This window comes from Xenopus laevis, chromosome 4S (assembly GCF_017654675.1).
Source record: "Xenopus laevis strain J_2021 chromosome 4S, Xenopus_laevis_v10.1, whole genome shotgun sequence".
Lineage (NCBI taxonomy): Eukaryota > Metazoa > Chordata > Amphibia > Anura > Pipidae > Xenopus > Xenopus laevis.
In genome coordinates, this window is record NC_054378.1 from 115324131 (window position 1) to 115468309 (window position 144179).

Genomic DNA, 144179 nt, shown 5'->3' on the forward strand with positions numbered 1-144179 from the left:
ATATTCCAGTTTGGTAAGATTCTTTAATATGTCATTCAATTTGATATAAATATCTGTTGCTTAAATATTTATTTTGGGGGTATAGTTTTCCTTTAACAGACAATGTTTTTGGTAATGACAAATAACAGCAACGGAAGCCTTCTATTACTCTACTACACCTACTAGTAAATTATTTGCCATTTAGAAATATTTTCTACCAAAGAGCAGTCTGACATCACTAACCTGATCACTCACTCTATTATTTTGAACACAACTGTAACAATAAAGACCAATTGAAAAGAGCAGGACATTCTAAAGGCAAATGCCCCCTTGTGCCGCAGATATTATATGCATCTTACTATATTATAAATATTATATGTATAATAATTCATTATTAGACAGATCTGGTACTGCCAGTAGCCCATAGCAACCAATAAAACAACAACTACAGACATTTGAAATGAGTAGTTCACACCTGATAACATTTAGTAAAAGTTTTTTTCTTTTATTTTAGCTGAATCTTTATTAATAAAGTCAGATCCCCAGCAGATACTATTGAAAATACTATAAGATATTACCCAGAAATCTATGTTATCAAAATAAATATGTTGGGTAGGGGGTAGAGTCTGCCCAGGGAGCAATGATGTATATTCTGGGCTTTTGAGCCGTGGTTTCTACATGAAGCTCTGCATGCGCATTCTAAGCCAATAGAAAACCAGACCCATGCAGAATATTTTAGGTAGAGCCTGTAATTCTCCGATCAGTTTCCCATTCACAGTGTTGTCAGCAGAAATATCCCTAATTGCAAGTGCTCACGTGAGAATGGAAACGATTCTCTGTGTAATACTGTAAAAGCAAATTCCAAAAACTCTAGTGGATGTTTTGCTGCCAACCTACTCATGTTGTAACATCGTTGTAACTAATGAGGAGGCAGACCCCATGGTCGGGAGGAGAAGGGCAAGGTAGGTAGGGTTACAAGTGACCTGTGCACATGTTAAATCACTGATATTAACTTGGTTACATAACGTGTCGCTTGTGGTTTTGAAGTTATTCCACTTTACAAACTGATTGGAAAGCTCTGAAAGGCCCAACAACCAGTTGGGATGATGGAGCTTAAGCTTCTTTTGAAAAAAATGTAAGCATCCACTTTAGTTTGGGTTCCCTTTTTACAAGTCTCATTTACGGTCTAGTTTAAAAACGCCCCCTCTTGGTTTCTATATGAAACGACTATAGTTTAGAAGGGAAACAAGCAATCTGCACGGGAGTGGTGGCAAAACAAGATGGCCAAATGCTGCTGATCCCTTTTAAAGAAATTGATATCAGTGTTTGAAGAGGATTCTCTAACTTGACATAGCAGCACTATCTGTCAATAGTTTAACAAAAATCTGAGTTAACGATCAGGGCTTTTTTTTAGAGAAGCAATTATAGGAATGGGAATGTAAACACTTAATGCAAGAGACGCCCAACCTACCTATCTCTAGTCGAATTAGAGAGGCAACTCCCAGCATTCTTTGTTGGCCCTTTTAAGGAGCTGCAGTCGAGCACTAGCCAAAGAGCCGTATGGAGAAGAGAATTAATGAGGTTAGTACAGAGATGTCTATTTTCTAATTGAATCCAGTTAGTGATTATTTAGCTAGCCTGTGGAGCCATCTGAGGGAACTCCTTGTATATTTCCCGTATAATGATTTTATCCATCTGGCAGTGAGGCTCTGCCTCTTCTTCAGATAGGATACGTTGCAGAATTCCATGAAGGTCGGTCTTGCGGTGTGCGTGCTGAAGGTAATCGGTGGAGTGAACGATGGCGTGCATGAGTGACAGGTACTCCATCCGTAGCTGCAACATAAAGAATTTCAATATCAATAACTGCTGACTACAAAGAGTTGGCCTTTGTATTCGTTATTCCCTGCATGGAAGCTAAATCAAGCTACATTATTGAAAGAGAAGAGATTCTACGGGGCGTCTCCATATCTAGGAATGTTTTGCATTCACATTCAATGAGAATGGTGGGTGTGTAGGTGAGGTCTGTAAAAAGCTTTTCACAGTCCCTGCGCCTCACCTTGTCCCCCGGCGACAGGTCGGCAATCTGCCGTACTATTATATCGATCATAACCATCATGTCTGTGTGGTAGAAGAGATGAGCTGTGGCCTCACTGGCGAAAACATCTTGGAGGATCTTCAGAACGGAGTTTGGGGGCTGAGGCTGATGCTTGAAGATAGAAACTGGGTCGTCTATTAGAAGAGAGAAGAAGTAAACATTCAACATGATACAGTGGAAGCTAAAGTTGGCTGTATTGCCTGGGGCCGCACTATAGTCATCATGCATAAAGACCTTTTTTTTTCCTTGTGTAAATTTCTCTCACTCCCTATGGTGGTATAATGCCCTTACGATAAGTCAAAGGACCAGTGAAATGGGATCAGTGTAAATGGCTATTACAAAGCAGCTGGTAATGGAATTATACTCTACAGGCACAGCTGCAGCAGGAACAGTGCTCTAGGGCAGGGGTCCCCAACATTTTTTGGCCTGTAAGCCATATTTAAATGTAAAAAGAGTCAGGGAGCAGCACAAGCATTAAAAATGTCCCAGGGGGCGCAAAATAAGAGCTATGATTGGCTTTTTGGTAGTTCCTATGTGATCTCACAGCCTACAGGAGGCTCTGCTTGGCAGTACACTTGGGTGTTATACAACCAAAACTTTCCTCCAAGCCTGGAATTCAAAAATAAGCACTTGCCACTGAGAGCAACATCCAAGGGGTTGGTGAGCATCATGTTGCTCACGAGCCACTGGTTGGGGCCTAATGCTCTAGGGTCTAGACCAAGGTCACTTAACTTCTCTGGGGACCAATGTTAAAGGAGAAGTAAAGTCTAAAAAAGAATAAGGCTAGAAATGCTGTATTTTGTATACTAAATATAAACATAAACTTACTGCACCACAAGCCTAATCAAACAAATGATTTATGCTTTCAAAGCTGGCCACAGGGGGTCACCATCTTGTAACTTTGTTAAACTTCTTTGCAAGACCAAGACTGTGCACATGCTCAGTGAGGTCTGGGCTGCTTAGGGATCATAAGGGTCATAAATGATCAAAACAGCACAAGTCAAATAATATCTGCCAGAAGCCGATACAGCAAGAATGATTAATCAGAATATACAGACTGCACTGAGTCCTGTGTTGTCATGTAATCTAATATGGATTTTATAGTTTTTCTATTGTTTAATACAAACTTTCTACAACTCTGCAGAACCAGTGGCTGCAGCAAAATAATCCTCCAAATAGAATCCCAGTTTATCTGTTTAAATCTGGCTCCTTGATCTTTGTCCCTGCAGCTGGAGTTACAGTAAAGGGGATGTAAAGGCAAAAATAAAATCCAATACAAATCTCTACACAGTTGCTGACTGCTCTACAGGGAAACAAACAAAGCTGCTTGAGTTCTACATGGCTGGGAAGTAAGACGGGGGGCTCCCCCTGCTGTTCATAAGTATGATTGTTTCCCTGCAGAGCAGTTAGGAACCCTCTGACAATTCCTATCCACAGCAGTAAATGAAGGAAGAATTTCACTGCATACAGTCAGGTACAAATTGTTTAATTCAAGTATATTGGACATAGGTTTCATTAAAGAAAGTAAAAATTGTATTTTATTTTTTTGCCTTTACATGCCCTTTAAGTGGCAGAATCCTCTTTCCAATCAAAATATTCTATTAGTACTGATGTACTTTGTAATAAATAAATAAATAAATAAATAAATAAATAAATAAATAAATAAATAAATTCTATTGGAATTAAGTATAAGAAAAGCATCAGTCACTGGGTTGTGCCAACTTGTTAGACACTCTCCAGTGACTCTAATCGCTTACCCCAGGTTGACACTCCTCTACTAAAATGTGCATAGGGCTAGTTTACTGCCGAGCCACCTCCATCTTTCCCAACCTTCCAGGATCCCATGCAGTACAGAATTTTTCCTGTTCTAGACTGACTGGGTGTAGGGGATAACTGGGAGGACAGGGAAAATTGCCAGAAAAGTACCCTGACCCTAATTTTAAATAAGAGGAATGTGGGTATGGGGTAAGAGGCAAGCAATTAAGAGCCATGGGAGGGGGGGGGGCTCTAACAAATTGGTACCCCCCACTAAACTAAGCTTTCCTTCTCCTTTAAAGACCCACCCTAAACAGCACGGAGAACCATTTATGGATCCCAGGAATTGCAAAGAGTAACTGGCTTAGAATACCTCACAGCCTCCCATTCCCCTGCACTAAGCACAAATAAATAAGAAAGTGCCTAGTTGGTGTATAGTAGGCCGTAGATATACGTTTAATTACAGAGGGACAGACAACCTGTGGTCTTACAGATTCTATGGAACAACAACTCTTGGCCTTTGGCTGTCAGGGGAATTCTGGAATTAGGATGGAAACTCCAAAAAAAAAGTAACATTTTCACTTGTTAGTTAACTAGCAAACCTTCCTGCAAAGAAGTGTAAATGTGTGTAAGTGCTTTTAATTCAATTTCAGACCTCTGATTCAATTAAAATCAAATTAAAAGTAAAATCAAATGTATGTGGCCTTACTTCATGCCCCAGCAGCCAGCTAAACTCCGTACATTGCACAACATTTCATTAGGTTCCATATGCTCCTGTTATTTTCAAGCCCCACATTTTAGAAGATGCTAATTCTCTACGTTTATATTGTGATATAAGATATTGTAAAATATGCTGATGCCCATTCCAACGTACATTTACAGGAGAGGTGCAGTATATAAGGGATAATGGCACACAAAGCAATTATATTGCCGACGTGCGGCAGACACAATTCAGTGAAAATCCCCAGAGCTCTTGAAAAGTGATCTGGCTCCCTCCTTCCTATTTAATGGCAACTGTCTTGTGCATCTTAGGCAATTGCTTCTCACTGAAGAATGCAGGGCGTCTTATGAATTGGCATTATAATGGTTCCTAAGGAGCTGCCAGCCCTAAAGCACATAAGCATATTTAAATTAAGGATTACTGTAGACTTACCTCCTCTGTTAAAAAGTAACAGCAACTTTTCTGTAAACACCTTTACGTTGGATTGCTTGACCAAGGTTTTCATGATAATGTTGTTTGCTGGAACTGAAAGTAAGTATATGTTATATAAGTAAGTATATGTTCTAACTCCAATAGCAAATACTCATGGATGTTCTAACTCCAATAGAAAATACTCTTGTATGTTCTAACTCCAATAGCAAATACTCTTGTATGTTCTAACTCCAATAGCAAATACTCATGGATGTTCTAACTCCAATAGAAAATACTCTTGTATGTTCTAACTCCAATAGCAAATACACTTGTATGTTCTAACTCCAATAGAAAATACTCTTGTATGTTCTAACTCCAATAGCAAATACTCTTGTATGTTCTAACTCCAATAGAAAATACTCTTGTATGTTCTAACTCCAATAGCAAATACTCTTGTATGTTCTAACTCCAATAGCAAATACTCATGGATGTTCTAATTCCAATAGCAAATACTCCTGCATGTTCTAACTCCAATAGCAAATACTCCTGTATGTAACTTCTAACTCCAATAGCAAATACTCTTGTATGTTCTAACTCCAATAGCAAATACCCCTGTATGTTCTAACTCCAATAGCAAATACTCCTGTATGTTGTAACTCCAATAGCAAATACTCCTGTATGTTCTAATGTAAAAGTAGAGTTTGGCCACAAGGGGTGGGTATGGCTAGGAGCAAACTATTTCTCTACTTTTACACTCAGTGGTTAAGTCAGTTAATGGGAGACATCACCAAGACTGAACCAATTTCTCCTGAATCAATGCAAGTACCCATTGCTTAGATGCTAACCCTTTACCGGTGCTAGCTACTCTAGACCCTCTCTTGGTGATCTAGTAGAACCTATTTGGTTCATATTTCTACAGATGAAGATGCACGTGTCCCTTGTAGTTCATTAGAAGTGTACTAAGTGCATAAGCCCTGCCTATATTGAGAGGAACAATTGGCAGTTGTGATGCAACTACTGCAATAAACTGCATAATCTTCGGGATTATTGCACATAGACTTCACAGGTTCCTCTTATGCAGAAGTTGAGCAGTTCGATGCTGCTTCCCATTATAGCCATCGGGAATTCCACTACATTGAACTGTCCCTATAAGAATAATTATATTAAAAAAGTAGTCTCCACAAAATGCCGTCTTATTTTTAACAGCAAATGGAATTCCTCCCCAGACAAAGGGTACAACCATTGCGTTCTCCCACCCCCTCCAACCATTCCATAGCAAATGGTATCCTGGGATTCCAAACTGAAATTGGCAAGAAAGGAAAACTACAATAATTTTCCCCCCTGCTTTGTGAGCTTTTAACTTTAAATTACAACTGGCATGTGTTGGAATCTGAATACAATTTTGCATATGAAAGAAAGAATTGAGTGCTCTCCCTCCTCTGCTCGGAGTGAGTACAACTGACTCTCCTGCTACTGATAGTATATTTGTGGCCGCAAGCTTATTTGTTTCACGGCGGAGCTGGGAGAAGTGTCAGGGGAATGACAGAATGACTAGAAATGGTTTCATTATATCTCACCTGATATGTGCAAGTTAAAAGCCAAAATCACATTTATAAACAGGTCGGGTAACTGCTCGGTAATGTCGGACGGCAGGCCGGCTTCGATCACTTCCAGCAGGAACTGGACAAACTGGGAGTTCAGATGCTCTGTTGGTAATGAGAGGAATACAAATGGAATCATTCACAGCTGGTCTACATCATATGGCATGAGTCATGTCTTGGTCCATTGCTTGCGAGTAGCACAGAGATGAACATATGTCAGAACTAAAGCCAGGAAAGCTTTAAGGCATGCCTAAAGACCAAGCAGACACTACTCCAGCTAACTGTAAGTCATGTTCTTAAGCAAAGTAATCAATTGGAACACATAAGCAGTCAACTACTATGCATTGGGGCTAGAGAGAAATTCTAGAAAACAGGTCTTTTAACTTGGGGGGTGCCAAAAGCTAGGAAATTTAAAGATAGAAAAACCTAGAAGAGGAACGATCGGTGGCGCTCGCTGGAAGAATCTTGGGCCGGTGTAGTTTTCTTTTGATAGGATCACGTGCCTAGGGTTTCATGTAAGTACATGCGATCACTTGAGGGTGCCTAATTTTTGGCACCCCTAAGTTAAAAGACCTTTCCATCTCCTTTAAAAAGAAGTGCATGTTGTTTTAGATCTGAAAGGAATGGTAACACTTAAACCCAAATAACTCACAAATTAAAAAGAGCAAAACGACAAGTGAACATATAAGACAAGAATTCATGGGTTTCGCAGATTTTATTGTATATGTATAAGATCTGTTATCCGGAAACCCATTATCCAGAAAGCTGTGATTACGCAATGACTGTCTGCCATAGACTCCATTATCATCAAATAATCCAAATTTTTAAACATGATTTCCTTTTTCTCTGTAATAATAAATCAGTTATACTTCAATGGTACCGCTGCAGAGCGCCGTTCAAAGCAATAACGGAGTCTGGCGTTTAGATATCAAATTCTTGGCTTTATTAAGCGCATTAAAATTGTTGTGGAGGGGGATTACATCTAACGCGTTTCGTGTCAGTAAACCTGACACTTCATCAGAGTGGTAAATCAGTACCTGGTACTTGATCCCAACTAAAATAGAATTAATCCTTATTGGAAGCAAAACCAGCCCCATTGGGGTTTGTTTAAAGAGATACTGACACCAGAAATTAAACCTTTTTCACATCTATCATGATATCGTCTTTGCATGCTATCTATAATTTTGCAATACAGGTATTTACAGATGCTTTTACATTACCCATCTGATCCCACATGTTCCTATATGAGGGGGCTGCCATATTTGAGCTTCAGCAGTCTGTTAGCATTAGAATCTCTAACTGACAGGTTGAGAAGGGACACGCAGGTTAGCAAAACAGTCAGGTTTAGGAACTTCAAGTAACAATTACTTACAAAAGAAGCTCTACGAGTGAAAAACGATCAACATGACTTACCATAATGGTGATATGGAAGAGGCTCTCCCATGGAGAAGATCATTGCTAGAACCAGTGCAGAGTAACACATCTTCTGATGTTCTACAACACAACAATGTCATCACGTTAGATCCCATTTAAAAACACCAAATATGCATATGTCTGTAGTACAAGGTATAATTGCCCAAGTCCACTTTCCTTTACAGTTTATTCTTTAAGACTGTCTGGGTGATAACCATACATACAAAGACAAATACAAACCCTACCACTTTGGAAGTGGAGGAGTGATGGTGGACTTCTCCGAAGAAAAACAAAATAATCAGAGATTACACATTTGTCATTTTAGCTATTCCAAATACATTTAGAATATATATATAAAACCAAAGCAAACATTGTAACATTACTGGGCTTTTAATGTGCTCAAAGCCTGTTTGTCAGTCCAGGGAGTCTATTCATACATCAGTGACAGAAGGGGCATTTTGCTAAATCAGTCAAATGTCAGGTCATCAAATTAACATCTGAAATATAAAACGAATACAGAGACATCTGATGAGAATCCTTTAGTTTCTTATTTTAAAAGAAATCCATGCTATCCTGATCATAACTGGAGTCTATGAGAAATACAGAAAGTCTAGTAGATAAGAGTCTTTGGGATGTTGAGGTGCTAGCGATGATATCCAAGGAACATGGGCCTTCATTCATATATATATAGGGTAGCGCCCACAACAGTATCATTTCTTCACTAGATAGGTCCAGCGCTCATTTATTATAAGAGAGGAACACGGAATTAAATATCTAGTAGTATCATTTTAGTAGTACAGGTACAGGACATTACCAGCCATTACAAGCTGTAGAGTCTGGGACTGTCTGCTGGTCTCCTAAATTAAGCATTCAGGTAGAAAACTGGATCTTGTAAATAAACTTGGCAAGAAATAACTAATTTAAGTAGCATGGCATTTAGAGAATTAAAAAGAGGTATTAGCGCTAAGATGTTCACACTTCGATAGAGACAAAATGACAAACAGTTAAGTCTGTGTTCGGTTTGTGTCAGTTTTTCATTGTAAAGGATAGAATTATATTGTGTTGCCAACCTGCTTGACAGTCGGTCCCTAAGGTCTTTCATACTTCAAAGACCTTAAAACGTTTAACCAGTTGGCTTTGGCAATATTAAGTAGTTGACACAGATCCCAGGGAGTCCAAATAGAAGAAGGGCACCTACTGTTTTACCAAGCGTAAAAAGGATTATGGTAGACAATGGAACAGCCATCAGTCCCAAGTCCCCAAAACAGCTTATATTTTCTGAGCTTCAAGGTCATTTTATTCCAAAGGACTCACATTCTTTGGAGGATTTGATCCAACAATAAGGCTATTTATTTAATTAAAGATGAAAATAAACTGAACTTGAAGGGGCAAAAGGAGATTAGGAGTAAATACATTTGAAGGAGTTCTGGGTTTGGAGGTAAATGTGATTGAGTCTGTTGCTAATTGTAAGAATGATGTAAGCACACGAGTCCTTGAGTTAGATGATGGCGTTCTAACAGCATTTGATGTGCTGGGATACAATGCAATGCATTATCAAGTCATATACTTTAGAGATAAAAACAAAACATGCTGGTGGCAGCACTCCAGCAGTATGTAGTATGGTATTGATGCAAAATATGTATAAGAGCAGCAATTACATATTCGAAATAGGATGAATAAGTAACTTCAAAATATATGTTCATGAATTGTTAGCCTTTTTATGAAGACATGATTTTACGTCTGAGCTTGGAGGGTGCAAGAAACCACAATGGGTGAGCCAGATCACAAATCACAAAAAACTGTCTGGGGGGGGGGGCTCCAGATGCAAGGCAGAAAGAAAGGAGCAATAATGCAATCTCTATATAAAAAGGCAAGAATCCGAGAAAGGTGAGCTGGGTGGAGTAAAGAGCCATATAGGCTAAGCCAGAAGTGAGAATGAAGCCATGAAAAACGTGCCAGAGCAGAGCAAGATTCTATGAAGCATGTGCCAAAGAAGAAACAGTAGGAAAGAGGTCCCTGTCTGTACAGCGAGAGCCAAAAGGAAGCAAGGAGATACAAATGTTGAGTAAAGAGGAGCAAGGAACAGAAAAAGGAGAGCCAAAAAGTGAAGGAACCACAGAAAATAAACCAGAAGGGAGAATGAAGGAGAAAGCCTCCAAGAAATATGAGGCAGAAGGAATCAAGGAGTAAAGGAAGGCCAGCCAAGAAAGGGTGAGCAACAGTGGAGAAAAAAGGCATTAAGGGCGAGGATGAGGGGAGAACATATTTGGATGAGCCAGAAGGCAGGAGGAGGAATTAATGGAAGACAAAAGGAAGTAACAAACCAAGAAGGGTGAGGCAGAAAGTAACAAGAACCCAAGAAAGACAGAAAGTAATAAAGATCAAAAAAAGGGGGAGAAAAATGGGGAACAAATGGAAAACAATTAGGGCAAGGAGTTAAAATTAAAGAAAAAGTGAGAAGGAGGGGTGAAAACTTCCAAAAGGATGAGGGGAGCAGGCAGCCACAGGCTTTATAGGCAATAGATGAGAGAACTAGTATGAGTCACAGTAACATGGAAGGCAACATATAGAAAGGAGGGAGAGTAATTTGTCAGAGGGGCAATAAAACAACTAGTCAGTTTCTTCTCAGTTGTGTGCGAAAAAAACCTTTTGTATGCATTTTTTAACAATTGTGTGTGCACTTATAAAAAAATGGTATGCACACTTCAAAATTACGTGTATCCACACAAAATTCTTTGTGCGCAAGTCTGAGCGTAACGGCTTAGAGGAAACGCTGTCAGACAGTAGAATGCAGCTACAGGGTAAGAGCCTTACATTAATGCTTCAAGGGCCACAACAAAAAATAAAAGGCAACCTTTTCTACAGAAAAATGTGCCGGCTCTTATATAGACATGAAGAATCATGGAATCCACGCATTGATGTATTAGGACTGATTAGCAATTGTGTGGAAGTAATTCAACAAGCTTGTTAGAGTCGGAATGGTTCCTCCCAGTCTGGCTCCCCAATATATCCAGCCTCTGTCTGAGACTATGCACAGAACACATATTGCACAGAATAAAGAGAATAAAATGAGGGCACTTGGCTAAAACAAAACAATTCATTATTAGCAATTTGCCAACAAAGCAAATAAATCATTTCAGTGTTTTGTAAGAAAGGCTTTGAACTTCAGAACTGACAGTTCATTAGCTTTTTATTGATTTATACATTTACATTTCGTGTGAATTACCATGAATCATGTGCAGGTAAGTACTGCAGGGCGTACGCTGTTCCTTGTCTTGCAATGATTAACACATTGTTCTGCATGAAACGTTGTTGCTCCCCACATCACGGCCATGCAATGCTGGTGTAAGCTCACGCTGAGCCTTTCATTTCCCTGCATCAAATGTTTCACTCGCGGCCTTTTAAAATGAGGTTGCATTCACTTATTGAACATTAAATACAACAGCTCGACTATGGGGTGTATTGAAAAATGACAAAGCCCCGCCATAAAATGAACTAAATGGAAAAGGTCTCCTGGAGCCAGACGGCCTTGTCCACTTACAGCACTTAGATACCGACGGATTCAAGAAGCAAATAATCGTATTCGGTTTTGCCATTGGCAGAATAACAGATGTTAAAGTGCTAATGAAGTCATACAGAATAAATGTGATTGGATGCTTTTAAGAAGACAGAAATGCATTCAAAATGGGTGTATATGGTAGGTACAAAAAATGAAGCAGAGCGATATATTTCTGAATGGGATGTACCACATCCTGGTTTTTCGGAATGACAATCCGTCATGATCAAGACACCTGATTCCACCAGAAGCTGCTTTCTGTGTGATTTATTGTGCTTCAGGCACCAATATGTACTGTAGATTGTAGCTCTAAAAATTAGAATTAAGTAGCTCAATTAAACTCAATAAATTAGCAAATGCAGTAGTCTAGTTAACTTGACAGGTATTATGTGTATAGGAAGAAGCCTTCCAACTGACCCACTATGTAAAACTGCTGGCATGTTCTGGGGCATAAAACGGGGAACAGGTATAGGATCGGTTATCCAGAATGCTTGGCTGGGTTTTCATTTGGAGGGGTTGAACTTGATGGTCTTTGTCTTTTTTCAACCCAATTTAACTATGTAACTATATATATGACCTGGGATTTTCTGGATAAGCGAGCTTTCCTTAATTTGGATCCCCATGCTTTACATCTACTAAAAAGTCAACTAAACAATAAATAAACCAAATAGTATTGCTTTGCCACCAATATAAACCACCAACATAAATAAATTATATCTTAAGGCGGCCATACAATATTAGATCCGCTCATTTAGCGAAGATGCCAGACGAGCAGATCTTAACCCAATATGCCCACTAACGGCTGGGCGATATCGGGTGCATCCAAACGTTTGGCCCTGGGGAGGACCCGTTGGGAGCCACCACACACGGGCAGATAAGCTGCCGAATCGGTCTAAAGGACTAATATCGACAGTTTTAATCTGCCCGTGCCACCTTTAGTTAGGATCAAGCAGAAGGCACTGCTTTATTATTACAGAGAAAAAGGAAATCTTTTTGAAAAATGTGAAATATTTGATTAAAATTTAGTCTATGGGAGGTGTCCATCCTGTAATTCGGAGATTTCTGTACAACAGGTTTCCAGATAACAGATCCCATACCTCTAATGCATACATTTTTTATAATCATATGAGAATATACTTTGCATTTTCAATAGGAGGGATTGCTATAGCCAAATCCAGTGTGCACACACATTTGGCACTTGCCTATAACACACAGGCAACACTTATAGTGCAATCACCATGGTTTATTTTTTAAAAATGCTGTTTTTTTTCCCACAAATCCAGTGTCATTGACATCTATGTGCCTGAAGCGATTGCATGGAAATGGTGTCGTTTCTGGTGTTGTCCCTCAAAAACTGGTATGCATCTGTGCCAAAACTTTAGGAGCAAGTTGGCTGCAACTATTGACACCTGGCACGGAGGAAGGTCTGGAGTTTTGAAGCCACCAAGGCCTGGGCCTAGGGTGGCAGGATTTTAGGGGGCTGCATGCTGACCAACCACACCCACATTGATTAAAAAAACACTGGAGATGCGCTGAAGATACAATCATTTTTTTAAATTTCCTATGCGCAGTGGGCCCGCTATGTAAATCCGACCCTGCAAGGACATGGAGGGAGCTCCAGAGTTTCCCTGCATCCATAGGTGCAACCAGTGGCGTAACTAGATGTTATTGGGCCCCAGAGCAAATTCATTTTAGGGCCCCCAACATATCCAGAGGTTTTATTCACTTTTTTACCATTATATATTGAAATGGCTCATTAATTAGGGCCTTGTGGGGCCCCTATACCTCCTGGGCCCCCCTGCAGCCGCAGGGTCTGCTTCTTCTGTAGTTACACCCCTAGGCGCAGCATCACTCAATCCAGAAAGGAAGGAGTGAGCGGCACGGAGTGCAACTATTCTGCAGAGCAAATTGCACCTTTAATGAAAGGGGTTAAAAGTGCAACTCACCGTGGGTAAAAAAGTGCAGGGGCAACTGCGCTTGTGGTTGAATATTACCCCTATATTGTTTCCTTTATGTGCTATTACTCCTTTTATAGCAGGTTAAAGCTGGGTACAGGTGGCAGGTCAGCTTGACAGAAGAATAATCACAAACACCCGCAGCCAAATCACAAATACGGCCGAGGCCCACAGATTTGGCAGGAGCAGGCAGGGCAGTCATTAACCCTCTTTATGTGACACGCATATACGTGCCAAAGCAATCATTACCGGCATGTATTTACCAACATTGTGAGCAGATTCCATTTATAACCTGGCTTGGCTAGAGTTAAATTCCCTGCCTGGTTGATGGAATATTGAGTGTATCCAGCTTAAGCCAACACGGCTAAAACAAATAAACAAACAAGTCATTTTTATTTATTTTTTAAAGCCCAGCCAAGTGGAATGGAGATGTGTGTAGACAGATGTTGCCTCTGATTGAATTAAACTGTTCTGTGTATGAAAATGATACGGTGTATTAAAGGCTGCACGACTCCTATCTGCCAGCAACGGGCAAGATACAGAGTTAAAACCTTGATGTTAACCTGCCCTGTATATTCAGCAGCTCGGGAATAAAACATTTAACATTACCCATTCAATTGAAGGTACAGACGATAAGGCAGTGGAAAAGTCTCTGCATTTCTCATCTATTTTCTTGCTTCCGACAGACAGGGGTTGAAGGGCTGCAGGAGATACTGTATAGTATAGAAGCAGCCGTTTCCGTTTGACTCCGCTTTACCGCAAAGCAAATCAATTTTTTTTTAACAGGGATGACATCAGACTTTCAGTACCTTCAGGAAAACCCTACTTGCTAGTCTTATAGGCTCACCAACATTAAGGGGCAGATTTATTAAGGGTCGAATTGAAAATTTGAATCTTCAAAATTTGTTATAGTCAAAATTCGCCTAGGACAGTGATCCCCAACCAGTAGCTTGTGAGCAACAAGTTGCTCTCAGTGTCCTCAAACCAGGTGCTTATTTTTGAATTCCAGGCTTGGAGGCAAGTTTTCAATGCATAAAAACTAAGTATAGTGCCAAGCAGAGCCTTTTGTAGGCTGCCAGTCAACATAGGGGCTACCAAATAGCCAATCTCAGTCCTTATTTGGCACCACAATGAACTTTTTCATGCTTGTGTTGCTCCCCAACTCTTTTTACATTTGAATGTGGCTCACGGGTAAAAAAAAAAAAGTTGGGGACCCCTGGCCTAGGGAGTTATCCAAACATGATTTGAATTCAACTTTCAACATTTATCATACTCTGGCCCTTTAAGAATTCGAATTCTACTATTTGCCACCTAAAACCTGCCGAATTGCTGATTAAGTCAATGGAAGAGGTACAGGGATCAATTTGGAGATCTTTGCAGCCTTCCTGACATTGAAGTTTTTTTCAGAGAAACAACTTGAATTGAGTTTGATCGAATTCAATTCCAGTTTTTGGATTGTTTCAGTTCGTTCAAGTTGGAAAACTTTTGATTTCATTAATAGATTTCGATTGGTCAAATTTAGAATTTATGGCAGTTTCTTGGAGTTTAAAAAACTCACATGAATTCGAAATTTGACCCTTGATAAATGTGCCTCTATAAGAATCAGTGTTCTATTACGGTTTAGGGCAGAGACACGTCAGATTTGTGGCGATTAGTCATCCAGCGACAAATCTCCTCTTCTTCGCAGCGATTAATCTCCCCGAACTGCCTCTCCAGCTTTCCCACGGGGTAAATCACCAGCGGGATGGCACTCGGATCGCTTCGGTTTCCGAAGTCGCACGAAGTTGCCTAACTAGGAAAAGAATTCCCGATTGCCATCCCGCCGGCGATTTTCATTGATTTGAATAAGAGACTGGAATATGAAAGGCCTGAATAGAAAGATGAGTAATAAAAAGTAGCAGAAACAATAAATGTATAGGCTTACAGAACATTTGTTTTTAGATGGGGTCAGTGACCCCCATTTAAAAGCTTGAAAGAATCAGAAGAAGAAAGCAAATAATTTAAAAAAACGATAAAAAATAAATAATAATAATAATAATAAATAATAATAAAAAGGCCAACTGAAAAGTTGCTTAGAACTGGCCACTCTATAACATACTAAAAGTTAACTTACAGGTGAACCACCCCTTTAATAACACTTCTCTCAGCAGCAACAGCCTTATTTAACATGAGAAATATTTTCATCCTGTAGGTGTGTAAGAGAGCCATGATTGACACCTATGGATCACCTGTTTTTTTTATACAATAAAAGAGAAACATCGTTTTTGGAAAATGTAGTTGCTACTGAAAGCAGTATTTACCCATGGGAAAGCCCAAACCACTAAATTATAATTATGTTGGGGCGAAAGGCGATGACTATGTTAAATGTTTACCCATAAAACCTACAGGTATGGGATCTGTTATCCAGAAAGCTCCAAATTACGGAAAGCCCGTCTCCCATTGACTCCATTATAATTAAATTATGTACATTTTTTTAAATGATTTCCTTTTTCTCTGTAATAATAAAACAGTTCCTTGTACTCAATCCCAACTAAGATATAATTAATCCTTATTGGAAGCAAAACCAGCCTATTGGGTTTATTTAATGTTTACATGATTTTCTAGTAGATTTAAGGTAAGAAGATCCAAAATTTGGAAAGATCTGTTATCCGGAAAACCCCAGGTCCTGAGCATTCTGTACAGGTATAGGACCTGTTATCCAGAATGCTCATGACCTGGGGTTTTCAGGATAACGGATCTTTCCGTAATTTGCTAGAAAATCATGTAAACATTAAATAAACCCAATAGGCTGGATTTGCTTCCAATAAGGATTAATGTGAAGATTCATGTGAAAAGAAAAGTTACATTTTTTATGAAAGCTGAATAAGTGAATTCTCAATCTAAAGGGTAAATGTAAAAAGCAGAGTATCCTAGGTCTGTCTGATCTAGATAGTTTTCTATCCTCTGATATTTCTTGGGAATGTGCCAAGGAAATAAGGAGCTTGTTATATGTCACAAATACTCAAGCTATTGCATTGCCATTTCCCATTAAACCTCTCTTACTCTAATTTAATACGCTGCTAAAGCTGCACTGAGAGCAGAATTGGAGGTTTGGCAGATGGTACTCTGGTGTTAATATCTTGCACTTTAGAGGGTCAAATATTTAATATTTGCAGCTGGCTCGGTGCTACTGTGAAAGCAAGAGATTAAGAGACTAGTATTTCAAAGATCTAACAGTAGCAATTATGCACTATATAACATGGCTCATAAACTAAAGGCCCCCATACACAGGCTGATAAAAGCTGCTGACATACCGAGTCGGCAGCTTATTGGCCCGTGTGTGGGGCCATCCAACGGGCCTCCCTGATCGATATCTGACTGAAAGTCGGCCAGGTCTCGATCGTGCAGGTTAAAAAATCCCGTTGGATCGCGGCAGCATCTATGCGGTCCTGCGATCTGACCGCCAGCATCGTATCCATTATAGGACCCAACGATCGGATCATCCCGATATTGCCTGTTGGGAAAACAGAACCGACTGCTACTGGAGCCTATGGATTTCGTCTGGCCAACAATGCCTCGTATTCCGGATCCGGGGAACTTGCACCAAGAAACACCAACGAGTGGATCAGAATAACAAGTTCCGTTTATTGTAGTCCAAACATAGGCTTATATAGGGTATAAGCAAAGACATCCCAATATAGTGACGTATTAGCATAGTATATGTCTTGTAATAGGTTCAGCATTCAGGATAGAAAAGAGAGAAATAACAGACAAATATGTGCGTGCGTATAAGCTAAGATATTTTGGCTAAGGTAAGCTGATAACATTTTTTATGGTACATGATGCTGCTTTTGCAAGGTTGTCTAAGAAGAGACAGTACAGGGTCGTACAGAAAAACAAGTACAGAGGTCTGCAAGGATTGGCACGTATGCATGTCAACCTTTCATTGCCCACTTCAATGTGGGCATATAGGGGAGAGATCCGCTTGTTTGGCGACATCGCCAAATGAGGGGATCTCTACGTCTATGGCCACCTTAAAGGGATATTTTTGTATTTAATTTTGAAATCTGACATGGGGCTAGACATATTGTCAGTTTCCCAGCTGCCCCCAGTCATGTGACTTGTGCTCTGATAAACTTCATTCACTCTTTACTGCTGTACTGCAAGTTGGAGTGATATCACCCCCTCCCTTTATCCCCAGCAGCCTAACAACAGAACAATGGGAAGGTAACCAGATAGCAGCTCCCTAACACAAGATAACAGCTGCCTGGTAGATCTAAGAACATCACTCAATAGTAAAAGCTAAGTCCCACTGAGACTGATTCAGTTACATTAAGTAGGACAAAAGAACAGCCTGCCAGAAAGTAGTTCCATCCTAAAGTGCTGGCACAAGTCACATGACTGGGGCAGCTGGGAAACTGACAATAAAGGCTATATTAATAACTTTAACTTAAAATTACAAGTAGAGCTTGTTACTCAAAAGACCATTCCTTCTGCAGCCTGACGAATTATCCCCATTAAATATTTAAGGAGAAGGTGCAAAAGTGATGGATTCTCCCCCCCCCCATATTAAAATTTTTCATAGTCTCAGAACCGAGGATATGACACTTACCTGATATTAATCTACTAACAACAACTATCTGCCCTTATAAAGCTACTAATATTGGACGGTCAAATGTTCAATTCAAGTGTCTTAGGTTAATACTGGGCAGGAAAACTTAACTGAGATGCCAATGACAGTGTGAAATATTAAATTGTGATATGAATTGCAACATGACAGGTGTCAACCATAGGCTGGACTAGACTGTAGTTCTGCTAATTTCCAACTCAAGGTAATTTGCAGCCTGAGGGTTCACAAGTCTCGTAGTCAGAGGATGTGATTAGCTGTCTACTGACCTACCCAACAGCAAATCTCCAAAGACCTCTCAAGACACCTGTAATGATGCCCCAGTTTGCTGGCCAATTACCCCTTAAGGAAAAGCTAAAGTCACAGTGCCCTCCAGTTACTATTAGGTAGGAATGCTGTAAAATCCCCCAATAAATTGTATGTTGGGGTTCTTGTAAGGCAACACAGCCTGAACATTTTCCAGCTCAGTGGGCAGATGACCCAACTCTTGCAATTACTGTATTTCCATTGAATCCTATGGGAATCGCCTGCACTTGTGGGTCAGGCAATTATTGCTCCAAAATGCACTGGAGTCAAAAGACAAGACAGGCCATGAAAGCCTGGGTCTTTAATTTATTATTAAAGCTTTAAAAGACCAATGTTTTCAGGACAGACTTACCCTGAGTATGCGTCTGCATGTCAAGCGCTAGCTCCATGGGAAGGACGGAGTTAACAAGAGCAGAAATAATTGATGCATCCAGATTGCACATGGCACCGAAACACTTCAACAGCAGCAGCCGTAATGACACTCGGTGCTCCTATCAAACAACACACTTATGTCAGGGTATGACTTGAGCAAACATATGTGCACTTAAATATTTAAGCATTGGGCAATTGCCATTCTGGGCTTTTGCTCTTATGCGTTAATTAATTTTACATTTTCTTGTGTACTCAATACTAGGGCTTTCTAATGACCAATTTTATAGTCACAGCAATTACCATTGCCAGAGTATGCTTTACTGTGCAGAGTAACATGTACTGTATTAATCAGCAGGATTTACATTTAATACTGCTCCCCTTGGAAGAGTCATGTTCCCAATACTCACAATGAAACAGCACCTCTAGAAGCCTAAGCAGAATGGCCCAGCAAAACTCATTACATATCAATGCAAATTGTCAGTGTGTTCACAGAAGGTTTAAATCAGTTGCATCCATGTACCATAATCCTAAAAAGAAATTGGGTTGGGTGCCAGGAAGGACTGGGCAGGATATATAACTGGGTGTGAACTTACTATATCAGGGGCAAGGCATATATAAGGAAAAATGTAATATATACAATGAATAAAGTAACCCTATTGTAAAATATAAAGATATTATAAGTCACAGAGGAGTTCCACGACCATATAAAAGCACGAGGCTGAAGGCATACATGCTTTTATACAGGTCATGGAACTCTGAGGTTACTTCTAATATCCTCATATTTTCCCACAAGGGATACTTTATTTATTGTACACAAGTTTTAGTGAGTCATGTGACAAAAATGACATCACTGAGCTCCGTTTAAAACTGATGACATCACTAAGAGTCGCTTATAAGGATATTATTTACAGGATATTCATGCCTTTTGTGTATTATAAGTAGGGATGCATCGAATCCAAGTTTCGATATTCGGCCATTTTCAGCAGGATTCAGATTCGGCCGAAACCTTGTGCCTGGCTGAAGCGAATCCTTAAAATTATGTGACTTTTTGTCATGAAAAAAGGAAGTAAAAAAGTTTTTAGCTGCGCGCTGGGTTCTCTTTTTCCCTTCCCCTTATTGATTTGCATATGCAAATTAGGGCTCGGATCCAGTTAAATCTTTCACAAAGGATTTGGGGGTTCGGCCGAGTCCAAAATAAAAAATTTGGTGCATCCCTAATTATAAGGATATTATAAATCATCTAGGAGTTTCATGTCCATATAATACAGATCATGAAACTCCAGGATGACTTCTACTACCCTCATATGTTGAAGCTACAGTAATTTTTCTAATTAACATATTTTAGGGAGTCATGGGACACAAATTGCATCAAATAGCACCCATTATAAGGGATGACATCACAAGGATATAATTTACAGGATAATCATGGCTCTTGTGTATTATATAGTGAATAAAGTACCCCCTCTTGTAAAATATAAGGATATTATAAGTTACCGAGGAGTTTCATGACCATATAAAAACACGAGGGAGTCATGTGACAGAAATGACATCAGAACTCACCGTTTTATAAGGATATAATTTACAAGATATTCATGGCTCTTGTGTTTTATATGTATATATGGTTATGTCCTGATTTTCAATTGGAGAGAAGGAGATTTATTCATATGCTACATCATTATCCTCATCCATATTTCCCTTGACTTACCAGTGACCGAGCTGGCTCCAGTACCAGAAGGAAACCTCATTCAAACATACAGTAATATTAATGAATGTAGTAGAATAATTAGAATGCGTGGCCATTACTAATTCGATTTACGAGGCCTAATCTGTAATTGTACAAACAATCAGTGGAACGCTTTTCATTGACGGAAAAATTAGATTTTTCAGCATTCTTTAGCAAGCGTGAATCAGTTATTAATTACGGTGTTCGGCAAAATGCTGAACACAAAACAAATTCGTGGAACAAGGCCAGAAATTGTTCCCATTTTTTTGGAATCTGGCAGATGCTTTCCTTGATTGCGGTCTACACACATCGATAAGCCTACAGAATTCATTGGCAGGGAAGGTCTGAAGCTCCACTTACCATTTGATAATAAGCCACAAGGGAAAGAACGGCCTCAAACTGGTTCCTCTTGCACATCTTCTTGCACACTTCTGGGTCAGCATCTGTCTGAAAGGAAACAAGGAGGTGTTTCTCATACTTGCTGGATACAGAGTCTCTAGGTTCTGGAATGCACTGCCATATCAGACTGGGGGTGATCATACTTATACTGTAGATTTATAATCTGAATACTGTGGGATGTCAGAGTCACATCATCATCACATCTTATTGAGAACAGTTTTTGTTTTTACTAATGGGATTACAAAATAAAATAAGCGCATGGAAGCTGATAAGGAATCTTGTAATCAGCAAGTCAGTGACTATGGCAGGGGGTTGCAGAGAATTGGAAGCCCCAAACGCTGTCCCTGATGACTTCAGCAGGATACCCAGAGAAAACAAACTGCACAAACAGGCATTACTGTGCTACCTGTGCTCACAGGGTTGTTCTGAACATCAAAGCCCAATGTTTCCACTGGTTACTAGATGTAAGCAGTATTTCCTGTAAGTTGCCGCAGCTATGGGAGACACAACAGGGTATTTTAAGAGACCTTTCACTTAAAGGCAAAGTTATAGTCTCTTGTTGGTCCCTGGCCTATAACTGAAAGACATGTCAGAAAAAAAATTGGGTCCCATTAATATAAAAAAACAATAGGATCAAGACTGATTTATGAACACTGCAAACCTGTTAATATTTAGCTTTGTTCCGCTGAATAAAAACACCCACCAGTATCAGGAGCAACTCCTCCAGGTAACAAAGAATCACATTTTCATCTTCGTACAGGGCCCAGCTGCGTTGCTGAGCGTCATCTTTGTGTCTGGCCAGATCGGCAAATATCACTTCCATGCGCTGCTCATCATGGCAAACCTGCCCCGAAGGTAATCCCGAGCCCGAATCCTGTCAATAGAATACACAGATTTCAGTTCTTTTGTCAATTTATCATCGACTTTAAGTGGGTAAGCTGCTTAGCGCTGTATAATCAGGGCCTAATCCTCTGATCATATAATTTGTGCTATTTTCCTTAAAATGGATACCAGTGCTGTGCTAGAGCTTTCACAGGAGACAATTTTTTTGTGTCTCTTGAGCTTCCCTCAAATACAATAATGCATCTCATCAGAAGCTGAGGGCTATTTGTTAACCTTTGCAGTCAATGGAAAGCAGTTCCTACATTCACATCCAAGAGCTGATTTATTAACATAAGTGCAACCAATCAGCCTCTGCAGTACAGCACCTATCTTTCACAACTATGTCTGCAGCTTATTGGCCAATGTATGGGACCAAAATGACTGGCACTGGACAGGTCTGAAAATACCATTGGGTGAAGATCTCATCAGGCTACACGTTTACTCTCTTTTATCTGTATAATAAAAGTCCTTTTCAAATTAAACATGAAATTCAATTTATATTTTTTATGAAAGCATTCATAGCTGTTGTAAGCTCATTTAAAAATCTCAGCTGTCAATCAAATATTGTCTGCCCCTCCTCTATGCCTTAGGCATAGAGGCGGAGCAAACAATTACTTTCACTTTCAATTCAGCACTTCCTAGATGTCACTGCCCTCCCCACATTCCCCCGTCCTCTTCAACATTTAACTGTGTAGCGAGGGCATGGGGATGGACATCAGGTCCCCCATTCTGGTGCACAAACAAGATTCTGAGATAATTTTGTGCACAACAGTGTAACAGTGTGCACAAAATGGCTGCTGCCTGCTTGCTATTATTATGAGTTGCAAGAAACAAGATTCAAATAATTTATATAGTGTAATTAAATTCACTTTGCTTGACTAATGTGATAAACTAGGATTTTGAATATTTTTTTTGGGTGACAGGTCCCCTTTAAAAGAAGTAGCAAAACATTTATAACAGATTGTAAGCTCTACAGGGACAACTTTCCTTCTGTGCCTATTATCTCATGGCATTTAAAGGGGTTGTTCAACTTTAAATGAACTTTTAGTATGATGAGCGATATTCTGAGACTATTAACAATTGGTTTTCATTATTTGTTTTGGAATTATTTCGATTTTTATTCAGCAGCGATCTGATTGCTAGGGTCAAAAATGACCCTAGCAACCATGCACTGATTGAATAAGAGACAAGAATATAAATAGGAGAGGGGCTGAATAGAAAGATGAGTAATAAAAAGTAGCAATAACAATACATTTGTAGACAGAGAGTATTTGTTTTTAGATGGGGTCAGTGAACCCCATATGAAAGTTGGGAGGAGTTAGAAGAAGGCAAATAATTCAAAAACTATAACAAAGGCAAAAATGAAGGCCAATTGAAAAGTTCTTTAGAATTAGCCATTCTGTAACATACTATTATCCAGTTTTTATTTTTACACTGAACTGTTCCTTTAAGTCTCTGCATATTCTTCTTCATATTCTTCGTGCTTTTCCTGCTTCTTTGTGTTTTTCTTTATTGCAAAAATGCACAGTACTGTTTATTCTAGTATAACTATATAATGTTATACTTAACATACATACAAACATGCAAATATTTTCTAAAAACAAACCCAAGACTGAAACTGGATTACACGTCATGCCTTGCTATGCATAATTATCAATGCTTCGCTAACTACGTGTAATAGAATATAAACAGAGATAAATGATCAATTCCCCATTTCACAGCATGCAAAATGAATATGCACAGATCTACACAGTTTCTATCTCCTCCTACTCCAGACCCCTGCCATTAGATCTACCATCCTCACGTCTGCTGCCTGTACTGCACATCATTAGCAGTCTCACTTATTAACAAAATGATTTTCTCATATAATGGGAATATAGAAATAAACGGTGCAAGGTGGCTATAGATATAACATTACTGTCTTTATTCAGTATAATATTGCCTCTGAGCATTTTTAAGCAACATTTTTGGGGGTACAAGCAGTCCACACGTTGTTGGGGCATCTTGTGAACATCAGAAAATCCTTTGCCATGGGCACTCAAGTTACATTCAGAACTTTTCAGCCATTTTACCACTGCAAACGTTTGATACAATACCCTTATACGTTTAAAATGAAAATAGAACCAGTTGGTTTATATAGGTTGCTTAAAAACATATCTTTTTAAGTTCTTGAATGCACATCTGAAATACTTTTCTGTCCAACTATTTAATGCTTGGTCTCCATCTGCTGTGTGGATGGTTTTTCTTAACGGGCATTGGGTTTCTTGTATCTGCTCTGTACTGGTGTTCCAACACAACTCAACTTTAGCTTTTGCCTTTAGGATTTTTAAAATGTATACACTCAAGGCTTGGAACCTCATGGCTCAAGAAAAACATATTGGTAGGAAAGAAAGGTGTCCCAATGTAGCAGACAGCACCATCAAAGAGTATATTTAAAAAGCCTTAATTTGCTTCTCATGGCTTTTTGATCTGGATAAATAAGTTTCAGGCCAGTAAGCGGCTGGCTGATTGTTTGCCTAAAAAAGGAAGGTGTGCTGGGCCCAGGAAGATGGTGAATAAGCAAAATATTTCACATTGCCCTGCAGTCAGTTTGACAGCAGCCTCTTAGCCTGAGAAACACTATGCTAGATTGATATAGGACTGAGGATCTCCAGGGATGTTCAAGGTCTGGAGCAAATAGGAAAGCTAGGTGAGAAAAGATAGATGTGTAGGCTGGGACAATATAGTATAAAGGAGAAGAGTGTTTCTGTAAATTATAGAGATCTATTTTTCAGAGAATGACACTTTCCCTTTTAAAATGGCAACACTCAAACTGCTCATTAATTATACATAAAATAACAAAACGGCAGCTGTTAAGTTTGATTGTGACCACTTAAAAGCCATCTGTAACCCATGGAAGAAGAACACAACATGGTACGCCCAAACAAACGTTACATGCCAGTTGCAATTACATGATAGTCAGATACAGAGTCTACAGCATAGGGCCAAACAAAAAGAACAGTGTGCAGCACGTATGGGCTACTAGACCGGGGGCAAACCCTGTGCCTGTTATAGATTCTCTAAATATATCCTGTTACTGACAAGAGTTCTTATTGTAATGCAAAAATGACCAGTACTAGAGATGTCATATATACAAGATAAAGAGGGACTGCACTCATGAGGTCATCACACAAAGTGCTTTATTGATCCAATGGAAAGCCCAAAATTTAGTGACCTTCATCAGCGCCATAAGGATAAACATATGGCTTATATATCAATTAATACTGATAAAGGTCACTAACACTCAAAGTTCCAACTTGTACTCAGCACACTGCACTGTAGGATATTAACCAATTAGCAGCTAGGCTGACCTGATAGAGATACGAGGCCTGTCTCTGCTTGTGTGACTGAAGGGCTGTGATTGGCTATGCCTCTCCTACTGTTCTTTTGGCAGGGACGGTTAGAGCACACCGACCCCTCATTTGAAACACGGACAGGGACCAGAGAACATCTATGGCAGTGGTCCTCAACCAGTAGCTCATGAGCAACATGTTGCTCTCCAACCCCCTGGATGTTGCTCCCAGTGGCCTCAAATCAGGTGCTTATGAATTCCAGGCTTGGAGGCCTGGAGGAGAAGTTTTGATTGCATAAAAACCAGGTGCATTGCCAAACAGAGCCTCAAAATGAAGGTTGACAATCCACATAGGGGCTACCAAATGGCCAATCACAGCACTTATTTGGCACCTCTAGAACCATTTTCATGCTTGCACTGCTCCCTAACTCCTTTTACTTCTGAATGTTGCTCACGGATTCAAAAGGTTGGGGATCCCTGATCTATGGGGAGCTCAAATAAAGGGCCTATTTTTGAAGATAATATTGATTTACGACCAAAAGTAAAACCAGCACCATATAGTATACATTATTGCCTACAAAACTAGGGAGGTTCCATTTATCCTATTTGTCTCCTTTAATGTAAAAGCATCTCACATATGATTAATGCCTTGCCACATTAACAGAACATTAACCTCTGTCCTTAAGCATATTGATGACATCATACCCACAGAATGACCTCATCTATAAGGCAATACAGAAACAGACAGAGGCTGTTTTGTTGTCATTTCTTTAGCTATGAAAGGCTTTTTACAGCTATGCTAATGCGCATTAGCTATTGGCTTCACATTATGCCAGAATGCTTCTACCTTTATCAGCATGAAGAGAAGGTCAGGTAACAGTGCATGGGATGGCCACTGATAGGTTCATTAGTGTAGGCCATGGGGGGCAGCAAATAGTTATAACCCCCTACTTGAAAAATTCTGTGTGATCTTCCTAAGTAGTTTTCAGGGGTAGAGGTTATGTAAGATAAGAGAGAAGGAGATAAAACTATATTGTAGAAAAAACAGTGATAAGAAAGAGTGGAGGCTAGTGTAGAAAAATCTCTATGGAAGTTGTCATATTCTAGAGCTCAAACTCTGTTTAGGGCTTAAAGATTCCAGATGAGAGACGGTTTAAAAAAAAAAATAATAATAATTCTACACATTAAATAACATTGAAAGGAATGTTACACCTTGTCAGCGTCTGACATATGAAATAATTTTAACGCTTAACAAATTCAATTCTTCTTTTAAACTGCAATTTCACTCATGAGTGCCATACTGTTATTAGTTTATATTTCCACACTAACGGCATTTGCCTCCCCAAGAAAATGAGCACAGGCTGAAGTATAATGAGACACAGATTCCTGCACGTATCAACCTTCTGTGAACGAATTAAAAGTTAGAAAATGATACAGGCTGGCATGAGACAGTGTCAACTTACCTGGGAAAATGTATTAAGAAAGTCCAATGTTATGTGCAATACTTCTCCAACTGGGAAACAATTTAAATTAAAGGGATACGGTCATGGGAAAAAATTTTTTTTCCAAAATGAATCAGTTAATAGTGCTGCTCCGGCAGAATTCTGCACTGAAATCCATTTCTCTAAAGAGCAAACAGATTTTTTTATATTCAATTTTGAAATCTGACATGGGGATGACATATTGTCAATTTTCCAGCTGCCCCAAGTCATGTGACTTGTGCTCTGATAAACCTCAATCACTCTTTACTGCTGTACTGCAAGTTGGAGTGATATCACCCCCTTCCTTTCCCCCCAGCAGCCAAACAACAGAACAATGGGAAGGTAACCAGATAACAGCTCCCTAAGGGCTAGTCCACACGGGAAGATAGCGACGCGTTTGCGGTCGCGGCGGCAAAGTGCCGCGACAGTCGCCGCGACCGGCGCAGGCGACAGTTTTGTATGGGCGCCTATGTAAAAACGCCTGTGCTAACCACACGAGGCGATGCGCTTTTCAACAGTCGCCTGAAAAAGCCTGGCGAGGCATTTTCAGGCGACTGTTGAAAAGCGCATCGCCTCGTGTGGTTAGCACAGGCGTTTTTACATAGGCGCCCATACAAAACTGTCGCCTGCGCCGGTCGCGGCGCTTTGTCGCCGCGACCACAAACGCGTCGCTATCTCCCCGTGTGGAATAGCCCTAACACAAGATAACAGCTGCCTGGTAGATATAAAAACAAAACTCAATAGCAAAAACCCATATCCCACTGATACTCCTTCAGTTACGTTGAGAACGAAAAACAGAAGCCTGCCAGAAAGCATTTCTATCCTAGTGCAGGCACAAGTCACATGACCAGGGGCAGCTGGGAAATTGACAAAATGTCTAGCCCCAGGTCAGATTTCAAAATTGAATACAAAAAAATCTGTTTGCTCTTTTGAGAAATGGATTTCAGTGCAGAATTCTGCTGGAGATCACTATTAACCGATGCATTTTGAAAAAAACATGTTTTCCGGTGACAGGATCCCTTTAAATTCATCATCATTCTATCCCAGATTGTATACTAGATTGTATACCCAAAAATAAACCATTAGGTTTTTAACTACATACATAAACTTCCCAAGGATCTCTGATCTGAACTCCATCCCAAATTAAAGGGACCAAATTAGAGTGAAAAACTGCCGAAAAACTTGTTGTTTCTGCATACTGTATTGAGCGTTTTTCATCATCTATATATGTCTTTTATTTGCCTATCAACGCTTATTTAGCAAAGCTGTAGTCGAAAGTGCTCCATAACAATAAGGTTTGCAATCATATGCTTGGTGTGGCCTCCCACCAGCTCTGCCAAATTGTTTTTTTTTAAAAAAAAAAATCAAAACCCATATTATGAATCAAGCAATGCTGTCCTTGCACCTTTCCCAGCTCCTTAGCTGCAAGCATGAACAGAGACATGATGTTATGTGACAAATATGAATGAACCATTAAAAAGCCTGCAAAGCCCCAATTCCACAATTATTAAAGGAACAGTTCAGTGTGAAAATAAAAACTGGGTAAATAGATAGGCTGTGCAAAATAAAAAATGTTTCTAATATAGTTAGTTAGCCAGAAATGTAATGTATAAAGGCTGGAGTGAACAGATGTCTAATAAAACAGCCAGAATCCAACTTCCTGCTTTTCAGCTCTATAACTCTGAGTTAGTCAGCGACTTGAAGGGGGGCCACATGGTACATTTCTGTTCAGTGAGTTTGTAATTGATCCTCAGCATTCAGCTCAGATTCAAAAGCAACAGATATGACCCATGTGGCCCCCCCTCAAATCTCTGATTGGTTACTGCCTGGTAACCAGGGTAACCAGTCAGTGTAAATCAAGAGAGCTGAAAAGCAGGAAGTAGTGTTCTGACAGACATGTTATACATCAAATCATTCCAGCCTTTATATATTACATGTTTGGCTATATTTTCTAACTAACTATATTAGAAACATTTTTTATTTTGCACAGCCTATCTATTTATACAGTTTTTATTTTCACACTGAACAATTCCTTTAATACAGACCACTTTGCAAAGAGAACATGGGAAAAACAAAAATCAATAAAGAAATGGGATTCGTTATCTGGAAACACGTTATGCATAAAGTTCGGCAATTACGGGAAGGCCATCTGCCATAGATTTCAAATAATCCAATTTTAAAAAAAGTATTTCCTTTTTCTTTGTAGTACCAGAATGGGACCTGTTTTCCAGAATGCTCGGGACCTGGGGCTTTCAGATCTTTCCATAATTTGGATCTTCATACCTTAAGTCTACTAGAAAATCTTGTAAACATTAAATAAACCCAATAGGTTGGTTTTGCTTCCAATAAGGATTAATTATATCTCCGTTAGGATCAAGTACAAGGAACTGTTTTATTATTACAGAAAGAAAGAAAATCATGTTTACAAATTTGGATTAATTGGATAAAATGGACTCTATGGGAGACGGCCTTTCCCTAATTCAGAGCTTTCTTGATGAGTTTCTGGATAATGGATCTCATATCTGTAATAAAAGAGTACCTTGTACTTGATCCAAATGGAGATATAATTAATCCTTATTGGAGGCAAAACCAGCCTATTGGGTTTTTTTAAAGGTTTAAATGATTTTCTAGTAGACTTAAAGGAAAACTATACCCCCCAAACAATGTAGGTCTCTATTAAAAGATACTGAGTAAAACAGCTCATGTGTAAAACCCTGCTTCATGTAAATGAACCATTATCATAATAATATACTTTTTTAGTAGTATGTGCCATTGGGTAATCATAAATAGAAAATTGCCATTTTAAAAAATAAGGGCCGCCCCCTGAGATCGTAAGATTCACTGTGTACACATACAAACCACATGTAAGGTCACATGAGCCAATTAACAGACAGAGTTCTGCCTTTTGCTTCCTCACTTCTTCCTGTTACAGTTAGAGTTGTAGTATTTCTGGTCAGGTGATCTCTGAGGCAGCACAGATAGAGTCACGAAATGGTGGTTCAAGGCAAGAGATGTAAAAGGGCAATATTTATGTAAATATATATTCCAGTTTGGTAAGATTCTTTAATATGTCATTCAATTTGATATAAACTATCTGTTGCTTAAGTATTCATTTTGGGGGTATAGTTTTCCTTTAAGGTATGAAGATCCAAATTACAGAAAGACCTGTAATCTGTAAAACCCCAGGTTCCGAGCATTCTGGATAACTGGTTTGAGTAAATTACAGGTACACAAAACATATTTTTTTTGACATATTAATGTTAATTAACCAATTGGGCTCCCATCAACTGTGCCGTTACTGTGAATCTTCCCTTCGGTGGGTTCAGATTTGCACTAAAGATGCTGATTATTCAATAGATATTTGATTAAGTGTGAACTTGTATTATTAAGTAACTAAATCAGTGAGAAATTGATTCAGTTCCGGAGTGAATTTTATGGCCCCATAGCAAAACAACAATAATAAAAAAGCATGGCAGAACTGCAAATGATTTTTTGGAAGATCAAAAGGCCTTGCCGTTAGCTGAAATATAAGTTAAGCACAAGACAAATATGAGTTTAAATACTGTAAAATGTAATTTTAAGTTTATCATTGTTCCTGCAATGCATTTGTGTTAGTCCATATAATTTGTCAGTTAAACCAACACAATGAAATTGCCAGTGGGCATATAGACAGTCCTAAAGCAAAATTCTCCCCACTGCTAAGGTGCTTAGTGCAGCTATAGAAGAATGGGGTATGGGATGTCATACTCTCCTTACACACTATGTTTGCCTGCAATATGTGCGTGTATGTATATTTATTATAATTCGTAAAATTATACAAGACTATTCAAATGTGGCCCAGACATGTCCCTTTAAGATTTTTTTATGGCCCAAAACATGCTTAAACAGATACTGACACCAGAAATTAAATTCTTTGTTACATCTATCATAATATTGCCTTTGAAAGCTACTTATAACTTTGCCATAAAGTATTTGCATAATGCTTTTACATTACCTGTCTGATACCCCATGTTCCTGTATGAGGGGGCTGCCATTTTTGTGCAGCAGGAGTCTGTTAGTATTAGAAACTTTAACGGACAGGCTGAGATGGGACAGTCAGGTTGGCAAAACTGTCGGGTAAAAACTTCAACTAACAGTTACTTACAAAAACAAACCTCTCAGTAAAAAACAATCAACATGATCTATAGGTAACTTTTAATATACTTTCATATTTTAAAAAGTCATTTTTTAGTGTCAGTATCACTTTAAAAACCTTATAGACCACGCTGAATAGTGGATAATTGGACCGTATCATGGAAAATAGTGGAAATTACTTAAAGGGGTTGTTCTCCTTTAAATTCATTTTTAGTATGATGTAGAGCAGGGATCTCCAACCTTTTGAACCTGTGAGCAACATTCAGAAATAAAAGGAGTTGGTATATTTTCTTGGGTGCCAAATAAGTGCGGTGATTGGCCATTTGGTAGCCCCTATGTGGATTGTCAGCCTACATTGAGGCTCTGTTTGGCAGTGCACCTGTTTTTATGCAGCCAAAAATTGCCTTTAAACCTGGAATTCAAAAATAAGCACTTGCTTTGAGGCCACTGAGAGCAACATGCAAGGGGTCGGAGAGCAACATGTTACTCACAAGCTACTGCTTGGGGATCACTGATGTAGAGAGTGATATTCTGAGACAATTTGCTTTTGGCTTTCATTTTTTATTATTTGTGTTTTTTGAGTTATTTAGCTTCTTATTAAGCAGCTCACCAGTTTGCAATTTCAGCAATCCGGTTGCTAGGATCCAAATTACCCTAGTAACCATGCACTGACTTGGAACCATGCACTGACTGGAATATGAATAGGAGAGGCCTAAATAGAAAGATGAGTAATAACATATAGCAATAACAATACATTTGTAGCCTTACAGAACATTTGTTTTTTAGATGGGGTCGGTGACCCCCATTTGAAAGCTGGAACAGGGCAGAAGAAAAAAAGGCAAATACCTGAAAAACTATAAAAGTAAAAAAATAAATAAATGAAAAGTTACTTAGAATTAGCCATTCTATAACATACTAAAAGTTAACTTAAACCCTTTAAATAAACACAAAGGATTAGGGTTCAATTATACAGAGAGATAACTCTCTAACACTCCAACATTGTCAAATTAATTTCCTTTATTTATGGAAATATATAAATGTAAATACATATGAACATTTTATGTAATGTATGTTTTTAACAGGCTTGCGCATGAAAAATAACAGAGCTGTAATCCGTGTTTATTATGCCACATAAAGGCTTGGGAATTAAATTTATGAAGCTTAGTTATTATTACAAGTACAAGGTGCTACCTTGTTATTATTACAAAGCATAATTACAAAAATTAAAGGAAAATGGAACAAAATGACTGGGTGGTGTAAATTTAAGCATCACGTAGTACTGCCTTGGTGTGCTCTTATTTTTCTTGTTCCAGGCAATTAGGTACAGTTAGGTCCATAAATTTTTCTAATTTTGGTTCTGTACATCACCACAATGAATTTTAAATGAAACAATTCAGATGCAGTTGAACTGCAGAATTTCAGCTTTAATTCAGGGGCTCAAAAGTAATTGGAAAATTGACTCAAAGGCTATTTTTATGGGTAGGTGTGGGCAATTCCTTCATTATGTCAATATCAATGAAGCAGATAAAAGCCCTGGAGTTGATTTGAGAGGGGGATGCTTGAATGTGGAAGATTTTGCTGTGAACAAACATGTGGTCAAAGGAGCTCTCCATGCAGGTGAAACAAGCCATCCTTAAGCTGCAAAAACAGAAAAAACCCATCCCAATTTATACTGAAAAGTAGAAGAGGCGCCAGATCATGGTATGGGCTTGTGGGCACATCAGACCATGAGAATGATGGGGATCTTTTGTTATGGCCAACATCAATTTTTCATATTTGGAAGTGGAGAGGTATTATTTTATTTTTCTTCAGTGCAAATGTCACCTAGAAAGAGCTCCAAGGTCTGCTCGAAAAAGACTCCAATCTTCTTGTGTTCTGCATGGATCTCATCTACTAAATGTGGCTCTTTAGGAATTCTCTCTTTGGAATTGTTGTTTCCATATTTCTGATGATGTTTACATGGAGTAGCAATGAATTATATAGCTTGTGCTGTTTAAACCATTAGTTCTCAACAATTTTATACTTTCCTAAATAAAATATTGCTGACCTTTACAATTCAAAGTCTTTCTCCTGCAACACTTTTTTTTGCATCATTGTGACCACGCAAATACGTTTTTGCCCAGCTGACTAATCCAGAAGCTCTGGCAGTTCCGCTTGGGTCACAGTGAGATCTTTATTCCTGAGGAAGGATTCCACTAAGCACAGAAAAGTGCACACATTGCCAAAGCCGACTCAGCAAATAGCCAGCAGTTCCAATAAGCAGAGTGAGGCTTGTCTGCTGAAAATCCATTTGCATTCCAAGCTTTGAGCCATAATTCCTTTCAGTCTGAGTCAGGCAGCCCCATTATCCTGCAAGTCATTCTAATCACATCTGCTGAAGCATCTTAGAAAAATTCATGACAGGCACATTTTTGTAGTATTTTCCCTGAAGTAACATAGAACCCCAAATATTGAGAGAGCTCCCTTTCCAATATAATAGTACTGTACACAAGTGCAGGGGTGAATAGGTCCCTAGCATTTTAACATACCCAGGGGCACACTTACTTAGCTCGAGTGAAGGAATAGAATAAAAAAAACTTAGAATTTCGAATGTTTTTTTGGCCAATTTGACCTTCGACTACGACTTCGAATCGGAAAAAAATCGTTCGACTATTCGACCATTCGATAGTCAAAGTACTGTCTCTTTAAAAAAAAACTTCGACTCCCTACTTCACCACCTAAAACCTACCGAGCATCAATGTTTGCCTATGGGGAAGGTCCCCATAAGCTTTCCTAGGTTTTTTTGATCGAAGGAAAATCGTTCGATCGATGGATTAAAATCCTTCGATCGTACGAACTAAGGAAATGCGGTAAATCCTTCAACTTCGATATTCGAAGGATTTTACTTCGACGGTCGAATATCGAGGGTTAATTAACCCTCGATATTCGACCCTTAGTAAATGTGCCCCCACGAACTAAGGAAATGCGGTAAATCCTTCAACTTCGATATTCGAAGTCGAAGGATTTTACTTCGACGGTCGAATATCGAGGGTTAATTAACCCTCGATATTCGACCCTTAGTAAATGTGCCCATTTGTCTTTCATGATATCAATGGAAGGTGCCCTGTTGCTTGCTTTTGCCGTGCAAGATACAGCCTTGTTAGAGGTACACCTCCATAGGCTTCCCAGCTTGACGTAGATGTGATGAGAGTAGGGATGAGTGAATTAGACGAGCGTAATTTTTTTTAAGCGCAACATTTGTTTTCTCCCATTGGAGTCTATGGGCGTCATTTCCACGGTGGAACTTAAAAAATTCGCTCATCCCTAGATGAGAGATTAGAGACTGCATTCCCTTATTCATCCTTTCAGTGGAGTAACTAGATATTAGCAAATTCATTTTAGAGCCCCCCCCCAAATGTGCAGAGGTTGTCCTGTTTTACCAATACATATTAAAATGGTTCATTAATTAGGGCTTCACAGGGCCCCCTCTGCAGGCGCAGGGTCTGCATCCTCTGTAGTTACACCCCTGCATCCTTTATTTAATAAAGTCTTCCCAGAAGATCAGTCAGAAAGAGAAGCTCTTTTACACAGTAGAGGAAATCTAATGTACTGGATACTCCAGAGACGCGGTTTTCAAACAGAGCCCATTAACAGATTTGAGCTCCCTGCTGAGTGCCTTAGAATTACATAAAATAATGCAAGAGGAATGGTGACGATCTGTAGGATGCGCAAGTGTAATGTTAGATCAGATTTTAGAAAAGGCTGAAAGTAAGTTGGTATGACATGAAGACATGCTGTATGTGCAAGGGCTGCAGAAACCAATGTAAATCTACATGTATCTGATTAATGGAACCTACCATGACATTTAAAGAGGCATAATACTGAAAGGCGAAGGGTATCCGGTGGTGCAAAAGCTTGGCCAACATTATTCCATTTACAATTTCAATTTGGCAAATTCAGTTTAGAGTAGGGGATGGGAACAAATCTGAACGGGGCATCAAATCTGAGCAAAGTTTAAAGGGGTTGATCACCTTTAAATTAACGGAGATAATTTGTAGTTGGTTTTCATTTTAAATTTTAAACCACTAAAAAAGGGGGGGCACAGGGAACAATATAGGTTAATCACTCAACACATGGAACAGGTGGTCCAGCCCCTCAGCTTAGGGAATGGATAAACCAGCGAAGTACAAAACGAGGGGTATTGGGCACTCCAAAAGGGCCACCCTGTTCCTTTAATAAGCTAGGCTTGAAACACAGGCTGCTGTAGCCCCCAAAATATAATAATTTGAACAAAAAGTGCAGTTCTTCAATGTCTACCCACTTACTAACTGTGCTTAGTGGATGTCTCATAAGCAGTTATAGCAGAGCAGCTAAGAAAGTCTTCTACTGGGTTAAGTATAGATGCCTCTGCTAATTTTACAGCAGCCAAACATGCCACAGCTTCAAACATAATCATATTTTGTATGCCAGTGAATATCTAACAAGGCTGCAAGCAATGTAGTAATGTATTTACTTTCTATAATCATCCTTTAACATGATTAAGTTGAAAACAATTGATACACAGCAGAGCCGCTGTACTTCGGATAATGTAAAAGAATCCTTTGTATTTATGGATCAGGAAGGGTAAATACAAAGTTGCACAGCTGAGAAACTCAATAGAAAGTGCAGCAGCAGAGGCCAAATCAGATGTGGCAGGGCTTATTTGTGTATATTATGGAAATTGGCTGTTTGTATCGCGTCCTATCTTCGAATGAAGGACACATGATTTCATGTAAAAGGGAAATATATCAGATGGAATCCTTTGATACACAAAGAGGAAATTTCTTTCAACAATTGTCGAGGCAAAGGCAAAGCAGCCATAAAACACGAGCACGAGGGGAAAAAATCAATTTAGGTTTGGAACCAAAGGACATGATAACACTATAAAGTAGAGCACGGGAAAATCTGATTTTAATCATGTGGCTTGTGGCAAGAAGAGAAGGAATTGAAGCCTGGTCTGTTACCATACGCCTGCCGCTAAGGCCGACAAAATCTGCCGAAAGACAGAGTCGGCAGCTTATTGGCCTGTGTGTGGGGCCATCTGGCAGGAGTCTGGCTGAAAGTCGGGCAAATGCCGATCAGGCAGATTAAAAAATCCCGTTGGATAGCAGCCGTATCTTTTCGTTGATGTGGTCCCATGATCCGACCGCCCATTTGGCCTCCATTCTGATCACCCCGATATCGCCCACTTCAATGTGGGCATATCAGGGAGAGATCCGCTCGTTTGGTCCTGGGCCCACTGGGGCTGCTACCTCAGGGGGCCCCCACACAGTGTTGACCTGGGACACCAGGGGCCCACCCAAAAAACTTTAGACCAGGGGCCCACTCTCAGTACTATTATTCTTCCTCTGCTCACTCAACCTCTATTCTCCTAGACTCTTTTCTTTACATACTATAATCTATTAATCCATCTATTTAGCTTCTTTGTTCTCATAGAAATTGATAATGACCATGAAATGATTATAAGCAGGAGGGCCCACGGGAGTTTTCCTGGTATCCCGGTGGGCCAGTCAGACACTGTATCAGAGCCCATTGGGTGCACTGGAATTACAGATCCATAAACCCCTCCCAGAATATGGCCCTTTAGCACTTAAGTTAATAGAATAAAATAGTGGGGAATATATAACTACACCAAAAATGTGGGGCCTGAGGCAGAGGACTGGTTCAACTGGCCCACATAGTGTATTTTCACCTGCCTATGTATTATTAGTTTTAGTATTAGCATGTATTTATATAGCGCCAACATATTTTGCAGCGCTGTAAAGTAAATGTGTTTTTTACAACTAAATCACATGAATTACATAAGTAGAACATATGGAGTTACATACATCACAACCAATACCGGTACAAAAGGTGAGGAAGGCACTGTGCAAAAGAGCTTACAATCTAAAGGTAAGGGAATAAGACACAAGGTGTGGGAGTGGGCAAGATCAGAATTTAATGGGTGAGAGATGTACTACTGTATGTGGTATTGCATTTGGTAGTTAAGAGTGAGGGTAGGCTTCTCTAAAGAAGTATGTTTTTAGAGATCTTTTGAAAGCAGAAAGGTTGGCAGAAAGTCGGACAGACCGTGGGAGAGAATTCCAGAGGAGGGGTTCAGCCCTTGCGAAGTCTTGAATGAGAGCACGTGGAGAGGTAATGAGAAAAGAGTTAAAGGGATCCTGTCATCGGAAAACGTGTTTTTTCAAAACGTATCAGTTAATAGTGTTACTCCAGCAGAATTCTGCACTGAAATCCATTTCTCAAAAGAGCAAACAGATTTTTTTTATATTCAATTTTGAAATCTGACATAGGGCTAGACATTTTGTCAATTTCCCAGCTGCCCCTGGTCATGTGACTTGTGCCTGCACTTTAAGAGAGAAATGCTTTCTGGCAGGCTGCGGTTTTTCCTTCTCAATGTAACTGAATGTGCATCAGTGAGACATGGGTTTTTACTATTGAGTGTTGTTCTTAGATCTCCCAGGCAGCTGTTATCTTGTGTTAGGGAGCTGTTATTTGGTTTCCTTCCCATTGTTCTTTTGTTTGGCTGCTGGGGGGGAAAGGGAGGGGGGGGTGATATCACTCCAACTTGCAGTACAGCAGTAAAGATTGATTGAAGTTTACCAGAGCAGAAGTCACATGACTTGGGGCAGCTGGGAAATTGACAATATGTCTAGCCCCATGTCAGATTTCAAAATTGAATATAAAAAAATCTGTTTGCTCTTTTGAGAAATGGATTTCAGTGCAGAATTCTGCTGGAGCAGCACTATTAAATGATTAATTTTGAAAAAAAAATTTTTTTCCCATGACAGTATCTTTTAAAGTAGCAGGTTAGTAGAGGAGCTTAGTAAGCGGATGGGTGAGTATATAGAGATGAGTTCAGAGATGTAGGGAGGGGAGGATTTATGAACTGCTTTGAATGGCAGGGTCATTAATTTGAATTTTATTCTGAAAAGTAGCGGAAGTCAGTGCAGGGTTTGGCAAAGTGGCATGGCAGAGGAGAAGCGGTTGCTGAGGCTTATGAGCCTTGCGGCAGTGTTCATTGTGGACTGGAGAGGTCACAGTCTCTGGCGGTGAAAGCCAATTAGGTTTATGAGCAGAATGTTCCTTTTGTGCAACGGTTTGCAAGCAGAGCTGCCATGCTGTTCATATCAGCAGAGACATTGTTAATAAAAAACATCAGCACTTACTAGGTCATAACTAGACAGCACTGGCCCAAATGATGAAATGGCTGCCCATGCATGAGCTGTAGACCATGTCAACAACCTCCTGACTCGTGTACAAACCACAACCACCCAGGCCCAATCAGAATCTGATTGGGCCTGCTTAGATGAGCTGTGAAGTTCTGTAGGTGCCAACCATACTATCCTTTAATCGGGCCTAGTGCTGAACACTCAAAACTGCCTGTTTTGGTCACAATGCTACAGTCTGGCCAGTTGTCCATGCAGTGTCATGACAATGGTTTTGAAAACATGATAAACTGTGATAAATAAAATATTATGTGCTTAGGGTAGTGTTCCAGTCAAAAGTGTTTTGCTTGAGGACACAGATTTATTAAAACATCCACAATTGTTTTGGTGTGTTTTTATAGCAACGACAGCATGCAATGATCATGCATACCGATTGAAAGGACATGCATAAAATATGAATTAATAGACTTACCTTGCTTTCCACCAGAGAGACCAGTATCTGCTCCATGGCTGAAGCAGTGGATGGGACAGAAGCCTGAATGTGTCCAACGATCACACCAATTGCCACCCGGGAAAGTTCATAGCTAAGGTTGGTGTTCTTGCGGACCATTTCAATAAGCTCTGCAGCAATAGTTTTCGGAACAGTTATAGCATCATGGGTTGGGGATTCAGGTGCAGCAGACTTCAAAGAGGCTTTAACTTTGGTATCACTGCTGATGGAATTAAAGGCCTCAACATTGGGAGGGGGAGCTGGAGCATTCCTTTTAGTTTGTGTAGTCTGGCCGCTCTCACATGCATTCTGTATTTGAGTAGGGGGTCCTGGGGCCGCTTGCTTAGTGTGAGAATTTGGAACAGCGGTGGCTGAAGTGTTACTGGGGTCTACAACCTGGGACACTCTAGTATGTGCGCTCCTTGTAGGGACAGGGGGTGGAGTATTGCATGGACTGGAAGTTGTATGAACAGAGTCTGTGGATGAAGTGCAAAGTGTGTCAAGAGATGATATACTTGAGTTGGAAGCGTTGGACATAGGCCTTGATGACTTGTCAATGATACCTGCAAGGCAGAAAAAAGGAAGATTTAAGTCACGGACAGATTCTCCTGAACAGCTTGCAAAGCACTACCGACTGCCAGCATGTTGCACTGCCTGCAGTAGGATAAAAACACAATGAAACCTAATGAAATTAAACGTATACAATTACAAGACAAGGATAACTTTCATGGCAAGGCAAATATGCAATATATCTGCACATGTGCACTTCAGGTTATTATTCGAAATGGGGAAAGCAGGAGAGTTGCCTCCGATTTTCATTCTACAAGGGAAATTTTATTGCAGCCTTTGAAGGGCAAGTCAACCCCAAAATAAAAAGTTGCCTAATAAAAAAAAATCCCATAATTCTAAGCAACTTTCCCATATACATTTATTAAAAATTTCCAGAGCTTTTGAAGTTATTTCTAAAAAGAAACTGCCATTGAAAGCATTTGCTTAACTCCTGGTTGTTACTTTTTAAACAATGTTGCAAAAGTCTTAGTTCCCCAGCAAAAACCCGTCTGTTAATCAACTGCCTTGTCTTACATTGTATCAACAGTCTGAGCCACCAGGACCGAGAATAGAAAAGGACCAACAATGCTCTCAATAGCAATGCATACACAAATAACTTAAAACCATTGAAAATTTGTAATGAATGTATTTTGCAAAGTTGCTTTGCCTTTCATTAGGTAAAACATTATTTTTGGGTTGACATGTCCTTTAAACATCGGAATTGCAGTGAGCTACTTACTTTTAGTACAGAGGGCATTCTGCAGATTCTTCTGCTTCTCGGGGGGCGGAGGAGCGATCGGAGCAGCTCGTCTTGGCTGTGGGGGAATCTGTACAACAACACTGTGCTTAAAATATACACATATTTAAGGATGTACTTAAGGGTGCTAAAAAAAGATTTTATTGCCTTTGCACATTTCATATATTTGAAAGTGGTTGCACTGGAGACTTCATAAATCACTCAGCAATGTCCAGCTGTTTTACAATAGCCATGCAGCACCCTCTGCGGGAACAACGGAATGTGCAGAATACAGAGTGTATTTGTAAAAAGAATGTTGGAAATGTTGGTTATGAGTTACAGGTTTTACTGTATGGCTTCTTCAGATTGCAAAATGTAAAAATACCTGATAAAGGTTGCTCTCCTCTAACTGGAACTCTGGATTCGGCAAGCTCATGTGACGTTCTGTCCGGCAAACCCCATTAGAATGCCGTGCCGTATCCAAGTGGTGCTCACTGGAGGAAGCAGTGATGGAATCAGACTGAGCGGATGGCGAGTGGTTCTTTCTTGTTTCTGTCTCTTTACGATGATGTATAAGCTTCCTATCAGGAAAATAAAAGCAGTATATAAAGAATGATTGTTGGTTTCTAACCACCAGACCCTTTAATTCCTGCCTTATAAACCCTACCTCCATCCACAATCTGAGAGAGCTTTTCTACTGCCTTAAAGTAGGAATCAAGTGCTTGAAAGCAATCTCTTGCTTGCACTGCCCTGGTTCATTCTGGGGCAACATTATTACAGCATGGAAAGCAGTGCTTTAAATACAATACAGCATCTGTAAGCCAAAATGGGCAACCCTTTCTGCACTCTTTTCTATTCTGATCTGGCCCCATAGCTGCCTAAAGTATGGTAAACATTGAACTAATTTCTCTCCGTCCTTTAAAACAGACCTATTAATTAAGCAAAGGAGCAGCAGAACTCTCAGTGGTCCCAGTGTATCCCATTACTGGGTCTTTTCCCTGAGCCATCTCCACCACTACCCACAGTCAGAAGGGAACTCACTGCAGTTAAACACCACCACTCTATTAAAGGGATACTGTCATGGGAAAATTGTTTTTTTTTCAAAATGAATCAGTTAATAATGCTGCTCTAGCAGAAATTCTGCACTGAAATCCATTTCTCATAAGAGCAAACCCGATTTTTTTTATATTCAATTTTGAAATCTGACATGCGGCTAGACATATTGTCAATTTCCCAGCTGCCCCAAGTCATGTGACTTGTGCTCTGATAAACTTCAATCACTCTTTACTGCTGTACTGCAATTTGGAGTGATATCACCCCCTCCCTTTTCCCCAGCAGCCAAACAAAAGAACAATGGGAAGGTAACCAGATAGCAGCTCCCTAACACAAGATAACAGCTCCCTAACACAAGATAACAGCTGCCTGGTAGATCTAAGAACAACACTCAATAGTGAAAACCCATGTCCCACTGAGACACATTGTTACATTGAGAAGGAAGAACAGCAGCCTGCCAGAAAGCATTTCTCTCCTAAAGTGCAGGCACAAGTCACATGACCAGGGGCAGCTGGGAAATTGACAAAATGTCTAGCCCCATGTCAGATTTCAAAATTGAATATAAAAAAATCTGTTTTCTCTTTTGAGAAATGGATTTCAATGCAGAATTCTGCTGGAGTAGCACTATTAACTGATGCGTTTTGAAAAAAACATGTTTTCTGATGACAGGATCCCTTTAAGGACTTTAACTCCCAGATACTCACTGCAGTACATCTCGCTGCTCTAGGTTGTATTTCCCTCCATTCTTCATAGCTGCATTATGGATTGTTTCAATCGCTCTGTCAATTGACTGCAGGACCACATCTTGTTCTTGGACCTAAGTCATAAAGCACACAAATCTTAACAAGGAGGAATATATGCAGAGCTTCCAAATAATAAACGATAGAGCCATGAAGGTATTTCCTGGAAGACTGTTCTACTTCTCTCTATAGACCTTGAGCTGGACACTGATGCACACACTAGTCACATATGTCTGTCAGATTCCATCCTGTCAGATCTTTTGTTCATTTGGACAAAATAATCTGTGGACAATGAATGGGCTAAAAAACACTCTCCAACATTCCTGACTCATGATCTTAAAGGGGAACCATCGCGAAAATGAAAATTGAATATAAGCTTCATCATACCGAAATAAGAAACTTTCTAAATACAATCAATTAAAAATTCTGTACAGTTTCTAAAAGAATCAAGTTTATATTCACGATTCCTCTCTCAGCATCTGTTTCTCTTCATTCTCTCTTCAGGCAGCAGTTGGGTGTCAGATATTCATTGACAGTAAGAGTTAATATATCTTATAGGGGGGCTCCTTTTGCCTAGAAGATTGTATTAGAGCTCACTCTAATAAAAACACTAGACATCATGTCTCTCTACATGCAGGATTTTTGCAGAAAGCACTTATTTTGTTAAATTTAGTTTGTACTGGAATCAGTTATTTGAGTGAACTCTAATACATCTGCTAGAAAAGGAGCCCCCTATAAGATATATCGGATCATTCATCTGACACCCAACTGTTGCATGAAGACAGAATGAAGAGAAACAGATGCTGAGAGAGGGTTAGTGAAGATAAATTTGATTATTTCAGAAACGATGCAGAATGTTTAATGGATTATATTTACAAAGTGTCTTGTTTCAGTATGATGAAGCTTATATTGAATTTTCATTTTTATGATAGTTCCCATTTAATAATCTGCCCTGCAAGACCCTTCACCCCCACGTCCTTCTTAGCTTACACATCCTGAATATTCACAGAAAAAGACCTTGAAAAGTATCATATATGAAATATTTCCCAGCAAAAGCAGCAAAAATGAAAGTTTTTAATCAAATTTCAATGATATGAAAGATGGAATGACCTTCAGTCCATGCTCCATACAGATGAACAATAGCTACTTTCATACTGGTAAAGATTACTTTTCCTTGGGCGGTAAAACTGTCAGTACTATGAAGCCAGTCAATAACGTTCAGGGTTAAACACCTTTCCGCATATATATTAAAACATTGTTGGGACCTCTGCTAAAAATTCATTTTTTAATATAACGGCAAGTGCAGCCCATGGTGACAGATCTCCAAAGCTGGACAGGCATGCGGAACTGATCACCAAGAGTATTGGATCTGTATCCAATTGGTCTAGAGCAGTGGCAGGGAAAACAGCACCCTAAAGTTAGTCATTCAGTGCTCACACAAAACATGAGGACCCTAGAGGAGATGAAGAATACAATTCCTGAGTAACAACAGCTACATTCAGGTAATGGTTGGATGACAACTTAGCAAATCAGAATTATTTTAGCCCTGGTCAGGAAGGAATTTTTAATGTTAAACCCAGCTTGTGAATGATTATTATGTTCCTCATCAGTGAAGTTGACTTCAACTTAGATAAAGTTTGTCTTCAGTACCAGAATAGACATTGGTCAACATGTTCCTCAGCTGCTGGAATGCCAAAAGCAAATATATAATGGGGAGAGGAGCAAGAGCAATAGCAAATTGCAGCGAGATGCCTTAAAGTGGACCTGTCACCAAGACACAAAAATCTGTATAATAAAAGTCCTTTTCAAATTAAACATGAAATCCAATTTCTATTTTTTATTTAAGCATTCTTAGCTGTTGTAAGCTCATTTAAACATCTCAGTTGTCAATCAAATATTGTCTGCCCCTCATCTATGCCCTTTCACTTTCAATTCAGCACTTCTTAGATGTCACTGCTCCCCACACATTCCCCCATACTCTTTACCATATAACTGTGTGGCCAGGGCATGGGGATGGACATTGGGTCCCCCATTCTGGTGCACAAACAAGATTCTGAGATGTTGCAAGGCTTGTCTTAATAACAGTGTCCACAAAATGGCTCCTGCCTACTTGTTATGCATCATCACTTGTGTCAAGAGAAGAGGAAAAAGGGAAATTACAGCCGAGGAGGAAACTAATGAACTATAAATAAAGTGGTTGGAAGTCATTTCTCAGAAGGATTTTTTGAGACATGAATAATGAAAAAGGGAAGCCATTGGCATATATTTTATTTAAGGAATGAGATGAGGAAAAGAAAAACCCACACACATATATATACACTACACACACACATATCTATACTGAACTAACAGCAGATTGTGTCATCACTACCTTGGATATTATATTTGCCCAAGAAGTTATTCAGGCATTAATGGAATCCGCCATCCCAACATCCCTAGCATCCCTTAGAATGTTGGCTCAGAGCAGATAAGGAGAAGATCCCCACATTGATCTAATGCCGGCTTTCCTTTCTGGAGATACAAAGAAAGAGCCTTGGCGCTCTGAATATGAACTAAAACCCTGTTTAGTATTCCATCCGCCTTCCCATGTAACACTGGTTGGACTGAATCCCCTCCCAACCGGCCCTGACCCCCAGCATCATCAAACACTGTGCAAACGAACCATTCAGCCATGGCAGAGCAGAACTTTACGATTAATCTCTGACATTAATTAGCATTTTACTTCTTGGGACCATTACATTAATTTCTGCAGAAATGCAAATGATGCTAAATGAACGGAATGCAAAAAAGCCCGCAGCTTGGCGGAATCAAACCAATAAAGGTTTAATCAGGACAATTAAGACCAGCACAGGTACATCTGTAACATGGGATGCAACCCTGACGGCAGTAAATCTGCATGAGGATTATTCATTAGTGTTGCTGGTAGAGAGCAGTCAACTGCCTGTTGGTTTTCAATGGAAAACATTTTATAGTGGGAGGATAAAGAAAGTTCAGTGGATCGGATATACCGGTATATGAAATTGAGATTTCTATCAGTCCTGCAAATTGAAAATCTAAAAGCAAAGCACGTCATGATCTACTATCCAAGCTCCCATTCATGAGCACAACTGTACACTCTGCATTAACAGAGGGGGAATTAACAATTAGTTGCTGAATTGGTTTATTTTGGATTAATTATTATACACGTCTGTGCCAGAAAATAAGGTTTCAAATAAAAATGTGCTAAAAGGTTTCAGATATTAGCCTATAAACTACTAATGGATTTGTTTTTTTTTTGCTCATACTACCCCCATCCCTACCCCTGGAATCAGATGAGCCCTGTATAAACAAGTCCCTTTCTTTCCCCAGCTGCGCCTGAGACTTTAAGGATATAGAGAAGTACTGAAGAACGATTAAAGTGGGATACAGTTTAAGTACTTTCAATTTCACTGGCCTGAACTGTTCACTAGAATTGAACAATTCTATCAATTAAAGGAAATAGGCAGGATACCATGTGAAACCTAAATTAAAGGCTCTAGAATACAAAATTAAATTTACAATTAGATAAATAATGGATTAGCTGCCAACTGTTTTAGGAGGTGCAAATCGTGATAAATCTTGCACAGCACTGGAAACAGTTGCACCACTTTGCTTCCCTTGTTGCTATCCAGTGAATGGTTCCTTTTCCTAAAATCACCGCAAGGGTATCTGGTTCTGGGGGTAGAGTTCTGCATCAGGTCAGTTTTGGGCACAAATTTCTGAGTACCTGTGCGGGTAGTTGGCGGTAACCCACATGGGTACCCTACTATGTTGCAGGACTGGTCTCTCCTACCCTCTCCAGAGTTTGTGGCAGCAGAATAGAGTCCCGCTCTATGTCACTTCTGGGTAAAAGTAGTGTCACATCCGGCTAAATGTGATGTCACGTCAGGTTAAAAAGTGACGTAATTTCCGTTTTTCACTGGCGCTGGGTCGGAGGGTAAGCCGAGCTGTTTGCGGGCTGTGTCTGGGTGGAGGGGCATAGTGTAGAGTCCTGCGCCGAACCAATTTTTAAGACCCGGACCCGACCCCGGGACCCGAACCGCAACCCCCATATTTACCCACTTTCAACCACCATCAAACAGGAAGTGATGAGGGTGCTGCAAACCGGAAGTGATGTCATAAAAAGTGGGCGGGGACAGAAACAAGTTTTGTAAAACTTTAAAAGGAGTAAAATATAGACAATTTTACATAAGATAAGAAATTTAGATGAGACCCGCAACCCGACCCACAGCTATACCCACACCTGAATAGCCTCCCCTCATTCTGCAGGATGCCCGCTTTTTTTTCCTGGTAACCCATGGGTTCCCCACCCACTGCAGCACTCTCGCATAGTGGGTGGCGGGTGCAGGTCAGCGGATCCAGTTCTGCTCAATTGGACCCACGCAGGACTCTATTTGGGGTGACATTTCAATGTACGGTCCATATCCCTTTGATCATCAGCCAAAAGGAGTAAGCAAGTAAGGAGCAAGTACTCTGCAAGTCCTTCAATTGCCAGTTTGGCTCATTGTGTATCTCCAGCTTGTGGGACATTTTTGGCAAGTTTGCACCAAACGGTAAATGTGCAGGTAGCACATCTTTTGGGAAATTATTTCTTTTACATGCATTGCTTTCCCTTTAATATTGGAATATTTTACCTAGATAGAAATAAGATCTAAATGCTTCCTGCCACTCATTTGAGTAAATCCTCAACCAAGGTTTTTTTCAAGGTCAGAAACCCAAGTGAGTTTTCCTACTGAGCAAGCCGGACATGTTTTCAGGCATTCCAAGGGGTTTGTTACAGTGCATGTGAGCCCAGGCAGCATACAGGAGGAGGAGCAGCATCTCTGCTATTATTCTACTCTTTGCAAGAGAAAGCATGGAAAGTGCAATCTTTAGCCTTGTACAGGGAAAACCAATTCACATGAGCAAAACATGGCTCAGTTCTGGGATGTTCTTCTGATTAGGAAAGATTTGAGAAAGGTTTCTAATTTTTTCCCTAACCAGAAAACATCAGACAAGCCCTCTTTCAGGTGCAGGTGGCGCTTTTGTAACAAAATTCACTCATGTTAACAGTACATGTATCCTTGAATATCTTGGAAATTAAAAAAAATTAATGTACATTTTAAAACTGCTTAAAACAGCACCCTAATCAATTCTACATTCACTTATTTTTAAGGTTTACTTATCCTTTAAAGGGGTGGTTCACCCATAAAAGGAGAACCCTTTCAACTGCCCTTGCAGTTGGGGTAGTCAGGAATCTGCTTCAACTGTGCATGCGCCTGCAGGCTCCGTGATGATGAACAGACCCGAAGAGATACAATTGGGCAGAAGATACGCTGCGCTATTCTGCGTTTTGAGCTCAGATTTCCAAACAGGAATGACTTTCTACAGAACACTGTGTGGGGAGGTAAAGGTAAGAGCAGATGAAGAGCAGTTGAGGAGGGCATTTTGAGAGGTTTAGTTGTCCTTTACATAACTTTTAACCAGTTATATAATGTCCTAAATAGCAACTTTTGCATTTGGTGGTATTGGTTCATTTCAAATCAGGGGAGAGAGGGAGAGAGAGAGAGAGGGAGAGGGAGAGATCTTTCTGTAATTTGGATCTCTGTACCTTAAATCATCCAAAAAATCATATAAAGCCAATAGGCTTGTTTTGCCTTCAGTAAATATTAATTATACAGGTATGGAATCCGTTATCTGGAAACCAGTTATCCAGAAAGCTCCGAATTACAGAAAGGTTGTCTCCCATAGACTACATTTTATTCAAATTATCCAAAAAAAAATTGTTTTAATAAAAAGAGTACCTTGTACTTTATCCAAACTAAAAAAATAATCCTTATTGGAAGCAAAACTAGCCTTTGGGGTTATTTAATGTTTAAATTATTTTCTACTAGACTTTAAGTATGAAGAACTAAATTATAGAAAGGCCCATTATAAAGAAAGCCCCTAGGTCCCGAGCATTCTGGATAACAGGTCCCATACCTGTATTTTAGTTTGGATCAAATACAATGTACTGTTTTATTATAAAAGAGAAAATGGAAATCAGTTTAAACATTTGAATTATTAAATTATAATGGAGTCAGATTATATACAGGTATGGGATCCGTTATCCTGAAACCTGTTATCCAGAAAGCTCGAAATTACGAAAAGGCTGTCTCCAATAGACTCCATTTTATCCAAATAATCCAAATTTTTAAAAATGATTCCCTGATTTCCCTGTAATAATAAAACAGTATCTTGGACTTGATCCCAACTAAGATATAATTAATCCTTATTGGAAGCAAAATAAGCTTACTTATTAATTTTTTAATAGACGTAAGGTTTGAAGATCCAAATTACAGAAAGATCTGTTATGCGGAAAATCCTAGGTCTCGAGCATTCTGGATAACAGGTCCCATATTTGTATATATTATATTACATACCTGTATATACATACACACACTATATATGTTATATGGGTATTCTTTTTCCATAAATCCATGTAAAGCAGGATAGGTCCTATTGTAACTCAACATATTTATACAGAGAGCTTTATCTTATAGAAAGAAAGAATTCTGGGAGTTGTACAGTGTTCAGAGCAAAGAGAAAGTGCTAGCGAGTTCCTACAAACGGGCCTCCAATCTGATTTCCATTTCAGCAGCAGCTCACAGGAAGGTTCCATGATTGAGTGACAGGTACTATCTTTTAGTCTAATGGTGCAATGGAGAAAAAATAAAACAAGTGTCAGGAGAAATAATATTAGCTATTTAAATTGTTGTTCTGCAGCCCTGAAATGGAAACCTGATGCTTTCACAGATGATTTATTATCTTTTTCGTGTGGTTATGAGGCAGGCGCGTCTATTATATCGAGGCTACAACCCTAATAATCTACACAGCCACCATATGTGCGGCAGCCCTTTGTGCAACTTAATTCCCTCATTTTATTGCTTTGTAACCGACATTCAATTTTGCTTTCCCCTTGTCTGGGATCTGCCACCGCTGTTTACAGCACATATATTAAAAATGAACATGGATTTTATCAAGATGATTACAGGCTCTTACTAGATTTACAGAGGGTTAAATAGCAGGTGATATGTGGGATATATAGGGTGCAGAATTAAATGAAGAGCTCTCTCCTATTACAGCCGCACAAAATGAAAATAAAGTAAGAAATGAAAATAAAGGCAAGAGTGGAATATAAAGAATTTATAATCGTATCGGTAAATCCCTTGACTCAAAACATCAGGAGAGAAGGTCTTTCGTAAGACACCTCCTTTCAGAAGCAATCCAGAGCTCTTGGGTAGAGTCCTACAGTGGGTCGGGTACCTGCGGGTTACCTGCAAAAATTGCGGCACTCTGCGGGCTGCAGGTAGAAGTTTCGGGAGCGGGTTTAGACGTGGGTCAGAGGTTCTCCGGGTTTGCGGGACTTCTCAATAGCGAGTTTTACTGATCACGCCTGCTTCTAATGAGGTCACTTCCGGTTTACAATGACAGCACTTCTTGATGGTCAGCGGGTCACGGATCGGGATGCGGATAAGGCACTTGTGAGTCGGGTAGCGGGTCCAATCGGGTAAGTATGCGGGTTGCGGGTCGGGTTTAACAAATTGGTTCCGCGCAGGACTCTACTCTGGGGCAAGGAAAGCCTCCTTTTTAATTCAATCGCTTCTTCTTGTCACTTTATGAGAATCAACAATTTTAGCTGCCCATTTCCATTTTCCCGCCACTGCGTGCAGACCCCTTACGCTGTTCCTCCACACAGATCCAGAAGCAAGGAACCGGAAGTCAGAACAGAGAGTAGCCAGGAGGTAAGTAAGGTTGTGCGAGGCAGAGCGTCTGAACAAGCTGTGGTGAGGGAATGGCTAGACAAGGGAGGATGCGAACGAACCTGGAAGTTGGATCACGAAGACCCGGAAGAGGCTCACAGCTGCGTGCACGTAGGAGAGAAGAAGTTAGAAGAAGCAAGAAAATGGCAGAGACCCTTTGGATGATGAAGAACAGTGCCGGTTTGTGTTTTTTTGGATGTTTTACTCAAACAGCAGGAAAGAGCAGCATATTTGAGGTAAGTAATGTATATTCAAACTTTTTTATTGTGAATTAAAAACGGTGTTACTGGTCCTCTAAAGAACAAGGGAACTTGAAAATACCCAAAGTACATATGCAAGGTCATTAGAAATGATGCATAAATCACCCCTTTTTGTGCAGCATCATGAGTAGGGTAATTTCCTATATCCTATACATGCTGATGTTGCCGGTGGGTTGATACTTTCTTCTCCTACCAGTTGTGTAACATGACCAGTACGCCATCCCCTGCAGTGTTGGACTGGCCCACTGAGATACCAGGAAAACTCCCAGTGGGCCCAGGTGTCAGTGGACCCTCTTGCTTCTAACCATTTGGCCTGTTTCATGGTCATTCCCTAATAATGGAAGAATATAGTAAGTAGATACAAAAGACTAGGAGAATAAAGAGTGAGGAGATGAGGAATAATAGTTGGGAAAGTGGGCCCACGGTCTATGGTTTTCTGGTGGGCCCCTGGCATCCCAGTCCAACACGGACTCCCTGTCTCAGAGAGCAAGGGTGTAGTAAAGCCGGAGCATCAGCAGAAGACTTTAGGCTGTCAGGGTAAAAAGCCATTGGAAAAAATCCAAGATGGCAGTCTCAATACGACATCTTAAAGTATGAACCAACCATAAAAACCTAGTATTATTGTGGTGGCAATTGCAATGGAAGACAAAGGCAAATTATGTAAAAAAAAAAAAAGCATGCCTTGTCTTTTAGGGGGTTATTAATCAAAATTTGAAAATTTCTCTGAATTTTCTGGAAATTACTCCGGTGCAGTTTTCTGCTGATAGGCGCACTGGGCCCGGGGTGTCAGGTAAGTAAATACAATCACTTGGGGTTACCTAACTTTTGGCACCCTCAAGAAAATACCGACTTTCCTTCTCCTTTAAGGGTGGCACAACCAATACTTAGGAGTCAAGAAAAAGAAACAAAACAGTTACAGGATGCACACAAAGCCTTTATCTGCTCAAGCTCCTTCTCTGACCCTTCCTGGTCTTGGGAATTTACCTGTATGTGAGATGTAATTAGAACACACCAGGTGACCAGGATTGCAAGCAGAATGCTCAGTGTATGTAACCTGTGACCTCTAGGAAGAGTACAGAAGAGGCTGAGTGGAAGGAGACCATTGGGTTGGCTACATTACTGATACTCATAGCCTTATGCCCCTTTAAAAGTTAAAAAGCGATCTTTTCCTAAATCCTCCCAAATGTAGCTGAAGAATTATCGCTCGGCTAAAGCCAAATCATTTGAATGGAAGGGAAACAGTTCCTTTTGAAGCATGGTATAATTTTATATCCGCAGCTGGGAGGAAAAGATAATCCATGTAATTTTATTAGCAGGGAAGAAACACACACAAGTAGTGGGTAAGTGAGAGCAGCAAAGGCAGCGAGGCCTGGAGGGGGCTCCGATTTAAAGGGGGAATAGAGTAAAAAAATTGCTTCTTTTAGGTAAAAATCCTCTATATAGTTTTTGTTTAAATTCTCTTCTTGCAGGCGCAGGAGTAAATTATGTTTGTATTCAAGGCACTCTTTGTATAGAGAGACTCTCTTTGACATGTACACAGAGTTCATTTTCTATGACTGCAGATCTAGAATGGGAAAGGATATATACATTTTAAAATTAATATAAAACCTTGTTTTTAGGTAAATGGTGTTGCAGGGAAGAGAGCCTTGTGCTCACAGAACAAGGATTAAGGATTAATTTTATGAGTATGAGTTGTAGCTACTAAAAATAACATTGATAGGGGAGTCTATATAACTCATTCATATTATGCAAATGAGTCACAGGGACTTGCCCCAGTTCCCCAAGAGATATATATATATATAGATATATATATACACACAATATCAAAACAGGGGGGTTGTGGGAGCACTCTAAAGGCTTTAAAGTATATATATATATATAAGTATAATAAATGCTATTGCATATGTACCCAAAAGATATATGTCCCAAGACTCAAAGTTAAAAAATGAGAATTTATTAAATATCACATTAAAATGGTACATACTGACCCCATATGGCCCACCTTACGCCAGGTAAAATAAAGGCATTTTGTGCTATAAGCAGAACAAAAGGGAAGATTTTAGAGCCATGATAATAAAATGATTGTTGGTATATTTTTCCAAATATAAATCCCTGCAAGTAAATGGCACATTAGATTGGATGGGGGAAAGGTCAAAGCATTTGAGGAAAACTAAGGAGGAATTAATTTAGTCTTAATTTACCAAACCAAAGTCAATTAAGAATATTTTATGGCATATTTTCTTGTAATTAGAATAATTACTAAATAAGTTGTAGATGCATCCCTATGCTGAGCTACAAATCATCAGATGGCTGATAGTCTCTGCTTGTATCAGAACGGTCTGGGGTTTCACTCATAGGAATTCAGAGGAGATAATATAACTAGGGATGCACCGAATCCACTATTTTGGATTCGGCCGAACCCCAGAATTCTTTGTGAAAAAACGTGTCTGAATACAGAATCTAAATTTGCATATGCAAATTAGGAGCAGGAAGGGGGAAAAAATGTAATTCCATGTTTTGTGACAAAAAGTCCCGCGATTTCCCTCCTTGTCCAATGCAAATTAGGATTCAGTTTGGCCGGGCAGAAGGATTCGGCCCGAATCCTGCTGAAAACGGCCGAATCCCGAACTGAATCCTCGATTTGGTGAATCCCTAAAAATCAAACATAACAGCAGAATATACAGATATCACACAAAAAGTCTTTAAACTGTTTGCACATAAATGTATACATAAGTGGGAGCTACTATGCTGCTTACTTCAGCCACGCTGAGAAGAATACTCAACAAATCGACAACCCTGCTGAGTATAAATATATTGCACACCTCCCACTATTAACATATACTGCATATACGGGCAGTGCTGCTAACCATTTGGCCTGTTTCATGGTCAGTATCTACTTCTGTATGGGAACAGAGAGGCTTAAGAATAATAAATAATAGAATAGAAAGAAAAGAGACTTGGAAAATAGAGGTTGAGTGAGGTGAGGAAGAGATGAAATAGTTTGGAGAATGGGCCCCATGACTAACGTTATAACTCAAAACTTGGCTGCCCGCTTGATGCGTTTCATGGCACCACGCCACTTCTGATTTCCCGATTTGAAAATGTAGTTAAATCACAATTTATTCAGAACATGGCATGCCACGAAGCAGGCAACCAAGTTTTGAGTTATGCTGCTGTAATGTTGGAGATTTTAATGTTCTGAATAAATTGTGATTTTACTACATTTTCAAATCAGCTTCCATGGTGCTCCGTCTTTTGTATCGACTCAAGCCCCGGCCTAAGCGGCCTTTATCCACCACCAAAGGAAATGAGAAATACAGGGTTTGTAGGTGACCTCCACTGCCCTAGAGCCAGAACTAGGGGCAGGCAGGCTGAAGAGGTGTGTGCCCCCATTTCTGCACACTAGACACGTCTCTCCTGCCTAACTCTACTTCCAGAGATAACCGTATATACTTCAGTATAAGCGGTCCCGAGTATAAGCCGAAGTACCTAATTTTAACTCCAAAAACTGGGAAAGCTTATTGACTTGAGTATAAGCCTAGGGTGAGAAATGCAGCAGCTTCTGGTAAGTTTCAATCAAAAAATTGAGGGTTTCTGCTCCCATTGGAGGTGCCGGTGTCTCGTTTTTGGATGCCAGCGACCATTCTTGGAGACTATTCTTGGACGCCGGCGACTATTCTTAGGCGCCGGCGACTATTCTTAGACGCAGGCGACCGTTTTTGCGCTTGACCCGAGTATAAGCCAAGGTAGAGTTTTTCAGCATATTTTGGGGGCTGAAAAACTCAGCTTATACTCGAGTATATACGGTATATAACAATGGCTGTGCACACCAAGTTATTTGAAAAAAAGTCTACATTGTCAGTATTTTCTGACGGTGCAAGAGAGAGTAACTAACATACTTCATTTCTTCGATATAATTAACTTTGCTATACTGCAGCTCCCAACCTTGGGTTTGGTCATCACGGCTATTACCAAAGAAAGTTTTCCGATTGAGGAACCAGCACGGGCGCTTTATAACTTCTCTTCTTCTATTTTTTCTATTTTTAACAGGAACTTTTCTACAATTAATTTTTGTTACTGGACTGTTTGCACAATTCATCAACTTTAATTTATTTTATCGGATGGCGCTGAACTATTTATATACAAATGTGGTCTAATGAATCAATTCATTACATGAAATGCCTAAATTTCTGATTTATAGGATATAGAAACGAATTTATATTCAATTGTGGTTTAATTAATCAATTCACCACATGAAATATTTAAACCAATGATGTATGGCGTAGAGATGAACTTAAATTAACTGGTGGTTTATTCATAAACTTAATTCAATGCATGAAATTATATATTCAATTAATTTAATTCCATATTGGGTAATGGTGATTGTAACAGAAATGATGATTGTTTAAATAAAATTTAGTGAATTTTTAAACTTTCTACTGAGTGCAAATTGAGACTCTTTCTTCATTAATAATGTTAACTCTACTTCCAGCTCTGAATGATTCTTCATAGCATCAACAAGTTCACCTTCCATTGCTTACAGAATGGGCAATTAACAGCGTATAGTCCATGGAAGTCATTACTACTAGTGTTTGTCTTCCTCTGGATCAACATTTACTTCCACTGAGGGCATTTTCTTGCCAAAATAGAATCGGTAGGGGAGGAGAAGCATCCTATTCAATGGGGCACATCAGCTTTATCTTTATGGAAGACTTTGGATGTCACTATATCCATTCAATAGGCACCTATTAGAAGGAAAAGAAGCATTTTATGGGGTGTATGTGTCCCTTAGGTCTATTTCCTACAGATTTTATCAAGTGTTTCAGCAGGTAAGAGAAACAGGATAAATGAAATGCACAGAGAAGTCACCAATTTTACCAATTCTGTGCTACTCCTACGTATTAAAGTGACAATGACATTATTTGATTCAGATGACAAAGGGAGCACAAGGATCATTTGTTGTACGCAAGAGGCAACAGCAGTAAAACACAAAACCCAATCATCTGTAAGCGAGCTGTAATAACAAGTACATATTTATAGTGGATTCTGAATATCTGAAGGAGCCATCAGGCTGCATAGAAACCAAATTTAGGGCCTGTTGCAGGCAAAATGCTTGAGGCTCAGGACAATCTCTTTCCAACAACCCACTGCAGCTTCTTAAAAGGGAACTTCACCTAAAAAATCAATTAATGTAACCTACTACACTTGGGGGCACATTTACCTAGGGTCGAATATCGATGGTTAATTAACCCTCGATATTCGACCGAAGTAAAATCCTTCGACCATCGAAGTCGAAGGATTTACCGCTATTCCTACGATCGAAGGAATAATCGTTCGGTCGAACGATTAAATCCTTCGAATCGAACGATTCAAAGGATTTTAATCCATCGATCGAAGGATATTCCTTCTATCAGAAAATTGTTAGGAAGCCTATGGGGACCTTCCCCATAGGCTAACATTGGTCTCGGTAGGTTTTAGGTGTCGAAGAAATTTTTAAAGAGACAGTACTTCGACTATCGAATGGTCGAATAGTCAAACGATTTTTAGTTCGAATCGTTCGATTTGAAGACGAAGGTGTTAGTCGAAGGTCTTAGTCGAAGGTCTTAGTCGAAGGTCGAAGTAGCCCATTCGATGGTCGAAGTAGCCAAAAAAAAACATTCGAAATTCAAACTATTTTTCCTCTATTCCTTCACTCGAACTAAGTAAATGGGCCCCTTAATTTCCATTTTAAGGGGTTTCTATGATATTTGCATTTTTAGACTGCTACTCTGGGCTTTAGGCTCAACTGAGAGCCAGCAACGTTAGTGTTTACTTAGGAAGAGCACAGACAGAGGGCTGACACTTTAAGAAAGCTGCCGAGATGAAAGTTTGGTAATAGCAGTCTCAAACTGCTAATATCTTAGAAACCACTTGAAATAGAAAATTAAAGTAAACTGCCACAGTGCTCAGAGGACCACTCTGAATAAGCTTGCATCAGTTATTTTTTTCAGTTTAGATCCCCTTAAATATGGAATCCAAATGGCAAGGGAACGGTAATGGATACGGCCATCACATAATTACCCTACTTTTTCTACTTAATATTTACATTTTACAGGTTCAGATATTTTCCACCACATTACAGGCTTAGATTTAGTACATCTGCATATTTTAAAATGCTCCCCACTCTACAGTGCAGTAAATGTTAATGCGCCTTTGAGATAAAGGGTAATTGTCTTGTGGCTTTTCCTCAAGTACCAAAAAAAGATGCAGATTTAACAACTTTGTTAAATTTGTGTTTATCCCCCTCAGTTACTTGTATATTTAAAGGGCAAGTCAATCCAAAAATAAAATTCTGCCTCTCTAATTCTAAGAAACTTTGTTATGGATTTTATGTCATTTGCATATGTATTGCTATTGAAAGCAGTGTTTTTCTTTTTCTATTCTCTGCCCTGGTGGCTCAGACTGTTGATACAATGTAAGACAAGGCAACTGATTAATTGACCAGTTTTGCTGCCGGGGAACTATGGGGCTGATTTACTAAAGGACGAAGTGACTAACGGCAGCGACGATTTGCCAGCGTTAACGTTTATAGGCCGATTTACTAACGGGCGCAGGCGTAACTTCGCTAGCGAAACAGACAGACGCTAGAGGTCATTTGCACTCTATTGCCAGGCGAAGTTTCGCTCTGGCATATGGACGTTACTCCGCAAATGCACTAAGATGCGGATTTTACTGAACGTTACCTCTTTCACCAGACTTGCGTTGGAGTGCATAGGACTGCCTCAATTTTTAGCGAGTCCAAAAAAACGCTGGCGTCTTTTCCTTTTTTTAGAGTGATAGCCTGCAAAAGTCCTTACATTTTTTTTTGGGTAACCGGGTTCCCCCATACATTTCTTAACATATGTCACATAAACTATACACTGGGCTCATGTGTAGGGCAATATAACAACTATTCCCTGGAATTGTGTAATGTAATGTTTTTGCTGCAACATATACGTCCATTAAACTTTACAATTTCCCCGCTGTATGCAAATTAGCCTGAGCAAAGACCTCTAACGAAGTTGCGCTAGGCATAATTGAAAGCTATCGCATCTTCACTTTGATTGCCGAAGTAACGCTAGCGAAAATTCACCGTCAGCCTCAAATGGGTTATTGGCAATCATGATTAATTGCTGGGGAAAGTGAAAAATCTCTATTTTTAATTAAAACCCCCAGACTTCTATAGAATATCAACATGTTTTAAGGGGACAGTTTCGATTCTCAAGAATATTCAAATTTGTAAAACTATATTCAAAGTTGTGTTTTTCCTTGAATCTCAAAACGAATGCAATATCGAATTATCATACATTTTAGGGATGCACCAAATACGAGATTCGGTTCGGGATTCAGCCTTTTTCAGAAGGATTCTGCCAGGCCGAATCCAAAATAGTGAATTTGGTGCATCCCTAATAAATCTGTCCCTAAGTGCATATGTAGAAGACTCAGTATAAGGACAATGGCGCACCAGGAGATTATGCCAATATTCCCAACAGTTTGAGTAAGTCAAACCTGTGATGCCAAATCGCTCACAATCAACCCGCAGTGATTTGGAAATGCTGCAATCTACATTCAAAGTGATTGCCATTGGAGCCGTTGATTATTGGGGCTTGGGGTTTGAGTCCCCCACCACCTGCTTGCAGGCACCAAAGCACCGGACATATGTAGCCCTGCCCTATAGCAAAGTGAATCTTCCATTTCCCTTCCAAGCACAAAAAGCGACTTTTTCTCTGCAGAATTACAGGATTTGGCATGTATAAGGTCACACTTCTAACAAGGGCATCCCTTTGATTTGAACAAGACACAGAGGGCCTTGCTTGCAAGAGCTTACGATCTAAAATGATTATGCTAAAGTCAAAATTAAATACTGAACCAAGATCTGGTTTCTTTTTATTTACAACTAATAAAGCTAACAGATGAAAGGGTGGCCTGAGATTGGCACAGTGGAGTGATGAGCAAAAGGAGTGCAAAGTGATTGGTTCTACAGGCCCTCTCCCACCAGCCAACACACAACCTTCCAACTTTTAGCTACTATACAATGGGAACTAGTGATGTTCGGACCTCACTCCCCCATTTGTGGGTCATGGGCAGTTTCGGGTTGAGCTCTTCTGCCTCCTTTCTAACCCTGCGACCTTACACTGCTGGCTTCCAAATTCCGGGTTTATACACGTGCACCTGGGTTGGCGGGGGTCTATAAAAGGAAGGCGGAAGTCTTCTTCTGACTCTTTCCAGTTTTTAAATGGGGGTCACTAACGCCATCTGAAAAATCAAATTCTCTGTAAGGCTACACATTCATTGTTATTGCTACTTTTATTATTCATCTTTCTATTCAGGCCTCTCATTTCATATTCCAGTCTTGTATTCATATCAATGCATGGTTGATAGGGTAATGTGGACCCTAGCAACCAGATTGATGAAAACCAAATGCAAATTGTGTCAGAATATCACTCTGTACATCATACTAAAAGTTAATTTAAAAGTGAACAACCCCGTTAAGGCTACCGACAGACAAGACCACTGACAGAATGTGTGATGGCAGCAACTTTTCTGGTAGGAGAGAGCAGAGCAATGAGTGCAGCACGGAGATGGCTACACATTTAATTATTATAGAGTATCCCATAACAACAGTCAGCATACTGAAAGCCTGATAATAACATTCCAGCAAACAAATGAGGCACAAATATTCCAGTTTGGAGAGGAATAGATCTGCAGGCTAAAGCGGCCTCATGAGAATACATATTCCATACCCTATTCAGAGAGGAGCCGGCCTTGAATATATTAAATACCAGAATTTTTACAATTCTGCATGCAAAACCGCTATGGAAATTAGAAGCAGAAATTAGAAGCATATCTGCATTATTTGGTATTTGCATTTCTCTCTGAGTTTTCTAAATTGCCCTCATACACTAAAACCATGACCTTATTATGGCGGCGAATAAGCAGCCTGTGTGTAAGGGATCTTGGCTCTGCATAAAGGGGGTAAAGAGGTGACTAGAGGGGAAGAGAGATATGATAATACAAGTGGACTTACTAGAGGTTACTGGGCCCCAGAGCAAATTAATTTTAGGGTCCTCAACATAACTAGAGGTTGCCCTGTATATGTATTGGACCTGTTATCCAGAATATTCAGGACCTGGGGTATTCCGGAAACGGATCTTCATACCTTAAAGGAAAACTATAACCCCAAAATGAACACTTAAGATAGTTTATATCAAATTAAGTGGCATTTAAAAGAATCTTAGCAAACTGGAATATATATTTAAGTAAATATTGCCCTTTTACATCTCTTGCCTTGAGCCCCCATTTTATGATACTCTCTGTGCTGCCTCAGAGATCACCTGACCAGAAATACTGCAGCTCTAACTGTAACAGGAAGAAGTGAGGAAGCAAAAGACACAATCTGTCTGTTAATTGGCTCATGTGACCTAACATGTATGGTTTGTTTATATACACAGTGAATCCTACCATCTCAGAGGGTGGCCCTTATTTTTTAAAATGGTAATTTTCTATTTACGATTACCCAATGGCACATACTACTAAAAAGTATATTATTATGAAAATGGTTTATTTACATGAAGCAGGGTTTTACATATGAAGCTATGCAATATCTTTTTATAGAGACCTACATTGTTCAGGGGCTATAGTTTACTTTAAGTCTACTAGAAAATCATGGAAACATTAAATAAACCCAATAGGCTGGTTTTGCCTCCAATAAGGATTAATTATATCTTATTTGGGATCAAGTACAAGCTACTGTTTTATTATTACAGAGAAAAAGAAAATCATTTTTATAAATCTGGACAATTTGGATAAAATGGGAGTCCATTGGAGATGGCCTTTCTGGATAACGGATCCTATACCTGTATTCAGGGCCTCCATTAGAAATCACAGGGCGCTGTAAAACAAAATAATCTGGGGGCCCGTCCACCAGGCCCCGCCCACCCCAGATCCCGCCCACTCCACACAACAGTTAAAAGACCACACAGACATCAGCGCTAAAAAAGGTAACCCCCCCACACACACAAGTTATAAAAAGATATTGAAGGTCAGGGCCCCCTTATAACTGTGGTGCCAGGGCCCCCCATATGTTTTTTGAAAAATTGGTGGTGAGGGCTCCCTACAAGTTAAAAAAAAATGGGGCACCAAAGAATATTTTTGAAAAAATACATTGGTGGCAGGGGCCTTTAGAGTATTAAAATAATACATTGGTGGCCAGCGGCTTAAAAAATGTTTTTTTTAAAAAAAAAAAACACAAATTGGTGTGGTGTACTCATGGCTTCAGGACTTCAACTTCACCTCCTTTCGTGACTTTGGGTCTTTTCGCCGCTTCAGGACTTCAATTTTGGCTGTTTTCGTTACTTTGGGTCTTTTCGCCTCTTCGGTCGCTCGGCTTCGGCTATTTTCGGTTATTCTGGTCTTTTTCTTTTCGGCACTTGCGCATTTCGGCTGATTGTGACATAGTGACTTCGGAAATGGCCACACGGCTTCGGCGCTGTCAAAGGGGGGGGCAGCTCTTTCGAAAGTGCAGCACTGCCAGGCACGGGCCACCTGTACCCCCTTTCCCCCCTTGATGGCGGCCCTGCCTGTATTACCAGTGTATATTTAAAATGCTCATTATTTAGGGCCTCATAGGGGGCCCCCTGGCAATAGAGGGTCTGCTTCCTCTGTTGTTACGCCCCTGGATAATACCCTGCTCTGTTTGTTTATGCGGATACACATCTCTCCAGAGAATGCTCCTCTTGGGGAAGGCAGTTCAGATATTCTCTGTGTTTTGCACCAAGCTGATGCACATGGCGGCCTACCTACTCATGCATACTAGGCACCATCCCTTTTCTCTCTCTCTCTCTCTATATCTATATATATATATATGTATATATATATGTATATATATATATATATATATATATATATATATATATATATATATATATATATATATATACACACATACATCTCTTTGGCCAATGTCAGTACAAGCAATGGCTATGAGTGAACATATGAAAGCACTTGCACAAGCAACTGGTACAGCAGCGTGATGCTCGTGAAACAAATCAGATTGCACACATTTTACTAATTTGACAAAATCAAGTATTCAAAAGTATCTGAACATGCATGTATTTATGTATAAAGTGAAATAAAAACTATTACATGGAATCATTGTTTCACAAAGGGACGATTGTTCTGCTGTTGCTGTAATGTTGCTCTTGTGCATTGCTTGGAATAATTTAGTGGGCACTTGCTAACCCCGAGTACAATGGGGCTTTATATTGGATGTAAATGTAGAAATGCAGTTAATTTATATCTAATCTGTGGCTTATAAAGTCGGTAATTACTTTTTGTTGCGTTACGCTGAACATCTGAGATTTCATTTGAAGATGTGCTGATGAAACTAAATGGCACAGACATACGGCATGCAGAACACATTGTTACTATTTGCTTTTTTTAGCAGGTCTATCCCAGCTGATTTCTAGGTAAAAATATTTTGGATGGTTTGTCCGTTGGCTGATAACATTTTTAAGCCTGCCTGACGTGCCGCTCATTGAATAGTAAGTGAAAATGGACGTGTGTGACGATCGGCACCCTAAATCGAGAGCAAGTGCTAGGCTCCGGCTCCGAATGTCAGGAAGGCAATCAATATATTCATATGGTTCAACAGACCTCTGCCATTGACTTGTAAATGAATTTGGTAGGTTTTAGGTGGCGAATATTCGAATTAGAACGGTTTCCATGGTTGAGGTGTGATAAATCTCACATTCTAATTAACATTCGAGTTGGTGCTTTTAAATTCGAATTTGTGAGTTTTGACACAAAAAAATTCCCCATTCAAATTTACCATTTGAACCTTAATAAACCTGCCCCCAAGTGCTGACACAGCTCTAGGCTTGTACAATAGGCCCTATTCACAAGATACATCATCTATACATTAATCCTTTATATATCTTTAGTTGTACTTTAAACTGTCATCCTCCCACAAAAACCTTATTTAAAGGGCAAGTCAACCCAAAAATTTCAAATGCACTAATTTTTTTGGGGATCCGCACATGCCAGTTGCTTTGGTATAACTATGCATATTGGGCATCAAACGGTTTAGAAGACCCTTGGCGTCAATATTTAGGGAGTTTTACAATTGTATGTAAGAAATTGGGTGAGATAAATGCGGCCAATTGCAATGTTTTTAGGCCATTTTCAAAAATGTCCTAAAAAGGCTGCCTTTAGCGTAGCTTTGCAGTATGGTAGTTTGAAGTAGAAAGACATAATTACTGATTTTGGATTTGTCAGAATGTGTACTTTCCAAAAATATATGTTTTTGGGGGTCATTGTGCTGTTAGGAGGGTCTTGTGGCATATAATAAGCAGTCTGGGTCTATGTTCACAGATGGCAAATCGGCAGCCGAGAAAATTCATATGCACTATTTTTATTTGGGGATCGCACATGCCAGCTTCTTTGGTATATCTATGCATATTGGGCATCAAACTGTTCAGTAGACCCTTGGTGTCAATATTTAGGGTGTTTTACAATGGGTGAGATAAATGAGGCCAATTGCAATATTTTTAGGCGATTTTCAGAAATGTCATTAAAACCTCTGCCTTTAGCTTAGCTTTGCAGTTTGATAGCTTGAAGTACAAAGACATAATTACCTATTTTGGATTCGTCAGAATGTGTACTTTCCAAAAATATATGGTTTTCTGGGGTGAACATACATTTTTGTACTTTTGCCCCTCGAAAAATGCTGTAAATGTGCCGATTTTGCAGTATCTGGAATTACAGAACTGATAACGCGTATGGGGTGTCTTCATTCTGGGGCCCCTATATTCCACCTACTTAGGTGTACCTATGCATATTGGGTATCAAACTGTTCAGCGGACCCTGGGCTTTCCTGTTTAGGGGTTTTTATCTATGTATTGCTATGTATTGATATGTTGGAGATACGATGCTGTAGACTGGACACTTTGAGGTCATTTTTCAAAAATGTAACATTTTTATAAATGGTTTTATCTTGCTATGTATTGATATGTAGGAAATACGATGCTTCAGAGTTGGAGTATTAAGGTGATTTTTCAAAAATGTAACATTTTTATAAAAACTGCTAATTTTAGGAAAGAATTGCAACTTGGTAGTTTTGAGTACAAATATATATTTACCCATTTTGGGTATTTTTTCTTGGTATGTATTGATATGTAGGAAATACACGATGCTTCAGAGTTGGAGTATTGAGGTGATTTTCGGAAATGTCATAAAAATTGCCAAATTTAGGAAAGTTTTGCGGCTTGGTACTTTGGAGTAGAAAGACATGCATACCCATTTTAGATTTGTCAGAATGTGTTCTTTCCAAAAATATATGGTTTTCTGGGGTGAACATACATTTTTGTACTTTTGTCCCTTAAAAAATGCTGTAAATGTGCTGATTTTGCAGTATCTGGAATTACAGAACTGATAACTCATATGGGGTGTCTACATTCTGGGGCCCCTATACGCCACATACTTAGGTGTACCTATGCATATTGGGTATCAATAGGGGGTTTTATTTTGCTATGTATTGATATGTTGGGGTCACTGACCCCATCTTAAAAATAAATGTTCTGTAAGGCTACAAATGTGTTGTTTTTGCTACTTTTTAGTACTCAGATGTAGTAAGTTAATTAAAAGGTGAACCGCCCCATTAAATAAGCAGATACCAGGTGGCCTTTGTGAAGCTTCACAGCACCTTAAAGCACTAGTCCCACAGCTGAGCATGCAGTAGTCTATGGCACAAAACTGGGTGAGCTGATACTTTTACATTCCTGACATAGAACTTAAATTCTTCTAAAAATGATGATGAGATGTTTCCTGTTGTTACGAATGTCATTTCTTGTAGGAAACAGGTGTTACAGGCAACTTCCTAATAACAAATGCAGACAGCACACTGTGAGTGTGAGTAGAACTGCAGCAAAGACAGGGGTAAGACCCCAATGTGCAGGGGGCTCGAACCAATGCATGTGAATGAATATTTATATATTTTTATAATATATAATAAAGGCTACAAATATCGTGTAAATTGTATCCTAATAAACGTCTCTTAGTGATGTCATCAGTTATAAACAGAGCTTAGTGATGTCATTGTTGTCACATGACTCTCTAAAACGTGTGCATTATAATAAATAAAGTATCCTTTCTTGGAAAATATGAGGATATTAAAAATAACCTCGGAGTTCCATGACCTTCGGCCTGGTGCTTTATATGGTCATCAAAACTCCTTATATTTTACAATTGGGGGTACTTTATGCACTATATATTTAACAATAAGGGGTCCATTACGATGTATAAATATATCCATGCTAAGGGGGTACCCTAAAATAAACGCTTGGCCTAAAACACAGCTCAATACAAAAATCCCTCTGTCTTTAATCTTCCAAAAAAAAAATTTCAGTTCAGTTGCTTTCAGATTTTTAAATTAAGACTTGAGGTTTTATTTTTTTACCCAAAATTGTGTTTGTCTGTCCAGATGCAGATTCTGAACTGAACAATTTGCTACATTTAGTTGATACAATTAGTTGATACATTTCTCAGCAGCATCTGTGGAATATTAGCAACTATTGTATCAATTCTAACAGCTGCCATAATGATTTTACTCGGCGATTCTAATCAGCAGGGACAAAGATACCAAATGAACCAACTAAATGTATCAATTCTAACAAAAAGAAAGTAATTGAAAAAGTCTTTATTTCTAATGAACTATGTGAGAACAAGTGAAAAATAGTGAACAACCCCTTTAAGCTCTGCAATTCTAACTGGTTCCGCAGCAGCAGACCTGGAGAGATGTGATAGAGTTGTGCTGGATCTGTCTGCCAATAGGATTTAAAGCTATAGTAATAGATAAGCAATAGAATTCATGATCATGTGATAGAGGCTGAATTGTCGGTCATGGAACATGACAACACTACTACTTTGTGGGAGAGGAAGGAAGGAAATACTGCTGCATGGGAACAGGGAATACCCCACCCAGCGCTAATGTTATATGGGTTTCAATGATCTTTCCACATCCTCTACTTTCACTAAAGATTCCATTGTGCTAATAATGTCCCTTAAGGGCCAAACAAAGCTTTAGAATGTAAATTACACTGTTTACACTGCAAATAATTTACTCTACAATATAAAATTTCATTCCTGAACCAGCAAGTGTATTTTTTTTAGTTGTAATATTGGTGTGTAGGTGCATCTCAGGTCATTTTGTCTGGTCATGTGCTTTCAGAAAGAGCCAGCACTTTAGTATGGAACTGCTTTCTGACAGGCTGTTGTTTTTCCTACTGAATGTAACTGAATGTGGGACCTGGATTTTGCTATTGAGTGTTGTTCTTAGATCTACCAGGCAGCTGTTATCTTGTGTTAGGGGGCTGCTATCTGGTAACCTTCCCATTGTTCTGCTGATGGGCAGCAGGGGGGGAAAGGGAAGGGGGATATCACTCCAACTTGCAGTACAGCAGTGAAGAGTGACTGAAGTTTATCAGAGCACTAGTCACATGACTGGGCAGCTGGGAAACTGACAATATGTCTAGCCCCATGTCAGATTTCAAAATTAAATATAAAAAAAATCTGTTTGCTCTGTTAGCTCTGTATCCCAAGATGTTCTGCAGCAGGTGAGAGTTGCCATAGAGCACTGGTACAGAGTGAGAGTGACAGCTCTGATGAAAAAAAAACCAAAAGCGGGATCAACTAAAGGTGGCCATACCTCCAACTGGTCTTCCCAATCGATATCTGGCCACAATATCAATCAGGAATGTTTCATTTTTCCACCGCCTGACCTGTCGGAGTCCATTGCTCCTCGTTGTAATCTGATCGTTCGTCCCTACGGCTGAATGTTCAGATTACCCCGATATAACCCTGCTGTTGGTGGCCATATCGGTGAAAGATCCACTCGTTGGTGATGCCGCCAGACAAGCGGATCTCTTTGTGTATGGCAAGGTTTACTGTTAGTAGAAAAAGGAGCCCAGATGATATAAAAAGTAGAAAATCTGTATTAGGACATAGTCAAAACTGACGCGTTTCGTGCCAAGTGTGGGCACTTACTTGCGTCAGGTTTGAATATGTCCTAATACAGATTTTATATCATCTGGGCTCCTTTTTCAACTAACAGCAAGTCTATCCCGCTTTTGTTTTGTTTTTTCTTGATTACATTTAATTACATGATCCTAGGACTGGGGGTGTGCTTGAGATTAGACTACTGTGAATGACTCTGGTAATGGAATAGGGAATTTACATTGGACCATGTTCCAGAAGTAGTAGCTGGTAGAGAGTGAGGGTGACAGATTTGATGGGCAAGATGTTCTGCATCAGCTGGGAGCTGACATAGAGAGCTGGTACAGAGTGAGAGTGACAGATCTGATGGGCAAGATGTTCTGCAGCAGCCGGGAGCTGTCAGAGAGCTGGTACAGAGTGAGTGACAGATCTGATGGGCAAGATGTTCTGCAGCAGCTGGGAGCTGAGATAGAGAGCTGGTACAGAGTGAGAGTGACAGATCTGATGGGCAAGATGTTCTGCAGCAGCCGGGAGCTGTCATAGAGAGCTGGTACAGAGTGAGAGTGACAATTTGATGGGCAAGATGTTCTGCAGCAGCTGGGGGCTGACAGAGAGCTGGTACAGAGTGAGAGTGACAGATCTGATGGGCAAGATGTTCTGCAGAAGCTGGGAGCTGACATATAGCACTGGTAGAGAGTGAGGGTGACAGATTTGATGGGCAAGATGTTCTGCAGCAGTTTACCAATGAGGTGCAGACACAGTGGGCAGGACACGAGGGGCTCTGGGATACAAGTTGTAGCGGTAGAAGGAGGCCGCCGCTAAGGCTATTGGGAGATGTAGTTGAGTCTCACCTGGATGCGCTCTAAGTACGAGGCCGGCACGTATCCCGTCTCTCCGCTGCTGCAGCGACTCGCCAGCCACCAGTGTTGGTTGGACTTCTCCAGGATCAGGAAACTCTCGCCGGCTCCGAACAGCAACGAATTGACCTCTGGGGAGCGGAAAGCGTATAAGGCTCGGTACATGGCGCCGGCTGGTTCCTTACAATTCACGACAACGCAACTGCCTCACTGGAGCGGACCAACCTCAACTAAAGCGCGTGCTCGTTGGAAGGCCGGTCACGTGAACTCCAGGCGCGCACTCGCACTCTGCCTGAGAAAACAGAACCCGCCCCCTCCCGCTGCGGTCACGTGAACTACAAGAGCGACCAGGAACCCCTTTTTTTCAACGAACTTTATTGTTCGCGGGACAGTGTTAAATGCTCAATATTGTTTGAGGGGAGTGGGACGATCAGTGGCGCAAACAGGCAGCGCCACCTAGTGCCCATTCCAATACCTTATTATAGCAATTCCACTTCTCTGAGGAGACGCAGGTTTGGGATTACAAGTACAAGTACAACATTTAATCGATCCCCCTACAAAATGAGGAAATACTATACAGACTCGATAAAACCTACCTACACCCTTCTGTCGTGTGTGAAAAAGCAACGCGTCCCTGGGTGGGCTTGAACCACCAACCTTTCGGTTAACAGCCGAACGCGCTAACCGATTGCGCCACAGAGACGGTGTCACAAACCCTCGGTTTCCGTGTAGATTCAAGTATCATTTACGAATTGAATATCACATGGGTTATCGGCTTCTCCAGAGTCCGTATCCCTCCGCTGGGCTGCGGCACTCACATGTATTGTCTCCCTGCCGGACTACCTACTTGGGGATAATCACATGACTCTGTTTCACCCTGTCACCATCGGTTTCGTCACAATGTATTGTCCCTTCAATACTCAGCTGCCGAAATAGCTCAGTTGGGAGAGCGTTAGACTGAAGATCTAAAGGTCCCTGGTTCGATCCCGGGTTTCGGCAAAGGGAAGGATTTGTTTTTATTATTTTTTTTAAATTATAATTTCATTGTTTCTAAGGTTGGTATTAGCACAGGGCACAAGGTGGAACCTACCCACGCTGGTGATTGCACAATTTTACACGCATTCCTTTAATTCAAGGGGATATTTGTTTGATGGCAATGTTATTTATAGGGAAAATCCATAAAAATATAGGAAGGCCGGAATTTTTTTTTCTGAGAAGGTGGCAACCCTTTATATGTTCCATATCTCCCAACATTTTGGAAACAAAAAGTGGGATAAAAAACTTGCTGCTGCTTTAAATTGTATTGATCACGCCCATTTTTGTGGCCACACCCCCTAATTACCATGCTTATTTTACAAAATGTGTCAGTTATAAAAGTTTGAACATATTTCTGTGTTTTTTTCAGTTATTACAGTTTTGCTAATGAAGGTGACTTGCCCTTTAAGCGGTGCTTTTTCCCTTGGACCTGTTATCTTATATTGTTACAATTACTTATTTGCTTATCTCAAAATTGTAACAAAGGTATCTTATCTGCAGCTGTGGCTGTTCTGGGCTCTCTGCCAAAAGCCAATTAAGTTAGAAACTTTGTCTCTTTTTCTGGCTGTTCAGTGCAGAGAAAAATGGGATTTTCCAGTACAAATGAGGGACTGCGGGCTGAGATGTCAAAAAAGGGTCTGTCCCTCTGAAAACGGTACAGTTGGGAGGTATGTTCCATTTTGAGAAACGGGTTCTGCATTCCCATGATTTTTCTGTGTTTGGGCGCTCGGCATATGAGTCTAGTTCTTTTGCCCACTATTTGTAAGTAGCAATGTGATCTGCTCTGACGGGGGTGGATTAGGGTTCCATGTAATGAAGCAGCGCCTCCTGGAGGCCAAACAGTGAAGTAAAATGGGCAATGCAATGGTAGATTGGGTGCTTAACCTAATCCACCCCCGTCAGAGCAGATCACATTGCTACTTACAAAGAGAGGGCAAAATAACTAGTGCCCATATACCAACTGCCCAAACACAGAAAAAACATGCAAATACAGATCCGATTTCTTAAAATGAAATATATATCCCCTTGAATTGAAGGAATGCATGTAAAATAGTGCAGTCACCAGCATGGGTATGTTCCACCTTCTGCCCTGTGCTAATAGGAAAAGTAAGGGTCAGGGCACACAGGCAGATTCGGGGAGATTAGTCGCCTGACAACAAATCCCCTCTTCTTCGGGGCGGGATGTTGTTCGGATCGATTCATTTTCCGAAGTCCTGGCAACTTCAGAAAACAAACTGCTCTAAGTGCCATCCCACCGGAGATTTACATTTTAGCTGGAGGGAAGGCAAGGGAGGCAGTTCGGGGAGATTAGTTGCCCCATAGAAGAGGAGATTTGTAGCCGGGCAACTAGTCTCCCCGAAATCTGCCTGTGTGCCCTGACCAAAACAACCAAAAAATGTAAGTGTTTGTAAATGGGTTGTTCACCTTCAAACAACTAGTTGGTTTCAGATAGATCACTAGAAATAACAACTTTTTCCAATTACTTTCTATTTTCTATGTGTCACCGTTTTTCTAATATTGAAGTGTAAAGTGTCATTTTTCACCTACTAAAGCAGCTCTGGGAGGGGAGTCGCCGACCCTGTAAACTCTACTAAATGGATACATTTAGTTGATGAATTTCTTATCTTTGTCCCTGCTGAGCAGAATCCCTGTGTTTTATTAAAGGCAGCTGTTAGATTTGATACAATAGTTGCTGATACTCCAGTGCTGAGAATTTTATCAACTAAAGTTGATATTAGTTATTGACAGCACCAGTCAATGTTTTTTTTTTCCTTAAAATGCCTTTATTAGGACATGGGCTCTGACCCCAAACAATTGGCAACTTTTCAGACCACACAGTCTTTTCTCAAGCCACTCAGACAGCACCTGTGCTCTGTTATTTATACATTGTATCACTTATTTTTAAGGCTTATCCTTTAAGGTGGTTGTTCACCTTCCAAACATTTTTTTCATTTTTCAGATTGTTCCCCATAAATAAAGACTTTTTTCAATTACTTTCCATTATTTATTTTTTACTGTTTTTCCAAAGTTGAATGTCCCTGTCTCTGGCGTTTCAGTCTGGCAGCTCAGTAATTCAGGGGCAGACTCTGAACTATTACAATTTTGCAATACTTAAAGAGAAACTGTCATGGGGAGAAAAAAAAATTAAAAAATTAATCATTTAATAGTGCTGCTCCAGCAGAATTCTGCACTGAAATCCATTTCTGAAAAGAGCAAACAGATTTTTTTATGTTCAATTTTGAAATCTGACATTGGGCTAGATATATTGTCAATTTCCCAGCTGCCCCAAGTCATGTGACTTGTGCTCTGATAAACTTCAATCACTCTTTACTGCTGTACTGCAAGTTAGAGTGATATCACCCCCTTCCTTTTCCCCCCAGCAGCCAAACAAAAGAACAATGGGAAGGTAACCAGATAGCAGCTCCCTAACACAAGATAACAGCTGCCTGGTAGATCTAAGAACAACACTCAATAGTAAAATCCCATGTCTCACTGAGACACATTCAGTTACATTGAGAAGGAAAAACAGCAGCCTACCAGAAAGCATTTCTCTCCTAAAGTGCAGGCACAAGTCACATGACCAGGGGCAGCTGGGAAATTGACAAAATATCTGGCCCCATGTCAGATTTGCTCTTTTGAGAAATGGATTTCAGTGCAGAATTCTGCTGGAGTAGCACTATTAACTGATGCGTTTTGAAAAAAACATGTTTTCTGATGACATGATCCCTTTAACGTGGCCATAGACACACAGATTGTTCCTAATCGGAAGAACATCAGAGCAGCCTTTTTCTTTCTCCTGACAACTTCCTTGACTACTTGGTGGTCAGACTAGTCGGAAAATGACCAGCAGCAACAAAATTAATTCATATTAACAGCACATAGTAACATAGTAAGTAAGGTTGAAAAAAGACACACGTCCATCAAGTTCAACCTTTTTTTTATTTATTTTTTTATATCTGCCTAACTGCCAGTTGTATCCTTTAATATCTTGGAATGAAAAAAATAAAAAATACTGAATTTACATTGCAAAAGTTCTTAGAATAGCACTCTCATCAATTTACATTCACGTATTCTAAGGTTTACTTATCCTTTAAAGGAATGACAATATAATATGTTGTTTCCCTACACTGGCACAACTGGTGTGTTGGCTTCAAAAACACAACTATAGTTTATATAAACAAGCTGCTGTGTAGCCATGGGGGCAGCCATTCAAGCGCAGGATACACAGTAGATAACAGATAAGTACTACTATAGTTTATATAAACAAGCTGCTGTGTAGCCATGGGGCAGCCATTCAAGCACAGGATACACAGTAGAAAACAGATAAGTACTACTATAGTTTATATAAACAAGGTGCTGTGTAGCCATGGGGCAGCCATTCAAGCACAGGATACACAGTAGATAACAGATAAGTACTACTATAGTTTATATAAACAAGCTGCTGTGTAGCCATGGGTGCAGCCATTCAAGCACAGGATACACAGTAGATAATAGATAAGTACTACTATAGTTTATATAAACAAGCTGCTGTGTAGCCATGGGGGCAGACATTCAAGCACTGGATACACAGTAGATAACAGATAAGCTCTGTAGAATTCCATTGTATACTACAGAGTTTATCTGCTATCTGCTGAGTATCCTGTGCCCTTTCTCCTTTTTCCTACTTGAATGGCTGCCCCCATGGCTACACAGCAGCTTCTTTATATAAACTATAGTAGAGTTTTTTGCTGCTACTTTTCCTTTAATAGTAATAATGAAAAAAACCACGAGTGCACCTTTATTTTGCCCAGTGAGAATAGCAGCTTGTGGGCATTTCTGCCATGGCTTATATAATAAAGGAGCACTCTTTTATGTGCAGAGGGTGCAGAGAAGCTCCAGTTAGTTTATAAGGGACCATCAGCAAAACTTTGCGCTTGGTCTTATTGATGCCCAGGGGCGCATGGGGGGTTGTCTGGTTTTCCTGTATTGGCTAGGGATGACATTATTATCACTGTGTATCACTGTGATCCAGGCCAGGAGTCACATTATAAAGGTTCCAGGGACTGAAGCAAATAGATCTGTGTTTCTTTTGTCCAGAATAAGATCAGAACTGAGTTGGCATTTGGTAGTACCACCAGTAGTGCCCACTAGATGGTAATATTTCTATAGAAATGATGATACAGACATTATGATAATGAACAATAACACACTTACTGTATTATATGGCACAGTTGAAGTTAAATTTCTAGCACAGGCCGGTCTTGAGTTTGTTTCCCTGCGGCTTTAAGTGAATCCCCGTGTCTCCCCTTCCCACCCTCCTCCCTCTGCAGACACCAAGAATCTAATCTGTAAAACATTGGGGAGTTCTTCATTTCCCAGTTATAGAGCCAGAGGCAATGGCTTTCTATCTAATGTCAGTTTTCATATATCTAAGCTGCAGGGAAAACCAACGACAAACTGCATGTCATATGGTCTAAGAGGTGTGAATATATATATATATATATATATATATATATATATATATATATATATATATATATATATATATATATATAGATATATATATATATATATCGATGCAGGGATCAGCACACTCTAGTAAAGGTGAATTAAAGTGTTTTTATTTGTAACACAGCATTATATATATATAATAAAGTAGTGCACACTCAATATAGTAGAACACATGCCAGGGTGCACAAAAAGTCACATACAGAAAAAATTGGGCACAACGCAGGATTTTCAGGGTCGGCCTGGGCCAGACCCGATATTGATGCTGCCCCCCAACCTCCGTCTTGGCCCCTAGTCAAGCAGAAAAAAATGTACATATGGAGGGGCTGGAGGGAGGCTGTGGCTGATGCCGGGGGGTCTAAGGTGTTTTTTGCCCAGGTCCCCCCTTCTGGCAACTGTGATCTGATTGGCTGCAACTGATCACTGCACTGTAGCTCCCACCAAATCAGCACCAATAAATGCAGCATACTCAGTTACGGTTATGGAGATTTCCAATACCATTATGGAGTCACTTTTGTCGAAAGTCTATGCTACTCTATTACAGGTCCCTGCTTTGCTGCCCCCCCACCCACTATCATCAACTCAGTTGAGTGACTATACAGAGAAAATACAGATGAATAATCTATGGCCATGTATCAAATCCTCCATACGATTCAGAAATCTCAGAAGCTTTAATTTAGTGGAATCCTCAGCAAACTGAATCCAAACATTTCCAGATGCAGCTGAAGGCAAGACATTTTGTTCTTAGATTTAGTCTTAGGTAGAAGTATTTGGCCAAATCTAAAATTACACATTTTATGTATCCCTTGTCCTGAATTGGAGGGAACCATCCCGTGATATACTGTATATGTATGGGGCAGCAGCTGGACTGGTCCACTGGGGTACCAGGAAATATCCAAGTGGGCCCTAATCCCTAAGACACACAGAAGTTGTGCTCAAATGAGCCATTCCCAGTGTCCATGTTTCATCCCATTGTGGTCACGTTCCTACAGGGAGGCAGCAGATAAATTAGGAAGCATTGCTAAGCTTGGGGCCCTTTATCCACATGCATCATGTGCTTTATGGGTAATCCTCCCAGGATATTAGATTTCCTTACATTATCTCCTGCAACCTCCCAGGAATACACTTGCTCCATGGGCAAAGCTGATGGACATGCATTTAGCTGGATTCCTATACCTATTTACATCCCAAAGCCCTCTCTCTTGTTCCGAGAGTGTATCATTAGGAATGTTGTTCTTGGCTCATGAATGGATTCTGTTAATCACATACAATGGGTTAAACAGCTCGTGCTGCAGTTTTGATCTTTAAGATCATATTCTAATTCCAGTCCCATGAGTTTATTAGCAGCTGTCCTGGCCTCAAAGTAAACATGTGGCCCCTTTCCACAGGAGCCATCTTTCACTAACCCTGGCACACTGGACAAAAGGCAAAACATAATATCTCCTTGCCCTTGAACGGTGGAATTTTCCTGGCGAGACACAAAGTGTGAATTGTTTCTGTCTTCAAGCGGACGGCATAGGTTCTTCTTATCAGTGCCATCGTCTCCTGAGAACCTTTATGTGTCCTTCTCCAAGCTCCGTGGCTCAGGCACATAAAAGGAATGAAGAAGAAGGGAAGGGAAAAGGAAGGGAAGAGGGTTAACCAGTTGGGAGCAAGGAAAGTTCTACCCCACAACATCACCAAGACCTTGTCATATGGGGAAAAGCTTTCCTGTACAGACAGAGCAGATGGGGTGGCTCAGCAGATCATGATGTAGGAAGGCTTGGGGTCCATTCCTTGAGATTGTGGCCAATTTAATAACTAATTCTAAATTTCAGGTTGTAATCTCTTTACTCAACACAAATACAATTAGGAGCAGTCATTATGATTAACGATAAATGTGCAATATGAGATACCTGAGAACTTCTAGGCTTTTTAGATGCAGGGCTCTCAGGTATCGGACAACAATGACTGCAGATATTTGAGACCTTTTAGACCTTTTAGGTGCCCTGGATCCCAAAGGTCTAAAAGGTGTCAAATATCTGTATTCAGTGAACTCTTTTCTTCTACTCCTGGTTTACTCATCCCACAAAAAAAACTCAGTAATAGATTCCTGACCACTATTTGTCCTCTATCAGTCCTTGCATCTGATACTGAAGCTTTACATAAAAACTCCCCTCTCATAACACAGACATATAATTTGTTCCAACATACCCAGAATGTACTATTGATTCCTTATTTCTTGTGTCAAAGCAGTATTTTCCTTCATCCTCCTATTGACACAGTTCTGCCCACACGTCTGCATCTTCTTTCCACCATTCTTAATCCAGCACTAACCCACCTTTTCAGTTCTCCTCTTTCACTTTCCTTGCCACTTTATTCCTTTTGTTGCCATATGCCATATGCCATAAATGCATAGCAAGCCCATTAGTTTCAAGGGAACCAATCCACCATTGAAACTATCAACCTAGTTAACCTCTATCACAGGGATCCCCAACCTTTTGAACCTGTGAGCAACATTCAGAAGACAAATGAGTTGGGGAGCATGGAAAATGTTCTTGGGGTGCCAAATAAGTGCTGTGATAGGACATTTGGTAGCTCCTATGTGGATTGTCAACCTACATTGAGGCTCTGTTTGGCAGTAGACCTGGTTTTTATGCAACCGAAACTTGCCTCTAAGACAGAAATTCGAAAATAAGCACCTGCTTTGAGGCCAGTGAGAGCAACATCCAAGGGGTTGGAGAGCAACATGTTGCTCACAAACTGATTGGGGATCACTGCTCTATCAGTTACGTCTAAGCGCAATGATTGGGGGGCGCTGGGCAGCTACCACTTCTGCCTACCCCTAGACCGAACCCACCTGGAAATCTGTTCGCAGTAAGCGCCGCACGCTGAAGCGAACGTGAATGTCTTTAATGCGCATGTGCGCCGGACCGCCATTACTGCGCATGCGCGTCGGACCGCCTTTACTGCGCATGCGCGCCGGGAATGTGTTTACTGCACATGCGTGCCGGGAACGGGAGAAAGGAAGGGGCGAGCAGGCGGGCTGGGCTGCCTAGGGCACCCGGCCTGTTTGGCCCGCCTCTGCTATTGATTCTTAGATACTCAACATTCTCAACAATGCTTTCCCATTGCTCCCTCCTCCACTGGGAATATATAGTGAATAAAGTACCCCCTTTTGTAAAATATAGGGATATTATAAGTTAGCGAGGAGTTTCATGACCATATAAAAACACGAGGCCGAAGGCCGAGTGTTTTTATACAGGTCATGGAACTCCGAGGTAACTTCTAATATCCTCATATTTTACAACTGGGGGTACTTTATTTATTATAATACACAAATTTCAATGAGTCATGTGACAGAAATGACATCAGAACTCACCGTTTATAACTGATGACATCAGAACTCACCGTTTATAAGGATATAATTTACAGGATATTCATGGCTTTTGTGTATTATACTAGCTATATATACACTCTCTACTCCTTGCTTATATAATTTGCTCACTTCTGCCACTGGGCCATAATATTCTCCTTCGACTCAGCATCCTAAAAAAAATAAACATTGCAGCCATTAAACAGCAATAGAGTCCCAGAAGGTACCTGCTGAACTTGGGGGGTTGGGTAATTACTATGTATTCTGATGGGCTAAGGAGGAGGCAGACCATGGCCCAGCCCTTAAATGTAGTGTTTCTCATTAGGAATGGGCAGAATAAGATTAGTAGCCAAGACACCTTTCAATTTCAAGTGCAATCACCTTGTTTTGCCCACAATGGAGCCTTTTTTTGCCCATGATTCAAAATGAACACAATGCTGCGATTCTATGTGAATTGGTGACGATTTTCTGTCCTGTTGGTGTTATTTCCAGTGTTCAGTGTGAAAGGGGCAAATGTTCCTGCAAGTACCTTTAATGAATGTGACTGTAAATGACTCCTTTTGTCTTTGGGAAGCCATATTGAGTACTGTTCAGTAACCCCCAATGAGCCCTCAGTACCTCCAAGTCTTCTACTACTTCAGAGTCTCTTTGTTGACTCACTCCTTGAACCCCCACCATATCCACACCCAACTGGGCCCCTCAGCAAAATCTCTTAAGGGCATTTCAAACTTAAAGAAGACCTGTTTCACTCGTGGACACAAGTTGGGCCACCTGCAGCCACAGGGTCTGTTTCCCCTATAATTGTACCTCTGCATCCCTCATTAAAGTGTGTTATCTCAGGCTTTATATGCACTCTATGTTGGGCCTGGGGATCAGCTTCCCTTAATAAGGAAATAGTCTGCTGCTCTTTAACAGGAGATTTACCCATAATAAGAACCCCAGCACCACATGCCAATCCTTGACAAAGAGATACACCGGCATTGCAGAGGGTAATGATAATGCTGTAGTTTATGGCTCAGAGTTCCAGGCTCAACCTTTAGAACAGAACTTTCTTTTTTAAAAACGACGCCATATGCCAGTTTGTTCCCAATGTAAATACCGTACCCATCATCATGACAGGATACGAACAAGGAGCTAAACTGTCTCTGGAATCCTGGCCATGCTTCGTCTCCTTTGTTTAACACTGATGGACGTCTCTGACAGGCTGCTTCATTATTCATAGGGGAACCTGCGCCAAAAGAGCAGCAAGTTACCAGCAGGGCAGGTGTATAGCAAGTGCCACCTTAGTGCTCACCTCTATAGACAAGGCACCATAATAACTACTGTTTATATCTTACAAGTATTTATCATGCAGAATTGGTGGTCAAATAATTTCCATTGATAATCCCTGCTCCCCAGTATCACTAAGGTTTGGTTACCATGTCGATCCGCAACCTGCCGACCACCATTAAACAGGAATTGCATTTGCTGCGAACCGGAAGTGAAGTCATCAGAATTTGGTGGAGACAGAAAAAGGTTTTGTAAAATTTTAAAAGGAGTAAAATAAAGACAATATATCCTAAGATAATAAATTTAGATGAGACCCGCAAACCCTCTGCAGCACCATATATGTTAGGTCACATGAGCCAATTAATGAACGAAGTTCTGTCTTTTGCTTCCACACTTCTTCCTGTTATAGTAAGAGCTGCAGTATTTCTGGTCAGGAGATCTCTGAGGCAGCACACAGACCATCACGAAATGGTGGTTCAAGACAAGAGATGTAAAAGGGCAATATTTACTTAAAAATATATTCCAGTTTAGTAAGATTCATTAATATCCCACTTAGTATGATGTAAACTATCTGTTGCTTAAAGAGGATCTATCGCAAAATGATAATTTATAATATCATCATACTGAAATAAGAAACTTTCAATTAAAAATTCTGTACCATTTCTGAAAAAAGTTTATCTTCACTATCCCTCTCTCAGCATCTGTTTCTCTTCATTCTCTCTTCATGCAGCAGTTGGATGTCAAATATTCATTGACAGTTAGATCCAATATATCTTATAGGGGGACTCCTTTTGCCTAGAAGATGTATTAGAGCTCATTCTATTAAAATCGCCAGACATCATGTCTCTCTATATGCAGGATTTGTGCAAAAGACAGTTATTTTGTTAGATTGTGTTTGTAGTGAGCTCTAATGCGTCTGCTAGGAAAGGAACCCCCCCATAAGATAAATTGTATCTAACTGTCAATGAATATCTGACACCCAACTCCCGCAACTCCTGCATGAAGAGAAACAGATGCTGAGAGAGGGATAGTGAAGATAAACTTGATTATTTCAGAAACGATGCAGAATATTTAATTGAATGTATTTAGAAAGTTTCTTATTACAGTATGATGAAGCTTATATTGAATTTTAATTTTCACAATAGGATTCATTTTCAGGGTATAGTCTTCCTTTAAAAGGGGAACCGTCACTACTGCAAAAAAATAGTAAGAAATCTACCTTGCTATCCAGCATGAGTCAGCAATGTGCTCCGCTGACCCACAGCATGATTGGTGTGTTTGTAATGGTAAAAAACATGTTTGGTTGAGAAAGCGCACATATAAACCATTTCTATCTCCAAATATACATGAACAAATAACGATTTGTAAAAAAAAGATGCATTAGGCAAACATTACATGCATGAATCTGTGACAGTTTGCCTTTAAGGAACCTTCCATCTAAGAGAAACAGATCTGCTTACAAGTAATTAGCCTGGAGGAAGGGTTTGTCTGTCTCAGACTTCCAGGAATAATAGCCATGAGTGACTCTAGTAACTTCAGCTCCGCGTGGCCCTACCGCCCGCCTGCACTACCACAGCGTGCGAGCGCCGAAGCACTGGGGAGCACAGGCGGCTGGGCGGCATGCCGCCCCCAAAAATGTGCCGCCCTAGGCCCTGGCCTATGTGGCCTCGCCGCAAATTCAGGCCTGAGTAACTTGCAGGGGGAGTACAGGACAGGTTGCTTATACTTCTGTTACTGAGAGTTCATTACATACTGGGTGCACTCAGGACTGTATTTTCAAGCTACAGCTTGATCCCGTGAAGAAAGGGTAAGTTTGTCCTTTAAAGACAAGAGCTCAGAACATTCAACATCAGTTAGAGGGGTGGTTCACCTTTAAGTTAACTTTTAGTATGTTACAGAATGGCCAATCCTAAGCAACCTTTTAATTGGTCTACATTTTTTAATAGTTTTTTTAATTATATGCCGTCTTCTAACTATTTTCAACTTTCAAATGAGGGTCACTTACCCCATCTAAAAACCAAATGCTCTGTAAGGCTACAAATGGTTTACTACTTTTTATTATTCATTTTTTCTATTCAGGCCCTTTCCTATTCCAGTCTTTAGGGTAATGTGAACCAGGGCCACCATTAGAAATAATAGGGCCCCGTACAACAAAATTTTCATCCATCCCAGCTTCCAAGCCCCACCCCAGATCCCACCCACACCACAGTTAAAAGACAACACAGATATCAGCGCTAAAAATGGTAAACGCCTTCCACACAAGTTATAAAAGGCCATTAAGGGTCAGGGCACCCCTATAAGTTAAAAAGAATTGTGGTGCCAGGGCCCCCCATAAAAGTTTTTTTTAAAATTGGTGGTCAAGGCCCCCCTACAAGTTACAAAAAATAATTGGTGACCAGGGCCCCTCTATCAGTTAAAAAAAAAAAACATTGGCTCCAGGGCCCCTATAAAAGTTTTTTTTTAAAAAAACACTGGCTCCAGGGCCCTCCTTATAAGTTAAAAAAAAACATTGAGACCCCAGAGAATATTTAAAAAAAAACATTAGCGACCGGACCCTCCTTACAAGTTAAAGAAACATTGGGGACCCAGAGAATATTTAAAAAAAAAACATTAGCGACATGACCCTCCTTACAAGTTAAAAAAAAACATTGGGGACCCAGAGAATATTTAAAAAACATTGGCGCTAGGATCCTCCTTACAAGTTAAAAAAAAATAATAAAAATAATATTTTTTAAAAAAAAACAAAAAACATTGGTGGCAGGGGCCTATATTGGTTGCCAAGGGTTTGAAAAAATTATAAAAAAACATATTGGTGTTCAGTAGAACTGAACTCGTGGCTTCAGGGCTTCAACTTTGTCTCCTTTCGTGGTTTTGGGTCTGTTCGCGGCTTCAGGACTTCAGCAGAGGAGGCATGGCTTCGGTGCTGTCAAGGGGGGCCCGGGTATTTTGAAAATTGCAGCACAGCTGGCCCCCCTTGAGGCCCGGATTCGGTACAGGAGTACCCCCTGATGGCGGCCCTGATGTGGACCCTAGCAACCAAATTCCTAAAATTGCAAACTCAAGAGCTGCTGAATAAAAAGCTAAATGACTCAAAACCACAAATATTAAAAAATGAAAACCAATTGCAAATTGTCTCAGAATATCACTCTTTACATCATACTAAAAGTTAACTGAAAGGTGAACAACCCCAATAATATCTTACCTATTATCGGAGCTTGAGGAGTAGTCAATTCATCTCCTGCCAGGAGTTTTAACTGTACACATTGTTCAATAATTATAGCAAAAGAAATATTTATAGTCGGCTATAATTATATAATCTCCCATGTAAATACTGAGATTGTCACACCAGTTAGGTGCAGATGGATTAGCATGTTAATTAGCACATACTTCAAGCATTATACTTCATGCCTGGTACAGGCAGAGTTGACAAGGCCAATATCATATTGATTGATGTAGGGTGACAGTCAAGCACAGAAATAAGTACTCTGCTTGCGCTGTGGCCAGAGGCTATTATCTCTACTGCTACTATAGGCACCATCTCTCCCTACTATACCTGCTATCCCACAGTCACACTCCCTTCCCAGAGACTATTATCCACTGTTACTATAGGCTCCATCTCTCCCTACTATAGCTGCTATCCCACAGTCACACTCCCTTCCCAGAGACTATTATCCCACTGTTACTATAGGCACCATCTCTGCCTAGTATACCTGCTAATTCACAGCCACAGTCCCTACCCAGAGACTATTATCCCACTGTTACTATAGGCACCATCTTTCCCTACTATACCTGCTATCCCACAGTCACACTCCCTTCCCAGAGACTATTATCCACTGTTACTATAGGCTCCATCTCTCCCTACTATAGCTGCTATACCACAGTCACACTCCCTTCCCAGAGACTATTATCCCACTGTTACTATATGCACCATCTCTCCCTACTATACCTGCTATCCCACAGTCATACTCCCTTCCCAGAGACTATTATCCACTGTTACTATAGACACCATCTCTCCCTACTATACCTGCTATCCCACAGTCACACTCCCTTCCCAGAGACTATTATCCCACTGTTACTATAGGCACCATCAGGGCCGCCATTAGAAATCACGGGGCCCCGTACAACAAAATTTTTGGGGCCCCCTGGGCCCCGCCCACACTGACGACCAAGCTCCGCCCCATATCCCGCCCACATCGCAGTTAAAAGACCACACAGACATCAGCGCTAAAAAAGTAACCCCCCCCCCCACACAAGTTGTAAAAAGCTATTGATGGTCAGGGCCCCCTTATAAAAAAAATTGGGGCCCCAAAAAAAAAAAAATTAAAATTTTTTTTTTTTTAAAAACATTGGTGGCAGGGGCCCCCTGTTAAAAAAAACTTGGGGCCCCAACAAAAAAAAAATGTAAAAAAAACTAAAAAATAAACAAACATTGGTGGCAGGGGCCCCCTTCTAAGTTAAAAACAAATTGGGGCCCCAAAAAAAAATTTGAAAAAAAATTAATTTTTTTGAAAAAAAAAAAAAAACATTGGCGGCAGGGGCCCCCTTATAAGTTAAAAACAAATTGGGGCCCCAAAAAAAAAATTTGGAGAAAAAAAATTTTTTTGAAAAAAAAATTTTTTTGAAAAAAAAAAAAAACTGGTGGCAGGGGCCCCCTTACAAGTTAAAAAAATTTGGGCCACCAAAAGAAAATTAATTTTTTTTTAAAAAAAAAACCCAAAAAAAAACAATGGTGGCAAGGGGCCCCTTACGAGTTAAAAAAAAAATTGGGGCCCCAAAAACAAAAGTTTTAAAAAAAGATTGGTGGCAGGGGCCTATAGAATATTAAAATAATACATTGGTGGCCAGGGGATTAAAAAAAAAAAAAACACAAACTGGTGTTCAGTAGAATTGAACTCATGGCTTCAGTACTTCAACTTCGCCTCCTTTCGTGACTTCGGGTCTTTTCACCGCTTCAGGACTTCGGCTTCGGCTGTTTTCGTGACTTCGGGTCTTTGCGCTGCTTCAGGACTTCGGCTTCGGCTGTTTTCGTGACTTCGGGTCTTTTCGGCGCTTCGTGACTTCGGGACTTCGGCTTTTTCCGTGACTTCGGGTCTTTTCGTCGCATCGGCTTCGGCTTTTCGGCACTTCCGCATTCGGCACTGAAGAGGCAAGACGTACGGCTCGGGCGCTCGTAAGGGGGGCCCGGATCTTCAAAAAAATGCAGCGCTGCCGGGCCCCCCTTCATGCCCGGGCCCGGTACGCTTGTCCCCCCTGTCCCCCCCCTGATGGCGGCCCTGGGCACCATCTCTGCCTACTATACCTGCTATTTCACAGCCACAGTCCCTACCCAGAGACTATTATCCCACTGTTACTATAGGCACCATCTCTCCCTACTATACCTGCTATCCCACAGTCACACTCCCTTCCCAGAGACTATTATCCACTGTTACTATAGGCTCCATCTCTCCCTACTATAGCTGCTATCCCACAGTCACACTCCCTTCCCAGAGACTATTATCCACTGTTACTATAGGCACCATCTCTCCCTACTATACCTGCTATCCCACAGTCACACTCCCTTCCCAGAGACTATTATCCCACTGTTACTATAGGCACCATCTCTCCCTACTATACCTGCTATCCCACAGTCACACTCCCTTCCCAGAGACTATTATCCACTGTTACTATAGGCTCCATCTCTCCCTACTATACCTGCTACCCCACAGTCACACTTCCTTCCCAGAGACTATTATCCACTGTTACTATAGGCACCATCTCTCCCTACTATACCTGCTACCCCACAGTCACACTCCCTTCCCAGAGACTATTATCCACTGTTACTATAGGCTCCATCTCTCCCTACTATACCTGCTACCCCACAGTCACACTTCCTTCCCAGAGACTATTATCCACTGTTACTATAGGCACCATCTCTCCCTACTATACCTGCTATACCACAGTCACACTCCCTTCCCAGAGACTATTATCCACTGTTACTATAGGCACCATCTCTCCCTACTATACCTGCTACCCCACAGTCACACTTCCTTCCCAGAGACCATTATGCCACTGCTACTATAGGCACCATCTCTCCCTGTCACTGCCATCTGGTCAAAGCCCAGGGATGGGGTGGGTGCAGCAGTGCCTTCTGGGGAAAAAAAAGAATTCCTCTGTGCATTCTCAGGGGTAACACTCCTGCCACAGGTCAATGCTACCTGTGGTACCAGGCTCGAGTGTATCTTCCAGGGCAGTCCCTGAGCAAAATAGTGGATACTGTGGGAATGTGTGAGTTTCAGGACATGGTCTAATCCAGGCTTCATACTACTAAATTAGAATGACCCTCAAACTCATGGAGCCCCAGTAATTAACACTGTCCTTTTAGCCCCCTGGATGACAGTCCATGCTAATTAAGTAACATAGGACTTTGAATTAAACAAATCCTCACCCATATAGGACTTATGACCAGTGGAACAATTAGAAGTTACTTGGTCACTCTGCAAATCATTATATTTGAGATGATAAATCCATTTTATCTAGCAATGTATAACAATGTGAGTAATTCAGTTGTGGAACACTGTAGACCCAGCTTGCTTTTGGTGTTTCTCCACAGAGAATCCTTGCTGTGTTATGTTAACAGAAAGGAAAATAATTCTCAGTTAGTGTCAGGCAATAAACACTTGTGGTTCTTGGAAAAGCCAGTACTTTGCCTGAGAACTGCAGAGATCAGAGGGTTGAAATGAAGGTGATCGGATCAAAACACAAACACTGCTCTGCACTTGACTGTGTACTTTACTCTCTGCCCAGGGAAAAGGTATGTCTCAGCAAAATCAGAACTTGATTCAACTGGAAAAGCAGACAAACAACAGAGGGTGGAATGGGGACCTCCTCAGAATGGCCTGGGGTCATTTCCAGACCAGTCAGTGGCACTCACCACAGTCTGCCCTCCATTACAGGCATTTCCTACTATGATCATGGGCTGGGTTACTTACAGACAGGTTATTGACATTTACTGAAGACTGCCCTACTCATCCCAGATAGATGGTCCTTCTACCGACATGTCCCTAGGTCACTCACAGGCATATCATCGTTACTTCAAGACAGAAATAGGGAACAGCAGAAACCCCTGCCTTGTAAAATAGTGGGGTGCATTTTTTCCCCCAAACCCAATAAAAATCAATGACAGTTCCACACACCTTCATAAAACTGCTACACACATAGCCTTGGAAAAGAATCTCCTGTTGTACCTCATGCTTTTGAACTTTCCTGGATATGCCTCCTTTAATAATTATTTTTGACCATCTTCAGCCAAGTTTTGATTGACTGAAGGTGGTCAGCACATCAGCAAATGAACTGAACAGTTCATCATTGTCTCTCCTCGCATCTGATCTGTGTCTGCCAGAGGGGTAATTGTGCTATGAGATGATAGGGTGGAACCCATGCATTGGCCAAAGCATCTTAATCTTCTACTGGTGGCAATGGCTGCAGGCTGCCCCACTCATTCCAAACATGTCCTTCATGTCCATTGGCTGGGTTCACTCACTGCAGGCTGCAATACCCTATCCACAAAATGTAAAAAGAAGCACTCAAGAAAATGACAATTTTTCAAATGCTGAATATTCATTTTTCAGCATAATTCCCAAAAGTTTATAATGAATACCGTTTTTTCTTCTCATCCATTATACATTTCGTCCATTTCCCATTTAATTATCAGTATTCATATTTGAACAGGCTTGAAAAATAATCACATTTCCCCAGTAATTGGAACCTGCAGAGCTGCATTTAAAGTATAAACAGAAATAACGCAGGCTTTATTCACTGTAACTATTGCTCAGTCTCATGAGGCCCAGCCCTTTCTGATGTGTTCAGCTGCTGAAGCTTTGATGACTGGTGATTGATCTAGTAGGCATTTGGTAGACCTATCATAGTTAATGTACTAGCTGAGATATGTGGTGGTGAGTTCCCAGTGAACCCTGTGCATCTTAGCTAGTACACTAATAATGATGGGGGACATCTTTAAAATAATAAAATGATGTAATGATGGGTGTAATGATGATGGGTGATGACTACCATGAGTTGAGAAACTTGCCCACAGGAGCCCACAGGGGTGGCGGAAAAAAAACATTCCTGGTAATTGTAGGAACCGAAATCCCAATTTTTAAATCTTGGAATATATGATTTGGTTAACAGCTCTGCAGAAGCCAAGGAGAAGCAATGGAATTCCAAAGAAGGACACCAGTGTTGGGCACATGTAGGATCATTCTAGTGCAGGGGTACAAAACCAATTTTTACCTATTGACCAAATTATCTAGTATAGGTAACTCTAAACAAAAAAAAATGAATGAAAATCTTCATAGTCATATTGACCAAATTCAAATTTAAAAAAGGGTTGGGGAGCAACACAAACATGAAAAAAGTTCCTGGGTTGCCAAATAAAGGATATGATTGGCTATTTGGTAGCCCCTATTTGGACTGGCAGCCTACAGGAGGCTCTTTTTGGCCAGAAATCTGTTTTTTATGAATCCAAAACTTGCCTCCAAGGCTGGACTTCAAAAATAAGCACCTGCTTTGAGACCACTGGAAGCAACATCCAAGGGGCTGGAGAGCAATATGTTGGTTAGGATCGCTGTTCTAGGGAACACACCCTGCTAGATGCTGAATAATAATTCTGGCTTATTACAAGATTAGAAACAATAGAATGCTCCTACATTAGTAAAATATGTCATTATTTCCTGCAGTCTAATAAATCAATATAATAGTCCTTTTAAATTAGAACACAATGGGCTTTATGTCCCTAGATTCATTTATCCAAGTAATTTTTTTTTTGTTATTGTGCACGTCATTGTGAGGTGTCCCCGCTGCTGTGCTGCAATGGAAATTACTATAAAGTTGTATGTGTTCCAAAATCGAGGAAATTAGGCAAAAATAATGACATGTGCATGTAGTTGCTCACGTCTTGCAATATGATATTTTTCCTTCCATTTACTGATGAATTCTAATTCACTCTTTCATAAACAAAGCCTTTAGTGGTTGGCTACTGGCTGCCTTCCAGAGCTGGAAAGTTGGATTTCTACTGCCCAGTCTTAACTTCTCTGGCAAGAAACAGGTGAAGGTCTGTGCAGTGGGAAATGTGAATGTGCCCTTTACATAGAAGAAGCAAGTTGCACCTCTCATTGGGCTTTTCATTATCAGGCGTACCTCTTTGCATTGCTGCTCCTGATAGAAAGAAGGGGCAAAGTGAATTGAGGGCAAACATGGAGATCTGCCCCAGTTTTTACCATGTAAGATTTTGCCCCCCTTTGTAAATAAGCCCTAATGTATTTTTATCTCCCACTGGGGTACCAGGGCTATATTATGTATCTATTTTGTGAGGACCTGTGCCAAGGGTGGCAACTTTAGGGAATGGACCACTGGTGTTGATATAGATAATATTTTCCCCTGATAAATCCCCTGTTCACTGCTGGATACTTGCATAATAATCCCGTAACAGAGCTGAAGGGCAGGGAGGTCACCACTCCGTTACCCAATTTGGGCATGCCCATAGACTGTATAGTGAGTGTGACATTTGGGCAGGTGAGGGGGACATACATAGGGCAAGACAGGCATTAATTTGTATTGCAAACTCCTTTGGGGCAAGATGTAAAGTGAAAAGATACAGGCAGGAGAAACCACTTATTTTCCATAATGACTGTGCAAATTCTGGTAAACTCCAGATGGGAGCCAAGCCGCTCCTACTAGTGTTTGTACAAGTGAGTGTATAAGGCTGTTTATACACCACTCTCACCCTTGCTTTTGTATGCAAATATATATGCTCCATGCCCAATATTTTACACAATGATTCACAGATAACATCTGAGCAGAAACTGTATCCAGCCCAGAAAGGCAACCCACTTACCGATAAGTGGGATTTTATCAGACGTTTTTCTTTTATCACAATGATTCTGATGCAAACCAGCCTATGTTTCCATTTCATATCTCTGTATCAGCTCAAATTTACTCCCTAGAGAATCAGAATGCAAGACGGGAGGGTGGTACCAGGGAGCCAAGTCCTATAATCTAAATCAAACATCACACCTTCTTTCCACTGGTGATAAGTATCCATATTGTTATAAACCTTATTGGTGCGGTGCATTAGCTGCTATGTCCTCCCATTCCTGGCAACAGGGACAAGGGCAGATTCAGTACATTTCTGTGCAGAAATGGATATTCTTTGCTTCATGGAAGAATCCTGTTGCCACGTCAAAAGTTGTGTTAGAACAGTTGGCTTTTAAAACTAGGGATGCATCGAATCCACTATTTTGGATTCGGCCAAACCCCGAATCCTTCGCGAAAGATTTGGCCGAATACCAAATCGAATCTGAATTTGCATATGCAAATTAGGGGTGGAAAGGGGAAAACATTCTTTACTTCCTTGTTTTGTGAAAAAAAGTCATGTGATTTCCCTCCCCGCCCCTAATTTGCATATGCCGAATCCGAATCCTGATGAAAAAGGCCAAATCCTGGCCGAATCACAGAGGCTTAAACGGGTGATTCGCCTTTAAAAGGATCCTGTCATCGGAAAACATGTTTTTTTCAAAACACATCAGTTAATAGTGCTACTCCAGCAGAATTCTGCACTGAAATCCATTTCTCAAAAGAGCAAACAGATTTTTTTATATTCAATTTTGAAATCTGACATGGGGCTAGACATTTTGTCAATTTCCCAGCTGCCCCTGGTCATGTGACTTGTGCCTGCACTTTAGGAGAGAAATGCTTTCTGGCAGGCTGCTGTTTTTCCTTCTCAATGTAACTGAATGTGTCTCAGTGGGACATGGGTTTTTACTATTGAGTGTTGTTCTTAGATCTACCAGGCAGCTGTTATCTTGTGTTAGGGAGCTGTTATCTGGTTACCTTCCCATTGTTCTTTTGTTTGGCTGCTGGGGGGGGAAAGGGAGGGGGGTGATATCACTCTAACTTGCAGTACAGCAGTAAAGAGTGATCGAAGTTTACAGAGCACAAGTCACATGACTTGGGGCAGCTGGGAAATTGACAATATGTCTAGCCCCATGTCAGATTTCAAAATTGAATATAAAAAAATCTGTTTGCTCTTTTGAGAAATGGATTTCAGTGCGGAATTCTGCTGGAGCAGCACTATTATCTGATTCATTTTGAAAAAAATGTTTTTTTCCCATGACAGTATCCCTTTAAGTAACTTTTAGTATGTTATAGTGTGGCCAATTCTAAAAAAAACTTTCAATTGGTCTTTATTATTATTTTTTTAATTATTTGCCTTATTCTTCTGACTCTTTCCAGCGAGTTAGATTTGAACAGCTGGTTCTAACAACATGTACCAATGAAACATGTAGCAGCCAGCGGCTCTCTCCCAGCCACAGCTCTGTTTCCCCTGCTTGTAGGTTCTATGGCAGGAGTGCCCATACTTTACTTATGTAGGGTCTGCTTTTAGTGATGTTGTCCCTTTATGATCTACATCCATAAAAGCATTGTTAGTATTCTGTTCCATTAAAAATATTACTTCAATATTCTATTGATGTATGAGATAATTTATGTTGCTATATTTAACAAACAACTATTTCTTATGTAACCTTAACATAATAAATATCTGAATGAAAAGCATAAAATTGGAGGGTGATTTAGACAAGCTGTTTGTTGACAGTGTCTTGAGATCTACTGATCAATGGGTAAAGGTCTACTGGTAGATCCCGATTTACCTTATGGACACCCCTGTTCTATGGTAAACAGATAACCAGCAGTGCAGATTTACCTTTGCTTCCATTATGCAAAATTGTGTATTTGGACTAACTCTCCCTTTAAATAAACTTGAAAAATGATGTATATAGTGTGTCTTTTTTAACTACTTCCCTGTCTCCCTTCAGCTTGAAATATAAAATTATATTTGGTTGCCTGCGTCACTGACCCTGGCAATGATTTATTATTATATGACAACTCTCAGAGCACGCTAGAACTCAATCTACCTGACGGTGAGCAAAGTCTCGTGTAGTCCTAGTGCTACTGGCACAAGAGGGCAGCTTTGAGCTAGGGTTTAGCAACCCAGTCATTCAGTCGCACTAGATTAGAAAAAGAGCATTTTGCTGTGGGTTGGACAGAAAGTGCTTGTTTCATATGCCCCCCATGTTGTGCCACAATACCAGATCCCAGCCTACAAGAGCTTTCATTTTAGTTTGGATTTTACAGCTGTAAGGAAAGAAATACTGTATATATGCGGAGGTGTAAACTCCATGTCACGCTGGTTTAAAGTTCTAATCCCTATGCCTTTTATACAAAAAAATAGGAAAATGTGGCTGAAATTAGAACATTAAAACATTATGTGCACTAAACATTTCTATAGATAGATGCAGCGCGTGGGGCAGAAATTCTGTGACTTGTAATGTCAAAGCATAAACGTGAGAAACTGGTATCCAGTATGAGTGGATACCAGTGTGACTTTGAAGATTTTCACTCATCCAGGTCATGGTATATCTAGTATAATGTTCAAAATAATAAATATTTGAATCCACAAACCATGTGTAATGTTATTAGTTGCTCAATCCAACAGTGATCTCTGGTTTCGCCACTTCCAGAAGAACTTATCATATGGGAATAAAGGTTCACTGGAGAGCGGCCTTTTCAAGTGATTTATTTAAGTTGCAGTGCACTCTAGATCTAGTAAACAATTCTAAAACATTCTATTCTAAAACAACTGCACTTGCTGAGTAATCAATGAATACGTCTCACTACTCATCCGAGCAGCTTCTTCAGTTCAACTGACTGGTGTGGGAAGTTCACGGCATATAAACTCTTCCACTAATCCAATCACAATGGCACATTGTAACTCTTCAGAGAGGTGACATCTGAAACTCACAGAGGTGTTGATTCTGTGGGGTTAATGTGATAGAATTACCAAAGTATTATGCACCTCCTGGAAACAGCTGTTACTTGTGAGAGTTGCATAAATGGATGTGTGAAGTGTTCTGAAACCGCCGGGGTACAGATGTTAGAACAGCATTGTATGTAGCAGACACGTGGTGTCGAAGGCCTCCGCCTCTGTTCAAGGACGGTTTCTCCACCTTGACATTAATCGCCTCTTTCACACCTCGTTCAAACCAGTGGTCTTCTTTATCCAAGATTTGGACATTGTTATCTTCAAAGGAGTGTCCCTTGTTTTTTGGCCCCCCTCCGGCCCGCCCCCCTACTAAGTGAGTGAGCCATTCGGCGCGCATGAGAAATATCTGGAGAAGATTTCTGGCCCAGTTCAGTCCGACACTGGTCCCAAGAGGGTCTTGGCTAGTCTTGGGCCTGTATTACAGAGGGGGAGCATGTCCCTTGGCAGTTCAGTATTTAGCCAGGGTATGTCAGGGTTTCCTTATGTTTAAAAGGGGACCCACCACATGCTCTGTCCCTTTTGGTCCCACTGGATGAAGTAAGTGGTGTGCTGAAGGGCATGAGGTGAAGGTAGGCCTCAGTAGGAGAGGTTAGTGCTAGGAAAGAATTGTAATGATTTGCTCTAGAAGTGAGAGACAGGATAAGGCTACTTAGTAGACAGTGAAAGGCTCCAACAAGGAGTCCAGTAAAGATTAGTACCCTGCAGTCATCTGCCAGTATAGGGACTTAAGCAGTTGGGCTCAGGGATAAAGAGATGCACTGGAAGCATTGCCTAACACTAGGGACTAGTTCACTGATCTGTGAGTACTACCTCTAGGGTGTTGTGCACACTACACCTGTGATCATATAAATACCAACAAGTTGAAGAAAGCATTACAACATGCATTAATTGAATTGATTATGACATGTAACAGCCAACAGCAGATCAGTGCAGTGCAGTTGGGCAGATCACAAATCCAACTCCTTGGCACATGACATTATTGGTCACAGCTTGTGTTTGGACACTGATATTGTTTTGCTTTATGTAGCTTGTAGGGATCCCATTGAAAATAGCACTGAGGCACCAGACCAGATATTCATCAGGCTCGATAAAGGGCCCAGTGTGAAATAATAATTGTTTATAGCATTAGTATGCCTAATACCTGAGTTATATCAGCTTTGCACAGGAAACCAAGTATTTGCAGTATTAAATACAATTGGCACTTTATTCCACTGGTTGCCCAAGGCTTCTCCTCCGTCTGTCCCTCATATCAGAACTTCTGGAAATTCCCTGTCTGACTCATGGGATCACTAATACAGATATAAATGCAGAGGCCACTGATCTTTTCTTAATATGGAGTGTTATACATTCTTTGCACGACACTGCAGGCTGGTAGGGAACATTGCAAATAAAGCATTTATCCTTATGTGCCATTGATGGAAGGGCAGGCATAGGGGAAATAACCCCCTGTACGCATTGCTGCTAAACTAAAATCTTCTGTAGAGACCCCAGTAAAACAACAGTTACGTGTGTAGCATTATGTTTCTATAGATATGACACTTCTCCATGCCATGTGTACTTTCTGGCTTTGTATTGTGTCAGGACATGGGACTTCCTCTGTTGCAAACTCTGTCTATTGGCTTTAAAGTGTCAGTATAACTTTAAAATGGAGAAGTAGGAATATAATACACAAATGTGTGGGATGGGGGGTGAGGGATGAGATTCAGAAGGCTGAAGCCTCATCATGTGCTGGTTGTTCTAGTTCAGGATTATCAGTAAAGCCACAGGTTGAGCTACACCCCGGAGATTAAGCTTAAAGGACAAGTCAACCCCAAAAGAAAAATGTGTCTAATAAAAGAAAACGTAACCCTAAGCAACTTTCCAGTAGACATTTATTAAAAACATTTAGTGTTTTTAAAGTTATTTGTAAAAACAGTTGCTATTGAAAGCAGCATTTGCTTAACTCCTGGTTGTTAATTTTTAAACACTGTTGCAAAAGTCTTCGTTCCCCAGCAGCAAAGACAGTTAATCAGCTGCTTTGTCTTACATTGTATCAACAGTCTGAGCCATCAGGGCAGAGAATAGAAAGGGACAACACTGCTTTTAATAGCAATACATATAATACTGTAAAAATAATTAAGGAGAAAAATATTTTTGGGATTCCATAAAATTGCTCTACTTGAAAAATTGCTGAGCAGCCATATGCACTGAAACAAGCTCAAAGGGTATATAGACACCCTTTAAAGGGGAAGTAAAGTCTAACATAGAATAAGGCTAGAAATGCTGTATTTTGTATACTAAACATAAGCATGAACTTACTGCACCATAAGCCAAATGATTTATGCCTTCAAATTTGGCCACAGGGGGTCACCATCTTGTAACTTTGTTAAACATCTTTGCACGACTAAGACTGTGCACATGTTCAGTGTGGTCTGGGCTGCTTAGGGATCACCATAAATTATCAAAACAGCACAAGTCAAATAATATCTGCCAGAAGCCAACACAGCAAGACTGATTAACAATCAGAATATACAGACTGCACTGGGTCCTGTGTTGTCACGTAATCTAATGTGTATTTTATAGTTTTTGTATTGTTTAATACAAACTTTCTCCAACTCTGCAGAACCAGTGGCTGCAGCAAAATAATCCTCCAAATGGAATCCCAGTTTATCTGTTTAAATCTGGCTCCATGATCTTTGTCTCTGCAGCTGGAGTTGGAAACCGTAAAGGGGATGTAAAGACAGAAATAAAATCCAATGCAAATCTCTACACAGTCGCCGACTGCTCTACAGGGAAACAAACAAAGCTGCTTGATTTCTGCATGGCTGGGAAGTAAGGTGGAGGTTCCCCCTGCAGTATGATTGTTTCCCTGCAGAGCAGTTGGGGACCGTCTGACAATTCCTATCCACAGCAGTAAATGAAGGGAGAATTTCACTGCATACAGTCAGGTTTCTTAAAAAAATGTTACACATTTTTTTACTTAAAATATATTAGAGATAGGTTTCCTTTTCATTAAAGAAAAATAGGATTTTATTTTTTTGCCTTTACATGCCCTTTAAGAAGTAAGAGGGTGGTTTTAAGATCTCAGCATCCTGCATATTACAGGTTCAAGTGGGACATGTACACACCTGGCTTCCCTTAGGTGACTGATCAGCAAGGTCCAAGGAAAAGCAAGTTGCAAGTCACTGGGGGGCATTTCCAAAGACCTAGGGAGAAGTGCAAGAACACTGAGGGGTACTAGAGTATGCCCCTTAGTTCTCATGCAGAGAGCACATTTTTCTCTGTTCTATTCCTTCTGGCGGATAAAAGTGAGGTGCAGAGCTCAGCATCGGTGGGCACAGGCCAGCCCTGTCCTTAGTCTTATTGTGGACAGGGTCCACCACTACTCCATAACTTGAATGAATGAATGAAGAGCAAATTAGGGACGATAGTAAGGTTTATTGAACAGTTCCTAAATAAGTCCCACTGGGTGCAGCACCTTATAGCTTTTGAGGTGGGTCACTTCTAATTATCCCACACGTGGGGAAGGTACCACTGAAGCCACAGTTTGCCTTTTAAAACAGTGAGCCAAGGGCCAACCCTTAGCCCCCTAATGGGAGAAGGCACATGTGAGAATGCGTTGTTTACAAATACTGCAAACGCCATGATGAAAGTTTAAGATCCCCGATTTAGTTCTGCCCCCTCCAAGTGTATATATACTGTATATGCTCAGGAAGGAAGCTCCCAATCTCTATATAAAGCAAGTAACTGTAATGGATTAGGCCGAACCTGAATGCATTCTATTTGTGGCAGAGAACACAACCCACCTAGAACAAAGAGACGCTCTGCCATCAGCCAGGCAATTATCTTATTCAATAGAACAACAGCTGCCAATGTCGAGAAGGTCAAATGTGTTGACAGCCTATTTGTCCAGTCCACTTCTATCCCGAAAACTGCGTTTAACCCTTTCTGTGTCTGTGGTCAATGATCAGAGACCAGGGACTGCTCTCCATGGCTCGGTAGGTAGGAGATCCTTGGTGATCATCTTATACATTGGTGAATCGGAAACTTTAACAAATGGAATTCCCTATTTCCTACTGCCAGAAGTGATATGGCTTTCCAGCTGACAGGGCTTCCCCCATTCACAGCCCTGTCACTACTTCTATGGAGCACACAGATTTTGTATACTGAATCCAGAAACATGGCAGAATCCCTTTAACTTGTGTTACTTGTCCCTGTGTTTTTGTGCCTAAAATAACGCCTGGTTGTTGTGTAGGGTGCAAGAGGCTGCCACTAGTGACTATATTTTGCATAACCTTTGCACCAGTTGTTACATTATTTATAACATTTCCTAACCCCATATGAGAGAGCATATACCTCCATTGTGTTGCTTGTCCCCATAGAAGACCCAATGCAGTAGACAGGAAGGCTGTCCCAAAAAACCATTTAGGTTGAATGTTTAGCAGGTAGCAACTGCAGCCATAGTTTCTGTAACATTGCCAAAACGCCATACAAGTCTATGGGCGTCATTTTGGTGGCGAAACATTCTTACATAAGTGCTATGGGGCCAATGCCATGTAGATAAAGTTCAAACTGTGTTTGTTTGTCGCTAACCACATTGCTGGTTATATTAGATTCTTCATACTCTGTTATTCAAAGAGTCCCTACTGGGCACAGATTCTCAAAATGCAGAGATGCCCTCCCCAGTGTGTAACATGGAGTGTGAGAAGTTTACCTGGTGGTGTAGTGGGGGACGCGATGGGCAGGCCTGGACTGGGAGTCAAAATAGGCCCTGCCATTCCAAGTACGCAGAGGCCCAAACAGCCTCCTACCAGCCCAAACAGCCCACTCTATGGTAACTTTCTATTGAACCATACAGCAGCCCTTCTGGCATTTGCCAGAACCCACAGATTGCCAGTCCGGGCCTGGCAATGGGGACGCCCTGTCCTCTCTCCTCGCGCGCTTAATACCGATTGACATGCTTCCGGTTTTGACGCGATCGTGCATCTAACATAATCACATTTGGCGTTTAAATATTTAAAGGTACCATGTACCTTTTCTTGTTGCCCAACATAAGGTTTGTTTCTATAGTTCCTGGTTGTGTTTTCTGATCTGTTCTTGACCCTGCCTGTCCCTGACCTTGCCTAGTTTGCTGCCTGTCCTGACCCTTGCCCGTGTACTAGCAACTCTTTCAGATTCTGCCTTGAACTGCAATATTGGTGTGTTTGTCTGGGCCTGTGACCTTGACTCCTCTCTTGTCTTGAACCTGTACTGCTTCTCCTGATTGGTATGGACCTGTTTCTCGTCCATGCTTCTTGCTCTCCAATCTAGTACTGTGTTCAGTTCTGTTGCCTGCCCAGAACTCTCCCCCTGGTCCTCTCACGATAAGACATGGTGGCACTGAGTAGTGGAGGGCTCCTCCCAAAGCAAAAGGTAGTTGTTGCTAGTTCTGGGTTTGGGACTCCAACTGTAACATGTTCATTGTTTATCATTTAGAACCACTTAATTTAGCAGCAGAACAATTAACCAAGGCATTTCCCTTCTGGGGCACCCTTGGGTCCATTGTGCTCTATCCCATGGAACCAGGGCTCTTGGCCTAATGTGTCTCCAGAAATGGCATCTCACCCCATCGCCACTGCATATAAAGATCTCAGAACTCAATTTTTCACTTTCCTATAGCATAGTAATTGTAGTAATTTGATGTAGAGGCTGTAATGCCAAGGATATAATTCCCTGGTTCCCCCAGCAAAAAAAAAAAAAGCAACTGATATTTTTGATGATGCAATTTTTCATGATATAGCTTAAATTTGATTATAATAATTAGGGTTTGGTTTGATATTTGGCCAAATGTTTTAGGACTAGTGCATCCCTGGTCTGTTGGGTTATCGTTGAAGCAGAAGTCGTAACTAGGAGATAACAAGTGGATCCTTCTCTGGCTCATTGTGAGTCCTACTGTAGAACTGGAGGGGACACGTGTTTGCAGCTGCACATGAAGCCTGCCCATACTTATTATAGCGGCGCCGCTTACTGTGCCTACTGTTACATACGGCTGCCAGTCTTCTTAAAATTCCTAGATAGATATTTGCATGTCCTCTAGTCCTATGATAACATCGAGGCCTTAAAATAAAACGTCCCAAACCCGTTTGTGGAATCTGAGCACTAATGAAATGTAAGATCACTATATTGAATTAAGGATGGAATTCGACCAGCCAAATGGTTAACATGCCTTGTTTAGTTGCTGTAATCCTGCCTCGCTTCTGGTTATTTTACATTTGTTTTGTGTTTATTTTTGGGTGGGGGCAAATGCAAAGTTATCCATCACATGAATTAAAATAAGAGACGTCTAACAGTTTTAAATTCACATTAAAAAAAAGCTACTTGAATGACAGCCATGACCCAAGATAAAATAGTAGAGCAAATATGTATCATCAGGGCTGGATATATATTACGAACATAACATATAACATAGTAACACAGTAACCTAGATTTTGAAGCTGAAAAGGGACACAGATCGATAAAGTTTGCTCCTGCTCCTGTGATTCGTACACTACAGCAGATTTATACTCATTTGAAATGAAAGGGTTTCCCAGCAGTTTGAAAACAAAGATAGGGCTCTAACGCCACCACAGATTAATTTAATTTTAAATCAATTAAAAAATAGGGAAAAAATAAAAGATGTTAAATCTGTCCCTTCAATTTTTATAGAATCAGGTTTTAAATCTATAACCTGCTTTAAACACTTTTCCTTCCAGACTTATCCTTAGCGTGACATCAGGAGGTGACATCATAGGTGCATATTCATGGATGTCCCTTTAATATTGTCCTGTAAATCAGTAGAACAGGTTTGAATAGATAGTTCAGCAAACAATAACCCTGAATTGCTTAATTATACATTAAAATATCAAAGTATTCATAGTAATTTTATAATTACACATAAACCTGCAATGACTTTCCTATTGTGTTTTTACCTTGCATCTACAGACATGTTCCTACCTCTGATCACAGGTTCATCTATGCATGACCATTGTTTCCAGAGACTTATCTCCATCCAAACCCCTCTTCTCCTTGGTATAAGAAACCAATGGCCAGCCATCAAGGGCACGGCTTAGCAGGGCCCCCTCAACAAGACCTTAGGTGAATGTCATTCATGGTGGTCTCATTAAATGCACCCTATGAAATGCAACACTTTTAAGTGTATTAGGTTGCACCACCCATTCTTGGCAATTTCTTTTAGCCAAACTGATATTGCCTGTATTGAAATACCATAATACTATGTATAGAATACAGTGCATACCCCCCAGTACTTTGCAATACACTTTTTAGTTTAGTAGAGACAAAAAGCAGATAGAAAACAATTTTCTGCCTTGATTGACAATTGTTGATTGATCATTGATTTATTTCTACATGTAGATCCTCCCCTCACTTCTCCTGTAATGAGAATAGCTAGTTTAAGTAGAGATGTCGAGTTCCATATAAACAAATTCATTTGCTTCTCTTTGCCAAGTCTTTGGCAGGCTTTTACATAAGGAAAAAATGTATTAATAAGAAGGCTTATTTACGGACTGATAATTTGATTAACTACCCCCTCCTCCTACAATTAATCAGAACAGCCATTTTGGAAAGTGAAACTTCTATCAGTTTCAGCCTTTGCCCTTCTAGTGCAAGAAATAACAAAAAACATAGATTTTTTTAACCACAATGCAGCAATTTTCCCCACACCAACCCCCAAAACCACTAGCCATAAAGTCCTCTCTGACGGTGCCACCTCCCCCCAGCGTGCGTGTTCGCACATATATTTTATGGTGCATCATCACGACCAGGGTCAGGGAGGGAGGTAAGGAGAGGGATTGCAGGGAGCGGAGCAGGGATCACCAGACTTTTTTCCGGTGTCCCACTGGCCCAGTCAGTTCGTGCCCATAAAGTCAATGTCATTGTGGCTGAATGCAGCGTTGCATTTGCCACAGTTCACATTAACATCTGATTCTTTGTGAGTAAGTCACAATTGACACAACAGCCAAGAGAACCCAGAAGCTATCATCACATCGAGGGTGGCAGTAGCTCCAGGGTTCACCCATATCAGTAGGTGCACCTCTGCGTGAGGCTTTGTGGAAGTGCAAGGACGTGTTTGGACACAATCACCCTTCATGAACAGTATTATTAATGTTCGTTTTAGCACAATGGCCCATGCATTTTTAAATTTAAGCTCATAATACCCAAAAATGATATTGAGCATTGCATATACTTTTCATTCAAAAATGTTTCCATAATGATAAATGTTTCCATTTTTGCATTGTCTATGTGTTATTTAACCAAGTATTAGAGACTGCAGCAGGCAGGTGCAACTTGTAGCGCTCCAGATGTCTGCAGTACAACAACATTGCTGGTTTCCTATCCCTGTGCCAGATAGTAATGGACTTGAAGCCTGTACGTGACAATAAATCACTAACTACATCTATCAGCACATGCACCATGTGTTAGACATTGTCCAGGACATAACTCAAATGTCTGTGCAAATAGGTCACTTGGAACAGTGAGCATTACCAGTCTCCTGATTGCATTTCTATTTGGGCATGAGATCAGACATAGAAGCCAAACAAAAATATTACTCTTGTTTACTTGGTTACTTGTACATGGAATGAGCCTGTAGCCATGCATTCAGAAATGGATACATATTCAGACATTGAGACCACGTCCTTTATTTATTATTATTTTGTAGATAAGTAATTATTCTTATTAACAATTATTTTTGATTTCTTTCCCATTTTTTTTTAAAACAGAGAACTCGTTTACAAATGAGAATAAGAGTGTATGTATATATATATATATACATGAAAAAAGTTTTCACAGACATCAAAAAAAGTATTTTGATTTCAAATATGTTAATATGTAGAGTGCTTGAAGTGGCATTCCTACAGAAAAAATTCCCTCTTTGGTAGTGCCTTAACCTTTATTAATGTGCTTGGACTGGATGACTGGACAGACCCACAGTAATGTATACATGGTTGCCATAATTAATTATCGGGCACCATAGTAGTGATTTTACCTGCCCCCCGTGAAACCCCTGCCCACCTGCGACTTCCGGGTTCCTTTTATAGACCCCCACCGCCCCGCAGATGACATCACAAAAAGGGATGGGCAACAAGGCGTGCTTCTCTAAAAAAAAGGAAGCCAGAAGTCGGCTGACCTGTAGTGCAAGGTGACGGGGGCGGGGAGAGCAGGAAGAAGAAGAGCTCAACCAGGACCCGCCAGCCACCCGCAACCAGAGGTGCGAGCCTGCGAGGTCAGCCCGAACCCGTCCGAACTGTGGGTAAACCCAAGGGTCCAGCAGTATCGGGCTGGTCTGCACATCACTACACCATAGTACTAAGTTATGAGAGTCTCCTTCCCACCCCCTGTGTCCAGATTATTAGGTAATTGGCCACCTTGGTCCCCTGGATGGTTGGCCCTGTAAAAAATTGGTGCACACAATGCACAGTGTATTTATGGTCATATGATTTGCATTAGTAAAACCTACACCCATCCCCTCACATACAATCTTCCACAACACCTAGTCACACCTCTGATCCATGGCCATTTCAGCAAAATCCCACCCATATTGCCATAAACCCTGCCCACCACATAAACAAAGATTTGCCCCTTTGCTTTTCACGGGGCCCCTACCTTACAGTACCCCTGCTGCTCTCTGTGAATATATAGCTGGTAAGGAACTACGTATTGCAAATGCTTTCAATGGCTCCTAATCATTTTATGAATCAAATTCAGATTACTAGCCCTCATATTTATTGCCCTTTCCACTGTTACCCCTTCCTACATCTCATCCCAGATACACTCATTCAAGCTCCCTATCCTCCCTATGGACATTGAATTTTTTCTTCCCCAACGTATTTTATACATTTTTTTCACATTGATATACTCCACTTATTATGAAATGTTACGATTAATTTATGTATTTATTGGCTAATGCACTTTATGTCCAATTACTTATACCTTAATGAATTGTTAATTAATTAATGAATTAACGTTTACCACGCCCTCACTTCAGGTCATGTTACCTTCTCACGCATTAAATTGTTTTTTGCATAATGTGTCTGTATGCTTGATAAAGGGGGTTACCCCGAAACGATGCATGCTGCAATTCACTTAATAAATTAGCAAGGTTTACCATTCTAGCAATACCTGTGTGCCAGTGAATTGCATCCATATCCCTAGTCTGGGCCCTCGTCCCCTCACTGCCAATTAACACTTTACTACCTTTTCAATTATTCCTTTTTTCTTTCCAAAAATGAAGAAGTGCAAAATTCTCAGGAAATGCAATAACCTTTGGATCTCTGAATCATGACAGAAAAGACAGCAAAATAGCTAGTTTACCCTTTAATGGTAAAAATGGCAGCTGCTAATTTATTGCTACTGATAAGCAGGAGATTCCTGGGAGGCTGTAAATTATACAGCACTTGTTCGGTGAGTTTCTCGTGAAAATATTGACAGAAAATATAGGAGAGCTGTCTGGCAGTTGGTGATCTGATCTTGATATTAGGTTCATTAGTGGTCCCGTGGTGCCGTAGACACTGATACCGGACACCAGGTGATATTTGAGGTGATTAAATAAATATGTCCAAGTTTGTACCGGATCTAGTAACTTGTAGCAACAAATTAGTATGTAGCATTTACTGGTCATCTCTTTGAAACCGAACATTTAATTGGTTGTTATGGGCAACTAGACCTAGCGCAAACTGAGACTTATTACATTGTCCCAACGATCTCTTTGTGTCCCAGCATGCTATGGTGGCTGCCTTGATTGCTGTGAAATTGCTTTAACAATAAGACCCGGGACTAATACACTTTCTATCCAAACCAGCATTGTTGATTGTATGAAATGCTGAGGGCTGAGTGAAATCTTTTATTGGTCGGTTCATGGTTTGCATCCCCGCTGGTCACTCTGGTCATGGTAGGTGCTCCCTTTCTGTTTTGTTCCTGCACTGGAGGGGCAGTTTCCTCTTAGATAAGGCCAGAAGGATTCCATCAGCAGAGTTTAGGTAAACTAAAGGGGCGGAGAGGGAGCCAGAAAAAAATCTTTGGAGGGGGCATTGCACACAGCAACTGCTACCTGGATGCTCGTCCCGCTTACTCTCTGCTCCCTCAATGCCAGCCCACTCCCGCTCCTCACCGACCCATTATTTTGCCTCCCTTGGTTCTCCCTCCCTAGAGTCCCTGCTCAAAGTTAAGTATGCAGCCGGGGAGAGAGTCTTTAAAACTAAATAGGAAGTGGACCCCCTGTTTCCCAGGCCTCCTCCAGGCACAAGGTTTGCTTCCCACCACTGGTGGGAGCCTTGTAGGCCAGTTGATAAAGGGTTGCAATAGTCTATAGACTAAAAGGAAAAGGAAGAGGTGTCAGTAAAGGGGTGGATACAGGCAGGACCACCATCAGGGGGGGACAGGGGGGAGAGTTATAGGGTCTGAGGGTAAGGGGGCCTGGCCACGTCACACTAACTTGATTAGCCGGGCCCCCCTGCTTTCTGAGAGTTGCCGACTTTGGGAAGGCAGGGCAGGAACACAGGGGGAGGCAGCTTCTGTCCATCACTTTACCTTATTGGTCACAGAGTTTAAGTCCCGGTTGAGCTGCTCAGGGATTGGATAGCTGAGGGTTGAACTTCCCCTCCAGCTCATCCAATCACCATGCAGCTTTACCGGGGCTTGAAATTCTGTAACCAATAAGGGAAGAAAATGCTGTCACTGGAAGAAGATGCAGCCACCTGTGCTCCCCTCCTCCCTTCTGTAGTTGGCAGCTCACTGACAGCAGGTGGGCCACACTAATGAAGTAAGTGCAACATGGTAGGGCCCCCCTAAAGGGCACCAATTTTTTTTTAAATTTCTGGGGGGGCAAGTTTTTTTTTACATTGACGTTTAAGGGGGGCCCTGGCCACCAATTTCCTTATAACGTGGGGAGGGGGGGCACCATTTTTTTTACCATGTGGGGTCCTAGCCACCAATATTTTTTAATGGGGGGCCCTGACCACAAATGTTTTTTTTAATGGGGAGCCCTGACCACAAATGTTTTTTTTAATGGGGAGCCCTGACCACAAATGTTTTTTTATTTTTTATTAACATGTGGGAAGCCTAGCCACCAATGTTTTTTTTTTACTGTGTGGTGGGGTGGACCTGTGGGGTGGGGAGGGCGGACTTGTAGGTGGGGCTTGCGGTGGGCGCAGCCCAAGCCCAGTAAATTTTGTCGTATGGGGTCCTGAGATTTCTGATGGCGGCCCTGAATACAGGTATCTAAATATAATCTACAAAGAAGTATTATTTAATTCCAAATGCATGGATGGGGTTTCCCACAACCGGATTACAAAGGGTGCTGAGTACAGAGCCTTAAAGCAACTGTTTGGTGTAAAAATGAAACTGGTTAAATAGAAAGCTGTGCAAAATAAAACATGTAATATATATAGTTAATATATAATATAGTTAGTTAGCCAAAAATGTTCGCAATGAATTTCTGTGAATAAATTCGTGAAACTCCAAAATTTCACCTGCGAATGTCAAAAAATTTTGGCACACAGCCTGTCTATTTACCCAGTTTTTATTTTTACACTGAACTGTTCCTTCAAACTGACCATAGACATGCAGATTTTACCCTTGTATCCGACTAATAACTGGACGTCCCAATCTTCTGACCTGCCACTAACCACTCAGATTAAATAAAGACGTAAAAGAACAAATCAGATGATGTTCTGGCCGTGACAGCAATTGTACGAAAGTGGTTGACAAAGCAGAGACACTCACTCATTGATATTGTCAGATAGGCAATACAAGACATTATAATTAGCCAACAGAAATCTTCTAACATGTCCGATCCACTAAACGACCGATCGCCATGGTACGAAAAATGTCAGGACGATCCACATACAGTCTGAAAATCGTATGAACCTTCGATTCCTGTGACTTTGGGGCAAATTTGTTAAAGGGAGAATTTTTGACCCAGGAAGGCTCTACCACACTTCACGCAACGTTAATTGGCAGTTCATATGCTTATTTATCACACTTTTCTGAATTTGCTGAGTAACTACCATTCACATGAGCAAAAATTCGCCTGGCGAAAGGGAGCAAAACTTCGTTATCGCTGGGGTCTTTCGGTACAGAATTGTCCTCTATGCCTTTTAGTTAATTGCCGATGTGCCTGTGAATTGCTGTTTTGGAGAATTTTCTCTAGCGAAGGCCACTTCGCCCTTTAGTAAATCTGCCCCTTTATCTTTGCGTCTATGACCAGCTTAATAAGTTAGTGAGCTGCAAAGCAGGAAGTAATGTTCTGGGTACTATGATAGACATCTGTTCACGCCAGCTTTTATAGATTTTTGGCTTCTATACTACTACTACTATACCAACTATATTATAAACATTTTTTATTTCACACATCTATATACCCTAGAAGCTAGAAATGTTGTACATTATGTTTTGTGCTTCTGTACCAGCCCAAGACAACCACAGCCCTTTAGTGGTAAAGATCTGTGTCTCCAAAGATGCCCCAGTAGCTCCCCATCTTCTTTTCTGCTGATTCACTGCACATGCTCTGTGCTGCTGTCACTTACTGAGCTTAGGGACCCACTCACAATATACAGTACACATAGAATAGAAATGTCACAATACAAGGCTGATTAGTAATTAATATAAATAACTACTACATGGCAGCACAGAAACCAGTGCAATTAGCATCAGAATTTAATAATCAGCAAACCTGTAGCATCAGCTTATATTACAGCCAGGGAACCTCATTTTCTGCTGGATAATTAGTGACGAGACCTAAGCTTAGCTTCTCAACAGCTGCTCAGAGCCCACTGAGCATGTGAGGGTCACAGACACTTTCCAAGATGGTGACCCCCTGTGACAAGTTTGAAGTCCTGGATCATTGCTGCTATTGAGTACATAAAATATGGCATTTTAAACCATATTCATTTTTAGGGTTAAGTTCTCCTTTAAGGCACCTCACACAGGTTGTTATACAATGCACATTGAGACAAGATGTATTAGAGTCGCTCAGAAGGGGTTCAGCGTAACCTAGATGCCACTGATCCAGGACAGGGCAAACAAACAACACAACAGTGCCGCACTACCTAACTGTACCACAATGACGGAAATAACTGCCGTATTGATCTCAGCAGAGCAAACAGTTATATCTGTGGTTCCATGACCTTGAACACAATCTCTAGTTCCAAGGAATGGCAGCAATAAAAGGAGAAAACATATTGTAACTATTACACATTTTATGGGATTTCCTTCTCCATAAATTCTGCTTAAGAATTTGAACTAAACTTTGGATCCAACTCTATTGAACCATACACAAACTAGGTACCCAAGATACTTTTTGTATTATACACAGAATAGGAAAATGACAGTTATTTTGAAAAACGAGCAGGAAGCTTGGATTCTCTCTGAGGCTTCACTGTCCTTAGTTAAAGGAAAAATATACCCCTCTTTTTCACATGAGCTCATTGAGTTTGGCTTATGCAGAAAAGTGTATAAAAACTATACGAAATTTAAAGAAGAACTAAAGAGTCGTAGAAATCGTGGATTATGCTAATTACTCTTAGGACGATGGCAAACAGGGAGATTAGGCTATTTCAGAAAACGAAGTGACGAGAATGCCACCCCACCAGCGATTCATATCCTTGCTGGTGGGAAGGCATTTTGGAAGGTTAGTCACCCGCAGTAGCAACGTTTTATTACTTGGCGACTAACAGGGGATGCATGGGCCGCACCCCCTTGTGAACCCCTGGATGATTAAGCCAATGCGAAGGTGCGCAGAAAACTGCGTCCGGAGGGAGGTGGGGGGGCAGCGGCTGCACGGGCCCAACCGTCCTTAGTTATGTTACTGCCAACTAATTTCTCCACGTGCCACTAGCCTAAACCATGAAAAATTTGTAATTTATTAAAATAAAAAAAAAAATGCTAAAGAAATGAATACAAAACTTTTCCATCCAAAAGCTGTCGAGGTCATGTAGAAGTCAGTGGGATTTGTCCTTTTCCAATTGTAAAATCTTTCCTTTAATTCAAGCTTTTAGGGGTTTTGTTTGTATTTGCATGATGATTTCAAGGTTTTTGTATTCGTTTTGGGATTAGTTCTGCATTTTTAGTCGTTTGTGCATTTTATATTAGGCTCATTACTTTAAAATTACATTTGTGGTTTTAGAGAAAATGAGTTGTTTGTGGTTTTTAAAATTTCTCAGACCACTAAAATCTGAATATTGATAAATGGGTCTCCCTACAGGGTTGGACTGGGGGGCTTGGGGCCCACCGGGGCTACTCACCCAGGGCTCCCCTCTGGCCCCCCATGCCGCTCCATTTTGCTGCATAGTGTATCTGCGTGAGCATGCATGCGGTGCAGCGTTTGTGCGCATGCGCAAAATTTCTTGCGCACAAAGTGGGGTTGCGCCGCGCCACTAAGAAGAGGATCTGGGCTGGCGGGTCCCACCCGATTTTTCCCCGGTGTCCTGCCGGCCCAGTCTGTCACTGCCTCCCTATGTCCAAAAGCTGCTGGACATCAACCTGTCCAACATCCCTTTCCAAGACCAAGGGTATAACTATGTAGGTCCTCTCTTTGCTACTCTACTCCAAGGTTGGTTTCCACTAGATGTTGGATTCATTTTTATTAATATGTAGGAACCTGCACATTCCAATTCATGCCTCAGATGTTTATTTGGTTGAGATCAGGCCAGGCAAGTTTTCTTACGCTCAATGACAAAAGGTCCTCTGCACCATTATTCAAATATTTAGGACATTAAGACATTTTGTGCATTAAAGGGGTTGTTCACCTTTAAATTTACAGTTAGTATGATGTAAAGACTGATATTCCGACACAATTTACAATTGGTTTTAATTCTTCATTATTTGTGGTTTTTTATCCAGCAGCTCTATCAACCATGCACTGATTTGAATAAGAGACTGGAATAAGGATAGGAAAGGGCCTGAATAGAAAGATGAGTAATAAAAAGTAGCAATAACAATAAAGGGCACATTTACTAAGGGTTGAAGTGAATTTTTAGAGTTAAAAACTTTGAATTTCGAACTATTTTTGGGTACTTTGACAATGGAATAGGCCTTAATTCGACTTCAACTTCGATCTGAAGTAAAAAAGTTTGTCTTCGAAAATCGAAGTACTGTCTCTTTAAAAAAGTTTGACTTCGACACTTTGCCACTAGGGATATCGCGGACTGCTCGCCGACGAACTTTTTCGCACGAACATCGACTGTTCGCGCTCGCCGAATGTTCGCGAACGTCGCGCGACGTTCGCCATTTTGGGTTCGCCTTACCTGGTGCTTTTTTTTTACCTCTCACCCCAGACCAGCAGATACATGGCAGCCAATCAGGAAGCTCTCCCTCCTGGACCACCCCCACACCCCCTGGACCACTCCCCTTCCATATATAAACTGAAGCCCTGCAGCGTTTTTTCATTCTGCCTGTGTGTGCTTGGAAGAGCTAGTGTAGGGAGAGAGCTGTTAGTGATTTCACTGATTTGAGGGACAGTTGATAGTAAGTTTGCTGGCTAGTAATCTACTTGATACTGCTCTGTATTGGAGGGACAGAAGTCTGCAGGGATTTGAGGGACATTTTAGGTTAGGTAGCTTTGCTGGCTAGTAATCTACCTTCTACTGCAGTGCTCTGTATGTAGCTGCCTGCTGTGGGCACTGATCTCTTCTGATCTCATCTGCTGACTGCTGTAATAACCCAATAGTCCTTGTAAGGACTGCTTTTATTTTCTTTTTTGTTTTTTTACTTTGCTAGTTGCTACTATAAGAGCCCAGTGCTATTAGTCTAGCTGTGTTGGGGAGTGGGACTGGTGTGCTACTGTGCTGCTCCTAGTAGTTCAGCAGCACCAACCCGAGAATTTTTTTTTTTTTTTAATATACATATAATTTTTTTTTATTTTACTTATCTTACTGTTCTTTAACGTGTACAGTGCTGTTTGCTGTTCTTCATAGTAGTGCACCAATAGTAGTGCACTTGCAGGCATTATTTGCCCAGTGTGTTCTTCAAACAACTGCCATCTAGCTGTGTGAGCTTGTTCACATTCTGTCTAAATATCAATAATAATACCGTCTCCAGAACCACCACCTGAGTGACGTTTTTCAAGCAGCAATAATATATTCCGTATCCACTGCTGTAGTAGTGTATACGTTGACCTTGTAGGCATTGTTTGCCCAGTGTGTTCTTCATTTTCAAACAACTGCCATCTAGCTGTGTGAGCTTGTTCACATTCTGTCTAAATATCAATAATAATACCGTCTCCAGAACCACCACCTGAGTGACGTTTTTCAAGCAGCAATAATATATTCCGTATCCACTGCTGTAGTAGTGTATACGTTGACCTTGTAGGCATTGTTTGCCCAGTGTGTTCTTCATTTTCAAACAACTGCCATCTAGCTGTGTGAGCTTGTTCACATTCTGTCTAAATATCAATAATAATACAGTCTCCAGAACCACCACCTGAGTGACGTTTTTCAAGCAGCAATAATATATTCCGTATCCACTGCTGTAGTAGTGTATACGTTGACCTTGTAGGCATTGTTTGCCCAGTGTGTTCTTCATTTTCAAACAACTGCCATCTAGCTGTGTGAGCTTGTTCACATTCTGTCTAAATATCAATAATAATACCGTCTCCAGAACCACCACCTGAGTGACGTTTTTCAAGCAGCAATAATATATTCCGTATCCACTGCTGTAGTAGTGTATACGTTGACCTTGTAGGCATTGTTTGCCCAGTGTGTTCTTCATTTTCAAACAACTGCCATCTAGCTGTGTGAGCTTGTTCACATTCTGTCTAAATATCAATAATAATACCGTCTCCAGAAACACCACCTGAGTGACGTTTTTCAAGCAGCAATAATATATTCCGTATCCACTGCTGTAGTAGTGTATACGTTGACCTTGCAGGCATTGTTTCAATTTGTTTGCCCAGTGTGTTCTTCATTTTCAAACAACTGCCACCTAGCTGTGTGAGCTTGTTCACATACTGTCTAAATATCAATAATAATACCGTCTCCAGAAACACCACCTGAGTTGTTGTTGTTGTTTTAAAAATAATGCCAGGCAAAGGCAGGCCGCCACGCAGAGGCACTAGGGGCCGTGCTGCTATGCTATCCTGTGGCCCTAGGAAATTGCCCAGTTTTAAAAAGGCAATGACCCTGAACTCCCAAAATGCTGAAGAGGTAGTTGACTGGCTTACACAGCACACCCCATCCTCTACCGTTTCTAACTTTACCACAACATCCTCATCCTCCACTGCTATGGCCACCCCACGTAACACTTCCTCCACCACCGGCTCCCCTTCTTCACTGGAGTCAGAGGAGTTATTTTCACATGAGTTTCTTGAACTGAGTGATGCGCAACCATTATTGGCAGAAGAAGATGAAGGAGATGAGGACGTTACACCAGATTTAATTCTGGCAGAGAACACAACAGAGATGGACATAATGAGTGATGAGGAGGTCCCCGCTGCTGCTTCCTTCTGTGAGCTGTCAGAAGAAATTGATGCATCTGAGGAGAATGATGATGAGGAGATTGATGTTTTGTGGGTGCCCAGTAGAAGAGAGCAAGAGGAGGATAGTTCAGATGGAGAGACGGAGAGTCAGAGAGGCAGGAGGAGAATAAGACTTAGAAGAAGCAGGGAGGACAGCTCGCAGGGAACAGTAGGGCAACAACATGTATCGGCACCTGTGGTCAGCCGGCCAACGCACCCGCCATTGCCGCCAACGCCGCCAACTTCTACTGTTACCGCCAGATTGCTAGCTTCAAAAAGGTCAGCAGTGTGGGATTTTTTTAATGTGTGTGCCTCTGACAAAAGTGTTGTAATTTGCAATGAGTGCAGTCAGAAACTGAGTCTTGGGAAGCCCAACAGCCACATAGGTACAACTTCTATGCGAAGGCACATGAACGGCAAACACAAAGCACTTTGGGAGCAACACCTCAAAGGCAACAGGCAAACTAAAAGCCACCCTCCTTCTGGTCCAGCATCTTACTGCTCTACCTCTGCTGTCCTTGACCCGTCTGAACCACCCTCCACTCCGCCTTCCACCTTGACCACCAGTTCCCATTCCCAGTCATCTGCCCCCAGCCAAGTTTCTGTGAGGGCCATGTTTGAGCGTAAGAAGCCAATGTCTGCGAGTCACCCCCTTGCCCGGCGTCTGACAGCTGGCTTGTCTGCACTCTTAGCACGCCAGCTTTTACCATACCAGCTGGTGGACTCTGAGGCCTTCCGCAAATTTGTAGCAATTGGGACACCGCAGTGGAAGGTACCCAGCCGCAATTTTTTTTCAAAAAAGGGAATACCACACCTGTACCACCATGTGCAGAGCCAAGTCACCGCATCTCTGTCACTTAGTGTTGGGCCAAAGGTCCATATGACTACTGACGCATGGTCCTCCAAGCATGGTCAGGGCAGGTCTGTCACCTACACTGCCCACTGGGTGAACTTGGTAATGGCTGGGAAGCAGGGAATGTGTGGCTCAACAACGACAGTGGAGTTGGTGTCACCGCCACGGATTGCACGTGGTTCTGCCACCACCTCTATTCCTCCTTCGCTCTCTACCTCGTCTTCTTCCTCTTCTTCCTCCTCTGCTGCTGGGTCCTCCTCCTCCACACCTGTGCACCCCCAGCTCCCCCTAGGCTATTCGACGTGCCAGGTACGTCGTTGTCATGCTGTCTTGGGGATGACGTGCCTGGAAAGCAGAAACCATACCGGATCTGTACTCCTGTCATCTCTGCAGTCACAGGCCGATCGGTGGCTGACCCCACACCAACTGAAGATCGGAAAAGTGGTGTGTGACAATGGAAGCAATCTGTTGGCAGCACTGAGACTGGGCAATTTAACACATGTGCCCTGCATGGCACATGTTCTGAATTTAATAGTCCAACGTTTTGTTTCGAAGTACCCAGGATTCCAGGACGTTCTCAGGCAGTCCAGGAAGGTGTCGGCCCATTTCAGACGTTCCTACACAGCCATGGCACGCCTTGCTGACATTCAGCAGCGGTACAACATGCCAGTCAGGCGTTTGATTTGCGACAGCCAGACTCGCTGGAATTCAACGCTCCTCATGTTGGAACGTCTGCTGCAACAACAAAGAGCCGTCAACGAATACCTGTTTGAACTGGGTGGTAGGACTGGATCTGCAGAGCTGGGGATTTTTTTCCCCCATTACTGGGTGCTTATGCGCGATGCCTGCAGGCTCATGCGCCCTTTTGAAGAGGTTACAAACATGGTCAGTCGCACCGAAGGCACCATCAGCGACCTAATACCCTTTGCTTTCTTCCTGGAGCGTGCCGTGCGACGAGTGACAGATGAGGCTGTAGACCAGCGTGACGAGGAGCAGGAAGCGCACGATTTCTGGTCGGAATCACCAGAACGAACCCAGGCACCTGCTGCAACGCAGGGAGAGGTGTCAGAAGTGGAGTCAGAGGAGGAAGGTGGCTTTGTGGAGGAGGAGGACCAACAGGAGCAGGCTTCCCAGGGGGCTGGTGGTGACCTTTTGGGGACCCCTGGTCTTGTACGTGGCTGGGGGGAGGAGACCGTGGATGATGCAGTCCTTGATAACGAGGAAGCGGAGATGGATACCTCTGCATCCAACCTTGTGAGAATGGGGTCTTTCATGCTGTCATGCCTGTTGAAGGACCCCCGTATCAAGAGGCTTAAGGAGAAGGACCTGTACTGGGTCGCAACGCTACTAGACCCTCGGCACAAGCATAAAGTGGCAGAAATGTTACCAACGTACCACAAGTCCGAAAGGATGCTGCATTTACAAACCAGCCTGCAAAACATGTTGTACAATGCTTTTAAGGGTGATGTCACTTCAGGAACTCATCAACATTCCAGGGGCAAAGGTGCCAGTAATCCTGCCACGAGCGCACCTGCAAGGACAAAGCACTTTGGCCACTCTGTAACGTCAGACATGCAAATGTTTTTCAGTCCAAGGCAGCGCCAGAACCCTTCTGGATCCACCCTCAAAGAACGCCTCGACCGGCAGGTAGCGGACTACCTGGCATTAACTGCAGATATCGACACTCTGAGGAGCGATGAACCCTTGGACTACTGGGTGCGCAGGCTTGATCTGTGGCCAGAGCTGTCACAATTTGCCATGAACCTCTTGTCTTGCCCTGCCTCAAGTGTCCTCTCAGAAAGGACCTTCAGTGCAGCAGGAGGGATTGTAACTGAGAAGAGAACTCGCCTAGGTCACAAAAGTGTGGATTACCTGACCTTTATTAAAATGAATGAGGGGTGGATCTCGGAGGGTTACTGCACGCCGGAAGACTTGTTCTGAGTTTCTGACTCCCCATGCAGCTGTCCTTCTCTGCACGCCTCATGACTCCACACACAGCTGTCCTTTAGCGTCCTCCTCCCTCCGCCACCGTTACAAACTAGGGTGCAAACCCTACTGGTTTCATTTGAATCCAGGTAAATCCTGAGTTTTTCTGGCCTCTGTGCTTCAGTGGCTGCAACCAAAAAAATGAATATTTTCAGCATTTATATGGCATATTGTTTCTGGCCTCTGTGCTTCAGTGGCTGTGACAAAAAAAAATGAATATTTTCAGCATTTATATGGCATATTGTTTCTGGCCTCTGTGCTTCAGTGGCTGCGACAAAAAAAAATGAATACTTCAGCATTTATATGGCATATTTTTTCTGGCCTCTGTGCTGCAGTGGCTGCGACAAAAAAAAATGAATATTTTCAGCATTTATATGGCATATTTTTTCTGGCCTCTGTGCTTCAGTGGCTGTGACAAAAAAAAATGAATATTTTCAGCATTTATATGGCATATTTTTTCTGGCCTCTGTGCTTCAGTGGCTGCGACAAAAAAAAAAGAATATTTTCAGCATTTATATGGCATATTTTTTCTGGCCTCTGTGCTGCAGTGGCTGCGACAAAAAAAAATGAATATTTTCAGCATTTATATGGCATATTTTTTCTGGCCTCTGTGCTTCAGTGGCTGTGACAAAAAAAAATGAATATTTTCAGCATTTATATGGCATATTTTTTCTGGCCTCTGTGCTTCAGTGGCTGCGACAAAATTTTTTTATATTTTCAGCATTTATATGGCATATTTTTTCTGGCCTCTGTACCGCAGGTGATCAATAAAGTAGACCAAAACTGGGCCCACACTGCAGAATCAGTGTTTTTTGGTTCACTTCACTATACATTGAATTACCTCTGCCTGACCGTGCACGTGCGCACAACCACGGTGACTGCTAAACACACCACTACAGAAATATTGCCACCAACAGGACGAACATCCTGGAGGTGACAAGCTCAACTAGTAATTAACAACTATTATTTGCTCACTTGACGGTATCATTCATTAAAGCTCTTTGCGTTTTTTTGCATTGCAGTAAGCGCCGCGTTTCGTCTTTGCGTGTGAACAGGCTGTAACCTTTACATGTAGACGCTGGACGTTTTAAAGCAGTTTATTACACAGGTTTAGAAATGTAGTGTGATTTCTGCCCTTTACAGCACAAAACGAAGCGCTGTGTCAACAATGTATTTTTCAGATACATTTTTGCCCTTGATCCCCCTCTGGCATGCCACTGTCCAGGTCGTTGCACCCTTTAAACAACTTTAAAATCATTTTTCTGGCCAGAAATGTCTTTTTTAGCTTTTAAAATTCGCCTTCCCATTGAAGTCTATGGGGTTCGCGACGTCGCGAACCGTTCGCATTTTTGACGCAAGTTCGCGAATATGTTCGCGAACTTTTTTTCCGACGTTCGCTACATCCCTATTTGCCACCTTAAACCTGCCGAATTGCTATGTTAGCCTATGGGGACCTCCTAGAACCCATAGTCAACATTTGGCTAAGTTTTTAGAAGTCTAAGTAAAATCGTTTGATCGATCGATTAAATCGTTCGATCAGAAGGATTTCATCTTACGATCGAACGATTTTACTTCGACCGGATATGGCCAAATTCGATAAAAAAAAAACTTTGACTTCGAATATTGAAGTAATGCAATTCGAAAGTTGAATTTCGATGTTTTTTACACTTCGAAATTCGAGCCTTGATAAATCTGCGCCTAAATGTGTAGCCTTGCAAAGCATTTGTTTTTAGATGGAGTCAGTGACCCCCTATTTGAAAGCTGTAAATGGTTAGAAGAAGAAGGCAAATGAAAAGTTGCTTAGAATTAGCCATTCTATAACATACTAAAAGTTTACTTAAAGCTTAGTCACCCCTTTATGCCTACCCTCCTTAAATCAAAACAGGGATTGTTTGTGCAAAATTCTGCTTTTCACTATCTGTGATTTTTTTTCCTCCCAAACTGTGGCAAAAATTTTAAAAAAAAGTCGCCAAGACAAAAAGCCTGAAAAACCTGGAAAAAAACAAACACTCATTGTCTTAAATGCATTTTGAGTGAGAAAAAAAAAAAGAGAGATTCGTCGCCTATTGACTTCAATGCATTTCACACATTTTTCATCAGTTTTGCAAATTGTTCGGCAAAGTGAAACGGGACTGACTCGCTTATCACTACAAACCATATCTGTATAGACCTCACTTGTCATGTGGTTATTATTATTATTGCAGAAAAGAGTGTTGCCACAAAGTAGAAAGCAATAGAAGAACTATCCATTCAGCCATATAGTGTATGTGGTATTAGCTAAAAATGTTTTTTTTTTACAGTTTGAAGGCATTTTAAGAATACTTGAGTTCAATCAAGAAGAATGAGTCCTATACTGCCATTTTTTCAATAATCTTAATCAGGGCCGGGCCATGCCGGCCAGGCGCCCTAGGCAACCTGGCCGGTCCGGCGCCTGCTAGCCGCGCGCTTGCGTAAACTGGCACTTCCTGGCGGTGTGCATGTGCAAACTCCCACTTTTGTGCGCATGCGTGAACCTACGCTCTCGTGCACGTATGTGCCTTTTGCCGTTCGCTCGCGTATGCGCCAATTGATGTTAGCGCGCATGCGCGGAAGCACAGCTACGGGGCCAAATAGAAGAAGCTTTTGGAGAGAGGCGACCAGACATGGGGTAGGTGTCAGAGAAGGCATGTGGCTGGCACCCCCTAGCTTTTGCGCCTTAGGCATGTGCCTACTCTGCCTACCCCTAGTTCCGGCCCTGATCCTAATGAGTTTCCAGCAACCTATAAAACTGGCACTTTATGGGAAGGAACTAAAAGTATAAAAAAAAACATAATGTTTCTTCCATCTGCATTAATACAAGACCGAGTTCCCTAATTAGATTGCTGAAAGCCGCCGGCAAAACATAAAAAAGGCTAAAATAACGCAGAATGCTTAAAAATAACAACATGTGGCATAAACCTTTATATAAACAATATAACAAAAAGAGAAAGGGATTAGCAGACGTTCCATCTATAGTGGAAGACAAACACATGATGTCAGCAAGCAAATAGCTCCTCAGTTGCTTATAAAGGGAACATTTAACCTATTTATAGGCAGTGTTTAATGTTGCATTTATTTTCCCTTGAATAGGCAGTGGTAATGGAATGGATTACATGTGCACATAGAACGACACACCCTCCTACTATGTTGTAAATCTAAGGGAGGACTGATAGATAATAAACCATAATTATAATTACTTTGCTTTGTGCCATGCAGGATGTTCAGGTTGTCCTGACCTTTTTTTTCAGGAAATGGTCACAAATGGCAAACACAAGTATTGTCATTAATCTCAACCTTTGATAATCTATAGTATTCACTATAAATAGGGCAGTCGTGTTTGGATAATTGAGCCTGTGTTTCCAATACCTGCTGAAATTCTGCATTCTGAATTCTGAAAATGCATGGCTACAAAACACACCTAATTGTTGGGAAGTGATTTGGGGGAAAAGTGAGCAGAGCGAAAATACATTGTGCCACAGCCTGATGCGTTTCATGTCATAAACACTTAATCATAGGCTAAACTCACAGAGCCATGCCTCAAATATTTATACACAAGTGAACCAATCAGATCATCACACCAATTACCTACCCACCCAATCCAAAAAAACTTTACTAAGGTGCATCAATCAGAACTCTGTCTCAGTGGCTTTAAATAAAGGTCAAAGTAAAGGTCAACGGGTAAAGGCCTTAGAAATTCTTCAGTGGCCATCTTTGTACACCCCTAGCTGAATGGAGTAACATATCGGTACACCCCAGGCTGGTTTAAAGTGACAGTGCCTATTAAATACATAAAAACATAAAAACAAGTACAAAAATGTAAACCCTGAAACTGTGCAAGGATATATGTGAACGATAAATATTATGAATATATATTATATAGAAATCCGTTTGCTACGAAAATGACATTTAACCTGACAAAGGTACAGATAATCTGACAATTTTATAAATTAGTACTTAGCTGGAAATGGTAGGAAAATAACACATTTTAGATAAAAAAGAATCAGTACTTTGTATAGAATCAATAAGTAAATGGAATAACATACCACATAGACAACAATGGTATAAAATAAATTGCTGAATAGCAAAAAGAGAGAGAGAAATTTCACAGGACCCCTCACTACAAATACAATAAAAAATAGCACTTAGAAGTAGCAGGATACATCGTATTCACTATTTAAACCCATCGGAGACCTAATGGCTAGAACAAAGATCCACTTAGTTTCCAAATAGAGCAATTTCTTAATCTGGTCCCCTCCTCTCTGGTCTGGTATTAATCTTAGGATGCCCTGAATCGAGAAGCGGTCTAAATTGCCATTGGTACAATCCAAAAAGTGGGTAGCTACCCTTGTGTCTATTTTGTTTTTGCTGTTATTGATGTATTCTCTAGCCCGTTCCTTTAAAGTCCTACTAGTCTGGCCGACATATTGGATGGCACATTTTTTGCATGTGATCAGATAAACAACATGGTGGGTGTTGCACTTAATGTATTGATTCATATCATATTTCCTTCCTGTAGTGTGGGATGTAACGGTATTATTTATGGTATCAAAGTTACATCTGTTTGCTCCGCATTTAAAAGAGCCCTTACTGTATATTTTAACCATGTGTGTTTCTGTACATTGCCAATTCTACTAGGGGATGTGCATTTCTTAGTGTCCTTGGTCTTAAAAATGAGCAGAGCATCCAGTGTAACCATGGCCTAAAAGGGACATCATTACCTTTAATATTTTCTATTGTAAAGTAATTGGGGATCCAAGGACACTGACCTATGCCACAAAGGTACAGATAATCTCACAATTTTATAAATTAGTACCTAGCTGAAAATGGTAGGAAAATATCACACTTTTAGATACAAAAGAATAAGTGCTTAGTATAGAATCTAGGGAGAGAAGGGTGAGAAGGGTACTTCTTTTCTTACTGGATTTACTAATACTAAACCATCTAACCCATCAGTTGAACTGATGTAAAAATGATGCCTAAATACTGTCTGACCTTCAAAATATAAATACTTTTAGTTCACCCAAGTTTACACAAATTGAACGGACACCGTGTTGTCTGTACTTGCTGAGACTAGTCCCCCTCCCCCTTAGGTTGTGATACACAGGCAGATTCGGGGATATTTAGTCTCCTGGCGACTAATCGCCTCTTCTTCTGGGCGACAATCCCCCCGAATTGCCTTTGCGTGTCTTCCAGACCACTATAATGAAAAGTCGCCTGCGCTAAAGCACTCGCAGTGCTTCGTTTTCGGAAGTCACCCGAAGTTGCCTCACGAGGAAACTTCAGGCGACTTCGGAAAACGAAGCATTGTGTGCTTTACGGCCGTTGACTTTTCATTATAGTGGATGGGAAGACACGCAAAGGCAGTTCGGGGAGATTGTCGCCCAGACGGAGAGGCGATTAGTCACCAGGTGAATCCCCGAATCTGCCCATGTGTCTCAGCCCTTAGGCTCACAGAGTGATTCAACCTCTCCCTTCCTGTTCTGTTGTAAATTGATGGATTCTGGGATCTGTTTATTAAATAATCTGTGTACCACACACAATAAAAAGCAGAACTTCAAGTTCCAGACACTTTTACTTCACAGTAGAACAAGCTAAGGGAACACTATGAGCCTAAGAGGGGTTTGGAAATGGTTCTAATAGTTTCCTTTTCAATCTGTGAAATCAAATATGTCTATATAAAAAAAATATATTAAAAGATCTATATTTATTTATTTATATTTATTTCTGAAAGTTCAGATAGAGTTTATGCACCTTTTATACACAGACCCAATTGAATAAGTTCATGTTATCCAGAATGCTCGGGATCTGGGGTTTTCCAGGATAACAGATCTTTCCATATTTTGGATCTTCTTATCTTAAGTCTACTATAAAATCATGTAAACATTAAATAAACCGAATAGGCTGGTTTTGCTTCCAATAATGATTAATTATATCTTAGTTGGGATCAAGTACAAGGTACTATTTTATTATTACAGAGAAAAAGGAAATAATTTTTCAAAATTCAGATTATTTGGATATAATGAAGTCTATGGAATACAGACTTAGAGGTTTCTGGATAACAGGTCCCATACCTGTACAGTATAATAAATGTTATACTGTTAATAAATTGATCCCTGTTGGCTGATTGGGGGTATCTAGACTAGAACAGATAAACAAAATTATTTGACTCATTATGAATTTCTACTACAGGTATGGGATCCATTATCTGGAAACCATTTATCCATAATCTCTCACATGTCTCACATAGACTCCATTATAATCATTATTATAATTTTTTTTCAGATGATTTAATTTTTTTCTGTAATAATAAAACAGTACCTTGAACTTGATTCCAGCTCAGGTATGATTAATCCTTATTGGAGGCAAAACAATCCACTTTAATTCACATTAATATAATTTATTAGTTTGGTATGGAGATCCAAATTACGAAAACATCCCTTATCTGGAAAACATCAGGGCCTGAGAATTCTGGATAACAGGTCCCATGCCTGTACTTTAACATCCACATGTTATATAAATACAGTTTTACAGCACAGACAGCCCCAGTGTGGGTAATTTACATATAAACTCAATAATGTCAATAAAGTTCTAATATTTCTATAAATGCCCTTTCACTCAAGGTTCCATTAGCCATTACTGCATGTGGCAAGTCCAGTTGCTTAAATCACAACTAGATGCTGTATATAATGACCTGGATGAATGAATATCTTCATAGACACTTCAAATGGGAAAAGAAGAAATTAAAGTTGATGCAAATTTGCTCCCATTCTGGAAGAGCCTCAGAAAGATATGTAAATTATATTGTTTGATGTAAATTATGTACATGCTGAGTTTTTTCCACATTAGAAGTAATTTTCTGAGCCTGTGTGAAAGCAGAACATACAATAGGTAATTAGAATATACAAGTAAGAAGATATATACAGAGGAACAGTGAATAGGAGAAGAAAACTGATGTTGCTGAGCTGCAGTGTCGGACTGGCCCACTGGGATACCAGGAAAACTCCCGGGGGGCCCAGGTGTCAGTGGTCCCTCATGCTGCTAAACATTTGGCCTATTTCATGGCCATTCCCTATTTCTATAAGAACAAAGAGGCTAAATAGATGGAATAATTGAATATAGTATTAAGAAAACAGACTAGGAGAATAGAGGTTGATTGAGGAGATAAAGAATATTAGTACTGAGAGTGGCCCCTGGTCTAAGGTTTTATGGTGGGCCCCTGGTCTAAGGTTTTTGGGTGGGCCCCAGATATCCTAGTCTGACACCGGTGAGCTGGATTCATTGCAGGGACAAACCTATAACCCTGGTACCCTTATACTATATGGGACTTGTTGTTGACTGGCACATGGGAAAAATGTCATTCTTAAAGGGATACTGTCATGGGAATTTTTTTTCCCCCAAAATGAATCAGTTAATAGTGCTGCTCCAGCAGAATTCTGCACTGAAATCCATTTCTCAAAAGAGCAAACTGATTTTTTTATATTCAATTTTGAAATCTGACATGGGGCTAGACATATTGTCAATTTCCCAGCTGCCCCAAGTCATTTGACTTGTGCTCTGATAAACTTCAATCACTCTTTACTGCTGTACTGCAAGTTGGAGTGATATCACCCCCTCCCTTTTTCCCCCCAGCAGCCAAACGAAAGAACAATGGGAAGGTAACCAGATAACAGCTCCCTAACACAAGATAACAGCTGCCTGGTAGATCTAAGAACAACACTCATTAGTAAAAACCCATGTCCCACTGAGACACATTCAGTTACATTGAGAAGGAAAAACAGCAGCCTGCCAGAAAGCATTTCTCTCCTAAAGTGCAGGCACAAGTCACATGACTAGGGGCAGCTTGGAAATTGACAAAATGTGTAGCCCCATGTCAGATTTCAAAATTGAATATAAAAAAATCTATTTGCTCTTTTGAGAAATGGATTTCAGTGCAGAATTCTGCTGGAGTAGCACTATTAACTGATGCGTTTTGAAAAAAAACATGTTTTCCGATGACAGTATCCCTTTAACTGATCAACAAGGTGCTTGTTGAATTGTTGTTGACATACATATATTATTACTATGAAAATCTGCATGTGAGGCTCTATTTTAATGATCACACCCTTAACTGCATCAGGTATTTTGATCAAATGTCTTCTCCCCCATTCACATTTTCTCTTAAGAACTGATGAGATCACATTGAATGGAAAATTAACTAGTGAGTTACTAGGAAGTTACCCTGTGACATGTATTTATTATATCTAACATGCATCAAAGAACCTTTTAGGTATATAAGGAACAGTAACAGCCACGCTTCCTCTGATGAAGCACCCAATGGTGCGAAACGCGTCAGGAGGGTGTGGCTTACATGGTTTATGGAGACACTGCCATGTGGTATGTAACAAATGAATTTGTTTAACACTGTTCTGTAATGATTTTGGTGAATTTGCACAAATAAATGCCTGAAATTAGTAAACATGCATTTCTGTTTTGGAATATATTGCCTAGTGCTAATGGACTTGAGCATGGCACTCATTTCCAGATAGCACATAACCATACTATTTATTTTGTACAGTGTTGAATTGTTGTTGACATATATTATATTATTACCATGAAAATCTGCATGTGAGGCTCTATTTTAATGATCACACCCTTAACTGCATCAGGTATTTTGAGCAAATGTTTTCTTCCCCATCTGACATTTTCTTTGAAGAACTGATGAGATCACATTGAATGGTAAATTAACTAGCTGTCAGTGCCTTGCACTATTTATTGCGGCAAATATTAGAGGAGAAGGAAAGGTCTTTTAACTTGGGGGTTCCAAAAGTTAGGTACCACCAAGTGATCACATCTACTTACTTGAAACATCAGGCTGGTGCACCTATTAGGAGAAAACTGCACCGGCCATGGATTCTTCCAGCGATCGTCTTCTGGTTTCTTCTTTTTTCTTGCGGCTGCACATGAGTAGTAGCGGGAAAAGCCGAACTTTAACTAAAAAGTCGGCTATTTATATAGTGACAGGCACAGAATCAGCTGTAGGTCTAAAAAACCAACCAATCAGATGTTTGCTTTCAAACTATAGACCAGTAAATGCTACCTTCTGGTTGGCTACTGATGTTAACAGGCCTGGATTTGTGGCGAGGGCACAAAGGCCCGGGCCTAGGGCGGCAAGACTGTAGGGGCGTTGTGCTGCCCAGCCACATTCTAAGCACGATCCTGTGGGGGGCAGGGGGTTGCACGAGAAATTGGCGGGCAATAGGCCTTGCAGTGCGGAATTAGCAGGTGCTAGGACCCTGAGGCGGGAAGTTAGTGGGCGATTGGACTCTGTGGCGCAAAGTTGTTGGACACTAGGACCCTGCGACATGATTCGGCCTTCCTGTGCCCAATACAGAAATCCGGGCCTGGATGTTATCTAGAGAAAATTACATTACCCCCAAGTCATTGTTACTTCTTGATACTTATGTGACTCAGCACTCTTTCCAAAGGACCACTTCAGGGATTAGCGATGTAGGGGTTGGGGAAACAAAAATTGGGGCAAGTAGCAAACTGGGGGTCTTTCTGCCTCAATGATGATATTGTCATGCACCACCGATCCAACTCTGCATGGTTAGTCATGTTGTAATGCACAGAATGCAATCTTTGTGTTTATCAGTCAGGGCACATGCAACATGAGCTGATGTAACAGATTAAGGAAACTAGATTTCAGAAAACTGTTCCCAAAAGACACAAATATATAATACAAGGAGTATTAGGAGATGCTTGTGATATTCACTCCTTAATCCATCCATCAACATTTAATAACATTAAATGTCCCTGTAAAAAACAGAGTTCAGTAGAATTGAGTTTTTGTTTTCTTATGTATAATATATATATGTGTTCTGTTTTCAGTTAGCTGCAGTCTAATCGTTTTAATCCTTTCCTGTTTCAAGCAGACACTAGTTTTTTTAAATTAGGGATGACAGTTTCCCCTCTGAGTAGGATAGTGAAAGAGATAAGAAAGCTAAATATAATAAATGCACCCCTGCATTGTGCAAGCGGTAATTAAAAGAAAGGATTGGTTGCTCTAAAAAGCATGAAAAATTTAATTTAAAGTGATACTATCACCAAGAGATGAAGAGTCTCATTTAGTCTTTTCAGCACCAACGCCATACAGAAAAACAGGTGCCTTGTCTTTTAAGCACTTGGGGGCACATTTACTTAGGGTCGAATATCGAGGGTTAATTAACCCTCGATATTCGACCGTCTAAGTAAAATACATCGACTTCGAATATCGAAGTCGAAGGATTTACCGCATTTCCTTCGTTCGTACGATCGAAGAAAAAATCGCTCGATCGAACGATTAAATCCTGCGAATCTAACGATTTGAAGGATTTTAATCCATCGATCGCACGATTTTCCTTCGATCAAAAAAATCTAGGAAAGCCTATGGGGACCTCGGCCATAGGCTAACATTGATGCTCAGTAGGTTTCAGGTGGCGAAGTAGGTAGTCGAAGTTTTTTTTAAAGAGACAGTACTTCGACTATCGAATGGTTGAATAGTCAAACGATTTTTAAGTTCCAATTGTTTGATTCGAAGTCAAAGTCGTAGTCGAAGGTCGAAGTAGCCAATTCGATGGTCGAAGTAGCTAAGTAATAAGGGAATTTGACTCTACTTTACACCTTCAGTTCAGAGTCAATATACAAGGTTTCATTAGTAAGCTCAACTTGTGCACTATTTTCAGTGCAATAGAATGCCATGTAAGAGCATGCTCTTGCCTCGTCTGCATGATATCTGCAAGCTGATAAATCGAACAGTCAAGATTTCAGATGTTCTACATTTTGGGATATAGGTCCTCTTCTTGTTCATCTGAAACTCTGAATCTTTGGCCAACAATAAATGGCTGAGCGGTTTCACAGATAATAGATGTGCTCTTTATCACATGGTTGTGTGTACCACACTCGGTATGTGTCTACTGGTGTTGTAGGAGTGTTTAGTAGGTAGGCTTGCCTTTACTCTAAGCCTGCGCTTAAGCATAAGGCATAAAACCAATACTCCAGCTATAGGGTAGGCAGTAGTTATAGAAACAGTCCTGTGGATGGAGCAACACACAGTTCACTAAATTCTGCAGCCAACTCAGGTGCAGACAGGACTGGTTTCATGGTGGTACTGGGGCCAAAAGGCCATTTTTACCAGCTCCACAAGCACCACAGGGTTCCTTTGGATGGGGATAACATAGATAAAGTATAAAGAGCATATAATATTGCATGACAGTTGTATCCATCAGGGATGTGCAAACTGCAAACCCCCAGTTACTATTGCACTCCAGTTGCCGAAATCCCACCAACTACTTTCAGTTGCCAGGGTGGGCATGCATCAGACATTGCTAATCAAAGTAATTTCTCAGAAAACAGTCAAATAATTGGCCGCTCCAAACTCACCTCTCGTGGGTCTTTCTCCTCCACTTGCTCCACTCCAGGACCGGGTGCCTCAGCTGTACTTGGTAAGGATAAAGACTAATAGGCGGCACTCCGGATAAAATGAATAAAGAGAATTTATTCCAACAGTAGATGGATCCACATGGCCATAAAATGAATAAAGAGAATTTATTCCAACAGTAGATGGATCCACATGGCCATGTGGATCCATCTACTGTTGAAATAAATTCTCTTTATTCATTTTATCCGGAGTGCCGCCTATTTGTCTTTATCCTTATTTTTAGAAAGTCACAAACTAAAAAGTGAGCCCCCCAATCTATCTAAAAGTCATTTATTTCTGAAATTGAATACAGATAATTATAGGGATATTGCATTCCTAATAGAACTAGAAGAATATATGATGAGAGATTCTGTTAAAAAAATCTGTAGGATAAAGAAAGGCTGAGAATAAATATAAAATAATATTAAGTATTTCCCAGTGCTAACAATATACATGCAAAATGGGCCAGTTGTTCTCAATTTGGACTCAGATGTGTTTTGTCTTTTGTTTGCAAGCTTAAACACCCCAGAATTTTTGGTACTAATCAGTGGAATTTGATCCTGTTGCTATGGAAACTCTGAGCAAAATATTTTTTAAATTGTTGTGAGTATCTTCTGATCGTGTAGTTAAAAATATCCTGTTTGACTCATATCTGCAAGACCTTGTTAATGCACTTATATTTTGGGTTAGATAAAAGGCAACAGTCCCAACAGAGGTAAGGTCTCTTTGTCAGTGTGGTATTTTATGACCCCTTTAAATGACCAAGGGCTTCATTAAAGGGATTCCTCAATGATGTTTACAATATAACTTTATTACTAAATTATACTATTTACATTGCAAATAATTAATTCTACCATGTCTAATGTTATTTCTGAACCAATAAATGTATTTAATTTTTAGTTGTAATATTGATGTGTAGGCAGCCATTTCAGGTCATTGTACCTGATCCTGTGCTTTCCAAAACAGCCAGCACTTCAAAATGGAACTTCTTTCAGATAAGCTTTTGTTTCTCCTACTCAATGTAACTGAAGACTTGGGTGAGCTGGACTTGGATTTTTAATATTGAGTGTTGTTCTCATATCTACCACTAGGTGGAGCATGGGTGCATTTTTAGCAATGCAGGTGTCAAGGAGATCTTATCTGGTTACCTTTCCATTGTTCTGCTAAATGGCTGCTGGGGGGAAGGAAAGCAATTTGCAGTGCACAATGATTTAAGTTTATCAGAGCACAAGTCACATGACTGAAGGCACTTGGGTAACTAACAACATGTATAGCCCAAATGTCAGATTTCAAAATTAAATATTAAAAAATCTATTTATTCTTTTGAAAAACAGATCAGTGAAGGATTCTGCTGGAGGAGGGCCATTAACATGCTTTTCCATGATATAATCCCTCTAAGTCAGGGGTCCCCAACCTTTTTTACTCGTGAGCCACATTTAAATGTAAAAAAGAGTTGGGGAGCAACATAAGCATAAAAAAGTCCATGGGGATGTGAAATAAGGGCTGTTATTGGCTGTTTGGTAGCCCCTAAATGGACTGGTAGCCCACAGGAGACTCTCTTTGGCAGGACACCTGCTTTTTATGCAACCAAACAAGCCTGGAATTCAAAAAAAATCACCTGCTTTGAGGCCACTGGGAGCAACATCCAAGGGATTGGAGAGCAACATGTTGCTTGAGAGCTACTGGTTGGGGACCACTGCTCTAAGTACAACAGAATCTTTGTCTGTTATATGAAAAGATTTAGGCAGCACTGAATCACCTAATCAATGTTGTTAAGGGGATGACTAAATTGATTAAGCCAGTGGCATTTTGACTTCTTTTTTATTCAACCCTCCCCCTTTGGCCAGCATTTGTTTAAAGACCCCTATTTGCTCATAGAAAGTTTACATATGCAAAGTAATCACCTTAAACTGCGCCCTATATGCTAAGGGGCAAATTTACTAAGTGCTGAAAATTCGCCAGTGATGGCTTTGCAGGCAGCGCAACACTCCACCAGGTGAAAATTCGCTCAGACAATGCTAATTCGCTAACATGCGAAGTTGCGTCCAGGTCGCCGAACGCTGGCAAAGTGGCGCTATCATTAATTCGGCAAGCAGAGCGAAGTTGCGCTAGCATTGGCTAATTTGCATACGGCGGGAAGTTAAAGTTAAATGGACTTATATGTTGCAGCAAATACATTACACTACACAAGTCCAGGGAACCTTAATAAAATAAAATAGAGTTGTTATATTGCCCTACACATGTGCCCACTGTATAATTTATGTACCATATGTTAGAAAATGTAGGGGGGAAGCCGGTTACCCCAAAAAAAATTACGCTCTTTTGCAGCCTATCACCCTGAAAAAAGGAAAAGACACCAGCGTTTTTTGGGACTTTTCAACTAAATTTTGAGGAAGTCCTGTCTACTCTACTGCACTTCGCCTGGTCTGAGCTGGAGAAGGCAAGTCTGGCGCAAGAGGTAACGTTCAGTAAAATCCGCATCTTAGTGAATTTGCGCAGTTACGTCCCTTCGCCAGAGCGCAACTTCGCCTGGCGATTGAGTGTGAATGAGCGCCAGCGTCTGTCTCTTCCACTAGCAAAGTTACGCCTGCACCCGTTAGTAAATCGGTGAAGTACCAAAATTACGTCACGCTGGCGAATTTTCGCCAGTGTTAGTCACTTCGCCCTTTAGTAAATTTGCCCCTATGTCTTTAGGAATGTCTATGACAGCAAAGAGATATTCTGCTATCTCACTTATACTAGGCTTCAGGCTCGGCCCATATTCACTGCTTAGGATAACTGTGGTGGGGGGGGCAAAGCTTGGGAACCACCATTTATATTTAACCATCCACTCTCAACATTTCAATAGCAAGCCCAGTTAAGTCCAGGCACCCATATCTACCTGAAACCACAAAACAACAATGTAAAATGAGGGAAGACTTAAAATCAGGGGATGTAAAATTGAGGTTCCACTGTAAATGCAAAATTTTTATTTTTATTATAATTTATTATAACTTAAATAAATGCAATGCAGTTCAATTTACTGGTCTTCAGTGGTTGCACTACAGGTGTGGGATCTGTTAAGCAGAATGCTCGGGACATTTGGTAATTTGGATTTTTATACCTGAATTCTACTATAAAATAATGTAAACATTAAATAAACCCAATTAGCTGGGTTTGCTTCCAATGTAATGTAATCTGATGAATTGGCCCTGTGATTCTAGGCCCCCCTTGCCTCTATATGTTCCAGGGACAGCCCTTTAGGAAATGAAGAGAATTTAACAGCAGCTTCTTTGTGTTTCCAATAAGCTGAACTTGTTTTTCTAGTTACTGTACTGTAGGGATATCACTTGTGCCTGGAATTTTGGTCATTATAATGGCGGCATTATCAAAGAGAATCTCCCCGGTATTGTGACGTCAGCACTTCCTGTTTAAGGGATTCCAAGGCTGTACAAAGGTCCCCAAAGAGAGAGAAGCTTATTTTCCTTGCTGCTTTGCTTTGGTCATAGCTGCAGAAAATCACATTAATTCCCAGGCAACATGAGGCTTATGGACCTCAGTAATCCTGCTGTGGAGCATGTATTTTCTTACATGTGGGACTAATTATTCTTCTGAAAAACACATTCCGGAAATACCCCAGGGGGTGGCGTGTCATAGAAGCAAGAGTGTTGTCTGCCATCAGGCCTGGGTTTGTTTATCACAAGCCTCAATATTAAAGGAGAGAGGCTACCCCAGCCGCAGCCCTTGCTTTAATTCAAAGGTTTGGAACCCAAGTCACAGAGAGCATGGGACATATCCAAGGTCATTTAAATCTGTCCCTGATGCAATAGAACCTACAGTCTAATATCCCATGGAAGGAAATCAGAGAATCCAAGCCTTAAAGGGATACTGTCATGGGAAAAAATGTTTGTTTTTTTTCAAAACGCATCAGTTAATAGGGCTGGTTTTTTAGTTGTAATATTGGTGTGTAGGTGCATCTCAGGTCATTTTGCCTGGTCATGTGCTTTCAGAAAAAGCCAGCACTTTAGCATGGAACTGCTTTCTGACAGGCTGTTGTTTCTCCTACTCAATGTAACTGAATGTGTCGCAATGGGACCTGGATTTTTACTATTGAGTGCTGTTCTTATATCTACCAGGCAGCTGTTATCTTGTGTTAGGGAGCTGCTATCTGGTTACCTTCCCATTGTTCTGTTGTTAGGCTAGTGGGGGGGGGGTAAGAGAGGGGGTGATATCACTCCAACTTGCAGTACAGCAGTAAAGAGTGGCTGAAGTTTATCAGAGCACAAGTCACATGACTGGGGGCAGCTGGGAAACTGACACTATGTCTAGCCACATGTCAGATTTCAAAATTAAATATAAAAAAATCTGCTATTTTGAGAAACAGATTCAGTGCAGAATTCTGCTGGAGCAGCACTATTAACTATTGCATTTTGAAAAAAACATTTTTTCCCATGACAGTATCCCTTTAATCTGCTCGTGTATGGCTACCTTTAATTACTCAAGGTTTGGTTCCTGCCAGGGATAACAGTGGTTTGGGGATTTATATGGGTTTATTATGGCAAAACAGACTCTGTTGGGCCTGATACCTATAATCCTCCATATGCTCGGACAACTATGGATGCAGTGCACCAGTGGGGTAATATTCTGTGTACGGTGAATACACTCGGAAGTGCCGGGCTGAAAGAATTTGCCCCACATTGTAATTCTGATAACTTAAACTCTTTAACATTCTGAGGGTAAGGCCACACGAGGAGATTCGGGGAGATTTTGTCAGCGTTTTCCCCCATAGGCTAATGCACACGCGGCAATGCGTTTTCTATAGTCGCCCGAAGTTGCCTCACTAAGGCAACTTTGGGCGACTATTGAAAATGCATCACCGCGTGTGCATTAGCGCAGGCGACTTTTCATTGTAGCCTATGGGGAAAAACGATGAGGCAGTTCAGGGAGATAGTCGCTCAAAAGATGAGGCGATTAGTCACCAGGCAACAAAATCTCCCCAAATCTCCTCGTTTGGATGGCCCGAAATGACATTTGGCCTAGAATCCCTAATTAGATATTTGCTTTTGTACTCACCCCAGGCCCTTTAATTACTACATAGTTTTCTTTCACCTTCCCTGCTGATTTACACTTGTTACGGCAGGTCTGCTTATAACGTGCAATTAGAAGTGATGCAACACGTCACGGTAAACAGTGAAAAAGTAATAGAAAGTCTAAAATAGGAATCATCCGAGGACTGTTACAGTACAACTGGGCTCCTCTGGGGGCCTCCTAGGGTTTGTTTTTCTCCTGTTTCCCACCCAGCCCCCACCCTAAACTTCCCCACCCTCCCTGCTTCCCACAGCACTACAGATTTAATAACCTAAAATGTGCCGAAATTTGAAGGGAAGGAAAGGAGGAGGGGGAAGAAGAATCTCTGTTACTTTTTATAATGTTATCCTTGTGTGATTCAGAAAGTATCTTAGCCTGCAATGCATTGTGATCTCTCTGCAAACCAGGGCTGGAACTAGGGTTAGGCAGAAAAGACACATGTCTAGGGTGCAACGCTGGGGGGGGGGGGAGGCGCTGGGCACAGGGTTGCCAGGTTGCCAAATTGGGCTACTAATTTAAAGCCCAGGCAGGTTTTTGAAAGTACAAACTAGCCAAGATAAGGATTTGGGCTACTTTTTTGGCCTTTGGCTGTAATTTGGAAAGTTTTTCCTTGCCCTAATGTGCCAAGCCTACGTCTCCCAATGCATGTTGGCTAATGTAGCTTTTGTTTAACAATTTGCCAACTGCCATGTTTAATATAAGACTACAAAAACAACTGCCAAGGCTGGGGCCAGTAATGAAGTTGCAATTAAATGTGCAATACCCTTAAAAAAAGCCCTTGGCCCGCCCCCAATTCGCTTAGAACTTACCCTTTTTTCAGCCCTTCTGCGACATGGTATGTGGCTCCGCCCCCTTTTGCATTGCATCATGGAACGCCCCTTTTGTTCCCGCCGCCCCACGGGTGGTAAAAACTTTGAGAAAAGGTTGCAACCGAGCATGCAATGCGACTGACTTGTGTAGAAGTCGGGAGTTGACAGATTTTGGACTCTGTACCCCAGTCTTCCGTCACTCTTAAATGCATAGCAGAATCCTTGATTCATACGATTTTCGGATCGTGTGTGGAGAGTCCCAACATCTGTCGTGCCATGCAGATCAGTTGTTCTGTCGGCTGCAGGTAATATCTCTGCATGTATTGCCGATCTGACGATCTTCAGAGGGAGACTGTCACCAGCTTTGGTCAGACATAACTTTTGTACGATTGTTGTCAGGGGCAGAACATCGGCTGATCTGTTCTTTTACTACTTTATTTGATCTGAATTGTTAGTGGCAGGTCGGGAGATGGGGAAGTCTGATAAGTGCGATCGTTCGAGGATTCAAACGATCGGATCTTTGCATCTATGGCCAGCTTTAAGCATTCTTAATTTCCTCAATTTCAATTTGGGGGCAAAATTACAATTTGGTGGAAAAATCTACTGGCCACCAAAATGTCTAGAGGTTGACCTGCTTTACCAATATTTATTGAAACTGTATATGTATTAGGGCCTTATGTATGCCTCTATACCTCCTGGGCCCACCTCTATAGCTACACCCTTGGTGACAGGTGAATCTGGAGTGACAAGCTTTTTCACCCCTGTCCGATCCTGTTTTAAAATTGCGCATTCAGAGCCAGGGACCAGACTTTCCTTCTCTTTGACCCAGGGCCTGGAAAAGGGATAGGCAGGCAAAAGAGGTACTTCACCTGACCCCCCCCACCCCAAATGTTGCACCCTAGGCACATGCTGTGGGTTGTACACTAGGCACTGTGAGAGATCTGGCCGTTAAAAATCCCACCGGCATTGCTAAGGCCCATTACCTCTCTCTCTCATCCAAACACTGTCAAGTAGAGTCACATCCAAAACAAGATTTTACATGTTTGTCTATGGTCAGGTTTCCCTATGGATTATTCACCACTGTCGTCTAGTTACAGTTCCACCAGGGAAATGATAATTGCATCTCCAGCTTGAGGAACAATTGGGCCCAGGCAGTGAATTGAGGAGGGAATTAGGTATTCAAAGCTAATTATTGGGCAGCAGCATATCCAAACTAATTAATCCACTGTACTTTGATGCACAGTTCTTAGTATTATTGCCTTGTGGTTCTTCGCTTTAACCCCAGTGCCCCAGTCATTTCCCAGAAGCCGATGACGGAACTTCTTATTACCCTTCTGCCTTTAGCAGAATATATACGTCCCTGAGTGATGGTCAATACAGCCGCAGTATCTTTGTAAGGCTTCATAGAAAGCTGAGCCCTGGGAATTTGCTTTTACTTTCAAGATTCATGAACAAGCTTTTAGAACAGGGGTGCCCAAAAGGTAGATCAGTAGACCGTTAGCAGGTGATCAGTAGATCTCAAGACACTGTCAACACACAGCTTGTCTAAATCACCCTCTTGTTTCATTCTTTTCATTCAGATATTTATTATGTTAAGGTTACATAAGAAATAGTTGTTAAATATAGCAATATACATTTTCTCATAAATCAATATACTATTTAAGTAATATTTTCCAAGAAACAGAATGCTAACAATTCTTTTATGGATGTAGATCATACTGGGACAACATCGCTAAAAGTAGACCTTTAGTAAAGTATGGGCACTCCTGTTTTAGAAACATGGGCTATTTGTCTTTATCAACAGAGGTGTCCATATTGTGCCTGTCACCTGCCCTGATGTTATTTAATGAGAAGTTACACAGCTGGCACACTGACCAATACTGGAGAAGACCTGAAGAAGACATGGCAGTTACCTGAACATTGACTGGCATCCCATCATACATTAACCCATAACCCTGAGAATTTAGTTCATTCATTTAGTTCAGCCCAACACATCTACCTGCAGTTCTGTCTCTGAGCTTGTCATTTTGTTAGGCAGGCGCTTGACCATGATCTGTAATGATGCAACAGGCCCCTCAGGCAATGGATGGGTAAAACCCCCAGTAAAATAATGAGAGATCCTCCCATGATTTAGACGTGAGTGGGCAATATGATGGCCCTACATTTAGTACAACAGGGACTGGAGATGCATGGCATACTGGTAATGTTAAATCCATTTCATTGTATTGTCATAGACATCAGCCTGTGTATCTGATGTGCTTTAGCATGACGCTGCTCCTATGTGCATCTCCAACCAACGTGGGACATACAGGGAGTACAAGCCTTGCATTGATACAGCTGAGCTTCCCTGTTCCAGTGGGTAGCGAGGCCAAGCAGTGGGGGATATTAATAATAGGAATGTTAAGTAGGAGGGCAGAGAGCTACTGGCATTTGGAATTTGACTGCATCACACAGTGTCTTGTCTTGGAAAGAACTGATTCTGAACAACATCAGAGTATTGCTAGAGAGCCAAGTCAGGCACGGGCTGCATAGTATAAACAACAATTGTGCTGCTTTCAGCAGTATCAGCCTGTTTATCTCACAAATGGGTACAGAAAGGTCACTGGGTTCTTCTTGCTGTTTTGGTGACACAAGGAAGCCTTCAAGGGACATAATTAAGCTGTGTATATATGGGCTTTGTGAACTGTGCCTTGCAGAGCTGCTAACTGCCCATCGCTTTCATGTACAGTAACTGTATTTCACTCTGTTTTCATCCCAATTGGGAAATTTAACATATTTTTCAAATCTGGCAAGGCCAGAAATAAACTTACTCTTTTACTTGCTTTACTCCTAAAAAGGAAATCTAATCATTAAGAATTTAATATTTTAAAGTTATGTGTTGTTGGACTTGGCCTAAGAGCAAACTCTCACAAATATTAGATGTGCTCAATAATATAGGCATTTTTATTATAGGGTCATAGAATTCTACTCACAAGAGCTTACAGTCTATAGGGTTAGGGAACATTTGACTATAAGGAAGATGTAAAGAGTGGGTGAATTATACAGTAATAAGTTGCGTTTGAACATTTTTCTCTAAACAGGTGGGTCCAGGGGCATAACTATAGAAGAAGCAGACCCTGTGGCTGCAGGGGGGGCCCAGGAGGCATAGGGGGCCCCATGAGGCCAAAATAATGAGCAATTTCAACATTTATTGGTAAAACAGGGCAATCTCTGGATATGTTGGGGGCCCTAAAATTCATTTGCTGTGAGGCCCAGTAACATCTAGTTGTGCCACTTTAGGAAGCATTAGGAGAGAAGGGGAGAATCTGATAGCTCGGAGTGGAAAGCTCCAGAGACAAGTAGAAGCCCAAGAGAAGTCTGGAATGGGATGAAGTGATGAGAGGAGGAGAGGTGCAAAGTCAAAAGCAGAGCATAGGTTAAGTGAAGGAGTGTATTCTGAGATATAGGGAGGGACTTCATTGTTAAGGGCATTAAATGTGAGTGTTAGTTATGTGAAATTGATTAGTGAGAAGACTGGGAGCTAGTAAAGGGATATGGTGTGGCTGATGCAGAGCAATAAGATAGATCAGGGATCCCCAACCCTTTGAACCTCACGAGCTACTGGTTGGGGATCACTGAGGTAGATAAATGATTAGCAGCAGTGTTTAGAACAGATTGGAGTTTTGATATATTGGAGCCTCTACAACAGTGATCCCCAACCAGTAGCTCGTGAGTAACTCTCCAACCCCTTGGATGTTGCCCCCAGTGGCCTCAAAGCAGGTGATTATTTTTGAATTCCAGGCTTAGAGGCAAGTTTTGGTTGTATAAAAACCAGGTGCACTGCCAAACAGAGTCTCAATGTAGGTTGACAATCCACATAGGGGCTAATAAATGGCCAATCACAGCACTTATTTGGCAGCCCAAGAACATTTTTTTGCATGTGTTTCTCCCCAACTCCTTTTACTTCTGAATGTTGCTCACGGGTTCAAAAGGTTGGGGATCCCTGCTCTACAATAAGTAAGTTACAGTAGTCACTGCATTTGATTCATGATTTGCCTGAATCCAAGCTTTTTTTTTTTTTTCCAGCAGAGCAGGATTCAGATGTGGCCAAATCCAAGTGCATAAACTGAACCCTTAAAATCATGTGGCTTTTGGTCAAGTGAACAAGCAAATTGTGTGGTACAGACGAGGCTTTTTTTAAACTATATTTGTACGTGCAAATAAGGGTTCAGATTTGTTTCGGGATTCAGCCAAATTCCTTATGAAAGATATGGGATTCGGACAAATCGCAATATACAGGGAACAATGTTGGTGGAAATATAGTGAATTCTCTTTTAGAGAGATTCCGTTTCAGGTGGTGCTGTGACATCCAGGAGGAGACAGCAGATAGACAATCTGTAACTTGGGAAAGAACAGAAGGAGAGTGATCAGGAGTAGACAAGTAGATCTGTGTATCATCAGCATGAAGGTGGTTCTCCAAACTGCTAGAGAAGTAGTATAGAGTGAGAACAGGAGAGGACCTAAGATAGAACCTTGAACTCCAGCAGAGAGATAAAATGAGATGGAGGTGAGGCAGGAGAACACAACTTTAAAGAACAATCATAAAGATAAGCTTTGAACCATGAAAGAAAGTCATTACTGTTACTGTACAGGGCTGTGGAATCTTTGGATCAAGTTCAGTATATAACAATATTCTCTTTTAGGTTTTAGTTATTTAAATTCCAACCTGAATACAACAACTAACAGCAAAATAGAAGTGAACTGCTACTTTAATATGAATTTCCCCTTTAAAACAGCTGAAAGAAATCTGACAAAGTTGTTCCATATATGTCACCTCCCTGCAGTGTTATGAGACGGGAGTAAACTCTGAGAGCCAAAAATAATGTAACCAAGCGTATTCATTGCTTTCTAATACATGGATAGCGCTGCTCTCTGTTGTTTTTCTGAAACTCGGTTTTGTGTTCGCTGGCAGAGCCGTAAAACTGAATGTTTTAATAAAGAATTTCTGCCAAAAGTTAAAGGGAAAACATTCCCCCCTTTTTAACATGAGCTCATGAGCTGGGGTTATGGAGAAAGGGTCCAAAAACATCAACTGAACTTCCAGATATAAATGTAAATGTATATTTTTTTACACAGACATATTTGAACCCACAAATTGAAAGGAAGTCATGATAGTTTATATCTGACTCGTAAAGTCCATTAGAAATCACGGGGCCCTGTATAACAAAATGGGCCCTACCCAGCTTGGCTCTTTTCGTGACTTCTGGTCTTTTCGCAGCTTCAGGACTTCAAGTTTGGCTCTTTCCATGACTTTGGGTCTTTACACGGCTTCGGGACTTCAGTTTTTTGGCGGTTCAGGACTTTTGAAGAGGCGGCACGTTTTTGGGGCTGCCAAGCAGGCCCGGTACACTTTAAGACAGAATCTTATAAAGATCACAAAGCTCAAAACATTAAAATGCTCACAATTCATCTGCTATAGACTCTACAGGACAACAGCAATATGGGTCAATAAGTCAGTTAGACTATTGAATTTTTTCAGGCAAAACCAAGTACAGGTATGGAACCTGTTATCCAGAATGCTCGGAACCTGGGGTTTTCCAGGTAATGGATCTTTCCCTAATTTGGATCTTCATAAACTAAGTCTACTAGAAAATCATTGAAATATTAAATAATCCCAATAGGATGGTTCTGCTTCCAATAAGGATTAATTATATCTTAGTTTGCATCATCATTGTTTTATTATTACAAAGAAAAAATAAATCATTTTTAAAAATTTGGATTATTCGATTATAATGGAGTCTATGGGAGACAGCCCTTTCATAATTTGGAGCTTTCTGGATAACAGATTTTCTAGATAACGGATCTCATACGTGTAGTTAAGGAATAGAGTATGTACATCTCAGGAAATAAAATATCCTGGATGACATGCATTCATGGTTCTACATACTTTGAGCAATCATTTTGACCCTACTTCATGTTAAGCTGATACTATTGGAGCATGTTCTTCTGGTTTTACTTGTTTCTAGATGATCATGATGTGAATTATCAGTGAGGAGGCTACAATTGGTGATGTGATCAACTTTTGCTGATTTGTGATCATCGGTTCACCAACTCACACTTTTGTTTATGTAGATTGTATTTGATCATCTCTGAGACATGTGGACAATGTAATTCCCATATATATAATATATTTTTTTATATGGCACTGGTTTTTTAAACTGTTTTTGTTTAAAGCCACCCATTAATGTCCAACAAGTGCTCAAGCCCACCTTAGCTCAAGAAAATTTGACAGATATATAGAAATACTGGTTTCTCATTCACTGGACCAAGAATATATAGGTCAACAAATGAATGTTCTCCCCAAATCCAATTCTAATTTATTTTCAAGCTGGGCTTGAAGGACTATCTATAAAGGCACATAAGCATTCTCCCAAGTATTCACCATAATTACTTTTCCCTTTAAGACCCCCAGCCAACGTTCAGGGCCTTCCTTGGGGGGGGGGGAAGCCAAATAGTTTGGAAGCTACTAATATGTTGACAATTATTGATGCCTTGTTTCTTATGCCATTTATATTTGATCTTTTATCTATGGTCCATCATATATCAGATTGACTATATCGTCTGTTTCCTGCCCATTAAGGAAAACATTGGACCTTTCTAGAGACAGTAGCCAATTAAAATCTTCAAAACACTAGAGCAAGTTGGCAATCAAAGCAATGTAAATATTCACACTTTTTCTTTCAGCAAACCCAAGTACAAACCCGAACAAGAAACAGTAATAAAGTAATAAAATGTGTTTTTATAGAAGGAATGTCATTTATACAATGTTTTTATAATTACAAGCACTAGGCCAAAAAAAAAAATGTAGATCCCTGTGAGTAATATTTCCCAGGCAAAGCTTCTGGATCTGGATCCAGAGAATCAATAAAACTCAGCTTGTGTTGTTTCTGTATGTGGATTCCAAGAGGTTGATGATGTGAAGACTGGAATTCAGTTTACAAGAAGAAAATCTCAGCGAATGCAATGGATTCTATTCCAGGATATACAGAGACAACAGGACTAGTCATCTGTTTTGGTTAGAGGATTTTAGGCAAGTGGCCTGTTCCAATGAAGAAAACAACAGCGTGCGAGAGACAATAACAAGCCTCCAGAACAAGGGTTGAAAAAGAGGGGAACGAAGAAAGAGAGGTACTGTGTGTTCCCTCCTCCTCTGCAGGATGGCATCACCAGCGCTGGGAGAAGATGCAGCATTATCATACAATGTGCTCCCTGAGCATTACATTGGGGGCATTATTTCATGTAAAAGCGCCCTTCATCCAAGCACTAGAACTGTGTGTACCAGAGATGGCTCAGGATCTGTGGGGGCTGAGGCGCAGAAGGCAAAGTGCCCGTGTCTGATGTATTTCTCTCTAATGATTAGTTGATTTAACTCATTCACTGCTGCTGTGTGTTGTGGGATTTGAGCAGATCTGGAGGTGGATTCCAAATAGGCCATGGCAAATATATAGAGGCCCAAACAGCCTCCCACCATCCTATAAATATAGGCATCTTACAGCAGCCCCCTGGCATTAGCCAGAACCCACAGATTGCCAGTCCAGGCCTGGATTTGGGGATGGGCTGTGTATGTCACTCATTCTACTAGCAGCTATATCTTGTAGATTTAATGCACTAATATACCAGCAATGTACAACCCATCACCCTGCAGCACTACGAATTAATCCACTATGCCCCAAACACAGGGACCACAAGGCTAGGTATCTATGATTTATTGTATCATAGGCATTGTTACATAGAAACATAGTAGACAAGGTTGAAAAAAGAGTGGTCCATCAAGTTCAACCCTTTGTCCAAGTGCTTAAAGACATAATAAAAAAATCTGAAGCTGTCTTCTCCTCCCTGACTCCCTAATTTCCAAAATTCAACTTCATATGCGAAAATACTTATAGTCTCTGGAACAACATGATAACTGTCTGTTTAAAAAATCATAATTATAATAGCTATCTGGAGCTAGAAAACCTTAAAACCCATCTTGAAGCCCACCAGTGAATAACTCATTAGCAGCTTTGTTGGAGGGGATTTCCATGAGCTGACCATTCTTACAATAAAGTAACCTTTCAAATGGAAATAGTAAAATCTTCTGTAAGGCGCACTGGGAGACCGGAGCTTTCTTTTATTGGTTTCCGTGCTGGTCACCTATTTGCCTCTGCACATGTATGTCTGGGGTCCTTGTAGTCACTCAGGGGCACACACAGTAATTTTGGCACACACATATATTGCTGATGGGGCATTATGGAAATGTTGTAACATTTCCTGCTGCCTACTCATGTTTTGAACCCTTTTTGCCTTGAATTTAATTTTCCACATTGTACCCTTGCCTAAACTAGCTACTGTCCCCTCAGGTCCTGCATATGCCTGTTCTAGAGCACTTTTTGACTACCTGTGTTTAAGACTTGCTGCTTGTCTGGTACAATCTCCAAAGTGACTGGTTTCCCTGTCACTTCCACCATAGAAAGTTCCAGGACTCCAGAAGGTGTCAATGGCCCAAGTTACCTACTTCATGAAAGAGCAAGACCATTCCCAGGGCTGGCCTTAGGCCTGTTGGACCAATTGGGCCCCGCACCACTGGGGACCCCACAACTTTCTCTTACTCTATGTGCCCCTATTTCCTCTTTGTCTCTCCTGTCCCAGTGTGTGACCCTTTTTCCTCCTCTCTTTCTTGCCCTATGTGTTCCTCTTTCCTCCCTCTCTCTCACCAGTCCATGTGTGTGCCCCTATTTCATCCCTCTCTCTCTCTTGTCCCTGTGTGTGCCCCTATTTCATCCCTCTCTCTCACCAGTCCCTGTATGTGCCCCTATTTCATCCCTCTCTCTCTCCTGTCCCTGTGTGTGCCCCTATTTCTTCTCTCTTATGTGCATTGTGTGCCCCTGTTTCCTCCCTATCTCTTACCCTGTGTGCCCCTTTCCTTTATATCTCGTGCCTGTATACCCCTATTTTCCTATATACTTGGTGTGCTTGCAACATCTAGGCGACCCTGCCAAAATGGTCCCAATTGGGCCCCACATTTGATTGGACCAGCCCTGACCATTCAATTTGTCTTCCGGGTTCCTTACCAACAGATCATTATATTTTCTTTCCATAGGTCTCTGTTGTTGTTCTCAGACATGCTAAAATAACAAAGTGCTTCACTTTTATTATAAGTTAAAAGTATCCTTTATCTAAGGTGCCCCTTTTACATGGTGAAGAAGAAAACATTTTTTAGTAAATTTAGTAAATTTACCCTTCTCTAAACCTTGTACAGCTTCTCACTGTCTTTTTTCATTTTATAAAATGTTTGGGTCAGACCGAAAATGCTTAATTTGCCTAGCAAGGACCCTTCCACTACCTTAATACCACTGGCCAAAGGCAGTCAATAGTGATCACACTTATATTTATGTTTAGACCAGGAGACATTGCTGTTGGAGCCTTTTGAACCCTTTTGGAATTTTCTTTTTTAGTGACATTAACTCTCCAAGCTTAAAGAACCCTTTGGAGTTTCCTTTTTTATTGCTGTTAGAGAAAAGACAGATGAAATCAAACCACAGGAATTTTAAAGAAGTAATTTCATTGACTGTAGTATAACTGGAAACTAATTTAAATGAATACACTTTAAAAAGCGATTAGGATTGTTAAAATGGAAATATTGGGCCAGATTCAATTCAGTGAGATTTGAATTGAATCTCACATTAAATGTTGTCTATGACTTTTCAAATGATAAACCTCCTTCTTGCTGAATTAAATCTGGCCCATTATGAGATGACGGTAGTTGATAATAAGCTGAAATTCTGGTTCTTATCTGTGAGCACATAAATACCTTCTTCCTGTAAATAAAATGTATGTGTGTTTAAGTGGAAGTTTGTACACACCACACCCAGAGATTGGCTCATTATTATTTTAAGTAGGTTTCAATGCATATGAACTAACTTGATTGCTTCTGTAATGCTACTGGGATTTATTTTAGCTGCTGTTGACTTACAAGTACCTCACTGTGATATTCAGCAGTTGAGGGATCCTGAGACTTGTATCCTGGAAATTGTAGTGTGGTCAAATAATAGAACATATCACAAAGATGCTCATCTAGACAATACTGTAAGTGAGTATCAAAGACACCTTGGGGCAAATTCACTTAAGGGCAAATTTCCGCCATACTTTGCTAGCCATTAATTTGTGACTTATTCAGCAAACAGGACATAAGATTGAGGAGGATGTAGGTTCATCTCATCAGTTCGCCAGGTCTAAGCTGACGAAGGAAACTCTGGCAAAAGGAAAATTTGCACTTTAGTCAATTTGCAGAGTAACAAGCTGAGTATAATTTCGCTAGTGAATTGTCCCCTGCGCCTGTAAGTAAATTGGCAATGTCCCTGCGGATGCGATTTCTGGCGTATTTTCACTAGCGACAGCTACTTCACCCTTAAATAGTAAGTATTAATAGTAAATCTGCTCCCTTGTGTAGCAAGAACTGCTACTAAGATTATTTGTAGTAAAGACTTTTGCCCCCAGTAGTAAATGACTCTACTGAGTAATGAGTTTGAATCCTACTTGTGTGGCTCACGTTCCCTAAGTAGGATTTTCTGGTTGGAGGACTTAGGGTAGTAAAACAGTCATGCAAGAGGATAACCAATAAAGGTTGAGCTTCTGCACTTGGGTGAGTGAGGTGCTAGAAATAAATGAGAACCAAAGTACTTTGTTAGGTGTTATGGTAACACAAGACACAGAGGGTTGAGCAGCCCAAAGTCCTAACAAGTGGCCTTAGTAGGGTAAGGGCCTATTTATTAAGCCTCAAATTTTCTGGTCAAGTTTTAAAGGGGGAAAAAAATCAGAATTTTTAGAGGGAGAAAAAAACTTTTATGAGATTTATTATGCTCTGAATTTGCTACAAATCTGAATCTGAAAATACAAAAAAGTCAATGTCAGATGGTGCCTTTAACAATTGGAACATGCATTTTACCTTCAGGATTCTTGATAGTTTCATGCTGTATGTGCTGGTTTTTGCTTAATAATCCAATAAATTCGAGGTTTTCCCAGGAGATGAGAAATTTGAGTTTCTGGAGCGACAATTCGAAAAAGTCGTACAATTCAAATTGACGCTTTTGTTGCACTGTTTTTCGAGACCTTATATTGGTAAATTAAGGGGATTCGGGTTTAGGAGTCTGGTCAAATTTTTTTTTTTAATAAAGTGAGAAAAAGTCGAGTTTTAGTAAATAACACCCTCAGTGTTCCAGTTATCATCACGATAGGAACTTATAGATTCCACTTGAATTTATAATGAGGCACACCACATGTTCACTGTTGAATAACACACTGTGGTTCATTTGTCTGTGCTACAGGTGCAAATGCTGGAGCATTTAAAGTGGCCAACGATGTAGAGATCTGCTCGTTTGGCGACATTGCCAAACGAGCGGATCTCTTCCCAATATGCCCACATTGAAGTGGGCGATATCGGGCTTATCCGATTGTGGGCCCTAGGGCCCAACAATCGGATCATAATGGATCCGATATGGGTGGTCGGATCGTGGAACCGCATAGTTGAGGCTGCGATCTGACGGGATTTTTTTATTTTTTATTTAATAGAATTTTTTCGTAGATATTATATTTACAGAAATACAAAAAAAGTAGATTAAGAGCATATAGGACAATTTCAGCAATATACCGTGTAAATTAAAGTGTACAATATACACACACATCCAACCGCTTGAACAGTTTTAACAACATGATGCTGCTAAAATATTATTGCAAAAAATATGTTGGCTAACCAAACCCTCAACTGGTTTCTATTTTGCAGAGTCCTCTTTTAGCCAGACCTCCCAATTAAGACTATCTATTCAGAAACAATACCCATGGTTCCCATGTTTTCCAATATCTTTTACTTTTATTATGAAGTATATGGGTTATTTCTTCCAACTTCCTAGTTTCTTCAACTACCTGCTGCCATTCCTTAAACCTCGCAGGAGCCTTATCTTTTCAATGTCTTGGGATTACTGACCTAGCTGCATTCAGTAAGTGCAAGGTAAGTGGATCCCTCAATATTCCATTTTTGTCACTTCCTAGGCTTAGCAGGATTAATGGAGCCTTTTTTAACCTTTCGGTCAGATATCGATCGGGGAAGCTCGTCAGATGGCCCCACACACTGGCAAATAAGCTGGAGACTCAGTCTGTCGGCAGCTTTTATCGGCCCGTGTATGGGGGGGGCCTTTAGAGGCACAAAATCGAGCCCTTAGGTCCTATAAAAAAATGGAGTGCTTTTGTCTGTAGCATTGATGGAAACAAACTGCACTTTGCCTCTTGTATTGGAATCAAAATTTGATGCAAGGCTCAGAGGGCACCTCAAACAAGCCATAGGTAGGTTTAAGTTTTGGGCTCCCCAGTGCCTTACACCCATGGGTGCTCCCTAGCTTGTGCATTTTGAATGGCACACAAGTTATGAGCGTTTCAGAGACGCCCATGTGCTTATTCAGGCAGCACTGTACTACATAGTTATACATAACACTTTTTTCTGTCTTCTCTAGGATCCCCAAAAAATGGCCCTTTTTTGCACTTGCCCCATTTTTTGTAAATGAGCCCTACTAAAAATCTACTAACACATTTTGCAGGTCCAGACTGTCTAGACCAGGGATCCCCAACCTTTTGAACCTGTGAGCAACACTCAGAAGTAAAAGTAGTTGGGGAGCAACACATGCATGAAAAATGTTCTTGGGTGCCAAATTAGTGCTGTGATTGGCCATTTTTAGCCCCTATGTGGATTGTCAACCTAAATTGAGGCTCTACACCGGTCTTTTATACAACCAAAACTTGCCTCCAAGCTTGGAATTTAAAAATAAGCACCTGCTTTGAAGGCCACTGGGAGCAACATCCAAGAGGTTGGAGAGCAACATGTTACTCACAAGCTACTGGTTGGGGATCACTGGTCTAGAGTCTGTTAACCCTATTTCAGGAGCATATAACAGAGCCCAGTTTCAATCAGGACTCTGCTTTAACATTGACCCAATGCTAGTCTATTCTATGCAAGTGAAGATCTAGAAGGTGGTGCTCCACAGCTTTACTTACTTATGTTGTCAGTGCCCAATAACAAATAAATGATGCTGTGTAGTGATGAGTGAATTTTTTCTCCATGCATGGATTTGCAGCAAAATTCTGTACTTCTCCACCAGGGAAATTTTTTTATCTGTGAAACTGCGGCAAAAATACGCAACAAAAAGTCATAAAGACAAAATTGTCGCTGAGACAAAAAAGTTGCCATAAGAAAAACTTCCCATTGACTTTAATGCATTTGGACAAAAAAGTCGACAAGACAAAAAAGTCGCCAAGACCAAAAAATTGCCACAGGAACAACGTCCATTAACTTTGGAGTGAGAAAAAATGGCCATGTGTAAAAAACAAACGTCAATGCCTGTTTGAAGCGTTTCACAAATTTTTCACCGTTTTGCAAAGGTTTGATCAGTTTCGCGAATTCTTCTGTGAAGTGCTCATCACTAATGCTGTGGATTATCAGATGCTTAAAAGCTGGAGGACCTGTTAAAGTTGCAATGTCCTACTGGTAAATATACAAGAACCTGGAACTTATGTCACTCAACCTGTTATGGTAATGCAACCTGCAGCAACCCCTGACAGGGGAAATGTAGCACAAAGCAGCAGGAGGCCTTCTTATCTGGAAACCTGTTATTCAGAAAGCTCAGAATTATGGAAGGGCCATCTACCATAGACTCCATTTTATCCAAATACTCCAAATTTTTAAAAATGATTTCAATAACAAAACAGTACCTTGTACTTGATGGCAACTAAGCTCCACGAATCCATATAACGCAAGACATTCATACTGGCCTTTATTAATGTTTAAATGATTTTTAGCAGACTTATTGTATGTTAAGCCCAATTACAGAAAGATTACTTATCTGGAAAGCCCCATGTCCTACACGTTCTGCATAATATCTCCCAAGTCTGTACAAGAAAACTAAGGGCAGATATAATTATATTTGGGTTATGGAAGGGTGTCACACACCACTGAGTATGCTCCTCTGCCTTTCTATTTATAAGATATAAACATAAATAATTGCCATGTGTCATATAATGATTGCCGAGGAGACGATTGTTACACAAGTCTTGTTCTTGCTGCATGCCATGGAGCCAGAGTTTTCTCTATATAATTGGGAACAGTGCAAACAAAATGCCATGCTTCCCTTGTTCCTTTTGAGTTACAGTGAAAACACAATATTACATTCCCTTATGTTAAGTTTTTCCTAATTTTCCACTATTTTTAGAGGTCCCAATAATATATAATGCATTCTGCACTTCCCTGATTTTACAATTTCCTTTACACTATTTTGGTCCCCTAAAAAAAGGTACTACTGTAGTTTTCAAAGGATAACGCTAACTGGAAAAGGCTGCAGTTTAGCACTGTAGCCCCCCATTAGGATGTATTAAGGTAACAAGCCAGAGCTGCCTTGTACCCGCAAAATGCTGTGCTCCCCAGGCACAACTCCTCTCTGAATGATGGGGTGCAATGTTTGCACACTTCAGTGCTCTTGCACTTCTAGATGGGATCTGAGTAAATGATCCCTGTCTATAACTGGGTTGATAGGACATATACAATTTTGAGTATGTTTTACGACCTAAACATGATTCATGGATGTTCCATGGGTTTCAGGGTTTCTAAAGCGAATACAATTTCCAGTGTCAGCGTTTGTTTTATGGCTTGCACATGGAGCCATGGGCCTGTAATTCCGTTTGTTTGTTGGCATCTGTTTAGTAGTTTGTTAAAGCTCTACGCTGCGCTCCTATTAATGGATGTTGTAATCGACAACAAACAGGGTAAACAAATTCCATCCAATCCTGAAACATTTGGGAACTCATAGCCAGGATGTAGCAAAGTTATTGGAGCTGCCTCAGTATAACCTGAACAGTAACGTAACTAGGTGGGGGAGGGCCCTGGTGCGGGCCATGCAGCCAGGGCCCCCCTACCCCCCTTCACGTCAATTTTCTTTGCGGATACAGTGGGGTGCGATCTGCCTGGAGGCCCTGAGGGGGCACGGACCCTGGTCCAATTGCAACCCCTGCTCCACTGGTAGTTACGCCACTGAACCTGAATTAATTAATAAAGAACATGTGCAATATCCTACGCTTGTCCTTAATAACGTAGCATGCTGCCCAAGGCTGATGGTACTCAGTATGCCAATATAGTCACAATCTACCCTCGGATTATTATCAACAGTAGACCTATTGGCTTTGTGATGGTGTATCCAGCCTAAATGATAAAAAACACTGACCAGGCTACAGAGGCCATTCATTCTAGTGGGTCCATAAACCAGTTTGAAAGTCCATTAAGACATAGGAAACTTGTTAATATCATTTTCCCACAGGACTACCACCAAGGGCTATATGGATTTCTGATACATTTATGGTGCCATACTGTTAAACAATAATAAGTATTTACAGCAGGGACACTAATGAATATAGTCAACAACATTCTGGGCAGAAGAACAACCCTTTGTAATCATGCAAATTACACATTTGCAAGCCAAGGAAAAGAAAATATTCCCTAATTATAATAATGATTAGCATTTTATTTTCTTATATACAGTATTATCCATAAAACATATATGTGTTTGTTTATGAAGAGAATGCAATGTGCACCCACAGTGCATTCTTGATCTCCTAATTTGCACATAGCGCTGTCAGGCACCCTCTTAGTGCCTCCGGTATGGAGACTGGATGTGAATGCCTAACTGTCATGCATAGGATAAGGGCTACTGCTTGTAACAGCTGATCTTGTATTAAGCAGAGTCTCTGACTTGGCTGTCACATGGCCTGGTGCTGGCTCTTAAGGTCCCCTCCTGGAAACCCAACTAGAAATGCAGGAGAAACTGAGGTGCTTTCATGTGTAATGTCTTATTTTAGCTCCACTCTGAAACCATCGGAATCACTTTGCTGTCTGGAGGAACTTCAAAGGCAATCGGGAAACTTTGAAATAAATATAATTTTCCCGTAGTTGCACAACAGCTATTTTGCACTAATTGGGTAACACAGGGAAAACATGAATATTTAATGTCTCTGTTGCCAGAAAAGCAATGACACACAAAACTTTGACGAAAACCTTGGCTAAAGAAGTAGGGTAAAAGCTGCTGGACTTCAGCTGCCG

The 144179-nt window shown here is 40.8% G+C and overlaps 1 protein-coding gene and 2 non-coding genes across 5 annotated transcripts; 1 reads left to right on the forward strand and 2 right to left on the reverse strand.

Annotated features, from left to right (window-relative positions):
- Positions 1-463: 463 nt before the first annotated feature.
- nckipsd.S (NCK interacting protein with SH3 domain S homeolog) lies at positions 464-67187 on the reverse strand. 3 transcript variants are annotated; one of them, XM_041591309.1, is made up of 13 exons: positions 66996-67187; positions 41440-41552; positions 40068-40263; positions 39686-39773; positions 38380-38960; positions 21596-21766; positions 20854-20940; positions 18751-18889; positions 7976-8056; positions 6539-6667; positions 4983-5075; positions 2036-2208; positions 464-1812 (listed from the first exon to the last, which is right to left on the reverse strand). In XM_041591309.1, the coding sequence occupies exons 2-13, from the start codon at positions 41484-41486 to the stop codon at positions 1609-1611; spliced, it is 1989 nt and encodes a 662-aa protein (XP_041447243.1). In that variant the 5' UTR covers positions 41487-41552; positions 66996-67187; the 3' UTR covers positions 464-1608.
- On the reverse strand, positions 67029-67102 carry trnan-guu. The gene has a single exon. It is a non-coding gene; the product is annotated as a tRNA-Asn (tRNA).
- Positions 67188-67325: 138 nt separating the features above from the next.
- On the forward strand, positions 67326-67398 carry trnaf-gaa. The gene has a single exon. It is a non-coding gene; the product is annotated as a tRNA-Phe (tRNA).
- The last annotated feature ends 76781 nt before the right edge of the window (positions 67399-144179 follow it).

Coding starts and splice junctions, on each gene's coding strand:
- nckipsd.S (XM_018259589.2), bottom strand. CDS start 66,564: ATGTACCGAGCCTTATACGCTTTCCGCTCCCCAGAGGTCAATTCGTTG. Junction 40,264..41,439: donor GAGCAGCGAGATGTACTGCA/GTGAGTATCTGG, acceptor TTTTCCTGATAG/GAAGCTTATACATCATCGTA. Junction 18,890..20,853: donor TTGTGGCTTATTATCAAATG/GTAAGTGGAGCT, acceptor GTTGTTTGATAG/GAGCACCGAGTGTCATTACG.